Source organism: Antechinus flavipes, chromosome 4 (assembly GCF_016432865.1).
Source record: "Antechinus flavipes isolate AdamAnt ecotype Samford, QLD, Australia chromosome 4, AdamAnt_v2, whole genome shotgun sequence".
Classification (NCBI taxonomy): Eukaryota; Metazoa; Chordata; class Mammalia; order Dasyuromorphia; family Dasyuridae; genus Antechinus; species Antechinus flavipes.
This window is the reverse complement of record NC_067401.1, coordinates 183,620,509-183,764,687: the sequence shown is the minus strand read 5'-3', so window position 1 is coordinate 183,764,687 and position 144,179 is coordinate 183,620,509. Positions and strand designations below refer to the sequence as shown.

Below are 144,179 nucleotides of genomic sequence, written 5' to 3'. Positions count from 1 at the left end.
TCTTTTTTTCCTCCTCTTCCTTTTCTTATTCCTCCTCCTCCTTCTTCTACTTTTTCTTTTCTTTCTCCTGCTTCTTTTTTCCTTTTTCTCCTCCTTGTTCATTTCTTCCTTCTTCTCTTCTTTCTCCTTCTCCTTTCTCTTCCCCTCCCCATTATGCCAAAAAAAGAAAAAAAAAAGAAATGTGAGGTCCCCAAATACACAAAATTAAGAGCGAGAATTTAGAGAAGTTTTGAAGATGCTTTGATTACCTTATCTAATAAACAGAACAAAACCTTACATACAAGCACATTACTGTAGTCAGGGTTAGTTTAAAAAAAACAATGGAACTCTAAAAATCACCCTTTTTTCTTTTTCCAATTTTGTCTCCAGTCTCAGTCTGGAAAATTTTAGAGAAACTAAATTAGGAATAGAAGAGATATGTGCAAAAACTTTGTGAGAACATGGTCAGATTTCAAAAATAACCCCCTCCCTCCCACTTTTTTTGTTAGCAAATGAGTCAAGTCACAAATAATGCCAAGCCACTCCATGACAATAATTCATTCTTTAACAGAGTAACTGATGCTTGTTAGTAGTTATTATTGAAGGGAATATCTCACCAGACAACATAGCTAAAATCTGCCACAGACTTACATTTAACCTTGGACCTATAGTGTTTTTACACAATATACATCGAGCTCCTGAGTTATAATTGCTAAATGAGCACCATTATAATATACAGCTTCTAGGCTGCTCCCCTACTCCTTTAGGGATCTTGGAAATTCGCAGATGAGAGAGCCTAGTATTTTCTTCAGACAACTCAGAGTATGTTTACCATATACTTTCATGAATATCTGTATACATAATTTATATTATCTAGTAGATTGTCAGCTTCTGCAGGCCAAGGACCTTGTCTAACTTGTCTATGTATTTACCTCAGCCTCTAACAAGTGCACAATAAATATTTGATGAGTGAGTAAATAAAAGAGGATCTTAATTCAGAAGATCCTTCTCCTTAAAAAAGTCTAACAAAAATTGCTGGTGCTTTTTCTTATCCATTAAGGACTTTATCTGATTTAGACAGACTGATTTGGACATAAATGTTCAGGCCAGATTCAATTCTAGAACTAGAGGAAGAGTTAGCTTACCCTTTTTCCCATTCTTTGTTCCATACTATGGTGCCCTACAGACAATTGACTTAAAGCTGAGATTTTGGCTCAAGTTTAGGGCTCCCACCGAAAGGAGAAATAGAAAGGAATTTAATATACAATATGAATCATGTGTGGGACAAGTATTACTTACACACACAAAAGAAATGTTAAATACAGAATACTTACAAGCATATATTTGAAAGAATAGACAAACTGAAATAAATTCTGTTATAGTCTCACAGGCTATCACTTAGATATTGCATAGAACCAAGGCATTTTTTTAGGTCAGCTGAATAATCATTTTATATTTTACTGTAACCTTTACTGTCCCCCTCATGGTAGATGTCTTTTAGAAAGCTAGGCAGAGGCCTGGAATCATCTGGTGGTCAGCAGTGCTAGAATAGTTGCTAGGAACACATCTGCCAGTTCTGTTCAAAGGACCAAGAACATCTGGATCTCTCAAATTCATAGCTTGCTTCTAAACCATATCCATCTTGAGACTAATGTTTAGTTAACTATTTAAGAAAGGAAACAAAGTAGAAAAGTTATCTAGGAAAAGACTCAAGTTTGTATAATAGACAGGCCTGACTCAGTCTATTTGTCTATTGTTAATTTAGGCCTAGTGATAGAACAAAATGAGTGTTCAAACAACATTCAATAACTAATAAAAAGATTACTTAGTCATAACATAGAAAGAATAATCAATAAGGTTATTGAAGCATTTAGTTTGGGTTCAGGATGTCATTAGCCTTTTCCTGTATGGACACATGAGCTACATAGCCTTTGAACATCCTCCAAGTTTAAAGGATCCAGACTGTGAGAATGAGCCTTTTTGTGTCCTTATGCAGTAAGGAAATCTTGTCAAAACTATCAGAAAGATGCAACATGGGAAGTATAGCTTGAACCTGAGCTTTCCAAGCCAGTCAAGTCACAGAGACAATTGTGTTTCTTTGCTTGGGGAAAAAAAAAAGAAAACTAGTAACTAGTGATAGAGGAAGATAAACTCAAGTAGAAATTGATTCCATCATGTTATCCCTAGTTGGATCCCCTTCCTCTAGCTACCAGCTGGAAGCAGCTTTCTCATTTCCCTCATATATAGTAGTCCTTTAGCTACTTACATTGTTTATATAGGAGGTAACATACAGAGTGTAGTCCTCTTAGCACTGAATCATTCACATGGCCAGCTGGTATGAGAAAAAGCAACTATGTGAAAGGAAAAAAGGAGTTCTAATTTTCTTAAAAATTAAATTTTAAAAACTAAACATTTTATTGATGTCCTTTTTAAAAACATTTACCATCACTGCCTAATCACTTCTTCCCTACCATCTAGTCAAATAGAACTCCTTTTAACAACAAAATAAATCTACATAGTGATCTTACCTGAAAATCTCTGACTTATTCCACACCTATAGTCCACTACCTCTCAATAGAAAAATAGGTTATATTGTTTCAAAGGCTAAAAAATATTCATCAAGTGTGATGTTTTTCTTCTTTTTTATAATATAAGATCGTTCTCTGTGAGCAGGTTTCTTGGGGAGGTTTTCTGGTGGCAACCTTAGTTTCAGTTCAGAGTAATAATCACCTCAAATGCAGCCAGCTGATAAAATCCAAATGTTTATTTTCTCCTTCCAAGTCTTATCTCTTTCCTTGGGTCCAGTTAGCTTTCTTAGAGACCTATCTCTCTGCTTGGTTCCAAGAGCTCTTGCAGCTCTCTCTGAATCTCCAGTTCTCAGTCTAAATCTTGGTTCTGCTCTTCCGAATCCTTCGTTCTGCCTGATAGCAGTCTCTAGCTTGTCAATCTTCTGAACTGACTGACTTCACTAACTCAGCTCCTTTTTAATGCTTTTTCAGAGGTGTGAACTCAAAGGTTGACTCCTCCTCTGAGAGAGTGGGATTGTGGGTTTCTGACTTGTGAATCTCATACTGAATAGACTTGAGAATCTCCCAAAAGTGTGAACTTCATTCTGTACTTAAATACATTAGTGAGCTAGAGAATTTGCTAAGTACCATGCTAAATTAGGCAACCGACTTATCATTTTGTAAGGATTCTAACAATCAAGTCCCTGGGTTTGACAGTTTTAGAAGTGTTGGGTCTATAGAGAAGAAATGTGACTTATTCTTTGATTGGATTGTGATATAAAGTGATTGCTTTGCTAATATCACTGTAATATTCTTCGGTGATTTCTTAATACCCACAAAATAAAATATTAGCTTCTTAACTGGACATTCATAATTTGTTCCCAAACCATTTTTAGTATAGTGAGAAGATCAAGCGTCAGAGAACCTAGATTTGAAACTTAGATTTACTATTTCCTACCATTGTGATAGCTAGAGGGAGCTAGATGGCTCAAACGGTAGAGTGCTAGGTCTGGAGTCAAGAAGACTTCAGTTCAAATCTGGTCTCAGACTCTCACTCATTGTGTGACATTGAGTAAATTCTTTAAACCCTGTTTGTCCCTATCCATTGTAGAAGGAACCACTCCAGTATCTTTGCCAAGAAAACCCCACATGGGGTTATGAAGAGTCAGACATAACTGAATGATTGAACAACAACAACAACAACCAGTGTAACCCTGCAAATAAATGAAAAAAAAAATCATCATAATTTCAAAAATGTATTAGGCAACAGTTTGTTTGAAAAAAGATCTTGAAGTTTTATTGATTTGTAAATTCAATATAAATTGACATGTTGAAATAGCAACTCAAAAAGTTGGCTGTATTAACAGAAATAAGCTGTCTGGTACCATGTTTTCACAAGGACTTTAACAGCCTAGAGAGTGTCCAAAGTAAGTTGACCCATTTGTTAGGAGATTTGATATCCTATGTTACTATTAATTGAAAGAACTGGGGGAAAAAAGAAAAATTAAGGGTCTGTGATAACTGTATTCATGTATTTGAATAGCTATCAATGCAATTTATTCAATTTGGTCCCTAATGGAAGAATTTGTGCTAGTGGGTAGAGGTTGTAGAGAGGAAAACCAAGATTGTAAGTAAGTAAAACTTTTTAAAATTGGGGCTATACAAAAGTAGAAAAGTCTTCCTCAAAAGGTAATGAATTTCCCCTCAGTTAAGATCTTTAATACAAAACTATAAGGCGATTTGTTGGGTCTATTTGTAGAGGGCTTCTTGTATAGGTTGGACTAGATGGATATCCTTTTCAACTGATCCTATGATTCTATAAAGTTAGTTAATCTCCCTGGAACTAGGCTTCCTTGTTTGTGAAATGAGAGGGTTGAGATAGATAATTTCTCAAGTCTCTTCTAATTTCCAATACCAATCTTTAGAAAAACATTATGGTATAATAAAAAAAATTGCTGAATATGATATCTAGAGACCTTGGTTAGAATCTTTTTTCCATTACCTACTCACTCTGTGACTTTTGGTAAATCACTTTCCTCATCTGTAAAATAAGCATAATGAGATTGAGTTACCTACATCACAGAGTTGAAATAAAGCCCTTTGTAAACATTAAATGCTTGATAAATGATACAAATTGAATCATTATATAAAATTAGTTATGTTACTGTGTAAATAGCATGTAAATGAGTTATCATCTTGGAATACTTTCTATCCTTTTCTCTTATAATGTGTATATTCCTTATTTCTTACCAATACTTAAAAGATTCATGATTTTTTAGTATGAAGTTACCTTCATTGACATAGATTACAACTTCTTTATGACTTGCTCCCATAAGATTAAAACTAAAATGTATACATAATGGGGTGCCCAATGACAACTCTAATCATGGACTCAATTAAGTCCATATATTAAATAAATACAACTAAAAAAATAAGTGAAAGAAAGTAAATTGTGCTTTAAGGTATAAAAAATTAATAAAATAGTGTCAATATTAATATACATGCATTAGGCATATATATATATATATATACACACACATATTGCATTAAGTACTTAGAGGAAAAGTTCATTGAATTACAGGGAGAAATAGATAGCAAAACTGTAATAGCTGGGGACCTCAATGTACATGAACCTAACAAAACCATAAATAAGAAAGAAATTAAAGACCTAAATTTTAGAAAAATTAAATATGATAGCTATCTGATGATTATAGAATTACAATACAAAGGAATATACATATTTCTCAGCTATACATGACAATTTTACAAAAAAAAATTTATGCTTATATGCTGGGCATGAAAATTTTTTTTTTTTAACTTTTTATTGACAGAACCCATGCCAGGGTAATTTTTTTACATTATTCCTTGCACTCACTTTTGTTCCGATTTTTCCCCTCCCTTCCTCCACCCCCTCCCCCAGATGGCAAGCAGTCCTATACATGTTAAATAGGTATCCTAGATACAATATATGTATGCAGAACCGAACAGTTCTCTTGTTGCACAGGGAGAATTAGATTCAGAAGGTATAAATAACCCGGGGAGAAAAACAAAAATGCAAGCAGTTTACATTCATTTCCCAGTGTTCTTTCTTTGGGTGTGGCTGCTTCTGTCCATCCTTGATCAATTGAAACTGAGTTAGATCTCTTTGTCAAAGAAATCCACTTCCATCAGAATACATCCTCATACAGTATCGTTGTTGAAGTATATACATCAGCATCAGTTCATGTAAGTCTAGCCAATCCTCTCTGTATTCATCCTGCTGGTCATTTCTTACAGAACAATAATATTCCATAACGTTCATATACCACGATTTACTCAACCATTCTCCAATTGATGGGCATCCATTCATTTTCCAGCTTCTAGCCACTACAAACAGGGGTGCCACAAACATTTTGGCACATACAGGTCCCTTTCCCTTCTTTAGTATTTCTTTGGGGTGTAAACCCAATAGAAACACTTCTGGATCAAAGGGTATGCACAGTTTGATAACTTTTTGAGCATAGTTCCAAATTGGGCATGAAAACTTTATAACTAAAAGTAGAAGAGCAGAAATATTAAGCACATAGTCTACTTACCATCAAACAAAAATATTTATAACTAATAATAATAATTTAAATAAAGGATTCAAACTTAGCGAATTCTAAAAAATTGATTGTTTGAAGAACAAATAGAAAGAAAAGATAATTTCATCACAGAAAATGTCATCAATGAGAAATTCAGAAAAACTTGTGGGATACAATCAAAGTTTTAGGAGAACATTATCTATCACAAGTCAGGCACAAATAGAAACTTTTGAAGTAGAGATGTCTCTAAGTTTATGTATCTCACAAATCTTTTGTGTTAATGCAATTCTGCTTCACTCAGAGAGCACAGCACCTTCTTTGATACAGTTATTCTGGGTTGGATTGTCATGTAATGATGTCTCTTGTATCTCACAACTGATTCCAAAGTGGACTTGTATCATTTCTTCTGACCACTATGTGAGTACTTGTCCTGTGAAAGTTCTCTGTAAAGTAGTCTTTTAGGCAAATGTATATTTGACATTGAACTACTTGGCCAGCCCATCAGAGTTGAGTTCTGGGCAGTAGAGTTTGGCAGTTCAATTTGAAAAGGATCTCAGTATTTAGTATCTTATCCTGGCAGGCTCTTTTCGTGTTCCTTGTCAGGCCAAAATTATCACAAACAGCAGAAAGTCAATGGGTCCTCTATAGCTGCACTGCTTTAATTTTATCTTCAGTGGTGGTGAATTTATCTTTTTCATTTTTGATACTGGTGATTTGGTTTTCTTCTTTCTTTTTTATAATCAAATTAACCAAAGTTTTATCTATTTTTAATGATTTTTTCACAAAGCCAACTCTTAGCTTTATTTATTAATTCAATGGTTTGACTACTTTCAATTTTATTAATCTCTGCTTTGATTTTCAGGATTTCCAATTTGGTGTTTAGTTGGGAATTAAAATTTGTTCTTTTCTAGTTTTTTTTTTTTAATTGCACAGCCAATTCATTGATCTGCTTTCTCTATTTTATCTAGACACATAAAATTTCCCCATCGTACTGAATGGGCTACATCCCATAAATTTTGGGGTATTGTCTCATTATTATCATTTTCTTCGATAAAATAATAGGTTGTTTTTATGATTTGTTCTTTGACCCACTCATTCTTTAGGTTTAGAGTATTTAGTTTCCAATTAATTTTTGATATATCTTTCCACAGCCCTTTATTGACTATAACTTTTATTTCATCATGATCTGAAAAGAATGCATTTAATATTTCTGCCTTTTTGTATTTGATTGTGACATTTTTGTGCCCTGATACATAATCAATTTTTGTGTAGGTTCCATGTACCACTGAGAAAAAAAGGCTTATTCCTTATTATCTTTATTCAATTTCCTCCATATCTAACTTTCCTATCATATCTAACATTTCTAAAATTCTATGTACCTTCTTAACTTCTTTCTTGTTTATTTTGTGGTTAGATTTATGTAGTTTTAAGAGGGGAGAGTTGATGCTTTTCTACTAGTGTAGTTTCTTCTCTGTCACTCATTTAACTTCTCCTTTAGACATTCCAATTCTATGATTCTAATTTTTTTTCTCTTCCTTCTTCCTCTTTAAATAAATGAAAGACAATAATCATCTCTCTGTCTCTGTCTCTCTGTCTCTGTCTCTGTCTCTGTCATTCTCTGTCTCTGTCTCTGTCTGTCTGTCTGTCTGTCTCTGTCTCTCTGTCTCTCTCGCTCTGTCTCCCTCTCTCTCTCTCTCTCTCTTTCTCTCTCTCTCTCTCACACACACACACACACACACACACACACACACACACACACACACATACCTTCACTAGGCTAACCCCAGTTCCTTCAACTAGTCATCATGTTATGGCTTCTAGGCCTCTCCTCAGCTTGCCTCAAGATGAAAAAGAAAATATTTCAATTAATAATTATTGATCAAGAATTTAGAAGTTTTAAAAATTTGAATTAGGTATAAAAATATATAGTTGTTGTAATCTAAAAATTGTCCTGTATTTCTAATAAGGTCTAAGGAAATAAATAATGATGTTTGAATAAAAGGTATATGTGGGGGGAAAGAAAAGGAATTCTGATTCTATACCATTTAGTGCATATATATTTAATATTGATCTTACTTCATTATCTAAGTAACTTTGTCTCTTATTTTTGCTTTTGCTTTGTTTAAGATCAAGATGCCCATCCCTGCTTTATTTTGCTACATCTGAAGCATAATGGATTCTACTCCATCTTCTTACCTTTACTCTGTGGCTCTCTCTGCTTCACATATGTTTTCCATAAACAACATATTATAGGATTCTGGTTTTTAATCCACTTTGCCATCCACTTCCATTTTACAAGAGAGTTGATCCCATTCCCATTCACAGTTATAATTATTAACTGTGTATTTCCCTACATTCTATTTTTCCCATTTTATTTTTTTCCCTCTCTCTCCTTTCTGTCCCTCCTCATCAGTGTTTTGCTTCTAGCCATCTCCTTCCTCAATCTTCTCTCTTTTCTATTACCCCTTTCTTGTCACCCTCCTCCTATGACTAGATTGCAAAAGGCATTACTTAAAGCCACAGAAGAAAGGCAGGATTTAGCTGATTTGAAAATAGGAATGTATCCTGTGATTCAACAACTCTTCAGGTCAAGAAAGTAGAAGATACACTCCTTTTGATATAGAAATCCTCAAAGACCGAAAAAGACTTGCACTCTTTATGGGGCTACATCAGCTTATGTTAAGATGTTATTATAGAATTTGGCTTATGAAGTCTTAACCCCTAGAGACTGGAAATCTATAGCAAGGACATGCTTAGAACCTGGACAAAACTTGTTTTGGCTTTCTGAATATAATGAGCTCTGTAGGATACAAGCCCAACGAAATAGTCATAGTGGAGTTAATCCTCCAATCACCTATGACAAACTAACAGGTGTAGGTTCTTACGCAAACATTTCAGTACAGATTAATTACCCCATAGCAGCATATGAGCAAATTGCTGCTGCTGCTATCAAAGCATGGGCTTTTCTCCCCATTGAAAACGACAAGGGTGAGGCCTTCACAAAAATTGCACAAGGGCCAAATGAACCCTTTGCTGATTTTGTGAGACATTTGCAGACAGCTGTCATAAGAACTAATGGTGAAAATGCAGTAACAGACATTATAATAAGGCAACTTACTAAAGAAAATGCTAATGAGCTTTGTAGAAGAATTATACTAGGACTATGCAAGGATGCTTCTTTAGAGGAGATCATAAGACACTGTGCTACAGTGGGCACAAATACCTTTTATAGCCAGACTATGATGCAGACTTCCCAAAATCAGAACATGGGAAGACAGAGTCCCTTTTGACAAGGGACTTTCAGAGAGACTTGTCAATGCTTTCAACGTGTAAAGTAGGGCATCTGAAAGCTCAATGTTGGCATAGAGACAGAGGGAGAAAACAGGGTGGGAGAACAATACCCAATACTCCATGTCCAAAATGCAACAGAGGCTTCCGTTGGGCATCAGAATGTAGACTGATTCAGGGAAATGGGATGAGGGGCCCAGCCCCAGGGCCCTAGGCAAAAAACACTTGGGGCATGATGGCCGTTAATGCTACACCCAGAGAGTGCCTAGAAGTTCAGTACCCAGACATGACCAACCAGCCAGGAAGCAACCTGATGGGAGAAAGGGATCACAATTGGGAAGAATGGAGTTGTATGCATCTGGGACAACTGAGATATCCCCTAGAGAGGTGAAATGTGTTCCTCTCTGGCTTATGGATCCCTTACCTTTAGGCACAGTAGGCTTGACCATTTCACCTCCTGAGAGTACTTACAAAACCGTGTCTATCCATACACTGATGTGGGAAACTGGGGAATGTGTAGATAATATCCCAGTCACTAATACAGGTAGACAATGTGTGACTTATCAACCAGAAGAAGTAGTAGCATCAGGTTTACTGATACAGACTAGTGGTTTTTTTTTCTTGAATTAAAAAAAAAGTATTCTGTTAGGATCCCAAAAGGAGCTGCCTGAGCTAGTCCTTGTTGAAATGTACAAAAGCATCTGTGAGCTTGTCTGCTTGACTGAGACCCCATCAACCCACATGTTATTATGAAACAGTGCTATTGGCTCAGCGCTCACTGTTGCTCATTATAAGAACTGGGCATTTGAAAGAAGTGAAGGTATTTTAGGATGTCTCTCAGATAAATGAGTTAAGAATAATTTTGCAGAGGATAAGATTCATGTGATGCAAGTTGCCCAGAAATTCTTGAGAAATGATGAGCAATTACCTAAATTGCATATTTTTTTAAGGAGACTCTTTTATAAAAAATCTCATCACAACCCTGCTACATTTGTTTCTCCTCATTTAAGCACTTTAATTCAGCATTACATTGAGCATGGAGGTCTGGGCCCTAGTAAATTTCTTTCTAAGGCTAGACCATAGTCAGTATCTGCATGGGTCCTCTGTCAGACTTGAAATTCACTTTAATTTAATTACATTTAATTGGTATTTATTAAGTGCCTATTATGTTTAAAGCATTCCGTCAGGTACTGAGGATACAAAAAGGAAAAAATTGTCTTTCCTGAAGGAGCTTACAATCTATCTAGGATCACATCATGAATATAGGTAAATAAATACAAGATAATTAGAGAAAAGACAGAATACCAAGAATTTCTAATTCATCAGAATTCTGCAAAGACTTTCAAGGAAACAATGAGGAGTTTCTATTCTATATATTCTAGAGGTAATAAAGAGCTTGGGGAGATTTTTGAAAGCATTAGAGAATGATGTCTAAAATGGATAAATCTTTTTTATTTTGAGCATAGTTCCAAATTGGGCACTGACTCATTAGGAGTACCCTCTAGAAACTTGAAAGAGTGTAATTATGCTCTGACATGTTTATGAGGGGAAGTTGGGATAAGGATTTTCAGAGTTTATGGGAGTAACACAAATCTTTCCATTTCTTCCTTTTCTGATCTCTTCTCTTGCTCCTACTGATCAGGCATACGTCCCCTGTCAGATTATTGTATTGTATTATTGTCCCCTACCTTCTAATTGATCTCCCAGCCTCAACTCTCTCCCCAGCAGGTTCCTTCTCAGGAATTTAACTAGAAAGTCACATGGGCTATCACCTTTTAAGCGATGTTTTAAACTTGATTAATAACTTATAGATATTAACATGAGTTTCTTCAGCCTTTGTATAACATCATTCCAAGTCTTTTTTTTTTTTTTAGCATTTAGTATGAAGCCTGTGATGAAGACTGACCAATTGGTTGGATATCTTATAATTTGCTTTAAATAGTCGAGGCAGTTTATTTGAGTAAATCATCACTATTTATCAACTATTCACTGGGAGAAGGAATCCGTAATAATACAGAGGCGATGAACCTGGGAAACTAAAAAAAAATGGTGTTGCTTTCTATAGGAAAAGGGAAGTTTGGAGAAGGGATATTTAGGGAAGAGTTAAGATAATGAATTTAGTTTAAGACATGCTAAGTTTGAGATATCTTTGCATATGTAGTTTGAAATATCCTTTGAATGAATAATAAGACTTGGGGAAAGTCTAGGGCTGGATATATCATATAGATCCTCTGAAAGTAGATGATAATTAAATCTATAGGAGCTGATAAGGTCACTCTGAGAAAGAGCAAGAGAGAAAAAAAAGAAAGCCTGGGACAAAACTTAGGGAAACATTTATAGTTTTGAAAAACTAAGGAGTTTATATATGATCTTGAGTGAAATGGGAAACTGAGTACTTCTCAGAATAATAACTCAGTAGAGTCTGTTAGTCATTAAGGCTCTGGGAAGAAGAGCAAAGACCTGCTCTTCTAGCAGAAATACCTGAGATAACCTCCTTGATCTTTACTTAACTGCTAAGAGAAGAATCTGACTAATTATTTAATAGCTTGGAGATATTCTAGAAGTCTATAAACTGCCTAATCTCTATTTGTTGATTGAGAAAAGTTTGAGGTAAAACCAAGTCTCCTTAAACTATTTTAAGTGATTATTAACTTTAGAAGCAGAACAAACTCTTTCTTTCTTTTGGAACAAGTCTTTCATAGCCAAGACCTTAGTGTCACAAAAAGCCCACCTATATGCCAGAAACAAATAAAGGAATAAAAGTCGAGTTTGCCAATGATTTTAGGAGGATAAACAGAAGTGGGTGGGCGAATAGTTTCTGTAATGTTTTTTCTCTCACTGACCATTTAAATTGTCTCACAAATTTTGTGAGACTGACCTCCTCCCTCTAGGACTTCAGTGAGAAGACTGGTTCTCGCAAAATCCTAATAAAACTTCTATTCTTCACTTTGAGATAGCTCTGAGTATTTTTGAACCAGGGTTTTGCCATCCTATACAATCTGGGGGCTGTGACATGGTATTGATGAGAGTCAACAAGTCATGTTGAGGTACAGGTTCAAATCATTTCTAAGTCAAGGGACAAAGCTTTATTGTAATTTATTGTAAATTCCTTATGGACTTGGGGAATAGCAAGGAAATAGGTAGGACCTTTTATGGGAAAGGATCCTAAACAAGGTACATTAACTATGCTGCTTGTATGTCAATAAATCAACTGGAGGTCATTGCAGTTCTGTGTTTATATAAGATAACCTCAGGAGTTGACATCTATAGCTTAACTTCCAGATTGTATAAAGTAATTGTGGATGTTAGTACAGGACAGTTCTATTTGTACATTATAGCTCCACAAGGGATAGGGTAAAAGGAGAGAGAAAATAGAATACAGTTAGCAATACTAATTGTAAAAAGAATTTCGAAGCAACTTTCTCTGATAAGATTTCATTTCTCAAACATATAAGGAACTGAGTTAAATTTATATATATATGAGCCATGCCCCAATTGATAAATGATTAAAAAATATGAACTATATCCAAAGGGCTACAGAATCATGCATGTCCTTTGACCTAACAGTGCCACCGCTGGGCATGAATCCCAAAAGAGATTTAAAGGAAGGAAAGAATGTGCAAAAACATTTGTAGTAGCTCTCTTCTCAGGGCAAAAAATTGGAAACCGAGTTGATGCCCATCAATTTGGTAATGGTTGAATAAATTTTGGTATGTGATTGTGACAGAATATTATTGTTCTATGGGAAATGATAAGCAGGATGGTCTCAGAAAACCTTCATTAGAAGGCTTATCAGGATGTGCCTCCAGGTGATCCAGGCAATAAAGCAAACTACGTCCCACACCCCTTATGTACAGCTCAGCAAGAGAAGACAGGTGATGGGATTAAACAGATAGAACAAAAGATGGAGGAACTAGGCCTTCAAGCAGAATTAGGAGATAAAGCCAGGTTACAGCAATTTAGACCAGGAAATGCAACAGCTCAGGCAAAAAATTGATGCAGAAAACAGAGAAAGGAAGTTAGAACAGAGAGAAAAGCAAGAGCCCTGGGTACAGATTGAGCCAGAGAAGAGACAGGAGATTGCTTTGCAAAGACCAACTGTTTTTCCTACTAAGCACAGAAAAAACCATCCCCTTACAGCTTTGCAGGAAACTTTAATGGAGGCAGCTGCTGCTGATTGGGGCCTACAGGCTTATCCTATAGAGGGCAACGGGACAGGAGGTTAGACACATGTTCTGATCCCATTTAAAATGTTAAAAGAGATTAAACAAGTTTGTAAAAGCTATGGCCTGAACTTGCCCTATATTATGCAGATTTTACAAATGATATCAAGTGGATATGCTCTTACCCTAAATGACTGGAAATGTATGGCATCTGCTTGTTTTACTCCAGGTCAATCAGTAGTGTGGCTATCAGAATTTACTAAATCAGCTCGGAAATATGCTATAGCCAATGACCATCAGGACCCAGAAGAGTCTATGCTTATAATTACTGGCACAGTCTGCTATTCCACAACTCAGGTCCAGATATATATACGATGTGTGTTTATACCTATTTCACAGTATGCTATGCAGGCTTGGGAGAATAAATAAGGAGAGGCTGGTATAGCAACATCTTACTTCAATAAAACAGGGCCCCCTAGAATCTATTCAAGATTATGTGTTCCGATTAGAAACAGCAGTTGACAGAGTTATAGGGGAAAATGGTGCTTCTGACCTTCTTTTCAGGCAACTGTTAAAAGAGGGAATGAAGAAGGTGGACAGGAGTATAGTGGCTGGACTTTCTAAAGAAACTGCTATTGCTGAAATGATAGATAGATGTAATGAAGCAGATTATGAGGCTGTTATTACAGAGGCAATCGCCTCAGCTATAGTTCAGGGAATCACACAGAGAGAGGACAGGAAGATGGAAGGAAAGAAATACTATAACCATGGCAGAAAAGGACATTTCCAAGCCCAATGCCATAAGTGGCCAATAGGGGGCACAAAATTCTTTGACCCTGCTTGGGACAAGATGGCCACGTGGCAGAATTTTGTAGGAACAGAAAGAGAAATAATATTGAGGTTTAGGGAAACTCGCAAGGGGGTCCCTTGGGGACCCCAAATATATACTAGATAGATTAGGATCAGCCCTTGATGAGAAATATTTATAGTATTTGCTAAATGCAGTTGAGAGTTTTAATATTAACCCATGGACTACTGCATGTGTTGAGGTACAACCTAAGGCTGGAGATAGATTAGTAATGGGACTTTCAGACTATGCATTTGTGATTGTACATACTATGATATTAAAATATATAGTGTTGTGCCACACTTCCCTTTTGATGGCCTGACCTAGTTTCCCCATTGTCCTATTTAGTTCCTTTGCTTCAGGTTATAACTGGTTCTTAATGTTTGATGAGATAAAGGTCTACCTCAGTTGCTCTGTCCCCAAACGCCAGGCTATAATTATTCCCTCTTAAATGGTTGATGAGATAAAGGTTTTATATCTTTAGGTTATAGACATTCCTTCTTAATGTTTGACAAATTTATCAATTTTAGACATCATTAGAATATCAGTAACCTCTCCAGTACCTCCCTCCATTGTGTCATCCTAGGTGCCTCCCCCTATTAGGTTATCCCCATTCAGGTACCTCCCCCATTATGTCATTGTTCTTGTTATCCTATAAAAAAGCTTGCCCTCTGATACTTAGTGCTGGATTCTTTGATACGATTGTCTCTTCCAGCCCTGGGACTAAGATCCATTTGGTCCCAGTATATCTCTCCATTTAATAAACTATTAAATTGGTTTCTAACCTCTGTCTTGCTCAGTTTCTCCGTATTACAACGGAACCATTTAACTTAAAGGGAGATCATCCAATTGCTAAAGCACTCCCATTACATTCTTTTGGTGAGGTGAATTTTACTCAAGTGATTGGGCAAGAAAAAAACCCATGTGTACTATTTATATAGAAAACAGGCCATTCTTAGAAATGATTGATCCAGGAGCTGATATATCTGTTACAAAAATTGATTGGCTTCTTGAATGACCGATTCAAATTTAAGTAACAGTTAATGGAGTATGCTTTATGGCCTGAGCCAAGAAAGACTTGTGGCATCTTGAGGACAGTAATTGCTATAGTTTTCAGAAAAATTTTAAAAACACAGGTCAGTTAGTTTCTAAGCAGATATTGCAGTTAGAGAGAGTAGAGTTTTATACCTATAGAACTGCAAGGATAGTCTTTGAAGAGTTGGAACTCCCCTTTGCTTACCCTATGGATTTTTCATTTCCACAGGTTAGCTTGTTTGCCCAACCCCTTACGAGTATTTATAAAACTGTTTATTTATAGAATGATTTGGGAAACTGTCTTAATCACTAGTATAGATAGACAGTGTGTGATCTATGACCTGGGAGGAGAATTAACATCAGATCTATTGATTCACACTCCTGAAATACCATTTAGTATTAGTAATTCAAACTTTGACTTTAGGCAGAAGAATTTAAAGATATTATGGATCGAAGCTTTCATGGCCAAGTGTTCTTTGCTCATTATAGCTAAAATTACTGCTACCTTTTGGAAATGGAAATTTACATTTAAGATAGAAAAATTTATTTATTTTACAGTTGAAGGATCCCCCATTGATCAGTGGGGAAGAGACTTCTTAAAAAATGAAAAAATTCAAATTTCATTAGGCATAGGACAGAAAAAACTTAACCAAGGACATTTTAAGTCCTTGGAATCACCCTAAATTTTTTATAAAAGGAAATTTGAGGAATGGAGAATGTTTTTTGATCTGAGAAAAGTAAATGGACACATGGAGTAGAAGCTCTTCAGCTTGGGTTTCCATCTCAATTACTTGAGGAATGGTCTTTTAGGATTAAGAATTATATCTATCTAGATAAGGAGGATATGAAGGAATTTATCTTTTCAGTGCCCAGTATTTTTTTCCCTTTTTTTTTTTAATTTTTATTTAATAATTACTTTATATTGACAGAATCCATGCCAGGGTAATTTTTTTACAACATTATCCCTTGTACTCGTTTCTGTTCCAATTTTTCCCCTCCTCCCTCCACCCCCTCCCCTAGATGGCAAGCAGTCCTATATATATTAGATATGTTGCAGTATATCCTAGATACAATATATGTTTGCAGAACCGAACAGTTCTCTTATTGCACAGGGAAATTGGATTCAGAAGGTATAAATAACCCGGGAAGAAAAACAAAAATGCAGAAAGTTCACATTTGTTTCCCAGTGTTCTTTCTTTGGGTGTAGCTGCTTCTGTCCATCATTTATCAATTGAAACTCAGGTCTCTTTGTCAAAGAAATCCACTTCCATCAAAATATGTCCTCATACAATATCGTTGTCGAAGTGTATAATGATCTCCTGGTTCTGCTCATTTCACTTAGCATCAGTTCATGTAAGTCTCGCCAGTCCTCTCTGTATTCATCCTGCTGGTCATTTCTTACAGAACAATAATATTCCATAACATTTATATACCACAATTTACCCAGCCATTCTCCAATTGATGGGCATCCAGTTTCTAGCCACTACAAACAGGGCTGCTACAAACATTTTGGCACATACAGGTCCCTTTCCCTTCTTTAGTATCTCTTTGGGATATAAGCCCAATAGAAACTCAGTGCCCAGTATTAATTCAGCTGAGCCTTATAAAGGATTTGAATGGACAGCCTTGCCACATGGCATAAAGAACAGCTCTACTTTGAATCAAAGGCATGTGGCTACTGATCTTGCTCTTATGAGAAAAGTATCTCCAAGAGTTAAGGTAGTACTATCTTTAAGAGGAAATAGTGCTTTAGACTCACAAAACCAGTTTAAAAAAGAAGCTCTAAAGGCTCTAAAATATATTGAATTGGTTTTATCTAATATGGCTGAAAAAATAACCAAAAAAAAAGTATTGGAAATATCAGATTTTGTTACAAAATAGGCACCCATAGAAATCCTTTATCAAGAGACAGCATGAAGTGGGTGAACCTCCCAGCACAATCAGATAAAAAATTTAAATTTTACCCAGTGCTTGTGGTTAGAATTTCAATAAAAGCCATTGGGAAAGTAGTAAAATTATCTGGGACAAGACCTGGTGAATTATATATCTCTCATATCAATGCACAAATTGATGTGTATTGTGAAACCATCCCAGAGTATAAAAGTTTATTGGCTACAGCTCTAAGCCTTGCAAGTGGGTATATAAAAATAATTTTTGATTTGGCTTATTCAATAGAGGTGGTACAAAGAATTGCCACAACTCAAATAAAATCTGTAGTTTTTAAAATATATTATCAATTCTTTAAAGAACTTCGAGAGCGAGTGAGAAAGCACTCAGATAAACATTATATCCTACATATCCATTTTCAGAGTGGACTTTCAAATCATATCTTTTATAATCAGGCTGTCAGAGCCTTATATTTGCAAATTGTGATAACTAAAGGGGAAGCTAGGATAGCATAGCAAAAGGCAGTACAGCTTATCTTTTTTTTTTTTTTTTTTTTTAACTCTCTTGTACTCCCTATAGGACGAAACCCTTATGACTTGAAATTTAATGTGTTGAGACCAATGGACATAACTCATTTTAAAAGGTAGACCATCCATGTTACTGTGGATATACATTCTCAATTTTTTATGGCTTTACTCCAATCTGGAGAAGCAATCAGGCATGTGATCAGCCATCTTTCCATTATAGGAATTTCACATGCATTTAAGACAGGTTATGGATTGGCTTATAAATTTTCTGCCTTTAGGTCTTTTGAATTGAATTTGATTTTGCCCATTCCATTGGCATTTCTTATAATCCTACTAGCCAAGTTATTACTGGACAGACTATTTATGTGCCCAAAATGTTCCCTTTTAAACAAGAGAAGGGAATTTTGGGATATGTGCAGGATGTGGCAATACATACATGTGATTGCTTGCAATTTTTAAACTCTTTTGATTTTACATTTTTAAATTATTTTGATTTTACATTTCTAAGTTATGTTGATTTTATGTTTTTAAATTATTTTGATTTTACATTTTAAAATTATTTTGGTTTTATGTTCTTAAATTATTTTGATTTTACATTTTTAAATTCTTTGGATTTTACCTTAGCAATGCACTTCTGGTATACACAGAAAATGCAGCTAAGTGACAGATTGACTGACTTTTGTCTGACTTTTGTTTGTCTTTTTGACAAGAACTTTCTTCCCACAGTGTTGTGGAAAGGCCTGGATGGCATTTGGAAAAGCTCAAATTGGGTCAAGGTTTGGGGCCCCAGGTACATTCCTTTTATTCTAGATGCAGATCCAACAGCAGAGAAGTGGATCCCCACCAGAGACATTTGTGATCTGGGGATCCAAGAGAAGAACCAGACAACAGCCCAGAGGGACCAGCTAAATGTTAGCATCCCTCTAGACGTTGATGGCAGCAATGTCCCTCCTGACTGTGACTCCAGAGACAGCAGACACAGCTCCATTGTAACAGCTGAAATGGACTGTCTTGGGTAATATGCAATATAAAGACTGTAAATGGACAATGGGCCTGCTTGCTTCTCCCATCACTATTTGCCATATGGTGGCCTGGGGAGAGGCTTTGCCCTATGCTTTCTATTTAAGGACTATGCTTTTAAATTAGTAGGTGAAAAACCAACATGCCCATCTGCCAATGTTATTGAGACAATGTTACAGGACATGATTTTGCTCATATGTACCTTTATTTGTATTTTGCACCTTTATCTGTGATTTCTTTAAAAAGATGTATACAAGTGCAATAGAATTGTGACAAGTGTCCCATATGCAAGTGCATTAGAATTGTGATAAGCTAGAATTGAAATCTAGAATTGTGACAAGTGCAATAGAATTATGACAAGTGTCATGAATGTAAGTGCACTAGAATTATGATAAACTAGAATTGTGAACTAGTATTGTGGCAATTGTACTAAAATTGTGAGAATTTGGCAGAATTGTGACATCCCATCATGGTGACATCCTATCTCATTGACATCCTGATTCTTTGGTATTTTCTCTCCTTGGGCATGACTCTAGTGAGTGGGTTAATTGATCTGTTGCTTCCTGCCTCTTTGAACATGGTACTTGGTACTCTTGTTGATCTTGTTGATAGCAGATGCTAAGTAGCTTGATATGAGATGAGTAGTCCCTGCTTTGAAAGAAAGGGGATTTGTAAGGGTCCATTAGAAAGGCCAGGCATGTACAATTGAGATGGAAGTGGGCCAATGGTCTCAAGTTTCCCATGTGTGATTGGAGTTGAGTACTTAGGGACTTTCTTCATGGGTGGGACCTCCAATCCTAAAATCTTACTCTGAGATCTCATCAAGTTTGGGATGTAATCTTCATCATCGATTGGCTTGTGTCTGTGACCTCATAGACTCCTTATAATCTTGGAGGAGGAGGGACTCCACCCTTTTTCACTTTTTCCACCTGGAGCTTGGCTTGGGGAGAGGTACTAAGAGTGCAGGAGGTCATAGAGTGAGTGAATAAAGTCTAATCTTGTCTGCCAAAACTCTTGGGTGCTCTGTTGTGCTCAAACTGCATTCGTATGAGATAGCAGCCAGAGGACTTCTGAGGACCTCAAAACAGAGGTAAGATTGATATTATATTTACCAGAGATTCCTCTGATTAGGCCTAGGAACTAGGATCGATTAGCTTTAGTTGAGTGTGAGAATGGCCTCAACAATCCAGGAAATAAGTGGTGAACATTTTCAAATGTAGCAGAGAAATCAAGAAGGATAAGGACTAAGAAAAGACATTAAGTTTGGTAATTAAGAGATATTTGGTTACATTAGGGAGTGCAATGTCTGTCCAACTGAAGACATTTCTGAAGACAGAAAGTTAGAAAGAAGTAAATGAGAAAAGAGAAAATGAAGGAAGTTAAGTGTAGACAACTTTTTCAAGGAACATGAGAAGAAAGAAAGGAAAAAAGTAGAATATCTTGAATGTTTGGTCTGATCTAATGATAGTTTTTTTAAGGATGGGGAGACTTGGACATGTTTGAAAGCTTTCTTGTCAAATAAAACAATTTTTTTTTTAAAAAAGCATTCAAATTCTAATGAAACCCAAGTCCCTAAACTCACTAGTGTGGGACTCTCCTCACTGATAAAGATCAATGCCTTGTGCCTGCATGAGAAGCAGGGTTGAGTTGGTGAGTGCAAGAGCTCCACTTTCTTCAAATTTCTTTGAATTGCTTTGAATGTCCACTAGCTTTGTTCAGCCTCTTCAGGTTTTGTAGTCAACTTTGGGCACTTCCAGCTGAGAGAAATGATTATTAATAACCAATTAATCTGTTTCCTCATTTAAAGCCCAGTCTTTGTGAAGAATATTGGTAATAGACGAGATTGCCAGAATCCTCTGAATACATGCTTCTCACTCCATCTAATTGGAAGACTTTATAAAGAGAATCTAATCTAGGTGGAATTCTTAACCTATCACAATTTAAAGTTCATTCACTTCATGGACAACAGATCCTTTTGTGTAGATTGCCCAAAGTAGGAGTGGTCTGACTTGAGATTTGTGAATGCCCACTCAGCATTCACTACTGCCAGTGTCTCCTAATTTCCAGGCCCTCAGAGAAATCTCAGGTCACTGTCTTTTGCAGTGCTTAAACTAATTTTGCCAAGTTCACCTCTGTCTGAGGTCTTCAGAGACCTCTGGCCATCATTTCAGAACGATGGTTTAAATGTATGATAGAGCGTTCCATGTGCAAGCTCAAGATCTTTATTCACGTGTTACATCCTGCCCCTAGCTAACCTCCTGCTGACTCCTAGTGAACTTCTGAAGAATTCCTGGTCAAAGAGACCTATTTCCTCATCCCCATAGCTTAAATAGGGGCTATGAGGTCATATGCACAGCCAAAGCAGAAAAGAGAATTGTGATCTCAATGAGACCAGAGTTCCCTCCCACAAGGTCGTCCCTGTTTATTCACAGAAACCACATCTGGGAATCTCAGGCATCAATGCCTCTGTTTACTTCCTGTTTGCACAGTGCTTGACTCCTCTTCCAACACTTACAGAGATGAGTCTCTCTTTGTCCATGAGTGATAAGATCAGAGTCACATCCCCAGGCCCTCATTAGTACAGGCCTACCTCTTATTCATTTTCTTATTGTCATCAATCAGAGTTGATTTCCACCTGTCAGGATCATCCACTGTTCCAAGAGTATATAAGCACTGAGTGGCCTTATGTTTGGGTTTGAAGAGAAAACCAAATCAACATTTTATTGATAAAATGATTGCTAATTATGTAGAAATTATGTCTTCAACTTTTTATTCATTACACAGCTTCAAGAGAGAAAATGGAAGATAATTCAACTCCATTTAAAATAATTAAAATAACACCATGATGTCCCTATTTCCAATTTGCTACTTTAAAGACTTTAGAATACTTCCTTTTGGGTTAAATTTGAGATTCTTTCCTGATTGAGCAGATTTATTTTAATCCCAATGGGATAGCTCTTTCACTTTTTTTTTTTTAAATTTTTATTTAATAATTACTTTATATTGACAGAATCCATGCCAGGGTAATTTTTTTTTTTTTTTTTTACAACATTATCCCTTGCACTCGTTTCTGTTCCGATTTTTTCCCCCTTCCTCCCTCCACCCCCTCCCCTAGATGGCAAGCAGTCCTTTATATGTTGGATATGTTGCAGTATATCTTAGATACAATATATGTTTGCAGAACCGAACAGTTCTCCCGCTGCACAGGGAGAATTGGATTCAGAAGGTATAAATAACCTGGGAAGAAAAACAAAAATGCATATAGTTCACATTCATTTCCCAGTGTTCTTTCTTTGGGTGTAGCTGCTTTTTTCCGTCATTTATCAATTGAAACTCAGTTAGGTCTCTTTGTCAAAGAAATCCACTTCCATCAAAATATGCCCTCATACAATATCGTTGTCGCAGTGTATAATGATCTCCTGGTTCTGCTCATTTCACTTAGCATCAGTTCATGTAAGTCTCGCCAGTCCTCTCTGTATTCATCCTGCTGGTCATTTCTTACAGAACAATAATATTCCATAACATTCATATACCATAATTTACCCAGCCATTCTCCAATTGATGGGCATCCATTCATTTTCCAGTTTCTAGCCACTACAAACAGGGCTGCTACAAACATTTTGGCACATACAGGTCCCTTTCCCTTCTTTAGTATTTCTTTGGGATATAAGCCCAATAGAAACACTGCTGGATCAAAGGGTATGCACAATTTGATAATTTTTTGGGCATAATTCCAGATTGCTCTCCAGAATGGTTGGATTCGTTCACAACTCCACCAACAATGCAATAGTGTCCCAGTTTTCCCGCATCCCCTCCAACATTCATCATTATTTTTTCCTGTCATCTTAGCCAATCTGACAGGTGTGTAGTGGTATCTCAGAGTTGTCTTAATTTGCATTTCTCTGATCAATAATGATTTGGAACACTCTTTCATATGAGTGGTAATAGTTTCAATTTCATCCTCTGAAAATTATCTATTCATATCCTTTGACCATTTATCAATTGGAGAATGGCTTGATTTCTTATAAATTTGAGTCAGTTCTCTATATATTTTGGAAATGAGGCCTTTATCAGAACCTTTAACTGTGAAAATGTTTTCCCAGTTTGTTGCTTCCCTTCTAATCTTGTTTGCATTAGTTTTATTTGTACAAAGGCTTTTTAATTTGATGTAATCGAAATTTTCTATTTTGTGATCAGTAATGGTCTCTAGTTCATCTTTGGTCACAAATTTCTTTCTCCTCCACAAGTCTGAGAGATAAACTATTCTATGTTCCTCTAATTTATTTATAATCTCGTTCTTTATGCCTAGGTCATAGACCCATTTTGATCTTATCTTGGTATATGGTGTTAAGTGCGGGTCCATGCCTAATTTCTGCCATACTAATTTCCAATTATCCCAGCAGATTTTATCAAATAATGAATTCTTTTCCCAGAAGTTAGGGGCTTTGGGTTTGTCAAACACTAGATTGCTATAGTTGACTATTCTGTCTTGTGAACCTAACCTTTTCCACTGATCCACTAATCTATTTCTTAGCCAATACCAAATGGTTTTGGTGACTGCTGCTTTATAATATAATTTTAGATCAGGTACAGCTAGGCCACCTTCATTTGATTTTTTTTTCCCTTAATTCCCTTGAGATTCTCGACTTTTTATTGTTCCATATGAATTTTGTTGTTATTTTTTCTAGATCATTAAAATATTTTCTTGGAAGTCTGATTGGTATAGCGCTAAATAAATAGATTAGTTTAGGGAGTATTGTCATCTTTATTATGTTCGCTCGGCCGATCCAAGAGCACTTAATATTTTTCCAATTATTTAAGTCTGACTTTATTTGTGTGGAGACTTTTTATAATTTTGCTCATATAATTCCTGACTTTCCTTTGGTAGATAGATTCCCAAATATTTTATGGTATCAACAGTTATTCTGAATGGAATTTCTCTTTGTATCTCTTGCTGTTGGGTTTTGTTGGTGATGTATAAAAATGCTGAGGATTTATGGGGATTTATTTTGTAGCCAGCTACTTTGCTAAAATTATGAATTATTTCTAATAGCTTTTTAGTAGAATCTCTGGGGTTCTCTAGGTATACCATCATATCATCTGCAAAGAGTGATAGTTTGGTTTCTTCATTGCCTACTCTAATTCCTTTAATATCTTTCTCGACTCTTATTGCCGAGGCTAGTGTTTCTAATACGATATTAAATAATAATGGTGATAGTGGGCAACCCTGCTTCACTCCAGATCTTACTGGGAAAGGTTCCAGTTTTTCCCCATTGCATATGATGCTTACTGATAGTTTTAAATATATGCTTCCGACTATTTTAAGGAAAAGTCCATTTATTCCTATGCTCTCAAGTGTTTTTATTAGGAATGGATGTTGGATTTTATCAAATGCTTTTTCTTTTCTTTTCTTTTCTTTTTTTTTTTTTTTTTTTTTGCTGAGGCAATTGGGGTTAAGTGACTTGCCCAGGGTCACACAGCTAGACAGTGTCTGAGACCAGATTTGAACTTGGGTCCTCCTGACTTCAGGGCTGGTGCTCTATCCACTGCGCCACCTAGCTGCCCCTCAAATGCTTTTTCTGCATCTATTGAGATGATCATATGGTTTTTGTTTGTTTGGTTATTGATATAGTCAATTATGTTAATAGTTTTCCTAATATTGAACCAGCCCTGCATTCCTGGTATAAATCCCCCTTGGTCATAGTGTATTATCCTGGTGATGATTTTCTGTAATCTTTTGGCTAATATTTTATTTAAGGTTTTAGCATCAATATTCATTAGGGAGATTGGTCTATAATTTTCTTTCTCTGTTTTCAGCCTACCTGGTTTAGGTATCAGTACCATGTCTGTGTCATAAAAGGAGTTTGCTAGGACTCCTTCAATCCCTATTTTTTCAAATAGTTTATTTAGCATTGGAGTTCATTGTTCTTTAAATGTTTGGTAGAATTCACATGTAAATCCATCTGGTCCTGGGGATTTTTTCTTAGGGAGTTGATTGATAGTTTGTTCTATTTCTTTTTCTGAGATGGGACTGTTTAGGATATTTACTTCTTCCTCTGTTAGTTTGGGCAAGCTATATTTTTGGAGGTATTTTTCTATTTCATTTAAGTTGTCGAATTTGTTGGCATAAAGTTGGGCAAAGTAACTCCTAATTATTGCTCTAATTTCCTCTTCGTTAGTGGTGAGTTCTCCCTTTTCATTTTTAAGACTAACAATTTGATTTTCCTCTTTCCTTTTTTTAATCAGATTTACTAAGGGTTTGTCTATTTTGTTGGTTTTTTCATAGAATCAACTCTTAGTTTTATTAATTAACTCAATAGTTTTTTTACTTTCAATTTTATTGATCTCTCCTTTTATTTTTAGAATTTCAAGTTTAGTGTTTGACTGGGGGTTTTTAATTTGTTCCTTTTCTAGCATTTTTAGTTGCAAACCAAATTCATTGACCTTCTCTTTCTCTATTTTATACAAATAGGCCTCTAGAAATATGAAATTTCCCCTTATTACCGCTTTGGCTGCATCCCATACATTTTGCTATGATATCTCATTATTATCGTTTTCTTGTGTGAAGTTATTAATTATGCCTATGATTTGCTGTTTCACCCAATCATTCTTTAGTATGAGATTATTTAGTTTCCAATTATTTTTTGGTCTACTTCCCCCTGGTTTTTTGTTGAATGTAATTTTCATTGCATCGTGGTCTGAAAAGGATGCATTTACTATTTCTGCCTTACTGCATTTGAGTTTGAGGTTTTTATGTCCTAATATATGGTCAATTTTTGTATAGGTTCCATGAACTGCTGAAAAGAAAGTGTATACCTTTCTGTCTCCATTACATTTTCTCCAGAGATCTATCATATCTAACTTTTCTAGTATTCTATTTACCTCTTTGACTTCTTTCTTATTTATTTTGTGGTTTGATTTATCTAATTCTGAGAGTGCAAGGTTAAGATCTCCCACTATTATAGTTTTACTGTCTATTTCTTCTTGCAGCTCTCTTAATTTCTCTTTTAAGAATTTAGATGCTACACCACTTGGTGCATATATGTTTAATATAGATAGTGCTTCATTATCCATGCTATCCTTTAGCAAGATATAGTGCCCTTCCTTATCTCTTTTAATTAGATCAATTTTTGCTTTAGCTTGATCTGCGATCAGGATGGCTACCCCTGCTTTTTTGACTTCACCTGAAGCATAGTAGATTTTGCTCCAACCTTTTACCTTTAACCTGCATGTATCTCTCCGCTTCAGGTGTGTTTCCTGTAAACAACATATTGTAGGATTCTGGCTTTTAATCCATTCTGCTAACCGCTTCCTCTTTATGGGCGAGTTTACCCCGTTCACATTTATGGTTAGAATGACCAATTCTGTATTACTTGCCATCTTGTTAACCCCGGTTTATGCTTTTCTCCCTTCTTTCCCCTTTCCCCCCTTTCCAGTATTAAGCTTGTGAGCACCACTTGCTTCTCACAGCCTTCTCTTTTTAGTATCCCTCCCGCCTTAGAGTTCCTCCTCCTATCTTACCCCTTTCCCTCCCAGTTTCCGTATTCCCTTCCGCTTAGCTTATTCCTTCCCTTTTCACTTTTCCCTTCTCACTTTTCAATGAGGTGGGAGAAGTTTCACCATAGATTGAATATGTCTTAAGATTTTTCACTTAAAGCCAATTCTGAAGGCAGTAAGATACCCACTATATTCATCCCCCTCCATTCTTTCTCTCAGATATAATAGGTTTCCTATGCCTCTTCATGAGATGTACTACCCCCACTTTACCCTTTTTCTGGTACAATGTCCTTTCCACATCAATTTCTAGAACAAGGTAGACATGTATTCTTTATAGATCTATATAGTCAAAATATAGTTCCCAAGATTAATCTTTACCTTTTTAGATTTCTCTTGAGTTCTATATTTGTAGATCAAACTTTTTGTTAAGTTCTGGCTTTTTCATCAGAAATAGATGAAATTCGCTTACTTTGTTGAATGTCCATCTTCTTCCCTGGAAAAAGATGCTCATTCTCGCTGGGTAAGTTATTTTTGGTTGCATACCAAGTTCCTTAGCCTTTCGGAATATTATATTCCAGGCCCTTCAATCTTTTAATGTGGATGCTGCCAGATCCTGGGTGATCCTTATTGTGGCTCCTTGATACTTGAATTGGGTTTTTCTAGCCGCTTGCAATATTTTTTCCTTCGTCTGAGGGTTCTGGCATTTGGCCACTATATTCCTTGGTGTTTTGATTTTAGGATCCCTTTCAGTGGGTGATCGATGAATCCTTTCAATGTTCATTTTTTCCTCTGTTCCTATGACTTCTGGGCAGTTCTCTTTGATAATTTCCTGGAAAATAGTGTCCAGGCTCTTTTTTTCATCATGCTTTTCTGGGAGTCCGATGATTCTCAGATTGTCTCTCCTGGATCTGTTTTCCAGGTCTGTTGTCTTCCCCAGAAGGTATTTCACATTCTTTTCCATTGTTTGATTTTTTTGGATTTGCTTGACTGATTCTTCTTGTCTCCTCGAGTCATTCAATTCCAATTGTTCAATTCTGATTTTCAGTGAAGTATTTTCTTCACTCACTTTTTAAAAATCTTTTTCTAATTGTCCCATTGAGTTCTTTTGTTCTGTGGAATTTTTTTCCATTTCGCCAATTTTGTTTTCCAGTTCACCAATCCTATTTTTCAAGGATTTTACTTCTTTATCCACTCTCTCTTTAACTGACTTCTCCAGGCTCTTTTGCCAAGCCTCCCTCTCCTTTTCCCAAGCTTCCCTCTCCTTTTCCCAAGCTTCCCTCTCCTTTTGCCAAACCTCACTCTGCTTTTCCCATTTTTCTTCTAGCTCCCTTGTGAGAGCCTTTTTAATTGCTTCTGTGAGGTTCATCTGTGCTCAGGAACAGATGATCTTCTCCTTTGGGGATTCACCTGGGGACTGTTTGTGTTTAGTCTCCTCAGGGTTTAGAGTCTGCTCTCTATCTGTATAGAAGCTGTCAAGGGTTAAAGTCCTCTTCAGTTTCTTGCTCATTCTGTCTAATAATCAAAGACAAACTAGCAAAGAAAAACAGAAAAAACTGGAGTCTTTCTTTGGGGGAGGGGCTGGGTGGTGTTACCAAGCTTCCTCTACAGACTGCGGGGGTGGGGTGGGGGAGGGGCAGCAGTGAGGCACTAGCCCTACTGTGCTGCGGCTGCGCTCTGAGATCTCAGAGCGTGCTGAGTCACTGTGGGGGGGAAAGGAGAGGGGCAGCCAGGTCCCGAGAGATTCCAGCTGTTTGGGGTTGTATTCTTCACCCCCCGTGTTTTGAGCTTCTCTGCTGGGCTGCTGACTTGCTGCCGGAACAAAGTATCTAATCCTGTAGTGAAGCTCTCCCTGCAGAGACGGCTGCGATCAGTCCCCACCCCCTCTCCAGTCTGCTCCCGTGCTCTCACTGCTGCTGCCCGCCGCCTGCACCCGATCTAAAACCGTCCCAGCCCTCCAGTAAAGACAGACCTTTCTTGGCGAATCTCAAGGATGGCTTCTCTTGGTAACTATTTGTGGGTTTTTTTTCAGTCAAGCATTAATTCAGAGGCTTGTAATGAAATGGATAGTGAGAGAAAGCGTGGAGCTACACAGCTGTGTGCCTCCTCTCCACCATCTTAACCGGAAGTCATCGCTCTTTCACTTTCTATTGTCTGCTATAGTTTGTTTACTTTTTATGATATTGTATGTATCAAATTGGATAAATGAATTTTTTTTTTTGTATTTTGTGTATTCATTATAGAACTGATATATTTGGTGGAAAAGGAATCAAGCTTTGGATATAAAGCTTGGTGTCCTGCTTCTTCCTATACTGAGTGATAAGAAGTCACCTTAAAAATCACATCCCTTAGACTAAATATTTAAAGGAACAAGTAGATGTAATTTTAGCAGTTAGGTAGCACAGTTTATTGATAGTGCTGAGCCTGGAGTCAGGAAGACTAATTTTTCTGAATTAAAATTTAGTCTCAGACCCTTACTAATGGTATGATCCTAGAAAAATCACTCCATCCTATTTGCCTCAGTTTCTTCTTCAGTAAAATGAGCTGAAAAAAAAAAGGCAAATCACTCTAGTATATTTGTTGAGAAAGCCCCCAATAGGGTCACAAACAGGTCAGACATGACTGAAAAATGACTGAATAATAACAACAGTTTTCACTGTTTCTGAGGAGAGGAGAGTAGCCAAACATCTGACCCCCAACTTCCTATTTCCATTCCTGAGAAGAATTAAAGTCTTCCTTGGAGAAACAGGGAGGCAAAGAAAAAAGGTTAGAAATGTTTATTAAAAATCACACAACAATATTCCTAGACTATACATGGGAGATAGCTCTCATGACACTAATAATCAGAGAAATTCAAATTAAAAAGACTTTGAGACTTTACACCCACCAAATTAGGGGAAAGAAGTATAGTATGATACTTTAATGAATCTACATCAATGTACATATTACCTTTTGTGGTACAGATTATAGATTTTATGAATACCAGTGCAAAACAGAATATAGCTAAGAATAATAAAATTTAATTTTGCCACAGTTTTGGAAAAAATAGGCATTCTGGTAGAATTGTAAATTGGTTAAATTTTCTTGGAAAACAATATAGAATTATCCAAATAGTTCTCCATTCTGTTCATGCTCTTCAGTTGCATAGTCCTGGGTGTAGGTCATTGGATTAAATAAAGTAGTTATTGAAAAGAAAAACAAGACTTTTCTGGACAAAAATATTCCTACTTGCATATGAAAAGAATGCTCAATAATTAGTGAATAGCTAATGTCATTGTTACATACAAATGGTACAGTAATGAAAAATACTATACCAAAAATAGGAACAAATATAAAGGGTCTGTTGGCACATTTTTGCCAAATTCCTCATTAGGAATTTGCCCATTTAAAAAGCTCCTTCTTAGTGAACAATAAACTTCCCTTTCCTGCCATTCAGACTTTTTGGATTTGTGAATTCTTTCACATTGGACCTGCCTGCACTGACCAGAGAGGATTCCCCATTTCAATTTTCACACCATTAGCACCGCATCATTTTTGGTTCCCTGACCAGAAATCCCCGGGAATCTGGATGAGATAAAGCCTTTGCTTTTTGTTTTATTCTATAGCCAAAACAATCCAAATTCCCAGGAAAATTTGGATTGTTAGGGCTCCATGCCCAGCAGAATTCTTTCAGGGATGCATTAATGGGAATTCCTGCATTCTCTGACATAAGTCCCTTTATCAGGGAGCATTTTGTCATCTCTCAATCTCTAGAGATGTCCAGAGAAGGAAGAGGAGCTATAGAATTGGGGAAACTAAGGCTTGTGGCAAAATGGGACAAAACACCTCTGTTTCTAAGGATCCTTCCTTAGGAAGTCTCTTAACAGACAAATTCGGCTTGAAAGATCTTAAGACTAAAAAGCTTAAAACAGCATTGCAAGGATGCTGGTTAAATTTGCTAGAAGGAAATCAAACTCCCTCCTTCCTGCTCCTCTAGGACTTCTCTGCAGTCCTTATCAGCAGGCTTCTGAATCCCTTCTAGAAAGGACCTTATGTCCAACAATATCTCTTTAACTCTCTCTCTCACCTAAACTAAATATAAAGGGACCTGATCAGGCCAAGGCTTTTAAAACCCTGAAGGCCAAACTGTCCTCCACCCCTGTCCTGGCTCTACCCAACTTAGAATAGCCTTTCACTCTGTATGTGGATGAAAGGCAAGGTCAGGTTTTGGGGGTCTTTTTTTTTTTTTTAATTTTTTATTTAATAATTACATTATATTGACACTCGTTTCTGTTCCGATTTTTTTTCCCCCTCCCTCCCTCCACCCCCTCCCCTAGATGGCAAGCAGTCCTTTATATGTTGGATATGTTGCAGTATATCCTAGATACAATATATGTTTGCAGAACCGAACAGTTCTCTTGTTGCGTAGGGAGAATTGAATTCAGAAGGTTTAAATAATCCGGGAAGAAAAACAAAAATGCAGATAGTTTACATTCGTTTCCCAGTGTTCTTTCTTTGGGTGTAGCTGCTTTTGTCCGTCATTTATCAATTGAAACTCAGGTCTCTTTGTCAAAGAAATCCACTTCCATCAAAATATGTCCTCATACAATATCGTTGTCGCAGTGTATAATGATCTCCTGGTTCTGCTCATTTCACTTAGCATCAGTTCATGTAAGTCTCGCCAGTCCTCTCTGTATTCATCCTGCTGGTCATTTCTTACAGAACAATAATATTCCATAACATTCATATACCACAATTTACCCAGCCATTCTCCAATTGATGGGCATCCATTCATTTTCCAGTTTCTAGCCACTACAAACAGGGCTGCTACAAACATTTTGGCACATACAGGTCCCTTTCCCTTCTTTAGTATTTCTTTGGGATATAAGCCCAATAGAAACACTGCTGGATCAAGGGGTATGCACAATTTGATAATTTTTTGGGCATAATTCCAGATTGCTCTCCAGAATGGTTGGATTCGTTCACAACTCCACCAACAATGCATTAGTGTCCCAGTTTTCCCGCATCCCCTCCAACATTCATCATTATTTTTTCCTGTCATCTTAGCCAATCTGACAGGTGTGTAGTGGTATCTCAGAGTTGTCTTAATTTGCATTTCTCTGATCAATAATGATTTGGAACACTCTTTCATATGAGTGGTAATAGTTTCAATCTCATCCTCTGAAAATTGTCTGTTCATATCCTTTGACCATTTATCAATTGGAGAATGGCTTGATTTCTTATAAATTTGAGTCAGTTCTCTATATATTTTGGAAATGAGGCCTTTATCAGAACCTTTAACTGTGAAAATGTTTTCCCAGTTTGTTGCTTCCCTTCTAATCTTGTTTGCATTAGTTTTATTTGTACAAAAGCTTTTTAATTTGATGTAATCGAAATTTTCTATTCTGTGATCAGTAATGGTCTCTAGTTCATCTTTGGTCACAAATTTCTTTCTCCTCCACAAGTCTGAGAGATAAACTATTCTATGTTCCTCTAATTTATTTATAATCTCGTTCTTTATGCCTAGGTCATAGACCCATTTTGATCTTATCTTGGTATATGGTGTTAAGTGTGGGTCCATGCCTAATTTCTGCCATACTAATTTCCAATTATCCCAGCAGTTTTTATCAAATAATGAATTCTTTTCCCAGAAGTTAGGGGCTTTGGGTTTGTCAAACACTAGATTGCTATAATTGACTATTCTGTCTTGTGAGCCTAGCCTTTTCCACTGATTCACTAATCTATTCCTTAGCCAATACCAAATGGTTTTGGTGACTGCTGCTTTATAATATAATTTTAGATCAGGTACAGCTAGGCCACCTTCATTTGATTTTTTTTTCATTAATTCCCTTGAGATTCTTGACTTTTTATTGTTCCATATGAATTTTGTTGTTATTTTTTCTAGATCAATAAAATATTTTCTTGGAAGTCTGATTGGTATAGCACTAAATAAATAGATTAGTTTAGGGAGTATTGTCATCTTTATTATGTTCGCTCGGCCGATCCAAGAGCACTTAATATTTTTCCAATTATTTAAGTCTGACTTTATTTGTGTGGAGACTTTTTTATAATTTTGCTCATATAATTCCTGACTTTCCTTTGGTAGATAGATTCCCAAATATTTTATGGTATCAACAGTTATTCTGAATGGAATTTCTCTTTGTATCTCTTGCTGTTGGGTTTTGTTGGTGATGTATAAAAATGCTGAGGATTTATGATTTATGATTGGGTGAAACAGCAAATCATAGACATAATTAATAACTTCACCCAAGAAAATGATAATAATGAGACACCATACCAAAATGTATGGGATGCAGCCAAAGCAGTAATAAGGGGAAATTTCATATCTCTAGAGGCCTATTTGTATAAAATAGAGAAAGAGAAGGTCAATGAATTGGGTTTGCAATTAAAAATGCTAGAAAAGGAACAAATTAAAAACCCCCAGTCAAACACTAAACTTGAAATTCTAAAAGTTTTGGGGGTCTTAACTCAGACTCTGGGACCCAACCCCAGACCATTTGCTTACTTCTCAAAGAAACTGGACTCAGTCTCACTAGGATGCCTCTCCTGCCTTAGAACAGTGGCTGCCATGGCCCTTTTAATTAAAGAGGCCTCATAACTAACCTTGGGACAGCCATTAGAGGTTTTAACACCCCAAATTCGGAGTATTTTAGAAGCCAAAGGGCATCAGTGGCTTATGAGTTGGAGGCTTACTAGATATCAAGTGCTTCTGCTAGATACCCCTAACCTAACTCTCCTGGTGTGCCACACCTTTAACCCTGCTACCCTGCTCCCTGACTCCACCCAATTGGGAGAAATTATCCATAATTGTGAAGAAGCTCTAGATTCTGTCTATTCCAGAAGATCTGACTTAAGGGAAATTCCGCTTGAGAACTCATATGAGGAATGGTTAGCAGATGGGTCAAGCTTTCTTGAAAATGGGGGAAGAAATGCAAGTTATTTTGTGGTGACTCTCTCTCTCTCTTTTTACTCTGGACGGGTTTTTTTTTTTTTTAATATAGCTTTTTATTTACAAGATATATGCATAGGTAATTTTTCAGCATCGACAGTTGCAAATCCTTTTGTTCCAACTTTTTCCCTCTTCCCCCCACCTCTTCCCCCAGATGGCTGGTTGACCAATACATGTTAAATATGTTAAAGTATAAGTTTAATACAATATATACATATATATACATGTCCAAACAGTTAATTTGCTGTATAAAAAGAGTCTGATTTTGAAATAGTGTACTATTATCCTGTGAAGGAAATCAGAAATGCAGGTGGACAAAAATAGAGGGATTGGGAATCCTATATAGTGGTTCATAGTCATCTCTCAGAGTCCTTTCGCTGGGTGTAACTGGTTCAGTTCATTACTGCTCTATTGGAACTGATTTGGTTCATCTTCATTGTTGAACGGGGCCATGTCCATCAGAACTGATCATCATATAGTTCTGTTGTTGAAGTATATAATGATCTTCTGGTCCTGCTTATTTCACTCAGCATCAGTTCATGTAAGTCTCTCCAGGCCTTTCTGAAATCATCCTGCTGGTCATCTCTTACAGAATAATAATATTCCATAGCATTCATATACCACAATTTATTCAGCCATTCTCCAATTGATGGGCATCCACTCATTTTCCAGTTTCTGGCCACTATCTGTGGTGACTCTCAATGGCACTCTAGAAGCTAAGCCATTGCCTCCTGGGACCTCTGCCCAAAAGGCTGAATTCATTGCCCTAACAAGAGCTTTGGAATTAGGGAAGGGAATGAGAATAAACATCTATACTGACTCCAAATATGCTTTTCATATTTTACATGCTTTTGGGGATATGTGGAAGGAGAGGGGTCATTTGACAACAAAAAATTCTCCCATTAGACATGCAGGAGAAATCCTACAGTTGTTGTAAACTGTCCACAAACCCAGGGAGATTTCAGTCATGTTTTGTAAAGGACACCAGAAGGGAGATTCACTTCAGGCCAAGGGAAATAGGTTTGCAGATTCAGCTGCTAAAGCTGCTGCTCATTTACCCCTGACGATGGTACAGCTTCCTGATTCTTTTACCCCTTCCTATAGTTCATAGGAAAAAATCCTTGCAGAAGAAAGGGGGTACATCCTTTCTCCTTCTGGCTGGTTTCAAATGCCCTCAGACCAACTCTTGATCCCAGAGGCAAGACAGTGGAAACTGATCTTTAGCCTCCATCAGGCCACACACCTGGGGAGAAATGCTCTTCAGTCCCTTGTGAAACTCATTTTCATTGGCCCCAAACTGGGAGAAACAATCAGACAGATCCGTCAGGGCCTGCCCAATTTGTGCCCATGTGAATCCTGAGAGAATTGTTAAAATTCCTCCTCTCCTGAAGCCGATTCAGAGAAGGGGCACACACCCAGGGGAAGTCTGGCAAACAGACTCTACGCAAATGCCCCCTTGCAAGGGGTTTCAAACTGCTTTTGTTTTGTTAACACCTTTTGGGTAGAAGTTTTTCCCTGCAGGACTGAGAAGACTTTGAAGGCATCAAGGCACCTGCTAAGTCTGCCTGAGCTCCTTGCAGAGAAACAATTAGTCCAGCTTTTATTTCTCAGGTATTTCAGAGTACTCCTGTGAGCACTCCGGAGAAAGAAAGGTGAAATTATCTGAGTCCTTCTTTCTCTCACTCTCACTCTTCTACCTAATTTTTTCTCACTCCAAGGATGAGAACCTTTGCTCCTAGCATTTTTCTCTCCTACTTTTTTTTAATTGTCATTTTATGGCCTCTATCAACAGTTACCTTAGCATTCTATGCCCCCTGCCTTTCAGCTAGGGAGCTCTGTGGGCAATAGGGGTGTTCAGCATTGTTGGGCCAGCCATCAGTATCCTTAAGGCAGCCCACAGATGGGATCTGATGCATTTTTTGCAAAAGGCCCCATTCCCAAATGTCACCAACTCCACTGGATGACACCCCACTTTTTTTTTTTTAATTAATTAATTTATTTTTTAAATAACTTTGTCTTGACAGAATCCATGCCAGGATAATTTTTTTTACAACATTATCCCTTGCACTCGCTTATGTTTCGTTTTTTCCCCTCTCTCCCTCCACCCCCCCTCCCCCAAGATGGCAAGCAGTCCTATATATGTTAAATATGTTGCGGTATATCCTAGATACAATACATATTTGCAGAACCGAACAGTTCTCCCACTGCACAGGGAGAATTGGATTCAGAAGGTAAAAATAACTCGGGAAGAAAATCAAAAATGCAAATAGTTCACATTCATTTCCTAGTGTTCCTTCTTTGGGTGTAGCTGTTTCTGTTCATCATTTATCCATTGAAACTCAGTTAAGTCTCTTTGTCATAGAAATCCACTTCCATCAGAATACATCCTCATACAATATCGTTGTCGAAGTGTAAAGTGATCTCCTGGTTCTGCTCATTTCACTTAGCATCAGTTCATGTAAGTCTCGCCAGTCCTCTTTGTATTCATCCTGCTGGTCATTTCTTACAGAACAATAATATTCCATAGCATTCATATACCACAATTTACCCAGCCATTCTCCAATTGATGGGCATCCATTCATTTTCCAGTTTCTAGCCACTACAAACAGGGCTGCTACAAACATTTTGGCACATACAGGTCCCTTTCCCTTTTTTAGTATCTCTTTGGGGTATAAGCCCAATAGAAACACTGCTGGATCAAAGGGTATGCACAGTTTGATAATGTTTTGGGCATAATTCCAGATTGCTCTCCAGAATGGCTGGATTCGTTCACAACTCCACCAACAATGCATTAGTGTCCCAGTTTTCCCGCATCCCCTCCAACATTCATCATTATTCTTTCCTGTCATCTTAGCCAATCTGACAGGTGTGTAGTGATATCTCAGAGTTGTCTTAATTTGCATTTCTCTGATCAATAGTGATTTGGAACACTCTTTCATGTGAGTGGTAATAGTTTCAATTTCTTCATCTGAAAATTGTCTGTTCATATCCTTTGACCATTTATCAATTGGAGAATGGCTTGATTTTTTATAAATTTGAGTCAGTTCTCTATATATTTTGGAAATGAGGCCTTTATCAGAACCTTTAATTGTAAAGATGTTTTCCCAGTTTGTTGCTTCCCTACTAATCTTGTTTGCATTCGTTCTGTTTGTACAAAGGCTTTTTAATTTGATATAATCAAAACTTTCTATTTTGTGATCGGTAATGGTCTCTAGTTCATCTTTGGTCACAAATTTCTTTCTCCTCCACAAGTCTGAGAGATAAACTATCCTATGTTCCTCTAATTTATTTATAATCTCGTTCTTTATGCCTAGACACCCCACTTTTAATCTACTCCTGAGATCTGTTTTCTCTAGACTTCAAGCTACGAATTTTCAACTGCTCCTTCAACCTGGAGATCATGGGATGACTGATTGGGACACACAACACCATTTAGATGCCACTTCTGCTGTTTTCAGATTTCACACTTCCCCTTCTGGCTCGGACCCTCATTGAATTTAGGGACATCTCTATGATCCTTGTCAACTTGAAGCAGCTATGGAAGATGAGATTTTTGTCCCTTTTACTACAAATGAATTGGGGGGACTCTTGAGGGGAGAAATAATGGGGGTGAATCTTGAAACTGTGTCCCCTTTAATCTGTAAATGGAGATTCAGAGTCTTAGGCTTTCCCCTGGGAAAGCATATCTTCTCAGATTCAATTGGAGATCTTGGTCAAATCACTCTCCATTGATCTTTTGGGGATGGCTCCAATCTTTTTCAGGGGGTTCCCAGACTTTGGGAAAAGATTTCAATTCAATTGGAGATCTCTGTCTGATGGTCCTTTATTGATTAGTCCAGACAGCTCCCTGCCCCAGGCCAACATTTGCTCATATAACCAGGGGGCTGTTGGCATATTCCTCATTAGGGATTTGCCCAGTAAGAGAGCTGTTTCTGAGTATCACATTTGTGAAGGGGCTTTTGCATGTATGTTACTGTCTGTATTTTCCCCCAGTAAAACATTTTCAAGGATTCCTTCCTAGCAGCCATCAAAAAGGAATCTAAAACTATTGGTTTGAAGTCAATGACATTCTCAGAAAGAAAAAACATTAAACTGAAAATAGCAATCATATTTATCTACTATTCAAAGGTCAAAAGTAGAGAGGAGCAATTAAACAGTCAGTAATGACGACACAAAAACTCTGAAAAGTTCACAGGAAGGCTTCAGGTGACAAGCTCAGTAGTGTGAAGCTTCACTGCTCTGCTGAGTCCAAGCTCATAAATTATAATTCAAGTTCATATTTTGAAGTAAAAATTTACTCTTGTCATATTCTTTTAAATTAGTACTACTCTGTCCTTAAAGTATGTTTGAGATAGTTTTATGTAAAAATACTCAAACCTTTATTGTATGCTACAATAGGAGCATACAGGAAAGGAAGCTTTTTCTATGAACAAAATTAAATGAGATCACGTAAAAACAATGAGACATGTACATGTTAATATATTTTCTGCATATTTACAATAAATTCATTTGTTAATACTGTGACAGAAAAAGTAATAGATTGATCCACATTATATTATAGAAAACAGGTTTTAAAGATGACCACATCTTTCTAAATTAAAAATAATAATACAGGCTTTCTCTGGTTTCTAGAAGACTCTTATGTAATGACAAACTTCTGGGAAAACAAAACTGACAAAATCTTGCAGAATGGCAAAGCCCAGAATCAAGAGGCACTGCAAACAAGCAGCAAGCAGCGAATAGTTTTTCCAGTGCTACCTAATTAGAGTTGTTAACATTTGAGAGACAGTGTTCTTTTTTATTTGTTGGCTTAAGACAACATAAAGCACTCAATTTGAAAACTGCATTGATCTAAAGCAGTCACAAACAAAAAGCTACCAAACTTTCCTTTTCTGCCATTCAGACTTTCTGGGTTCCTGAATTCTTTCTCATTGGACTTGCCTGTGCTGACCAGAGGGGATTCCCCACCTCAATTCTCACATCTCTCCACTACCACTAGCATCATACCAACCTGATTCCTAGTCTAACTTTCAGAGATAAAAATTTGGCAGACATATGGAATGTTCATAAAATAAACAATTCCCCTTTCCTACCAGACCTGTTTTTTAAAAAAGGCATTTATTTTCTTTTTTTTATACTGTGCATAGCTTGGGTCCCTCCTGCTCAAAACAACTTTCCTTGAGCCACTGATAATTAAAAGAAAGCTGCAAGAGAGTTCCTTAGTCTTTATAAGCTTATTTATTCTAGAGCTATCTAACTTTTTGTTTAATAGATGAGGAAAACTAGTTTAGAAAAGAGAAATGATTTACCTCCTTACATGGCATTTTTAAGTCTCAAAGTCCTTAATGTGAGTGAAAATTCAGGAGGATAAGAGCATCTGGGATTTAAGAGGAGTCTTGAAAGGAGAAAGAAAAGTATATATAGAGAAAGTAGCTTTGTTGAATGATGGGAATTTCTGGACCAGCTTGTGGGCTGGACCAGTTTATTCTTAGGAATTGCTAAGATGTCCATCAGGGGAACTCAGTTATTCCCAGACAATCCTGTTTGTATGAAATGAGAGACTGAAACCGTAAAATTGATCCATTTGGTTTTCCATTGTCTAGAACTCCAACTTCTGGGACTGTCTAGTTATCACCTTTAAGGACCAGTCACAACAACCTTTGAGATCTTGATTGGCATATTGTCTAGGTCCTGGACATCCAGGTGGATCCCACCTGGTTCCTCCTTAATCCCCTTTTTATCTCCCCAAATTTCTCCTTGGTTCCTTCTAATCAATCAGAAAGCCAAGTTATGATGTCAATTCCTTGAGGTTATATTTTGTCTATAAAAGACTGCTCATATTGTAGGTGTTTGCTAACTTTTTTTAGAGCTGGCCCACCATGAGGTACTCCTACCTTATGGCATCTTCCCTTTAATGGCTTCTTCCTCCTAATTAATTGTGAGTTCCACTAGGGAACTTGTCTTTCCCCTTGTCATTCAGTATGATTGCCTTTTGTGTTATATTTGCTTAAGCTTGTGAAGCTATTTTCATGTAAATAAATAGCAAACCTTTGTAACCTGTGATGAATGTCTGACTTGGTTTCTTCAGGTCATTTGAACTATAACCGAGTCTCTATTATACTACTTTTATATATTCTCCTTTTATAATTATGCTCTCCCTATATATTTCCATTTATCACTTCTGGTACCTTTTTGACACTTCACTGAAGACATACTTTGCCTGCTTCAAAATTCCCTCATAGAATCAAAAAATTTGAAAGTTATAAAATATCTCCCAGGTCATCTGATAACTAGAGACCAGACAGAGACAAAGGATTTGAATGAGAAAAAAAAAAAAATTGAATTACAATTATGTGATTTGGGGGCAGTTTTCTCATTTAAAAAATGAAAAGATTAGATTATTGTTGTTTGGTCATGTTCACTTTTTCATAACCCCATTTGAGATTTTTTTGACAGATGCTGGAGCAGTTTACCATTTCTTCCTCTAATTCATTTTATAGAGGAAGAAATTGAGTCAAAGAGGATTAAATGACTTGCCCACAGTCATACAGCTCATGAATGTTTGAGGCCAGATTTAAACTCAGGAAGATGATCTTTCCGATTCTAGGCCTGGAACCCTATCCCCTGCCTAGGATTAGATTAAATGATTTCAGGATCATAGAATTTCTTATGATCTTGTAATTTCCCATAATTTTTTCCTCTGAGTGTTCCCATCTTCTACTTAGCTCCTAGGTTCTGCTGCTCTCCTCTAAGTAGCACCTGTTCCATCAAGTTAGCATGATTCAGCATCAGAAAATAGTAGGGGGAAAGCTCTTTACTGGGAACCAGAAGACTTGTGCTTCTTTCTAGTTTTGTTCTTTATTCATGACACTCCCTCTCTCATGTCCAAATCTTTATACTGCCTACCCCTCATGGTGGAGTGCTCTCCCTTTTGACCTCTTAGAATTACTAGTTTCCTTCAAGACTCAGCTCAAATGTGATCTCTACATGAAATCTCTTACCCCGGCAAACTATTTCTCATTTGCAGAATAAGAGGAATAGATTAAATGATCTCTAAAGTTTTCCACCCCCCTAGTTTTGTCATTTTGTGAGTTTTTTGACCATTACTAAGAATGAAACAGTATTTTGCTTTCCCCTCACCCACACAATATTCTCTTGAACACATGGCAACAGTATCCAAATATGCTATGAAAGGAAATTGGCAGCCATTGAAGTTCCCTATCCCTAAGGAGCTTGTACTGATATAGCCAGGCTGGAGACATAGCCACTGCTACCACAACAGACAAGATGGATGAGCTGTTATGTAATTGGGCACAAACATAGCATTCTGTCACTTGGTAAGACTTTTTCAAACAACACATGCATTTTTCTGTGGACACCCAATCCTCCAAATTCCTTTCTGAGGATTCTGCAATTTCAGCTTTAGGGAGTTAAAATCTTTTCAAAACGGGCTAGGAAAGAAAAAAACATTTCCTTAGGCCCAGCTAAATGCTGGGCAGCCATCTAAAAGGGTAAGAAGAAGAACAGAAGGGAATAAGCATTTTTAAAGCACTTACTAGTGTAGCATTGTGCTAACTTTTTTACAAATATTATTTTCTTTGATTTTAAGGATCAATAAGGAAATAATAATTGCCTGGGAAAATTGTCAGGCACTTTAGATTTTAATTAGATCACTTGACTTCATGTTGATGGTATACAGTCACATACACTCTTTGTGTTTTGGGTTAGATTGGTTTATTTGTTTGTTTTTGCAAAGATACTAGCCAGTTCCTTTTCCAGCTCATTTTATAGATTAGGAAACCCAGGCAAGTAGGGTTAAGTGATAGGGTCACACAGCTAGTGAGTTCCACAATCTCACCTGGCTGCTCCTGGACTTCACAGAAAAACCAACTAGGTTCTACAGGAGGCAGTTGTAAGGATAGTAGAAAGGGCCTTGAGTTTGGAAAGAGCACCAGATCTGAAGTCAGGCTTGCTTTTGCTGTTTGCTCACCAGCTATGTGCTCTTGGTTAAGGGATCTCAATTCTGTGCCTTAATTTGCTTTCATAGTAAAACAGAGCTTTCTTGGCATCGTGGTTCAGTGTGAAGAAAACACTTTTGACATAAGATGGCGCCATCTAAAGCTTAAGCAGTTAACACATGAGTTGCCTAGCAACTCGGTATCAATGACAGATTTTACTGCTGGGTTTTTTTTCCCAGCAATTCTGATTCTTTCTCTAGGCAGAAAGTGTCAGAGACAGCCCTATCTTTATTTTTTTTCTATCCCTTTACTTTACTTTCTCCATGAGTGCTGCCAAGAGTATTACAATTATCATATCTGAGCAATGATTAGTTGTGGTGTTTGCGTCTTTAATATAATGATTCTCTGGGAGCAGGTTTCTTGGGAAGGTTTTCTGGAGGCAGCCTTAGTTTCAGTTAAAAGTAATAATCACTCCAAATGCAGCCAGGTGTTAAAAGTTCAGATCTTTTATTGCTTCCTCCAAAATAGCCCGGTTAGTTTTCTTGGTGGCCTATTTCTCTGCTTGGTTCCAAGAGCTCCCTCCGAATGTCTCCAAATCCAGAGGTTTGTCCTTCAGCCTCCAGACAGCACAAAGGTGGAAGATGGAATGAATCTGTCTCTGCCTCCGAGTGTGGGCTTGTGGGCTTCCTCCCAGAGTGTTCCCCTCTCAATCTTTTCAACTGAACTAACTCCCCTGAACCTCTAAGAGCTTCTTTATATATGATCTCCCAAAGGTTAACTCCTCCTCTGAGGGAGGGATTAAGGGCGGTGTGAATTCACAAAGTTACAAAGTTAATTTTGTGACTCTCCCATACTTATGAACTCCAATGAGTACTTAAATACATTAGTGAGTTATAGAATTTGCTAAGTTCCATGCTAAATTAGATAATTATTGTCTCTATCAACTCTAATGAGTTAACACTGTAAGGATTCCAACAATTGGTGATCAGGTTTGTGTAGTTCACAGTCTATTAAGACATTACCTACAGTCCCAGCAAGCCTCAGTTTGCTGAGGTTTAAAATCTCATTAACCTGTGAAGTAATAGGGCTGATGGAGGAAAACCTGATAACAGAAAAAATCCCATATCTTGAGATAAATATATGTCAAGACACAAAATGTCCATGTTTATAAAGTTACAGCAATAACAAGACAAAGGTGTTGTCATTTTAATTTTGCCTTTCCCTTACTTCCACCTATATTCAATGTCATAGAATCATAGAATTTGAGTGTTAGAAGGCCTGTTAGTGGCTATTTAATTCAAATCATACATAAAAGGAATACTGATTATAAATATCTAAGGCATCCGGATGAAGAGCTTCAAAGAGGGCAGCTCTAGTTGTTAGATTTTTCCTAATATCAAATCTAAATTTGCCCCTTTGGAATTTCTGACATTGACCAAACTAAACAATAGCTAAATATAATAAGATAAAATTCAATAGGAATAAACCCAAAGTTTTGTATTTTGATAAAATGATCAATTTCACAAGTTTAAAATGGAAGAAATATTAGATAGCCATATTAAAACTGTGAATTAATGTTGTAATTCTTCTATATTGGTGTGGACCAGTCATAAACACTGAGTAAATTTTTTTTTTAATTTCTTTAAGGAATACTTAGAGGAATGCAGTAATTTGTAATTGAATCTATGTTTGTTATGCTTTAGTAGACTGATCCCAGGAATTTTATGTAGTTTTTTGGATCATAGTATAGTCTCTTGGATCTAGAAATTAATATATAGAAATATCTTTTTATTTGTCTGGTTTTATTATATGATCTATTTTATAATGTTGTTGTCTCAATTAGTAATATCATTGCTGATTTCCTATAATTTTTTTAAATACAGCATCATGTCACATAGGTTGTTTTTAATCTTTTTATCTCTTTTATGCTTTTAATTTTTTCTCTTGTCTTATTGCTATTGCTAGTATTTCTTGAACAATATCAAGAAATAATAGGTAGAGTGAGCCTCCTCAGTTTATTCCTATATTTATTGGGGAAAGTTCTAGTGTGTATCCATTACAAATGATACTTGTTTTTGCTGTAGTTACTTTTTATGATTGCAACCTGAGCTCCAAAGCCCACTGATATGGGATGTCTTCTCATTAGTGCCTCAGTGCTCCATGCCTGAGTGAGGGTTGGACTAGTGAGATTAAAGAGAAGACAGATAGATGGTCTCCACTCAATATTTTTGATCTCTGATTTCTTCAGTCTTTTGGAAGTTTTTGGCTTCCAATTTCAAGAAAGAAGATGGGCTATGGCAATAACCTCAAAGGAGAGACATTCTGGAAAGAAGCTGACATATAGAACTCTGATCATATTCTTATTTTCATGAGAAATTTCAAGAATTTTCCCTTTGGGTGAAAATTGGGATTCTCTTTTTTAGTGGAGTTGAGATATCTTGCTTCCCACTCGCTCTTATCTCATGGGTATATTTTCCCTGACTTCTATTTTGTTAAAAAAAAAAAAAAAGCTTCTACCCCAAAGAATAATGTTAAATGGCTCCCTGCCCAGAGAATTCAAAAAGGAATTTAAAAGTGAAATGAGAAACATTGAAGAAAAACTAAAAAAATAAAACCCATCCAAGAAATAGATTACAAAAAAAGTTAAATCAACTACTTGGAGATACAGAGTTTTAAAAAAGAAAATAATGCTTTGAAAATTAGAATTGGGCAAGGGGAAGCCAATGAAGCTATAAGAGACCACGAAATAACAAAACAAAAAATAGAGAATGAAAAAATAGAAGAAATTTGTGAAACATAAGAAAAATAATAGATCTAGAGAACAGCTTATAAGAATAATTGGACTATCTAAAAGTTGTGACCCAAAAAGGAACCTTGACACAATAATGCAAGAATCATCCAAGAAAATTATCCTGGACTAATAGAATATGAGGGCAAAATAGAAATAGAGAAAAAAAAAACTATCAATCACCACCTCAAAGATATCCTTTGTGGAAAACACAGGAATATCATTGCCAAATTTTGAAACCCCTCAAGATCAAAGAGAAAATTTTGCAAAAAACAAGGAAAAAAGGGGGACTTTCCGGCCAAGATGGCGGAGAGGAGGCACACAGCTGTGTAAACTCCGCGTTTCTCTCTCACTATCCATCTTATTATAGACCTCTGAATTAATGCTTGACTGAAAAAAACCTACAAATAGTTACCAAGAGCAGCCATCTTTGAGACTCGTCAGGAAAGGTCTGTTTTTGCATGAGGGCGGGGATGGTTGTTAGATCGGAAGCAGGCTGCGGGCAGACAGGCAGTGGCAGCGAGAACAGGGAAGGCGGCTCAGCGCCGAGCAGTGTGGAGAGGGGGTGGGGTGTGATCGCAGCAGTCTCTTCGAGGAGAGCTTTGCTACAAGATTGGATACTTTGCTCCGGCAGCAAGCCAGCAGCCCAGCAGAGAAGCTAAAAACACCGGGGGTGAAGAATACAACCCCAAACAGCTGAAGTCTCTCGGGACCTGGCCAACCCTCCCCCACAGTGTCTCAGCACGCTCTTGGATCTCAGAGCGCAGGCGCAGCACAGCCATCGCTGTCCTGTTAGGGCCTCACTGCTGCTCCTGAAGTCTGTAGAGGAAGCTCGATAACATCACTCAGCCCCTCCCCCCTCCCAAAGAAAGCAGCTTCCATTCAAGGGTTTTTTCTTTTGTTTCTTTGCTAGTTTGTCTTTGATTATTAGACAGAATGAGCAAGAAAGTGAAGAGGACTTTAACCCTTGACAGCTTCTATACAGATAGAGAGCAGACTCTAAATCCTGAGGAGACTAAAACCAGACAGTTTCCAGGTGAATCCCCAAAGGAGAAGATCATCTGTTCCTCAGCACAGATGAACCTCATAGAAGAAATTAAAAAGACTCTCATAAGGGAGCTAGAAGAAAAATGGGAAAAGAAGAGGGAGGCTTGGCAAAAGAGTCTGGAGAAGTCATCTCACTCATTTAAAGAGAGAGTGGATAAAGAAATCAAATCCTTGAAAAATAGGATTAGTGAACTGGAAACAGAAAATAGCTCTCTAAAAAACAAAATTGGCGAAATGGAAAAAAATTCCATAGAACAAAAGAACGCAATTGAACAATTAGAAAAAGATTTTTAAAAAGTGAGTGAAGAAAATACTTCACTGAAAATCAGGGTTGAATAAATGGAATTGAATGACTCGAGGAGACAAGAAGAATCAGTCAAGCGAATCCAAAAAAATCAAACAATGGAAAAGAATGTGAAATACCTTCTGGGGAAGACAACAGACCTGGAAAACAGGTCCAGGAGAGACAATCTGAGAATCATCGGACTCCCAGAAAAGCATGATGAAAAAAAGAGCCTGGACACTATTTTCCAGGAAATTATCAAAGAGAACTGCCCAGAAGTCATAGGAACAGAGGAAAAAATGAACATTGAAAGGATTCATCGATCACCCACTGAAAGGGATCCCAAAATCAAAACACCAAGAAATATAGTGGCCAAGTGCCAAAACCCTCAGACGAAGAAAAAAATATTGCAAGCGGCTAGAAAAAGCCAATTCAAGTATCGAGAGCCACAATAAGAATCACCCAGGATCTAACAGCATCCACATTAAAGGATCGAAGGGCCTGGAATATAATATTCTGAAAGGCTAAGGAACTTGGTATGCAACCAAAAATAACTTACCCAGCTAGAATGAGCATCTTTTTCCAGGGAAGAAGATGGACATTCAAATGTAAGCGAATTTCACCTATTTTTGATGAAAAAGCCAGAACTTAACAAAAAGTTTGATCTACAAATACAGAACTCAAGAGAAATCTAAAAAGGTAAAGATTAATCTTGGGAACTATATTTCAGCTATAAAGATATATAAAGAATACATGTTATACCTTGTTCTAGAAACTAGATTTCTAAACTACATTGTACCAGAAAAAGGGTAAAGTGGGGGTACTACGTCTCATGAAGAGGCAAAGGAAACCTATTATATCTGAGAGAAAGAATGGAGGGGATGAATATAGTGAGTATTTTACTGCTTTCAGAATTGGCTTTAAGAGAAAAATTTTAGACATATTCAATCTATGGTGAAACTTCTCCCACCTCATTGAAAAGTGAGAAGGGAAAAGTGATAAGAGAAGGAATAAGCTAAGTGGAAGGGAATACGGAAACTGGGAAGGAAAGGGGGAGGAACTCTAAAGTGGGGGGAGGGATACTAAAAAGGGAAGGCTGTGAGAAGCAAGTGGTGCTCACAAGCTTAATACTGGGAAGGGGGATAAAGGGGTAAGAAGGGAGAAAAGCATAAACCGGGGTTAATAAGATGGCAAGTAATACAGAATTGGTTATTTTAACCATAAATGTGAATGGGGTAAACTCCTCCATAAAGAGGAAGCGGTTAGCAGAATGGATTAAAAGCCAGAATCCTACAATATGTTGTTTACAGGAAACACACCTGAAGCGGGGAGATACATGCAGGTTAAAGGTAAAAGGCTGGAGCAAAATCTACTATGCTTCAGGTGAAGTCAAAAAAGCATTTAGCTAAAGCAAAAATTGATCTAATTAAAAGAGATAAGGAAGAGCACTATATCTTGCTAAAGGGTAGCATGGATAATGAAGCACTATCTATATTAAACATATGCACCAAGTGGTGTAGCATCTAAATTCTTAAAAGAGAAATTAAGAGAGCTGCAAGAAGAAATAGACAGTAAAACTATAATAGTGGGAGATCTCAACCTTGCACTCTCAGAATTAGATAAATCAAAACCACAAAATAAATAAGAAAGAAGTCAAAGAGATAAATAGAATACTAGAAAAATTAGATATGATAGATCTCTGGAGAAAATGTAATGGGGACAGAAAGGAGTACACCTTCTTTTCAGCAGTTCATGGAACTTATACAAAAATTGACCATATATTAGGACATAAAAACCTCAAACTCAAATGCAGTAAGGCAGAAATAGTAAATGCATCCTTTTCAGACCACGATGCAATGAAAATTACATTCAACAAAAAACCAGGGGAAAGTAGACCAAAAAAAAATTGGAAACTAAATAATCTCATACTAAAGAATGATTGGGTGAAACAGCAAATTATAGACATAATAAATAACTTCACCCAAGAAAACGATAATAATGAGACATCATACCAAAATGTATGGGATGCAGCCAAAGTGGTAATAAGGGGAAATTTCATATCTCTAGAGGCCTATTTGTATAAAATAGAGAAAGAGAAGGTCAATGAATTGGGCTTGCAACTAAAAATGCTAGAAAAGGAACAAATTAAAAACCCCCAGTCAAACACTAATTAATTAATAAAACTAAGAGTTGGTTCTATGAAAAAACCAACAAAATAGACAGACCCTTAGTAAATCTGATTAAAAAAAGGAAAGAGGAAAATCAAATTGTTAGTCTTAAAAATGAAAAGGGAGACCTCACACTAATGAAGAGCAAATTAGAGCAATAATTAGGAGTTACTTTGCCCAACTTTACACCAATAAATTCGACAACTTAAATGAAATAGAAGAATGCCTCCAAAAATATAGCTTGCCTAAACTAACAGAGGAAGAAGTAAATATCCTAAACAGTCCCATCTCAGAAAAAGAAATAGAACAAACTATCAATCAACTCCCTAAGAAAAAATCCCCAGGACCAGATGGATTTACATGTGAATTCTATCAAACATTTAAAGAACAATTAATTCCAATGCTAAATAAACTATTTGAAAAAATAGGGATTGAAGGAGTCCTAGCAAACTCCTTTTATGACATAGACATGGTACTGATACCTAAACCAGGTAGGCTGAAAACAGAGAAAGAAAATTATAGACCAATCTCCCTAATGAATATTGATGCTAAAATCTTAAATAAAAGATTACAGAAAATCATCCCCAGGATAATACACTATGACCAAGTAGGATTTATACCAGGAATGCAGGGCTGGTTCAATATTAGGAAAACTATTAGCATAATTGACTATATCAATAACCAAACAAACAAAAACCATATGATCATCTCAATAGATGTAGAAAAAGCATTTGATAAAATCCAACAGCCATTCCTAATAAAAACCCTTGAGAGCATAGGAATAAAAGGACTTTTCCTTAAAATAATCAGGAGCATATATTTAAAACCTTCAGTAAGCATCATACGCAATGGGGAAAAACTGGAACCTTTCCCAGTGAGATCTGGAGTGAAGCAAGGTTGCCCACTATCACCATTATTATTCAATATTGTATTAGAAACACTAGCCTCTGCAATAAGAGTCAAGAAAGAGATTAAAGGAATTAGAGTAGGCAATGAGGAAACCAAACTATCACTCTTTGCAAGATGATATGATGGTATATCTAGAGAACCCCAGAGATTCTACTAAAAAACTATTAGAAATAATTCATAATTTTAGCAAAGTAGCTGGCTACAAAATAAATCCCCATAAATCCTCAGCATTTTTATACACCACCAACAAAATCCAAGAGCAAGAGATACAAAGAGAAATTCCATTCAAAATAACTGTTGAATAGCATAAAATATTTGGGAATCTACCTACCAAAGGAAAGTCAGGAATTATATGAGCAAAATTACAAAAAAGTTTTCACACTAATAAAGTCAGACTTAAATAATTGGAAAAATATTAAGTGCTCTTGGATAGGCCAAGCGAATATAATAAAGATGACAATACTCCCTAAACTAATCTATTTATTTAGCGCTATACCAATCAGACTTCCAAGAAAATATTTTAATGATCTAGAAAAAATAACAAAATTCATATGGAACAATAAAAAGTCGAGAATCTCAAGGGAATTAATGAAAAAAAAATCAAATGAAGGTGGTCTAGCTGTACCTGATCTAAAATTATATTATAAAGCAGCAGTCACCAAAACCATTTGGTATTGGCTAAGAAATAGATTAGTGGATCAGTGGAAAAGGCTAGGTTCACAAGACAGAATAGTCAACTATAGCAATCTAGTGTTTGACAAACCCAAAGACCCTAACTTTTGGGATAAGAATTCATTATTTGATAAAAACTGCTGGGATAACTGGAAATTAGTATGGCAGAAATTAGGCAAGGACCCACACTTAACACCATATACTAAGATAATATCAAAATGGGTCCATGACCTAGGCATAAAGAACGAGATTATAAATAAATTAGAGGAACATAGGATAGTTTATCTCTCAGACTTGTGGAGGAGAAAGAAATTTGTGACCAAAGATGAACTAGAGACCATTACAGATCACAAAACAGAACATTTTGATTATATCAAATTAAAAAGCCTCTGTACAAACAGAACTAATGCAAACAAGATTAGAAGGGAAGCAACAAACTGGGAAAACATCTTTACAGTTAAAGGTTCTGATAAAGGCCTCATTTCCAAAATATATAGAGAACTGACTCAAATTTATAAGAAATCAAGCCATTCTCCAATTGATAAATGGTCAAAGGATATGAACAGACAATTTTCAGATGATGAAATTGAAACTATTACCACTCATATGAAAGAGTGTTCCAAATCACTATTGATCAGAGAAATGCAAATTAAGACAACTCTGAGATACCACTACACACCTGTCAGATTGGCTAAGATGACAGGAAAAAATAATGATGAATATTGGAAGGGATGCGGGAAAACTGGGACACTGATGCATTGTTGGTGGAGTTGTGAACGAATCCAACCATTCTGGAGAGCAATCTGGAATTATGCCCAAAAAGTTATCAAAATGTGCATACCCTTTGATCCAGCAGTGTTTCTATTGGGCTTATATCCCAAAGAGATACTAAAGAAGGGAAAGGGACTTGTATGTGCCAAAATGTTTGTGGCAACTATGTTTGTAGTGGCTAGAAACTGGAAAATGAATGGATGCCCATCAATTGGAGAATGGCTGGGTAAATTGTGGTATATAAATGTTATGGAATATTATTGTTCTCTAAGGAATGACCAGCAGCATGAATACAGAGAGGCTTGGAGAGACCTACATGAACTGATGCTAAGTGAAATGAGCAGAACCAGGAGATCATTATACACTTCGACAATGATATTGTATGACGATGTATTCTGATGGAAGTGGATTTCTTTGACAAAGAGACCTAACTGAGTTTCAATGGATAAATGATGGACAGAAACAGCTACACCCAAAGAAAGAACACTGGGAAACGAATATGAACTATTTGCATTTTTGATTTTCTTCCTGAGTTATTTTTACCTTCTGAATCCAATTCTCCCTATGCAACAAGAGAACAGTTCGGTTCTGCAAACATATATCGTATCTAGGATATACTGCAACATATCTAACATATATAGGACTGCTTGCCATCTAGGGGAGGGTGTGGAGGGAGGGAGGGGAAAAATCGGAACAGAAATGAGTGCAAGGGATAATATTGTAAAAAAAAAATTACCCTGGCATAGATTTTGTCAATATAAAATTATTATTAAATAAAATAAGATTAAAAAAAAAAACAAGGAAAAAAACTATTCAAATATGCTGGAGCTCAATTAGAATTGCACAGGACTTATCAGCAGTCACAATAAAAGATTGAGGGTCTTGGAAATCATATATATTGATGAATTAAATTAAAAATTTTTTTAAATTTAAGAATTAAAGCCTGTGGCCAAAAATATCACACTCAGCAAAATTATCCATAATATTGAATGAGAGAAAAAAATAGACATTGAACAAACTTACATATTTTCAGGACTATCTTTCAACAAAATCTGAACTTAATAGAAAATAGCACTTAAGAGCCAATATCAAAGATTAATTTCAAGGAACTTAACATGGACAACTTATGCTTTTTATACCATATATATATACCATATATGTTTAAGATTGAAATCAACTATTGCATAGCTCAAAAGAAAGACTGGGACAGAGTTAAGATATGATTCTGAAAAGCAAAACTGACTAGGAAAAGTTAAAATTGTAATTGTATTATACAAATAAGGCACAGAAGTATTAGTAGGGAGAGGATGGCTCTTAGTTCTGAAAACCTACTCACATTGGGATATATCATAAAAGGTATACTATCCTCCAAAATCTATAAATAAATAAGGGGGGAGGGATGGAGGACAGGGGGAAGCAAAGGATGGAGAAAAACACAAGGGAAGGATCCACAGGTGGAAGGAGGTCAAATAATAACAGCACCAGTTAAGGAGCAGAATTAAAATAGAAGCGCTATTAGGGACAGGAAAGAAGAGAGATACAGAAATATTACAACAAGGATTAGAAGTAGAATTTATTAGAATAAACAAGTAAAGCTAACAATCACTGATCTTAGACAAAATCAAACTTAAAGATTCAATTAAGAGAAAAACCTGTGTTATAGGATGGCCATGGTAATATTGTTTTAAATGAATGTTTATATGCATGTAGATCTGTGTATGTGTATATGTGTATAGGTAAGTGGTGGGTATGAATACGTGTGTGTGTGTGTGTGTGTGTGTGTGTATAATTTTTCCTATTATATATGCTTTCTTGAAATGGAAATTTATGGTTATGTTGAATCCTCTCTGATATTCTGTTGGCACATAACAATGTTTTGTTTTGTTTTATATTTTCCTTTTCTGTATTTATTTTTTCTATTGTTTTCTTATTTTACATTTATTCAATAAATACATTTTTAATAATATAAAATTTTTTTAAAAGATAAGTGAGTGTTGTACTTTGTCAAAGGCTTTTTTCCATAGCTATTGAGATAATTGAATGGTTTGGGATATGTTGTTTTTAATGTATTTATGTTTTCATCATAATGAATGCTGTTTTGGATGTATTTCCATAGTCTGTTTGATAGGATTTTATTTTAAAATTTTCATTCTATATTCATTAATGATACTAGCTGTCTGGGCATTATTGTTTCATGGTTTAACATTAGAATTGTTCCATAAAATTAATCTGGTAGAGCAATTTCTTTCAATTTTGAGAATAATTTCATATCAACATTATTTAAACATACTTTTAGTAAACTATTTATTATTATTACTTGTTCTTTAAAAGTTTGTTAGAATTCTCCTGTGAATCTTTCAGGACAGGAACTAAGGGTTTTTTTTTCCTCTTTAGTAATTCCTTTGTGCCTAATAATTCCTTTTTTCTGAGACTGCATTATTTTAGATTTCAAATTGGTCTTTTCTTTGGATATTTTATATTGAGAAATGTAACATTCTTTTTCTCTGGTATTTCCAATTTTGTTAGCATATTTTTTCTGGTTTTTTTTTTTTTTTGGTTGTTTTGTTTCATCTTATTCATTTGTTATTTTGTGGATTTGATTGTTACTTTCTTTTTAATCAAGTTAGCTAGAGTTTATCTATTTTCTATCTATCTGTTTTCAAAGAACCAGTTTTGTTTATCTTATCTATAATCTTTTTGGTTTCCAGCTTATTTCTCCTCCAGATTTTTTATATCTCCTCTTTCCCACTTATTTTAGGTTTGTTCATATGATAGTTTTCCAATTTTGAAAATACAATTTTTTCCTTTTCTGTTTTGTTAATGTATGCTTGTAGAACTGCTTTAGTTACATGCCAGAATTTTCTGGAATTATGTTATTTCCTCTTTGTCATTCTCTTTTGCATAAGTATTAATTGTTTCTAAGATTTGTTATTTGATCATTTGTTATTTAGGATTTCATTGTTAATAGCTTTTGCTACAGAAAAGATTTGGGTTTTTTTTAATGACACAGCAGTGTGATATGAGTACCCAACAGAGCAAAAGCCAACTTGGGCTATATTAAGAAGTTTATAACTTCCAGATTCAGCAAAGGAGGTAACAAACATTTATTAAATGCCCATTATATGCTAGGTCCTGTGCTAAGCACTTTTGACAAACATTTCATTTGATCCATATCACAATCCTATTATGTTCTGCCTGCACCATCTGGAACACTGTGTTCAGTTTTAGGCACCATGGTTTAAGAAGAACAGTGATACATTAGGGAATGTCCTGAGGAGGGCAAACAGAATGTTGAAAAGCTTTGAGTCCATAAGGCACCACTGCAGTGTTTTTCCTCTGCCACTTAGTTTTAGAGAGCTGCTCAAAAATAGAATTTTAGAATTGTGAACTTATTACTTTGAGATTTGAAGTACCTATCTGAACACTTGCATGGTACAGGTCTCTCAGGAAAGATGACTAAAAACTAAGATTCAGCCTTGGAAATCAAAATATATCCATCTAATTGAAATTTGTTAAGTTTTCTTTCCCTTGTTGAAAGACAGAGACCTCTAGAGCTTCTCCATTCTAGTAATCTAGGTAGGTTGAGTCCTCCTGCTCCTGATTGCTCCTCCTTTCAATTATGGGAGTAATCTTGTGAGTAATTATTCTCCTAACATTGCTCACAAATCCCTACCAGTGTGCTTACTCTTAACAATCATTCAGAATAATTCCAAAGGACTTAGGATGGAAAATGCCAATCACGCCCAGATAGAGAATTAAGGAGACTAAATGTGCATTGAAGTACAGTATTTTCACTTTTTGTTTGTTTGTTTTCTTTCTCATGTTTTTTCCCCCTTTTGGTCTGATTTTTCTTGTACAATATGATAAATACAGAAATGTTTAAAAGGATTGTACATATATAACTATATCAGGTTGCTTGCTTTTCCTGCGGTGGGGAGAGATAAGGAAGGAAGAAAAAGTTAGAACACAAAGTCTTACAAAAATGGATGTTGAAAATTATCTTTACATGTATTTTGAAAAATAAAATACTATTAGAAAAAAACCTAATCATCCATTAGAACCAATTTGCAAAGAGTGATAATTTGGTTTCCTCATTTCTACTCTTAATTCCTTTAATCTCTTTTTCTTCTCTTATTGCTAAAGCTAGCATTTCTAATACAATTTTGAATAGTAATGGTGATAGTAGGCAACTTTGTTTCACCCCTGATCTTACTGGAAATGGTTGCAGTTTATCCCCATTACATATGATGATTGTTGATGGTTTTAAATAGATACTACTGACTATTTTAAGGAAAAGTCCATTTATTCCTATACTCCCTAGTATTTTTAATAGAAATGGTATTGGATTTTTTCAAATGCTTTTTCAACATCTGTTGAGATAATTACATGGTTTTTGTTAATTTGGTTATTGATATAGTCAATTATGCTAATAGTTTTCCTAATATTGAAACAATTCTCCATACCTGGTATAAATCCTACTTGGTCATGATATATTATCCTGGGGATGATTTTCTGTAATCTCTTTGCTAGTATTGTATCTAAGATTTTTGCATCAATATTCATTAGGGAGCTTGGTCTATAATTTTATTTCTCTGTTTTCATTTTATCTGGTTTAGGTATCAATGCCATGTCTGTATCATAAAAGGAATTTGATAGTAGTCCTTCATTCCCTATTTTTTCAAATAGTTTATATAGTATTGGAATTAATTGTGTTTTAAACATTTGGTAGAATTCACATGTAAATCCATTTAGTCCTGGGGATTTTTCATAGGGAGTTGATTAATAGCTTGTTCTATTTTTTTTTTCTAAAATGGGACTATTTAAGCCATTTATTTCCTTTTCTGTTAATCTGGGCAATCTATATTTTTTTATTTCACTTAGGTTGTCAAATTTATTGGCATAAAGTTGGGCAAAGTAACTCTTAATTATGTTCTAATTTTCTCTTCATTGGTGGAAAGTTCTCCCTTTTCAGTTTTGAGACTAACAATTTGATTTTCCTCTTTCCTTTTTTTTAATCAAATTAACTAAAAGTTTATCTTAAAAAAACAACTCTTAGTTTTATTTATTAATTCAATTAATTTAATAATTCAATTTATTAATACTAATTCAATTAGTTTTTATTTTCAATTTTATTAATCTCTTTATTTTTAGAATTTCAAGTTTGGTATTTTTGATTGGGGGTTTTTAATTTGTTCTTTTTCTAGCTTTTTTAGTTGTAAGTCTAATTCATTGATCTTTTCTTTATTTTATGCAAGTAAGCATCTAGAGATATAAAATTTCCCCTTATTGCCACTTTGGCTACAAAGTGGTACAAATTTTGGTACATTGTCTCATTATTGTCATTCTCTTGGATGAAATTGATTGTGTCTATGATTTGCTGTTTCATCCATTCATTCTTTAGGATGAGATTATTTAGTTTTCAATTACTTTTTGGTCTATTTTCTCTTGGCCTTTTATTGAATGTAATTTTTATTGCATCATGATCTGAAAAAAATACTTTTTCTATCTCTGTCTTTCTGCATTTGATTTTGAAATCTTTATGTCCTAATATATGATCAATTTTTGTATAGGTTCCATAAACTGCTGAGAAGAAAGTGTACTCCTTTCTGTCTCCATTAAATTTTCTCCGAAGATCTATCATACCTAACTTTTCTAGTATTCTATTTACCTCTTCAACTTTTTTCTTATTTATTTTGTGGCTTGGTTTATCTAGTTCTAAGAGAGCAAGGTTGAGATCTCCCACTATTATAGTTTTGCTCTCTATTTTCTTCTTGCAGCTCTCAACTTCTCCTTTAGGAATTTCCATGCTATATCACTTGGTGCATATATATTTAATATTGATATTGCTTCATTATTTATGATACCCTTTATCAAGATATAGTTTCTTTCCTTATCTCTTTTAATTAGATCAGTTTTCACTTTTGTTTGATCTGAGATCAGGATGGCTACCCCTACTTTTTTTTTACTTTACCTGAAGCATAATAGATTCTGCTCCAGCTTTTTACCTTTATGTATCATTCTGCTTTAAATATGTTTTTTGTAAACAAGATATTGTAGGATTCTGGCTTTTAATCCAGGCTGCTAACCACTTACGCTTTATGGGGGAATTTACCCCATTCACATTTACAGTTAAAACTACTAATTCTGTATTTCCTGTTATCTTATTAACTCCAACTTACACTTTTATCTTTCCTTTTCCTCTTTCCCTCCTCCCCAGTATTTTACTTATGAGCACCACTTGCCTCAAGCAGCCTTCCCCTTTTAAAGTCCTTTCTTTTACCTTTCCCCTACTATTTCTGTTTTCCTTTCTATTTATCCTATCCCTTCCCTTTTTGCCTTTCCCCTCCCACTTTACTATAAGGTGAGAGAAATTTCTTGGTGAAACCAAAAATGTCTAATGTTTTCTTTTTGAGCCAAATCTGATGAGAGTAAGATGTACACAATGTTCATCCCCCTTCCTTCTTTCCTTGAATTAAAATAGGTTTTCTTTGCCTCTTCCTGAGATGTGATTTCCCTCATTTTACCTCCACTTGCCCCTTTTCCTAGTACATCCCCCTTCCACCTCTAGTTTCTTTTTTATAACAATAAAATCAAATTATACATGCACTCTCTATGTATACCCATAAGAGAAATATAATTCTCAAGAGTTTTTTCTTTTTACTGTTTTATTTTCCCTTGAGTTCTATATTTGGAGGTCAATTTTTTTTTTTTTTTTGTTTAGCTCTGGTCTTTTCATTAGAAATGAATGGAATTGGAGATAGCTAGGTGGCACAGTGGATAGAGCACCAGACCTAGTAATGTTCTGATTAGCTTTCTGAAGGTCTCTGGACCAGCCTTGGTCTCAGCAGAATAATAACCACAAGAATGGTCAGGAATAGAGTCCAAAGTCTTTATTGTCTCCTTCAATCTCCCAGTCTGAACCAGTATCTGCCAAAGTGCAGGAGGCAGGAGAGCCACCATGAAGCTGATTAAAGATGGAAACTCTGTGGCTGACTTTGACATCAGTTTAAATACCCTATTATAATTACATCAATTGTAGAACTATTACCTCACCATGTACTAAGTACTAAGTATATGTAAACTAGATAACCATTGTCTCATCAATTCCACTAAGTTAACACCTTGTTGTAGGATTAAATCAATCATACTGAGCCTTAAGTATATATCTCCAGAATTCCTGCCCTTTACAAGCCTTGAAGTGAGGAGGACCTGAGTTCAAATCTGGCCTCAAATACTTAACACTTTTTAGCTGTGTGACCCTGGGCAAGTCACTTAACCCCAATTGCCTCAGCAAAAAAAAGAAAGAAAGAAAGAAATGAATGGAATTCACCTGTTTCATTGAATGTCCATCTTCTTCCCTGAATGAAAATGCTCAGTTTAGCAGGCTAGTTTATTCTTGATGGCATTCCAAGTTCCTTTGCCTTTTAGAATATCAGAATCTTGACCCTTCAATCCTTTAAGGTGAAAGCTGCTAGTCCTGGGTAATCCTTATTGTGCTTTCTTGGTATTTATATATATATATATATATATATATTTCTGATTGCTTGTAATATTTTTTTTTTAGTTTGATAATTCTGAAATTTAGCCATGATATTACTTGGAGTTTTAATTTTGGGGTCTCTTTCAGTAGGTGTTTGGTGAATTTTTTCAATGGCTATTTTATTTTCTGATTCTATGACATTTGAGCAGTTCTCTTTGATTATTTCCTGGAAAATAGTTTCTAGGCTCTTTATTTCATCATGGTTTTCTAGAAGTCCTATAATCCTTAGATTGTCTCTCCTAGGTCTATTTTCCAGGTCAGTTGCTTTTCCAAGTAAGTATTTTACATTTTTTGGTTGTTTTTTTTGGTTTGTTTGTTTGTTTGTTTGTTTTGTTTTGTTTTGCTTGACTGATTCCTGATGTCCCATTGAGTCATTTATTTCCCTTTGTTCAGTTTTAATTTTTAGCGAATTATTTTCTTCATTTACTTTTTTAAACTTCTTTTTGTATTTGTCCAATTGAACTTTTAAATGAGTTGTTTTGTTCTATGGATTTTTTTTTCCATTTCACAAATTCTGTTTTTCAGGGAGTTGTTTAGACATTTTGTCAAATTTATCTTTTAATAAGTTATATGCTTTTTCCATTTCACTAAGTCCATTTTGTGTTGTCTTTTCCAAACCCTTTTGTGAAGTTCTTATTTCCTTTCCCCATTTTTCTTCCAGCTCTCTTTTAAGATCCTTTTAAATTTCTACTAGGAGAGCCTTATGTGATGGGGAACAATTTATATCATCCTTTGAGTCTTCATCTGGAGACGATCTGCTTTTAGACTCCTCAGGGTTTGAAATCTGTTCTCTTTCACCATAAAAACTATCTTTGTTCAGAGCTCTTTTTGTTTTTTGTTTTTTACTCTTTTTTTTTTTTAAGTTAAGGTCTGCTTTTAGGGCAGAGTAGGTTTTCCAAGCTTTCTCTACAAGCAGCAGCTTCCTCTAAAAGTGGCATCGGCTGCACCGAGTCCATGCTGATTCACCCCTGGTGCTGGCTGAAAGTAGCCAATTCTCTTGAGATTCTGGCATTTTGGGATTCACTATTTACCTTTTGTGCTTGTTTTGGATGTTTTATAACTTCTCTGCTGATTTACTGGCTTGCAACCAGGGCATAGTAGCCAACACTACTATAGATTCCTCCCTGTAGATTCATCACAGGGAGCTCCCACTGCTCAGGGTCTTTGCTGCCTGCACTGGTGTCTGTGCTTGACCCACCTCCCTCTGTGCCCATTTGAAACAGACCTTTTCTGGTGATCTTTGAAATTATGTTCTGTTGGTCATTTGTTGCATTCCCAATATTTGTGGATTCTGCCAGTTCAGAGCTCATTCAGAGGCTCGATTTGCTAATTAGTATAAAGATTATGGTAGAAGATCAAAAAGAAACATGTGTCCTCTCTGCCATCTTCTTCAGTCTTTTTTCTTTCCTTTCTTAAGATCAGAGAAAAATAATAAAACCATATCTAGTCTTTGTGTTTGTATATCTCCTAAATGTCCTTATAGACAGAGGGCTTCTGAAGGAACATTAACATCTTCTTCCCTTTTAAAATCATAAGTACTTCATCATGATTTAGTCCCTTATAGTTATTCAAATTTAATTGTCTTACTAGATTTTCCTTGATTGTTATGTTTTCATTTAAAAGTTTCTAAAAATCTTTGGTCCTTTCATCAGAATCCTTAAATTCTCTCTTTTACTTGGGGATTTTTTTTTTTTTTTACCCTTTCTATAGAATTATACTTTGTTTTTCAGTATGTTATTCTTAGTTATAAGTTTTTATCTTTTTGACATTTTGCCTAACAAGTTATTATCTTTAAGAGGAAGGAAATAAAAATCTTTTAGATCTGATAAAGCATCTCTGTCATCACTAGAATAACTGAGATCATGGTAATGAGCTCTGGGGATGGTATAAGGTCATCCAGCTAGTTGTAAAAGAGATTCAAGAGTCTGGTGTCAGGAAAGAGAGGATGATTTTAGCCTTCTTATCTTTCTATCAAGGTCCAAGATGGTATTACTAATGACAGTGTTTAAACTGGGAGTAGAGGACAGATAGAATTAAAATTAAAAGCTCTATAATATAATTTCTTGTAGAAAAGCTACAAAATAACTACGGGAAACAGCTTGAGAACTCTAACCAAAGTATTTTCAGGAATTATAAATTGCCACATGTCTACTATGAGTTTGAACCCATTTTCCCCAGGTCTTGGAATTGCACTCATGGGAGGATTTTGTTCCAACTGTTTTAACTATTCTATCCTTTCTAAAAGTTAATAAATATCTTGCTAACACATTTGTTGTTAATTAATCATCAGTGGCAAGAAGGACATTGGTAGTAGCTCATGAACTACATAATGTTAGATAAAACATCCCCATCCCCTCAGAAATACCCATAAAAACTAAAGGAGATATATAGTAGCTATACTTTGGGGACACAACTTTTCAAAACAAGTGGGAAGTCTATATGTATTACATTTCTTTTATAGTTATTGCTGTCTAGACCTGTGTGATCTTGACAGTGGTTCCTAGATATTTGAGCTCTTTCTTTATGATTGCTTGCAATATTTATTACTTGACCAAAAATTCTAGAATTTGACTATAACAGTTTCAATTTTGAGGTTAATTTTAGTAGTGATTTTCTTGGACTCTTTCTATTTTTACTGTGCTTTCTTATTTCAATACATCCAGAAGGTTATTAAAAAACCGATTTCTTGAAATGTGATATCAAAGTTTCTTATGTGGATGTGGTTTTTAGAGAGTCCAATGATTTTTAGATGATCTTTTAATCCATTTTGTAAGCCAAATTGTTTGATGGTAGATACCTTGTATTTTCTCCTATATTCTCAATCTTTTAACTTCTTTTAATGATTTCTTATTGTCTAGTGAAATCATTGAATTCTGATTGGCTCATTCTACTTTGGAATCCATTGTTTTGGAGAGGTTTTTCAACTGTAATTATTTTTTTTTAAATTTCTCTTTTCATTTCCCTCTCAATAATGTCATTTGTGAAGCTCTTATTTCCTTTCTTCCTGTCACTTTTGTTAGCTAAGTCACTATTTTCTTCTAGGATCTTTCTTGTACTTGTGTATATATCCTCATTATTTAAGTTGACCTTTTAGACTTCTTTAACCCATAGAATTACTTCTTTGTATTTGGTATTGAAATTGAGTGTAATTGAATTACAGCTCAATCATTCCCAAATTCATAATACTGATTTACTGATTCTAACTCTAAACAAGTTCATTTATCTTTCATTACTTCTCAGTTTCCTCAGCTCAAACATGAATAATATGGCTTATACTACCTATGCTGTTGTGTGTAAATCTTAAAGTGTTAAGTAAATACGTATTATTTTTAATAACAACACACTAAGTGAGTGTGATATAGTAGCTAAGATGCTGAACTTAGAGACAGGGAAACTTGGATTCAAATACTTCTCTTTATAATAATATGTTGTTTAAAATACTACAAAATATATAGTGACTCATTATATCTTCACAAAATTTTCATGTTACCATTCATCTTGGGCAAGTTATTTTGGTTCTTTGTTTCCTCATTTGTAATATGGGAATAATAATACCCATACTAACACCTTCATAGGGCTATGTTAGATCAAATGAAATATTATATGTGAAAATTCCTTTTAAGCAGTGCAGTGTTATATTATTGTCAATTTTTATCACAATGATTATATCAACTCCATGTCATAATTAGGCATACTCTATAGTTAGTAGGACTTTAATGAGAAACCAAGAATTTATCTTGCTTTTGTTGGGAGACCTAGACATAATGCAAAGTTCCCAGGGGAAACCCTTAATGGAAATAAAATATCCCAAATTCTGATATTCTCAGAGGAAATTGTGGAAGGGTGTGGAGTGTATTGGGGGCAGAGTGGGGAGTTAGAGAGGCAGGGAGGGGATTGGGTAGTGTAAGCCAAAAACAATTTTGAAAGAATGCCCCATGATTAAATCAAACCTGCAGGAGCTCATTGCAGAGCTGTAGTTCTCTGTCATGGGTTACAAATCAAATATAAACAAGTCATACACACAGCTTTTTGGTTATACACAGTTGTTGTTAGGGAAATGCCTCAGCCAAAGAACTAGTCTGTCTCCCATTCTGCATTCACTATCCAGCCAGCCAGCTGTTTGTAGTTATAGCCACCTGCAAGCTTGCAGTACAAGCTCACTCAGGAGGGGCTCTTCCCACAGGAAAGACAATATAAAGGCTCCTGAAACATAGCCAACAGACAATCTCATAATTGAGATTCTGTTAGATCTTAGTCCTTCCTTTGGATTTTTTGGTAACTAACTTTTTGCCTTGACTTGATATAATTCTTAATATTTAGCTGGCTTCTTGTTCATTAATGCCTAGGGCCCTGTATTCTATGTTCGTTCCATTTAATTGGTTTTATATTCTACTAGGTCCTTTTTACATGCTTCTCTCCAGTAAAAGGTGGGACTGAGAGGGACAAATTGTAGAAATTGCATGTCAAATTCTCATTGGATAGAGGGAGGTTTCAGCTATGGAAATAATTATATATTTGCATGCTAAAAATAAGAATAGAAGTCCAAAACTCCACTTATTCAGGAGAGCAGAGGACTGATGCCTGGTTAATAGGAGCTGTGTTGTCTTTAATTTTATATACCCACACTGGATCTTGCAGGAAGTTAGCACTTAAATACTTAACAAATTATTACAAATATAATGCTAAACAACTAATGTCATCTAAAAAGGTGTGGCTAATGTTTCATACAAAAGTAGAGACCCATTGTAGAAAATTAAAGTCTTTTTTCTTTTAAGTCAAGGGCTTAGATTTTTAAAAAAAATTATTTTTTCTCCCAATTACATCTTAAAACACTTTTAAAGCATTTTTTATTTTAATAGCTTTTTATTTTTTCCAAATACATGCGAAGATAACTTTTAATATTAACCTTTGCAAAACCTTATGTTCCAAATTTTTCTCCTTTCCCCTACCCTCTCCCACAGATAGCAAACAATCCAATACAGGCTAAACATGTACAATTCCTTTAAACATATTTCCATATTTGTCGGGCTACACAAGAAAAATCAGATAAAAAGATGAAAGAAAAGAAAATGAGAGAAAAAAAGCAAGCAAGCAAGCAAACAACAACAAAAAGTGAAAATGCTATGCTATACATTCAGTCTACAGTTTTCTCTCTGGTTTTCTCCATCACCAGTCTATTGGAATTGCCTTGAATCATCTCATTGTTGGAAAGAGCCAAGTCCATCAAGTTGATCATCATGTAATCTTGTTGTTCTATGTAAAATATTCTCTTGATTTTGCTTACTTCAATCAGCATCAGTTCATGGAAGTCTTTCCAAGCTTTTCTGAAATCAGCCTGCTCTTCATTTCTTGTAGAGCAATAGTATTCCATAACATTGACATATCATAATTCATTCAGTTCCTTGCCACTACAAAAAGGACTGCTACAAATATTTTTGTACATGTGGACCCTTCTCCCTTTGTCATGATCTTTTTAGAATACAGACCCAATAGAGACATTGCTGGATCAAAGGACAGTTTGATATTCCTTTGGACATAGTTCCAAATTGTTCTCCAGAATGCTTGGATCAGTACACAACTCCACCAACAATGCATTAGTGTTTCAGTTTTCCCAATTTTTTCCAACATTATTATTATCTTTTTCTTGTCATTTTAGCCAATCTGAGAGGTGTGAAGTAATATCTCAGAGTTGTTTTAATTTGTATTTCTCTTATTAATAGTGATTTAGAGCATTTTTTCATGTGACTAGAAATGACTTTAATTTTATTGGCTAAAAATTGTCTGTTCATATTCTTTGACAATTTATCAATTGGGAAATGGCTTGTATTCTTATAAATCTGAGTCAATTCTCTCTATATTTTAGAAATGAGAATGGATGTGTAAAATTCCCCCTCCCCAGCTTTCTACTTCTCCTCCAATTTTGGCTGCATTGGTTTTATTTGTAGAAAACCTTTTTGATTTAATATAAACAAAATTATCCACTTTGCATTTCATAATGTTCTCTAGTTCTTCATTGATTACAAGTGTCTTCCTTTCCCACAGATCTGAAAAGTAGATTATCCCCTTGTTCTCCTGTTAGATGATTTTAGGTATATGTGGCAAAAGAAGCTGTATGTACAGCAGGGAATAACCTGAGGAGGGGGACCAAGGTGTGCAGAGGAGGAAAACAGGAAGGCAGTAGTGAAAGATTGTTTACCCCAAGATTAATGATTTTGTTAATTGAGTAGCATGTACCGAGACGGGGTAAAGACAAAGAAAGTTGGGTATGAGATGATGTAATGAGATATGAAGGAATGTAACTGTGAGAAGCTATTAGAGAATATGTAAAGTGCTTAATAAACGCTTGAAGTAACTTAGTAACATCTGGTGTGTCGGGTGCTCTGTGGGGAAAGAGAGCAGCTGGAGAGAACTGCTTTGGAGATGTCCAAGTACCTGGAGGATGGTAAGGAACCCAGTTATAGTTTCCCTTGGTGAGTAGGAGAACTCAACAGTTGAGACCCTCTTGGTGAGTAGAGGGAACTCAACATACTCCTAATTTTTTTTTTTTAATATTATCACCCTTTATGGCTAAATCATGAACTCCTTTCAACTTTATTTTGGTATAGGGTGTTATTTATAGGGTGTTAAATGTTGGTCAGTGCTTAGTTTCTGCCATACTTTTCTGCCAAACATTTCCAGTTTTCTTAACAATTTTTGTAAAATAATGACAGAAGCTGGAGTCTTGAGGTTTATCAAATACTAGATTACAATGGTCATTGATTATTATGTCCTGTGAACCTAACCTATTTCGCTGATCCATGACTCTATTTTTTAACCAGTACCAAATGGCTTTGATGACTGCCACTTCATAATACAGTTTTAGGTGTAGTATAGCTTGGCTACCTTCCTTTGTAATTTTTCCCCATTAATTATCTTGAAATTCTTGAGCTTTTGTTCTTCCAGATGAATTTTGTTATTATATTTTTCAAGTTCTATAAAGTAATTTCTTGGGCAGTTTAATATGGCACCTAATGAATAGATTAATTTAGACAGAATTGTCATTTTTGTTATATTCACTTGGCCTACCCATCAGCACTTGATATTCTTCTAATTTTGTGTGAAAAGTGTTTTGTAATTATGTTCATATAATTCTGAATTTGTCTTGGTAGTTAGACTTCTAAATATTTCATTTTGCCTATAGTTACTTTAAATGGGGATTTCTCTTTCTATCTCTCAGTGCTAAACTTTATTGGTAACATATAGAAATACTGATGATTTATGTGGACTTACTTTATATTTTGCAACTTTACTAAAATTGTAATTTTTCATTGATTTTCTAAGATTCTCCAAGTATACCATCATATTATTCTCAAAGAATGGTAATTTATTTTCTTGTTACCTATTCCAATTCCTTTAATTCCTTTTTCTTTTCTTATTGCTTAAGCTAACACTTCTAATATAATATTGAATAACAGTGGTGATGATGGTCAACCTTTTTTCACCCCTGATCTTATTGGGAATGCTTTTAATTTATCCCTATAATATTTGCTGATGGTTTTAGATAAATGTTACTTAACATTTTAAGGAAAACTCCATTTTTTCCTATACTCGCTATTGTTTTTAATAGGAATGTATTTTGTCAGATGCTTTTTCTGTAGCAGTTGAGATAATCATATTATTTCTGTTAGTTTGGTTATTGATATGGTCAATTATGCTTATAATTTTCCTGATATTGAACTAGTTCTACATTCCTGGTATAAATCCTACTTGGTCATAGTGTATTATCTTGGAGATAAATAACTGTAATCTCTTTGCTGATATTCTATTTAAATTTTTTTGCATCAATATTCATTGAATACATTGGTCCATAATTTTCTTTCTCTGTTTTGGCCCTTTTTGGTTTAGGTATCAGCACCATATCTGTGGAATAAAAGGAATTTGGTAGAGCTCCTTCTTACCATATTTTTCTAAATAGTCTATATAATATTGGAATTAATTTTTTTTAATGTTTGGTAGAATTCACTTGTAAATCTATCTAGCCCTGGAGATTTTTTTGTTAGGAAGTTCATTGATGGCTTTTTCAATTTCTTTTTCTAAAGTGGAACTATTTAAATAATTTATTTATCCATCTGTCAATTTGGGCAATCTATATTTTTGTAAATATTCATCTACTTTACTTAAAGTATTAGATTTATTGGATACAATTGGGCAACATAGCTCTAATTATTTCTTTAATTTCCTCTTCATTGGTGGTAAGCTTATTCTTTTCAGTTTTGATATTTGTAATTTGGTTTTCTTCTTTCCTTTACTCCCAATCAAATTAACCAAAAGTTTTTTTTCATAAAGCCAACTCTTTGTTTTGTTTAATAATATTGAAAATAAGAATGATCTCTCCTTTGAATTTCATAATTTCTAATTTGGTATTTAAGTGGGGCTTTTTAATTTTTTTTTTCCTGGCTTTTTAAATTATATGACTAATTTTCTGATATTCTTTTTTCTATATTTTATTCATATAAGCATCTAGTTATAAAAAATTTCCCCTAAGAACCACCTTGGCTGCATCCCATAAGTTTTGGTATGTTGTCTCATTATTGTCATTTTCTTGAATGAAATTATCAATTGTTTGTATGATTTGTTGCTTGATTCACTCATTTTTTAGGATTAGATTATTTAGTTTCCCATTAATTTTTGGTTCTTTATTGCATGTAATTTTTATTGCATAATGATCTGAAAAGGCTATATTTACTATTTCTGCCTTTCTACATTTGTATGTACATTTTTATGCCTTAATATATGGTCAATTTGTGTGTAGATGCCATGTACCACTAAGAAAAAGGGATATTCCTTTCTATTCCCATTTGAGAAAAAGGTATATTCTTTTCTATTCCCATTACTTTTCTCCAAAAATCTATCATACCTAACTTTTCTAAAATTCTTTAAAACTCTCAACTTCTTTTTTTGTTTATTTTTTGGTTAGATTTATCTAATTCTTAAAGAGGGAGGTTGAGATCCCCTACTAGTATAGTTTTGCTGTCTTTTTTTCTTGCAACTCCCTTAACTAGGCTTCTAAGAATTTGGATGCTATGCCACTTGTTGCAAAAATGTTCAGTACTGATATTTCTTGATTACATATGGTACCTTTTAGCAAGATGTAGTTTCCTTCCTTATCTCTTTTAATTAGATCTACTTTTGATTTTACTTGGACTGAGATCAGTATTACTATTCCTGCTTTTTTTTTTTTTTTTTCATTTCAGCTGAAACATAATATATTCTGCTCCAGTCTTTTACATTTACTCTGCATCTCTCTGCTTCAAAAGTATTTCTTGTAAACAATATATTTTAGGTTTCTAGCTTTTAGTGCACTCTTCTATCTGCTTCCATTTTATGTATAATTCATCTCATTCACATTTACAGTTAAGATTATTAATTCTGTATTTCTCACCATCCTATTTTTCACAGATTATACCTTTCTTTCTCCTCTTATTTTGCTTCTGAACACCACTTTACTCAATCTTCCCTCCTTTTTTTCAGTTCCCCCTTTCCTATCCTTTTCCCTTCTAGTTCTGCTCTCCTTTCTATAGCCTCCCCCTTTCCTCTCTCCTATAAGATGAGACAAATTTTTATATCAAACTAAGTATGTATGATATTCCCTCTTTGAGCCAAATCTGAGGAGATTAAGGTTCACACTATGCTCATCTCCCTCCCTTCTTTTCTTCCACTTTTTTTACTTATTTTGCCAAATTTATTTTTTAAGAAGTTGTTTTCTTCAATTTCTGTCTTCTTTGCCAAATTTATTTTTTAAGAAGTTGTTTTCTTCAATTTCTGTCTTCTTTTTCCAAGCTGTTAACTTCTCCTCCCACCCAAACTTTCATAATTCTCCTGCATGGCTCTCATTCTTGCCCCCCACCCCCCACCCCCTTTTTTCCTATCTCTCTTTAAGATCTACTTTTGTGTTTCTTCATGTGATGTATTTTATCCCTTTTTGTAGAGGGCTGAAACTCTCAAGTCAATGCACTAGCTCAGGACAGCTGAGCTCTTGAGGCTAACTATCAATTGGACAATACTCTATGGGCATATGCTTAGAAAATGGCCCTTCCCACTATCCTGTGCTGACTCGGTGATTGGTGTATACAGAGGATTGTAGGACGGACTAGGAGGTGGAGTAAGACTAGCCAGAGTCACTTTGGTGGTAGACAAGGAAGAAGGAGGTCGCCGAGATTTTGCTTCCATTTAATTCAATCCTACCTCTAAAGACCAAGAATAAAGACTAAGGACTTTTGCTTATCCTGACTCCAGTTGATTCTAAGGTATCCAGGGTGCTAACGCGGTCATCACATTTGGCGCCCGAGTGTGGGGCCAAGGACCCTACTTTCACTGAAGAAGTCTTTGGTGACCAGGAAATTGGGTGAGTATTTTAATAGACAAACAGGTAACTTATTTTGTTAAGGGCTAAACTAGTAACCTTTTCTAGTTGCAGTGGGGCAGATATTGGGAAAAGATTCTCTCCCAACCCCAGCCCCACCCCCACCCCCAACCCACCCCAAAGGAGATCTACAGGAAGCATACTCAGACTGATAAAAAGACAGGGCTTATTTATGACTTGGGAGCAAATTGATGGATTCCTGGATACATTAGAACATTCTTAGAGGAAGAAGAGATAAGTCTAAATAATTGGAAACTTGTAGGAGATCAATTATGTGAATATTATAATGATAATGGTTCCAAGTCAATTTCCAAAGAAACACTATATATATGTATATGTATGTATGTATGTATGTATACACACACACACACACACACACACCATAATATAATTGGCCTTAAAAAATCTGCAAGTTATAGAAAAAAGAAGTTTTCAAAACAGCCAGATGGGGAAGGATGATGAAAATGAGGAGGACAAAGGAGGGATTAAGTATCTCCAGAGGGCATGGGGAATTAAGTGAGGATGAAAGACTTGGTGAAGGGTGTGGTGATTCTCACTCAGCAGCTTCAACCCCGCCTAAACTGGAACTGGTTCTTGACATGTCCCCATCAACTTCACCTTCTGGGATGGAGGGGGAAGGAGTATGTGGGAGGAGTAGTGGTGTCACTACTCTTCCCCCAGAAATCACTCCCTCTTATGACTAGATTGCAAAAGGCATTACTTAAAGCCACAGAAGAAGGGCAGAATTTAGGTGATTTGAAACTGGAAATATATCCTGTGATTCAACAGTTTAACTCTTCAGATCAAGAAAGTAGAAGATACACTCCTTTTGATATAGAAATCCTCAAAAACCTGAAAAAGGTTTGCATTCTTTATGGGGCTACATCAGCTTATGTTAAGATGTTATTACAGAATTTGGCTTATGAAGTCTTAACCCCTAGGAACTGGAAATCTATAGCAAGGACATGCTTAGAACTTAGACAAAACTTGTTGTGGCTTTCTGAATATAATGAGCTCTGTAGGATACAAGCCCAACGAAATAGTCATAGTGGAGTTAATCCTCCAATCACCTATGACAAACTAACAGGTGTAGGTTCTTACGCAAACATTTCAGTACAGATTAATTACCCCATAGCAGCATATGAGCAAATTGCTGCTGCTGCTATCAAAGCATGGGCTTTTCTCCCCATTGAAAACGACAAGGGTGAGGCCTTCACAAAAATTGCACAAGGGCCAAATGAATCCTTTGCTGATTTTGTGAGACATTTGCAGACTGCTGTCATAAGAACTAATGGTGAAAATGCAGTAACAGACATTATAATAAGGCAACTTACTAAAGAAAATGCTAATGAGCTTTGTAGAAGAATTATACTAGGACTATGCAAGGATGCTTCTTTAGAGGAGATCATAAGACACTGTGCTACAGTGGGCACAAATACCTTTTATAGCCAGACTATGATGCAGACTTCCCAAAATCAGAACATGGGAAGACAGAGTCCCTTTTGACAAGGGACTTTCAGAGAGACTTGTCAATGCTTTCAACGTGTAAAGTAGGGCATCTGAAAGCTCAGTGTTGGCATAGAGACAGAGTGAGAAAACAGGGTGGGAGAACAAGACCCAATACCCCATGTCCAAAATGCAACAGAGGCTTCCGTTGGGCATCAGAATGTAGACTGATTCAGGGAAATGGGATGAGGGGCCCAGCCCCAGGACCCCAGGCAAAAAACACTTGGGGCATGATGGCAATCAATGCTACACTCAGAGAGTGCCTAGAAGTTCAGTACCCAGACATGACCAACCAGCCAGGAAGCAACCTGATGGGAGAAAGGGATTACAATTGGGGAGAATACAGTTGTATGCAGCTGGGATAATTGAAATACCCCTTGGAGAGGTGAAATCTGTTCCTCTCTGGCCTATGGATCCTTTGCCTCCAAGCACAGTAGGCTTGACCATTTCAGTTCTTGAGAGCATTTACAAAACCGTGTCCATCCATACACTGATGTGGGAAACTGGGGAATGTGTAGCTAATATCCCAGTCACTAATACAGGTAGACAATGATTATATGGCATGGGAGAAACTGGCACAGGACTACCCAGCATGGCACACCCTCATCAGAAAAGGTGTTGTGCACCATGAGCAAAGCAGAATTGATTTAGTTCAGAAGAAATGGGAGATATGCAGTTAGAGAATCCATCCCAAATATTCATAGGACTATTTGTGTTGGACCTGTGGCAGAGCATTCTGAGCTCATACTAGTCTGTTCAACCATAGTTAGACACACTATAATTTGACTCTAACATGGCAATGTCATTTTGGCTCTCTTCAAGAATGAAGACAAATTGTCCATCAGGAGCTAGCTCTCTTTGAGGATGAATGCCTATTGATAGTCCAAGGTGATACAATAAGCATGTTCCTTTTCTTTGCCTCTTGACTTTTTACCTGACTTGTCTGAATCTTTCATTAAAATGGCCCATTAGAGTCAGAACCAGATATCCCTAAGTTTAGGATTTTTTTTTTTTTTTTTTTTTTTTTTTTTTTGATTAGCAGGCCAGAATTGCAGACTTCCAGAGTTCTCAAAGATGCCATAGTACAAATGGTACCTGAATGGGAATTCTTTTGGTACTCTTATTTTGTTTAAAGATATATCATGTTAATTTTAGTATTCAGTCTTTTCTTCTCCATAAAAAGAGGTGATATAAATTAGCATAAATCAGCATTTTTATGTCACATAAGAAAAGGAATTAGTTCTGTCTGCCTGTCAATCAAATTTCCTGAAATTATGGGGCATTGGTCAATCTATGAACACAGGGAACTTGTATGGGGGCCTGCCAACCCCCTGCCAGCCTTGGACATCGTACAGGGCATGGCTCAGGTAATCTGAGGGTAGCCTTGTAGGGGTGAATAAGATGGCGCTGGGGGGAAGAGCGTCCCACCCAAAGGAGCAATGTGGCAGTTCCCAGGAGAGGCGTGCTAGACCTTAGAGGGGAGTACCTTGAATATCCTTATTAGGAAAGGAATGCACACATCTTATCTATGTGTAGCTTCCTATAGAGAATCATATATCTACTATAGGCTAGAATGTGATTACGTATAAAGTAGTAACTAGAAACAAACACCAAGATGATAAAAGGACCTAAAGTCTTTGTAATAAATGGAGTCTCATATCACCCTGGCTCTTACCCCTCATAATTTACAGTTTTCACCATTCACAGGCAGTGCCAGTCACATAAGGCCTGTTCCACTCAGGAGTTGGGGCCGTGACCTCTAACAGGAACTTCTAGCTATTGCCTCTCTAAAAGACAAGCCATGTCCCTCATAAATTTAAAAATTGAAAGCCAATTACGAAGAGAATTAAAAGAAGAAAAACAGAAAGGAAGATTACACTTTTAAAGGACTTTTTTGTTCCTCTAAGAGAGTAAGAAAGAGGGAGGAGAGGATTAGTTTTCTTTTTTCACTCTCATCAATAGCATTTTATAGCAGAAGCACCTGACATATCTAGTGAAGATGAATCCAGCTGTGGTTATGGATAGAGAGTATTGGAATGACCGGCACCTTAAAATGAGATCTTGCTTGCATATGGCAGGCCTGAAAGTCAAGAATCCTTTTGAGCCTAAGATATGGGCTTTCTTTTTTTTTTTTTTTTCTTTTTTCTTTATTTATTTAAATAACTTTTTATTGATAGAACCCATGCCAAGGTAATTTTTTACAGCATTATTCCTTGCACTCACTTCTGTTCCGATTTTTCTCCTCCCTCCCTCCACCCCCTCCCCCAGATGGCAAGCAGTCCTTTACATATTGAATAGGTTACAGTACATCCTAGATACAATATATGTGTGTAGAACCGAACAGTTTTCTTGTTGCACAGGGAGAATTAGATTCAGAAGGTATAAATAACCCGGGAAGAAAAACAAAAATGCAAGCAGTTTATATTCATTTCCCAGTGTTCTTTCTTTGGGTGTAGCTGCTTCTGTCCATCCTTGATCAATTGAAACTGAATTAGCACTCTTTAACAAAGAGATCCACTTCCATCAGAATACATCCTCAAACAGTATTGTTGTCGAGGTATATAATGATCTCCTGGTTCTGCTCATTTCACTGTCTCGCCAGTCCTCTCTGTATTCATCCTGCTGGTCATTCCTTACAGAACAATAATATTCCATAACATTCATATACCACAATTTACTCAACCATTCTCCAATTGATGGGCATCCATTCATTTTCCAGCTTCTAGCCACTACAAACAGGGCTGCCACAAACATTTTGGCACATCCAGGTCCCTTTCCCTTCTTTAGTATCTCTTTGGGGTATAAGCCCAGTAGAAACATGGCTCAATGCTTTCTTAAAGATCATTCTAGGTTAGTATTTCAGCTGAGTCCAAAGCTGGAAATAGTTGATACCATGACTTTTTTGGTCCCCAAGCATTACATAAGAAATGGTAAACCTTAAGCATGAAAAGTTAGATGTGCTTTCATTCTCAATCAGCACACTACAGAGCTTGCTTTTTTTTTTTTACTTTTGTTTTACAGAAATGCTTTAGGGGAAGAGATTAGTTGGAAAGTGATTGTGTCAAAATAAAATGTATCAAATGAAAATAATTTTTAAAGTATTGCAAAAATTTCTCAAATGCAGTCTAACCAATCTCCTTTTCCTAATCAATTCTGAACTCATTGCATTGTCTGTCCAAGTTATATGTACTAATTGTCTAATTCTATGGGTGTTTCACCTAATTAGAGTAATCTAACCTAATAATAGTCTATACAACTGGCATTCTTTATCTACTTGGTTTTTCCTGTGCTATTAGTAGTACCAAGCTCCTTTGAATATTATTAACTTCATTTAGGAGGTTTTGCAATTGCTTGGGGGTTGCTTCAATCAGAAGAATGTGATTTGCTAATCTGGGAATGACTAGTTATTGATATAGGAGCCATTTTTGTTTTCTTTTTTATTATTATAAATTTAAATAATGAACAAATATTTCAAAATACAAAAAAGAAAAAGAAAGGATTGTGTATGAAATGGCAAATGTTTAATATGTATAAATTCTTTTTAAATATATATAAATTTTAATAAATATATTTGCAATTTAACTTGTTTATCTCAGTGGTAAACATTTACAAATCAGCTGTGTGCAACTATCCAATTTACTTAGTAAATTGTAATAGTAAGAAAAAAATAAAATTGAGACGATTATTTAGTATACAATTGAAATAGCTTCTATCTGATTTATCTAAATAAATTGTTGACTCTTTAAAAATAATAAGTTATTTAAGAACAAAGATTGGCATAAGGAAGTTTACCTTATGTATAATGAAGAAGCCAAAAGAGATCAGAATATAAACTAATCTTTAGTTATTTATTTTTCATGTGAATAAATTCTTTTTCCCCAATTGAGCATCTTGAAGGTAGGAACTATTCTCTCTTTCATATATGGTGACCCCACCCCCAGGACAATCATAAAAATACAAATCTGATTAAATATTCCATAGTCAATCTGGCAACTTAAATTATGAGCAAAAGGAGAAGAGTTTTGACCTCCCTGCCTCAAAGGGAATAAACTGCTAATCTCAAATTCTTTTAAAGAGCTTATCTCTCTGTTTGTCTCTTTGGAATAGGAATTTTCTTTTGACTTTCTTGCCTAACTGCAATTGAATAATTTGAATCTAGCTATTCATTTGTGTTCCAGTGTCCCCAAGAGAATAATGTAAGCCGCCATCAAGGAGAAAGTCAGAAAGGAAAGTAAGATCATTAGGGAAGATGATCAGAAGATGAGTTAGTAAGTAGGGAGATTTTAAAGAAGTAAAATAGATTTGGGACCAATGATGGTCAACATGAGAGAAAGATTATGGAAGAACATATAGAAAAAAGGATCAAATGAGAGAGAATTTAATGTGGCAGCTGGTGGTGGTGAAAAAGGAGCTTGGAAGGGAAAAAAAGATTAATAGAACTTCACTCATATATTCCTAAAATTTCTCAGTTCTCATTATTCAGAATATATATTCAGTAAAAGAACCAAAGATTAACTCAGCATTGTGTATTTTTTGGCTAACATGCATTATTTAAAGAATGTAACCAGAACTATAAATAACCCATTTGTCGGAATATCCTTCCATCTGGTGAGTGATGGTCTGTATGTCCTGAGGTGGTATGTAGCTGATCCCACACAGGAGGCCCACCATCTGTAGTGAGTATATCCTGGCCAGTAGCTCTAGTTCTGACTGGCCATATATGGTAATAATAATTATAGTTGACATGTATAGTCTTTAAGGTTTGCAAATAATTGTATATATATTGTCTTATTTGATCCTTACAACAGCCTTGTGAGGTAAATACTATAGATATTAATTCCATTTTTTCAGAGGAGGAAGAAATTAAAGACTCAAAAGAAATTAAATGATGTTCCTATGGTCAAGGAAATGCTAGTGTTTATTAGCTTACTACATTTGAATCCAGGTTCTTTTCATTTTGGATCCTATCTAAGGGCAAAACTTTCCTTGAATGCAAAATCTTGAAAGGCACTAAATATACACTAAATATACATATATAATATGCATCTAAAATCATAAGCACAGAGGTAACATGGCATAGAGAATAGAGAATTGGACTTAGATTCAGGAATCTTACCTTTTGTCATAAACTGGCTGGGACCTTTTAGGGCTCTGGGCTACTCTTTAAGACTTTTAAATTTCAGAGAACTTAAATCAGTAAAGGAAGTTTCCTCAATGGAGAGTTTTCTACAGCAAAAGAAATCCCAGGAACAGTCCCTACACCTATCCCAAGCACACACACCATTAGAATATATGGGGCACAATTTTATGTTCTTGTATCTGTACCAAATTGCTAGTTAAAGTTTTGTTTTGTATGCATGCTGAAGGAGTCAAATGCTTTGACTGTGTTAGCCAAGAGAGCCAGAAGCTTGTTCAGTTTGCTACTTTTAGTTTCTTGTAATTCACAGAGGAATTCTTATTCATGTTACCAACTAAAAACTCTGGATTGGTTATCTGCATTTGAAGAGCTGCTGAATAGCTTCCAGAAGGGGAAATGGAACTCTTCTTACATAGGTCTTTATGCTTCTCTTCTTTTTCCCTCTCTTCTTCCTTCCTGCTCTAAACTCAACCCTGCTTTACACTGCTCTGAAATGCCTGGTACATAATACACAAGAGATGGGTACATCTATACAGGTAAAATAAGATCTTATTAATAAAATGCTTTGCATAATGCCTGGCATATAGTAGGTGCTAAATAAATGATATCATCCCCATCATCATTATCATTATGACATTAAAATTTACAGAGGTTATATAACTCATATATAATATATATATATATATATATATATGTATATATATATATATGTATATATATATATATATATATATATATATATATATATATATATAACAGAATAGTTAATGGCATAACCAAGATTTAACTCTATCTCGTCTTCCAAATCAGTGCTTTTCCCACAATAACTAGTTCACTTCAATGAACATTTATTAAGTGTCTACTACATTCATTGCTGTGCTAGATGCTATGGATATAAAGAAAATAATGAAAAATTATGTTGTTTTTCCTAATGACCGATTTTGAGCAAGGGCTGGAATGCCCATAATTGAGGCTTGGAATTCAGAGGACAACTTGGTAAAAAATAACAGATCAGACTATTTGTATCATTAGATTCAGCTGGAAGGTAGGAAGGAGGTTGGAAGGAATGTAACTGAGGGGTCAGGAACTGAAAGGACAGATCCCAGATGACTAGTAGTTGGATACAGACAAGAAATTGACTACTACTACTTTTGGGGAGGGTGGATTTGGAAGAGATGAAAATGTGGAAGGGAGATCAGAGAGAATTTGAAATATGTACAACATAAAGAACTCCCTGAAAATGAAGAGGAAAGTTTTTATTTTTCATCAAAAATAGAACTGACAAGAGAAATGGTTGGAGGCAGGGTCCTGTCCCTTGCAGCTCATTGGGCACATTTATTGGCTGTGACAAGCCATTCCAGGCCCTGTTTCTAGGACAACTGAAAGAATTAAATAGTAACAATGATAATGGTAAGAAGGCAGCCCTGTGTACTGGCACAGAGCCAGAAACAAAGAGGTCTCCTAAATCAGAAGTTTTGAGGTCAGTTCTAAATTTAGAGTACAATTTAAAAAAATTCTCCTAGCATGAATGTATATTAGAAGAATGGGAAAGGTGAGAGAGAGAGAGAGAGAGAAAGAGAAAGAGAGAGAGAAAGAGAGAGAGAAAGAGAGAGAGAGAGAGAGAAAGAGAGAGGGATAAGAGTGACTAGAGAAGTTGCTTTTTAATTTTGAGATATAAATTAAACCAACCAGGGTGCTTTTTATACATAAAATATTTTGAAAAATAAAAAATCACAGGAGAAATTGGATGTCACAGTCTTTTTTTCCTCTCAACCTTATTTCTTCCATTGCTTGAAAACATTAACACCCATGGAAAGAGTGATGTTGCAATACAGGAACCACCTGTGAGTGGCTACTGGAGGTCTAGCTCAGACCTGTAGAATAGATCTCTTCATGTGAGAGGATGATGGTGATATAAGGAGACTGAATGGCAGTTGCATTCTTAACTTCTCTCCTCTTCCCTTCAATTTATTTCATTCCCAATCCACAAGGAACATCTGCATCAAAGGCTACTTTGCAACTCCTTCAAGTGTTATGATTCATAGCTCTGGAGGCTCTTGGAGAATTGATCTGCCCCTTCACTTAGGCATGGTCCTTTTCTCCTTTACTATAACATTTCTGGTCAGAGTGCACAATGCTCCCATTCTTTTTAAAAACAACTTTAAAAAAATTTTAGGTATACATATACACTCATTTTTTACATATTTCCACAGGAGTCAAATCAAAACAAAAGGAAAAAAAAAAAACCATGAGGAAAAAAAAATGAAGGAAAAAAAGGTGAATATAGTATGCTTCAATCTGCCTTTAGTCTCCATAGTTCCCTCTCTGGATGTGGATAGCATTTTCCATTCAAGAGTTTATTGGAATTGCCTTGGTCTCTGAATTGCTGAGAAGAGCCAAGTTTATCAGTTGATCATCACAATATTGCTGTTGCTGTATACAATGTTTTCCTGATTCTGCTTGCTTCATTCAACATCAGTTCATGCAAATCTTTCCAGGCTTTTCTACAATCAGCTATTCATCATTTCTTACAGAACAATAAAAATTCATTACTTTCTTATACCTTAATTTATTCAGCCATAGACATCCACTCATTTTCCAATTCTTTGCCATCACAAAAGAACAACTATAAACATTTTTGCACACATAGATCCTTTACCCTTTTTTATGATCTCTTTGGGATACAGACCCAATAGTGAGACTGCTGATCAAAGGGTTTTACAAAGGGGTTATAAAGTTTCCATTCTAAGGCTGACTTTACACCTCATGCTGACTTTACACCTGATCTCTTCAGTGTCCTATTCCTGCAACTTAACTTACAGAATGAACTAAAGGGACCCAAAACAGCTATAAAGGAATGTAAATAGCCTTTTCAATCCTATATAAGATGGAGGAAAGTGGAAGGATGAGTGTCGGAATCCTTACAAAGTGTTAAATTATTAGAGTTGATAGAGACAATAATAATCTAATTTAGCATGGTTCAGTATGATTGATCTGATATTACAAGGAGATTTTATGGGCCAGAAGAAACAAGGTACTAAGTAGAACTGATAAAAACAATGCTTGTGTTTATACCTTTACAGAGCTCATATAAGCAAGAAGCTCTTAGGGCCAGAAAGGCACTCTGGGAGGAAACCCACAATCCCACTCTCAGAGAAGGAGCATAAATAGAGCTTCAGTGAGCTAGTCAAGAGAGTTCAGCTGAAAAGATTGAGAGGGGAGACAGATTCATTCCAACTTCCACCTTGGTGCTAGATGGAGACATTTGGAGTTGAGCTAGAGGAGTCAGATTCATTCCATTTTCCACCTTTGTGCTGGTTGGAGGCTGACAGACAAACCTTTGGATTTGGAGATATTTGGAGGGAGCTCTTGGAACCAAGCAGAGAGATAGGCCACCAAGAAAACTAACCAGGCTATTTTGGGGGAAGTAATAAAAGATCTGAACTTTTATCACCTGGTTGTGTTTTGAGGTGATTATTACTTTTAACTGAAACTAAGGCTGTCTGCAGAAAACCTCCCCAAGAAACCTACTCCCAGAGAGAACCATTATATTTTAAAGAAGAACACCACATTTGGGCATTAGAAAAAGGAAGATAAAGCAATCATCAAAAGTGTGGATCTGTTTGTAGGGCGTAACCTTGCTGCCAGATGAATGCAGAGAAGTTCCAATAGTTCCAAGTCCATATTGAGAGAGAGGGAGTGTAGCATGAAAGAAGGTATGAAAGTAATAGCAGGCAGATAGATGCTTGATCAAGGAACTCAAAGATCTCCAGGAAGAGAAATAAAGTTGACAATGGATTGGCGTTGGAGCAATGCATATGACAGGGACTGTGAGCTTGAGAGAAACAAAACTGAATTCCCCTAGGCACAGAGAGGTGAAGTTAGGGGAATTATTTTCTTATCTGTTATCAAATAAATCTATTCTGTGGGTTCTGTAGCTAATGTTTTTGTTAGAAACAATGCTTACAGGCAATTTTAAGGATTTCTGGGAAACAAAGGGTAAAGATGAGCCGATGTATCACCAGGAGCAAAGCAGTATACAAGGATTGTATAATTACAGCAAAACCCAAGATTTAACCCAATCCATTAGAAGGATTCTATTTTACAGGAATAAGGGGGTCTACATTTAAGTTACATTAGTTGATATAAACTTGATAGTATGGAGGGCCCAAAAACGAATAATCTCATTTCTTCTCAGTTTTCTATGTTCAGTTTCTACCTAGAAACTTAGGAACATTTTTCCATTGGAATGTCAATAAACACTGATTATCATGGTTTGTAATTATGTTTTAGGTAGAATGATTCATGAGAAGAGAGGAGAGAGTAGAAAGAATGTTTCTAGGATCCTTGTTTTCAATCCATCTTGGCTTTCTTCACTGACAGCAATTGTTACCTCTTCATATCTTACAAGATGATCTTACTAAATGGTCCTGGTTAAAAAAAAAAATAAAACCTCACAACTTTCTAAGTGATGAGCTCCTCCATACCACACCTTACACACCAGATATTACTAAGCCTATAACTCAAAGCCTTTTCAAGCACTAAGAACTGGCAGGGCTTATGTTCTGCTGTTGTAATCTCCCAGAACATAGGGTCATTATGTTCTGATGAGGCAAGAGAGAAGGACTTTAGTGGAAGAAAAGAATGGTATTTTGTAAAAAAGATAAAAATCTTCCCCAAACTCTTACTCATTATGTAAATAAGCAAAAATACAGAAGTCCAAATTCCACAATATTTTGCAATGTCAATTTTTTTTTTTTAACTTAGAACTGTGATTCCATCAATATAGGGAAATCCCAATAATGAAATTCCTACCAATGCAAATTGTCACCTGTTCTTCAATTTACAAAGAGTTTCCTGGTACACTGAAGCAAGGTCATCAAAAGAGTATACTTTAGAACCAAGACTTAAATGGAATCCCCCCAGATACCAAGGCTTATTTACAGTTTCTAGTATAAAAGTTCAATTTGCCTGTCTTGTAGATCATGATAGTGTAATGTTTCAGATCTTGGTTTGGAAGAAAATGTGATGTGTAGGCCATTTAGCAATTAATAAAAGGAAGCTTACTTAATTAATTATATAATGGAAAGGATACTTAGCTAGGATATAGCACTGGTTCAGGTAGATGTGACCCACCTCATTTCCAACAAGAAACCGCTTTGCAGAGTAGGATACATGGTGATTCTCATGGCAATTTGCCACATGTTCTAAATTTGTGTTCACTAGTGGGAGATTGTCACATATTTTGTGGGGATGGAGGCAGAAAAGGGAGGAAAGGAGTTGTTAGTTTTTTTAACCCCCAAACCCCTATTTTATATATAAATTATATATATGATAGATATGTAAATATCTATCACATATAATATAACATACATATATATATTATATATTATTGTCCAATATTTCTTTCAAACAGCTCATTGAATCTAGATGACTAATTTATAACAACTGACAATCATGGTGGAAAGCACACTGATGGGGGTTTATGAACTATAATACCTCTAAGACCCTAAAAGAAATTTACTAGCATCCATTGAACAGCTGACCTATCAGTGCAATAGAGGTTGTGAGAGTTAAGTTCAGAGAGTTTGCTACATCATTGTTGCCAATTTGATGGATATGAGTAAAACCATGACACTGGCTTAATTTGCATTTCCCTTACTGATGATTTAAAGCAATCTTTCAATTGGCTAAAAGTAATTTGTATTTCTTCTGAGTGCTATTTATTCTTTGATTGCTTTTCTACTGGGGAATGGACACTTGGTCTTAATATATTTGTGTTAATTCCCTTTATTTTGGATATCAGATTTTACTAGAGACATTTAATGTAGAGATTATTTTCCTAAGTGATAGTTTCTCTTTTTACTTTTTCTTATGTAATGCCAGAGAAACTGAGGCAGGAGAGAGATTAGAGAATTTTTAATATTTTATTAATGGGAGAGTAAGATTGACTGGACAGGACTCTCGTCTCAAATTATCCAGTCAGACAGAGATAAAGATATACTGGGACCAAGGAATTCATGTTGGTCCCAGGTCTGGAGGAGACTATCATCTCAAAGAATCCAGCGTCCAGCATCCACCGCCAGCCGCCATTCTCCAGCAAATGAATGGAGAATCTCTAACCTTTATATACCTTTTGGGACAAAGAAGAGGGAAAGCCCAGCTGGAAAAGGCTATGAATCAAAAAGGAACCCAGAGACAGGATGTCTGAATACCCAGAGATAAAGATGTTAGTGAACTATCTTGGAATATTTTAGAGGGATGTTGTAACTTTTCAAGGACAGAAGATAATCAGGAAGTCTACTCTCTTGTTTATCTTGCTTGGGCTAACAATTTATAACCTTAGACTAATTGGTCCTCAGCCTTCATGGACCAGAGGGAGATTTACAGCTTAGGGGAGTAATTAGGAAGACTGAGACAAGGGAAACTTGTACAAGGAAACTGAGTCAGGACAGTTAAAGAGAACTGTGGCATAACAGTTTCCCTGTATAGTTTTAATTTTGTTCTTTTACATGAATTATGTTATATTTTGTTTCGTTCCATCAGTATGTGATTGGTATTTTGATATAAGTCATTGAATTTCTAGGGCTTTCCTGGAGAGGACAGAGTTCAGCAATCTAGCTGAAAGAATGTTGATTAAATCAGAGAACTGGGTTCTAGTTACTGATCTGACACTAACTTTGGGTCTCTATCTCCTGCTTTGTAAAATAAGGAGGTTTAATAACAGAGTGTCTTTCAGCTCTAACAGTCTGTCCAACTATTGGATTTGTCTCTGAGGCCTCAGTTTGATTTCTAAGGGCATTTATAGCTAGGTTTCTTTCATCTCTTTTCTCAAAAAGAGTACTGAGTTATTTGTCTCTTTATATCCTTGCTCAAGCTTCTTGGATGCCAATTATAAACAACTTCTTCTTATTTAGTACATAGGCAAAGATAATTTACAAAGCTACAAGATGTTTCCTCAGAATGTGGGTGAGTATATAATCAGCGCTTCACCAAGAGCATCTTAAGTGTCCCTGTATAAGTTTGGTATCTGTGTCCCTTTCTCCCTTTCTTTTCCTTAAAAGGCTGCTTTGCAGACTAGCCCTAAGAATAGTTTATGGTGCTTGTCCCAGATGCAAAAATTCCTGGTTTTGACTCTAAATTAGAGTTTAAGATTTCTGGGGCAAGGATTCTATCTTATTGAAATTTGTTACTTCTCCCAATGTCTAGCAAGCTGCCACCACTATTCCCACCCAACTTCTTCTGTTTAAGTTATTGTTGTTTGTCCTTCATTTTAAAAGAGAGCCATGACATCAGGGAGAGAATGCCATGACATGTACCCGAATTGGATTTAATGAAGGAGGGCTGTGCAAGGTCACCTGCCTCACTTTCCCCTCCAGAGCCATCTGGGTCCAATGGCCAGATATGGATCAGGACAACTGGAGATGGCCCTGGATGCACTGGGGGACCTTAGTCTTATAAGCTAAAGTTTTCAACAAGTCTGTTTGTTTGACTAAAGCCACAGCCATCCAATGATTAAGACTGGGTAGCAGTTGAGACAAAGACTGATCTCTCTTTAAGTCCCACACGTTGCCCTGCTCCCCTCTAGACCAGAGCAGTTTTTATATTTCATAAAGGAACTGTATTCTGTGACTGTATTAATTGAGCTGGGTAGGGGGAAAGGAAATAACACACTCTCCACACCTCCTTTCATGCAAACAATAGACATATTCCATTTTTTTTTTTTTGCCTTGAAAAGGAAAAAAACAAAACAGCCCATTTTGTTATTCTTAATATTTTTCAGAGTCCTCTGCTGATTCTGACAGGGTTTTTCTTATCTACTTTATTTATTCTAGGCTATTTGCTCTTGTCTTCTATATTTTATCCAGATCCTTTTGAGTTTGAAGTTAAAGTAGCTACTCCTTGTACAGATACATTGGTTTCCTTTGATTCCTCCACTTTTTTCTCCCCACAGAAATCATATGTGATTGTAGTCTAAGTATTTCATGTTGGGAAGTTTCCCAGTTATCTTGAGCCATTTCTCCCTTTTAGTACCTCAGATCATGGGGCCTTATCTATATTGCTTTTGATCTTTTTGAAATCTTTCCCCCACTAAAATCTAAATCCAACCTTCCCATCTTGGATGCTATCTTCTCATTCCCTCCCACCCACCTTCCTATAATGAAGAAACTACAAACAAAAAACTAGAAATTGTGTCTTTTTAGAATTTAATGTCTCTTGGAATCACATTTAGTGGAGTCTGAGGGAGGGATGGTTATTATTCAGTAAAACCGTGGGGGATGAGTGACCATTGAAATGCTGAAAGCACTTTAGTGTACTGACCCTGAACAGCTGGGAACTGTTGCTTCCTTTTCTATTACTTATATGGGAAGGTTGTTTGGGTTAGTGTTGGGTCCTTCTTCTTAACTTCTGCCCAGATATCTGATAGGTCTTGGATGAACTCCTGGATCTGAGGAAACAAGGGAAGAAAGAGTAAGTTTTTTTGGCCTGTGGCAGGTTTCTCTGTTGTAAAACACCTACCAATACAAAGCTGCCCCAATTCCATATGGATCACCTTTCCATAGTTTAGAATAAATCAAATTTCTTTAGCTTCTAATCAATAAGTTAGTCAAGTTGTCTGGTTCTAACTAATTAATGTCAGGTTCTCAGATTCTAATTAATGCCATGTATGAGAGGAGAGATGTAGGTTCCACTGCTTCAAAACATCCTAACTCTTCTTTAGTTGAATGAGCAGCTTGGAAAAGATTAATAAAAGGATGAAATTAAAATGAATTACAATAATTGTTACTTAACTGGTTACAATTATTAGAGCCAGTTATTCAGAACACAGCTAATTACATATAGAAAGATGATTTTTTTTTTCTTTAAGATGATGTTTTTTAAAAAGTCTCTGAGCAGCTATAATGGTTGTCACAAAGCAAATGCACAAAAATCCTATTTTATTTATTAGAATAGAATAGTTATCGATCAATGTGACTGAAACTTTGAGATACTGAGGCAGTACTTTTTAAGGATTAACTTTCTATCTTAAAGGGGTTTAAGTCTCTCTTGATTTCTTGCATTTACTTACACTTTTGATCAAGGTCAAAGATCTATACTAAAAACAAAACATTGTGTCTCTACCAGCTCTAATTTTGGGATTATGATTTTATGAGAATAATTAGTCTTAATTTTAAAAGTATAACCAAGTCTGACACCATATAAGCAATGTTCCATACCTGTCATCCCCAACCCAGCAAAGAAGGGAGGCAGGCATCAGCTTTTCTCTGGATCAGATCATAAATAAATAAATATGTATTTAGCTCTGATGGGTGCAACAGAGATTGTTTCTAGAAACATGTGACCAGAAATCTCAGGCTGTGGAGGCTCTGTGAGTTGGGCTTATGGATTTCTAGACACAATCAACATCATCCTGAGCTTAGGGTGTTAAGAAGGTAGGAAATAATAAAAAGTGTGTTTATCATGATGCTGCAAATACTCACCCTTTCCTTATCTCTTCTGGGACTACTAAATTAGGAACTCTGAATTATCCCAAATGTTCATGATGAGCCATTTTTTGTTGCTTAAGGAAGTCCCATGACCCTATCATCAGAAACCCTTTGATAACCTGTAAAGGACTGTCCTTCTCTTCCTACCATGTCTAGTTGTTTGTGGGTATCATCCACAGGCACTTCTGTGGTAGTCTCCTTTAGCTGCTTGCTCACAATTTGGAAGAGGTTCAAGGTTGCCATTTTGATGGTGCCCAAAAGGAGAGTTTTCTGGGCAGCTGTGTTCTGGATATGGGCCCATCGAGATTCCTGGAAATAGAGAGGAGGAGGGATAATGAGGAAGGTGATCAACGAATGCTGACAACCTATGAAGTAGCAAGACTTGTCTAATCCTCAGATAATTCCCTGCTACCACCAGGCAGGACTCAGTAAATCTCCTCTTTGGGCTCCTTTATGTTCCTTGGGAAAGGAAAGACCTCATTCTGTCTGGGATATCCGAGCTTAAAGCAAGATGAATGACTTCATCTCCCTCATTCACTCCCTTGGCACAGAACAGGGTGCAGATCAAGGCCAGGAGGTGGCCAACAACTGCCACCATTACCTGATTTTACTGGGAGTAGAATGAGATCTGTATCTTCCTTCTCCTTGGAAGTTGGAATGATTTTGTTCCAATCAGGGTAGGCCAAATTCAAGAATATAAGGAGTGGGAAACACCCTCAGTAGTATGGCATAATGGAAAGAGCAGTGGGTTTAGAACTAGAAGCCCTGGGTTCAAATTCTAGCACTTCTACTTATTAACTATGTGATATTGGGTATCATTTCTCTCCTATGGACCTCTGTTTCCTCTTTTATAAAATGAGATAAAATGAACTCTCTTCTAACTCTGAAAATCTTGAATAATTATGGATTTCTTACCCAAATAATGACATCGCTACGGGCACGGTCATAGCGCATCTGCAACCTGGCGAGCTCATTGTTGTGCTGTAGAACCTCATCATCCTTTTCTTCCACATAGCGGGTAAGCCGGGCTTTGGCTTTGTCAATTTTCTCCTGCCCCTCTTGGGCTGACTGCATCAGGTCATGGTGCATGCTCACCAATGTCTTGTAACGTCCAATAACCTCATGGATCTCCTCAAACTATATCAGGTTGGAAGGAAACAGACCCATCTATTGGTCTTGTTTGAGAATAAATAACAACATACTTCTCCAAAGTCGGCAGATCCATTAAGAACCACAGTGAATACCATCTCACCTTGAAAAGATGGGGAATGAAAAGGGGATTCTAGTTTATCTTTAATCATTATATCTAGTCCCATATTTGGGTCACTGAGGGTACCTGGCCTACAGCCTTTAAGCTGAGAAGACTGAGAATTTTTTTTACCATCAGGTTAATCATATCTCTGCCTAGGTGGTGAGCTGGACCCTTTCTGGAGGCTCTAAGTTGATAGACTGATGTTCTCCATTTTTTTCTCTTGAGTAAATCATGGCCCTGCCTAGGGAGTAGATTGGACTCACTGTTAGAGGGCTCTGACCAATACAGAAGGGCTACAGATCAGGTTATCATATACTTTAAGTGTATATACAAGTCCAGATTCTCCTACCTCACTTTCCCACTTTCCCACTAATTTTGGAATATGGAAATGACTTTGGATGAAGCTGTTAACAATACTGTTATCAGCTGTTAACATTATGAAAGTGAGGAAAACACAGTCAGAAAACCCAAATTTGGCACTGATGACTACTAGCTCTATAATCTTGCAGTCATTTCACTCTCAGTTTCAAGTTTCTCACTTTCTAATATGAAGATAATAAAAATACTGTTAAATTAGCAGGAGATAATGTGAATGAGGTAGAGGAGAGAGGAGAATAAGAGGAAGAATCTGAACTTGTACATACACTAAAAGTATATGATAACCTAACCTGTGTTCTTTTGTGTTGATTGGAGCCTTCTGTGATAGGTCCAACTCACTACCCAGGCAAGGGGCATGATTAGTTTGAGGGGGAAAAAAGGAGAATCCTCAGTCCTTTCAGCGGAGAGGCTCCAGGTGGGGTACTGTCAATGCACAAGAGTATAACAACTTAGACTCTGGCCATCATCTTCATTTCTTCTCCACTCCCACTCTCATCTTTGAGTGGAACCAATCTGAGGGATTACTAATCCCAAATCCATTTCTCATTTTATCTTGCCAAGAACCAAATCCCAAAATTATTTCTGAGTCACCTAATCCAAACCATGCCTCTACAAGAGTAAGCTTCCCTGGTTTTCCCTCCAGTCCAGCTTCCCTTTTTATAGTATAATCTCTTTCTCCTATTAAAATGTAAGCTTTTTGAGATAAACCTGTATTTGTACCCCTAATTCTTAGCATGGGGCTTGGCATATAATAAATACTTAGGAAATATTTTTGCTTTGTCTCTGTCACAGGATTTTAGAAATAGAGTGAAAGTCTATATTCTTTCCTCTTCCCAATGATCTTATAAATAATATAAGGTGCTTATAGGTGCTAAAATCAAGAGACTGAATGCTTAGCTTTAGCTCTGTCATTTGTTAGCTTTATTACTTTGGACAAGTCCACAACACAGTCTGGACATCTGATTGAAACAGATAGACTTTAAGGACTTATTCAGAATGAACATTCTTTGAATATAATGCTTATGTTAGAATTTTGGGCATTAGGAAGAAATTTTAGAAGAGAAACTACTTTAGTATTCTCTAGTATTCAGTGTCATATTGATCTGAGTATAAATAGTTATTTTCCTCAAAAACTAATTTTTATAAAGTGGATTATAATTTTTAAAAAACCTTAGATTTTTTTTTTTTTGCAAGAGAAGGAATGCTTATATTATAATTCAGTCTCTGGTGTGAGAATTCCAGTTTCTTATGCATTATTTTAAAAATTTATATTTTAAAATATGTTCTATAATGTAATTAATATATTAGAACAATGATAAATGTTTATATATTTAAATAAATATGCATATATTGGGAATGTATGTTCCTGTCAAATGCTGCCTTCATCTCCATTTGTGGCCTAAGTTTCCCTTGCTTCTCAAAGTCCCATTTAAGGTCTTAAGGAGTAACTTAAGTTACAGAATAAAGATGGGGAGAGAGAGCCAAAATTTTTTACCTGAGATAGTAAGAAGCCAAAGGTACTTATAATCTTGGGGACATCTGACCTCAGGATTGGAGCCTATTCCTAGTGTGAGAGGCTGATCAGATGGAAGGAAGATCAGCTACAACTTGCTATTCATTTTCTCCCTCTGCCCCTTCTCCCCTTCAACCTGAGGAACACCTAAATTAGCTCACTTACCTCCGAGTTCTCTACCACTTTCTCCAAGTATTTTTGGAATATAGAGTAATCCTGCAATTTGGCATTGACTCTCTGATGTTCCTGTCTCAGGGCAGCCATCTCATGCTTAGCCCTCGCCAGTTCTTTCACCCTCATTCTCTTCAATTCTCTCTCTTTGCTGGCTTTCTTCAGAGCTCGAATTCTTTTCTGGTCATTTTCCTAGAGGAAGGCCCCAGAAGGACATGTGGGGAGCAGAGAGGGCATCAGTCAAGCAGCCTTGTCTTGCTCCTGTGGCTGGCCTAGCAAGGGGCACAGTGTGGGAGTTATTAGAATATTAGAACTAGAAGACACTCCCTTTGGGTTAGCTAGTCCAATTTTCTGCTTGATATAAGGGTCTTCCCCTTGTTTTCTATAGCTTACTCCTGATAGGTAGCACTCCAGCCTTTCCTTGAATATGTTCAGAGATGAAGAATCCTTGACATTGAACCTGATTTCTATGATCTCCATTATATGGAGTGGATCCCTGATACTAAAATTCCTCCCTGAGACCTTGTTTGCCTAGCCAGGACTGGAGGGGGACTACTTCTCTATAGAAGAGTGCTCTCTGAAGACAGATAATACAATACTGCTATCCATCATTTGGGTTTTACAGAACACCTTTAAAGGGAATTTGAGGCACAACAAGTTTGAGAAGTTCTATCAACTTTCTTAGAACTTAGAATTTTAGAGCTGGGAAGGAAGTTTAGAGCTATTTAGAGACCATTTAATCCAAACCCTTCCTTTCACAAAAGAGAGGTGCAAAGAAGGGCAAGGTACCCTAAGATCATCTTGCTCCAAATCATTATGGAATGAGGGACCTCAGACTGGTTCGTTAGATGTTATCATGGAAAATGTGTGTTTGTGAGTTAATTATGTTAAAAAGTAGTTTGGGAAATTTCTGTGGGTAGAGCACCCTTCTCATTGGGGATAGGCTAGGTAGACAAGATCATGGAAAAAGTACAGGTAATACTTGACAGACTTGAATCTTAAGTACTGTGTTTGCTATTCTTGTTGCTATTTACTGACTATGTGACCTCAGGCTAGTAACTTTCTATCTCTTGACCTTCATTTCCTTTTCTGTCAAGTAAGACGATGTTATGGGCCAGAACTTTGTACTTGAAATTTGTTTCAAGAATCCTTGGATTCTTACAAGGTGCTATCTTAGTGGAATTGATAAATATAATAGTTATCTAGTTTAGCATGGTGATTAATAGTTCTCTAGTTCAGTATATATACTTAGTACTTAATATAGTTCTACAAGATTGATACCTACAAGATTCACACCTATGATAATGTAATTATAATAGAGTATATAAGCTGAGGCAAACTCAGCCAGATTCATTCATTCCACGTCAAACTCCTATTATCTCTTTTGTTTTCATTTATAGAAATGTTTTATGAAAGATTGTTATGATTAACTTCCTCTCAATAAGGTCATCATTGGTTACTAGATAAAAATCTCAAATTTAGAGTATTAATTTAGAGTCAATCTGTTGGAATCCTAGTGTTAACTCATCTTGAAACAAGATACTAAGTAGAACTAATTGATACAATGCTTGTGTTCACACCTTTACTCATTGGAGTTCACACATTTGGGAGATTTCAGGGTTTAGTATGAAATATCTGAATTCACACCTCCCTTGGAGCTCTTAGGGCCAGAGAGCACTCTGGGAAGAAACCCATAATCCCTCTCTCTGGTATCCCATAATTCCTCTCTATCATATATAAGAAACAGATAGAAGCTCTCAGACAGATTTCAGCTGAATTACACGGGGAGTGGAGCTGAAGAAAGCAGAGGCAGACAAAGCTGCAAGAGCTCTTAGAACCAAGGAGAGAGAAAGGCCTCTAGGAAAAGCTATTGAGGCTATATTGGAGATTGAGAGGCAGAAGCCCTCTCTCCGAGGCAAGAAAGTTCTATTCCATTTTCCACTTGGTTGGCTGGAGGACTGAAGGACAAACCTTTGGATTTGAAGACATTCGGAGGGAGCTCTTGGAACCAAGCAGAGAGATAGGCCTCTAAGCTAACCGGGCTATATTGGAGGATATAAAAGATCTGAACTTTTATCACCTGGCTGCTTTTTGAAGTGATTATTACTTTCAACTGCAACTAAGGCTGCCTCCAGAAAACCTCCTCGAGAAACCTGCTTTTTCCCAGAGAGAACTATCTATATATTATATTTAAAAGAAGAAAATCCCCACATAAATCAACGTTTCTAAATGGTCTAAAAACTGTAATTGTTAATATCCTCTTCTATTATTCAACAACAATTTATTAGCTGCCTAGTATGTGCCATTCACTGTTAGGTACAAAGATAAAACAAATGAACTATCCATGAGCACAAAGATGCACCAGAGTCTAGATCACCCTATACCACCTTGGCCAATAATGGGAAATGATTACATTACTCTAAGAGAAACACATGAACACAGGTCATAGTCAGGCCATAAAGTGGCATTAATGAACTAGGTAGGCCAAACTCTTCAAGAATTCTGAGCTTAGAACTTTACCTGCACAAGTTTGAGGAACTCATTCCCACCTTTGTGGGGGGGAGGGGGAAGTTTCCCTAGCAACTTACTCTCCTAGGATGTGGCTTTCCTTTTAGACACAGTATATACTCAATTCCAGAGAAGCATATTAAAACAGAACTAAAAAACAAAAAACAAAAAAAACCCAGCTACTCACTTCAAGTTTTTCACTTACTTTCTGTACCAATACTGCCTTGTATTTACTTGGAGTATTTTTCCAGGGATTATTTTATCTTCCCCCTATTTCAAATAAATCTTCATTTCTATTAATTGTGTGGCTCTAAAACTCCAGCTAATTTACATTTATAAAATGTACATCTGTACAAATTTACATCTGCAAATTGAGTTTACATAACTGGATCTCCTTCTTTTCTGGATTTGCTCCCTCTCATTTCCAATGTATACATTCAAATATATCTGACACAAATTCAATAGCTATTTGGTCTCAATATAGTTTCAAGCATATCAAAATGAAAAACCAAAAGTCCTGCTTCAAGAGCTATCAGTTCTAAATGTTTGCCACTTAAACTGCAGCTAGAAAGGGCTTCCCTTTTCCCTCCTTACCCTGTATTTTGCTAGGATAAGGAATAACAAGGAATACAGGGAAGCATATAGGAAGAAATAGATCTCTGGTCCAGGAATCACACTACTAGAATTCCAAAGGAATCTCAGTAAGCAGCAATAGTAATTACTCTCTGATAGTACCAAGAACCATCTTTATTTGTTGTCCCCTTTTAATGCCTCTGGCCCTCTGACTTTCTTTAGATCTGGCCAGAGGACTCACTTGGTCTGTGGCTTGATCATGCATCAAAAAAGTCTTGGCTCTCAACGAATTTTCTACCCACTGCAAATATCTATTTTCAAAGTCAAAATCTCTGTCTCCCCTAACTGGAGAAAATTCTATCAACTCTCCTGGAACCAGAAGAAAGCAGATGAAGGATCTGTCCTCCAATGCTGCCAAAGGCAGACCTCCAATCTTCATTGATTTTAAAGGAGGATTACATTCATATCAAAGACTTAGAGCTGAAAGGGATGTTAGAAGCCATCTAGTCCAGCCTCCTCATTTTAAAGATGAGAAACCGAATCCTTCAAATGGGCTAGGAATCTCTCCTATGGTCTTACAAGGAATAAGCAACAGGATTGGGACAAAGGCCTTCTGATTCCTCCTACTTCATATCTCCCTCTTTCCAACATACCATATTGTTTTCTAGTTTGTCAGCATCACTTTAGATCCTAATTCCTTTATTTGTCATCTGGTGTATTTTTGCCTCCTCTGCAGACTTGATAAGCATACCATCTAGTCCAAACCTCTAATTTAAGAGGAGAAAGAGATTTGAAATAATTTGTTCTTAAGTCAGTGTTTTTCAAATTCAGTTTTCTCCTCCGCATTAGGGATAATAATGTGAACATAGCAAAGGCCAAATATCCACATCCTTCCTACCAGATCAGCAGAAGAAATGGGGCAAGGGAAGCTTTGGAATGATGTCAGAAGTTCATAACAATATGTTTGGAACAGAACTTATTTAAGGACTGTATTGTGAAATAAACTTAGAAAAGTAAGCTGCAGTCAGGTGGTATATAGCTTTGAATGCCAGTGTCAGGTAGCATATGTTTTATTCTAGAGGCACAAGATAGTAGCCATGCTGGGTTTTTGGGCAGAGGGTCGAGGTAATGACTGATTGTATATGGAGTAGGGGGGTTTGTAGCTATTCGGATTCTTTTCCATACCTGTATAAATTGTTCAAACTTCTTTATATGAGCCTTTAGTTGTGCCTCCTTGACTCCAAGTTCTTCCCAGCGTAGATTCAGGGCCTCCATTCTCCTTTTAAATGTCTACAGGACCATATGAAAAAAGTCAGCAGAACTTACTGCTTAGGACTTATGGCTGTGTGCTCTCTAAGGGTTCAATGTCCCACACAATTCTTGCAGACTCAGTAGTTGTCTCCTTGTATAGTCTTAAACTATCAATTCCCACCATTGAGCATTAACCTTCTAAATCAGGATCAATATAAAGCTATGAGGATTTGTCAGTATTCTGGATGAGGGGCAGGGGAAGAGCAGAGGCAAAAAGCTCCCTTCTTTTCTTTCATGGAGTGAATAGATGAAGACTCCCATAGTTGAGGGCTTCTGTCTCCCACCCCAGTGGAATCTGGGCCCATTTCAAAAATGTTTCCTCTTTTCTTTTCTATATCTAGTCTACCCTCCCCTCACAAAGTTAGATTGTAGAACTGTACTCTTCCCTAGGCATTGCCCTTTTGCCTCCTCAGTCAGAGGCACTCTCTTTGTTTCCTTCTCCTGAGTCCTCACTGTTCCCTCTCTCAGCATCCTTTTACCTCCTTTTTTTCCTCCATGGCTTGATGCATCACTTTTGCCTCCTTTTTTTTCTCTAGGAGCCTGATGGATGGAGATGGTGACTGCTCCTCTGTTGATGGGAACTTCCTGTGGCAAAGGTACCAGAAGTAAAGTATGACTGCAACTGATGAGCCTGATGGCCACTAAGTGACACACATTGTAGGAAAGGTGAAAAATCCTGATGGGATAATAATTCTGAAAGTCAGCTACCCTCACTCTTATGGGAAGGGGCAGTCATCCTTATCCTTCCCACCAGATCAGCCCAAGAAATAGAGCAGGGGATGCTCTCAGAATGATGTCTGAAGTTCATGAAGAAAGAGCAAAAAGTGATGTGTGTGTGTGTGTGTTTTAGATAGAGACAGACAGACAGAAAGACAGACAGGCAGACAACAATAGAGAGAGAAAAAGAGACAAAGACAAAAAGACAAAGATGGAAAGAAGAGATTAGTATGTGGGGAGAGGGTAGGGAATTATAATAACATTTATATTTCTGTAAGGAGTTTTGATTTTTTTTTTTTTTTTTTTACCATCACAAAATGCTTTCTACCCATCAGGAAAGACTTGTATGAATGCACGATGAACAGAACCAGGAGAATCATTCACATTCTGACTATAATGATGTAAAGAAAAACAACCTTGAAAGACTTCATAACACTAATCAATCCAGTAATTAGTCTCATGATTTCAGAAATCTGATGATGAGACTTCCCTCCTTGGCAAAGAAAGGAAGGAAGGTTAAGACACATAATTTCAGACATGGACCATATGTTTATTCCTCTTTCTGTACTACATGCTTATCATGAGAGGGTTTTTATTTGGAAAGGAAGGGGTTAGTACATAGTAAGAGTGATAGAAAACTAAAAAGAAAGAAAAAATAACATTAATAAAACATTTAAAATACACAAAAGAAAATAAGATATTCACAAAGGAACACAAACAGAACAATTTCATTACTACCTAGTTAAATGTAAGAGATACTTTTGAAAAACAAAATGTATATAATAGAAGTTCATAACTTCACAATCTTATTTGCATATAAAATATGTTTTATCAATAACTGTTTAACATAAAAATATAATTTTTTAAAAAAGAGAAATGCGAAAGGGAAGAAAAAGTGCCAACATGGGCAGATTTTATTTTTATTTTACAAATGAGAAATCTGATATCCAAGAAATTTCTATATAGATAATAATCAATGGAGTCATGACTAGAATTTCTCCTGACTTGTACTTTCAAGTTCATTCTACTAACACAGATCATCTGCTGGGGATGCCTGGGACACCATCTTCTTGGAGGTGATGAGGTATATCAAGAACCAGGGATACTAAGTTTGGGACAGTTGTCTGTGACTTACATTAGTAATTCCAGCAGCCGTTCCCCATACTGCAAGCGGAAGTACTCTGCCAGGTCTTCCTCTTCCATGATTCCCAGACTCATGATTGCTTCTGCTCGGGGTCTAGAACAATCCTCAGTTATAATCTATGGGATAAATCCAAAAGCAGAAAAATGAAAATTTTCTGCTTAGCTACGGGACTTTTGTTTCTAAACCTTCCCAATTCAGTTTATAAAAGTGTGCAATAAGTGATTTTTTTTTAGAAAATCAGTTAAAGGAGCCCCAAAACAGTTGACAGCCTACTCTGGTAGGCTCTAGATCCTTGATCCTCAGTCAGAAGATACTGGGGATGGGGAGGTGGCTCAGGAAGGAAGAGGTTGCTTAGTAACAACCAACAGCCATGGTTCTGTGTGGTGGTAGATGGAATCTGTCTCCCTTATTCTTTGACCCTTTACTCCTGCCCTTAGCCAATTCAGATTCTACCTTCTCTCTTTAAGTTATTTCTGTCCTGCTTTGGCCCCCCCTTTCCTCTCCTGATCCTTCTTTGAACTGTTGGGAAGTTGGAATGATAATAACCAAGGTTGTGTAAAAAGGCAATGAGAGAATGCTCTCTTATCCTTGGTAACTGGTTTTAGCCCTATATTCCCACAAGCAAGCCTGAATAATCATCAAGTGACTTGAGATCTAGAAATGCTTGCTGCTGGGAAAGGGGAATAGAGTGGTCCCTGTATAATCTCTTTTCTAGAGTGGAGCAGTTCTTAATCCTTGTCTTCACCCTCTTAGAATCGCTACTTTCCTTCAAAATTCAGCTTCCTCCTATATAAAACATTTCTTGATTTCCACCACTCCCTCTCTCCCCTCCCCCCCCACCCTAGCTACTAGTCTCTCTTCTACCAAAATTACCATGTAAATATCTACTTTATATACATTGTGAATATATTTATAAATGCATAGGAGGAAAGAAGGTTTTTCTGGCCAAAATACAGGCACAAATTCAGGCTTTGCTCTTGGCAGTTATGAATAATAAAAGCAACAATTTGTGTTAAGTGGGTAGAGAACACTGTTTCCTTCTGTTCTGACTCATTTTTTTTTTGTAGCTAGGCCAGAGAGGACTTGAGAATGTATGGTTATTGGGATCCTAAGTTAAATAGTTAACTAATTAAATAGTTATCTCTAAAAGATCTTTAAGTAAAATTTAACATTATCAGGCTTTTTTCTCTCTCCCATTTTCTATGTCTCAGGGGAAAAAAAAGAAGAAAAAGAAAACGTTGTAACAAAAAAGCTTAGTCAAGGGGGAAAAAAATCCTGTTTTTCTGCATATTAGTCCATCAACTCTCTATCAGAAGGTGGGGTAGCATTCCATTATGATTGATGTTCTGAAATCATAGTTGATCAGAATTCTGAAGTCTTTCAAAATAGTTTATTTTTATAATTTTGATGTTTTAGTGTAAATTATTTTTATGGTTCTGTTCACTTCAATCTGTATCAGTTCATAGAAGTCTTCCCAAGGTTTTCCAAAAGCACAATTTCTTAATTTCTTACTGCATATTACTGGAATACAATAGTATTCCATTACAATTATATACCATAATTTGTTCAGCCACTCTCCAATTAATGGTCACATCTTTAGTTTACAGTTCTTTACCATTACAAACAGAATCGCTATAAATATTTTTGCACATATAAATTCTTTTCCTTTTCCTTTGATGTCTTTGGAGCATAGACCCATACCAGTATCTCTAAGTTAAAGAGCATACTGTTTCTAGGTCTATGCCCCAAGAGTAATTTTGGGGGAATAGTTCCAAAATACTTTCCAACATGGTTGTACCAATCCACAACTCCAACAGCAGTAATCATTTCTTATGGCACATTACTATTATATTACATTCAAATGCCATAATTGCTTTAGCTTTCCCCACTGGGTTGACATTCTTAGTTTCCAATTTTTGGTTCCCATTAAAAGGTTATTATAAATGTTTGCTCAAGTGAGTTTTTTTCTTCTTTTTCTGATCTCTTTGAGGTATAGCCTATCAATGGCATTGTTGGGCCAAAGTATATAGACAATTGGATAATTTTCTGAGCATCATTTCAAATTGTATTGTAGTTCCATCAATAGTGCACTACACTACCTATTTTCCTATAGCTCCTCCAATATTTGTCATTTTCCTCTTTTGTCATCTTTTCCAGTCTGATAAATATGAGGCAGAAACTCAGTTGCCTTAATTTGCAATTCTTTAATTTAGTGTTTTAGAACACTTTAAAATATTTTTGTTGATAGCTTAGATTTTTTTTCTGTTAGAAACTTTTTTCATATTCTATGACCATTTATTTTGGAGGAATGGTTCATAGTCTTATAAATTTGAATCATTCCTTATATATTTTGGAAATGACCTTTATCTGACAATGTTGGAAAGATTTCTCTCCCAGTCACCTGTTTCTTTTCTAATTTTTACTACATTAAAATTATTTGTACAAAATCTTTAATTTTATATAATAATAAATTCCCACTTTATTTTGTGTTACCTTCCCTATCACTTTTTTTCCTTCTGTATTACTTATGAGGAGTCTATGATCCTGTTCTTCCAACCCTGGTTCCTGTTACATGATACTGATATTCTTAAAGCTTAGCTGTTCCTAGTTAAAACCAGCTGCTGAAATTCTCAATTCTTAGCGTATAGCTGATTGCTCCTTTCTCATCCTGAGTTAATCATGGTTAATCTTTAGAGATACTCCTTTTGCTACTAGTCCATGTTCCCAGACCCCATCACCCCATCAAAGTTGTGACAATTGTCATGACACACACTGTGTCCAAAAATCTTACATCACCTGGGCTCCTAATATCTTGAAGGCTTTGACCAGAAGGCCTATCTAGTAGTGACTAGCTTCTTAGCATGCTGCCCCATGGAACTTGGTGGGTAAGAGAAATGGAATGTAATTCAATCCCCAATTGAATTCACCTATCAATACTTAGCTATGATGCACTTGGCTATGAGTACAAATAAATTATCTTGACCTATTTCATGTTGCTGTGTGCTACTCACTGGAATTATACTCTAAATTTGCATGATATACTTGTTAGTCATGAAATCTCCTATACCCATAGATCTGAAAGGTAAGTTGTTTATGATGATGTTTTATATCTAAATTTTATATTTATTTGGAGCGTAAATCTGTCAGACTGTTATCTTGTTTTCTCACAGTCCATTCTAATTTTTGGTTCAAATTATAATTTGAATCAAGTTGTTTATTTCTTTTGTTAAGCTGTTAACGTTTTGAATTTTCCCTCTATAGTTCTCATTCCCTCCTCTCCCCCCACCCCCAATCTTTCCTTTAGCACTTTCATTTCACTTATATTATCATTTTAACCTTTTTTCTTTGACTCTTATTTCATTTATTACAGGAATCCTAACTGATCTTGTGATTAATTTTTTTAAAGGCTTTGATTATATATGTGCTAGAGTTGTTCCCTTTTCAGTTTATGTCTTAATCATCCCTGAAATTATAATAGTTGTTTGTTTCTGTTTTCTAGTCTTCTAGTCTTATTTCTCAAATTGGGACTTTGTATTAGGTCTAGGGGTTGTGCACATCTGGCAGAACTGCTGTGGAGTTGCATATCCTCACCTCACTTTAGCTGATGTCCTGATTTAAGTCAGAGTAGCTGCATTGCAGCTCTGCTTCTGGAATCTTGTTCTAAGATCCCTTCTTATAGACTGGAGTGATAATGCTGGATCCCATGCTGCTAGAGGCTGAGTTCAAGGTTGCATTACCTTTTCTGGGTTAGAGTGGCAATGCTAAGGTCCTATTCTGATTTAGGTGTTTGATTACATAATCCTGGCTGTGCCTCAGTTCCTTGCCCTGGTCATTTGCTCATGGATCAAATGTGTAATCTTGAGTTGGAAACATGACTTATTGTAGTTTCTCCTTAGATCACTTCTTGATCACTTCTGATATAGGGTACCTCTGTAATATTCAGTTATCTGTACTGCTTCTTCCTAATCACCATCTAGGCTGGTCATCTAACAAAAGGTTTTAATCTCTCTACTCAGAAACACTGCCTGGATTTTTGTTAATTGGATATGGTGCCCCCTGTCTCAGGAATAGACTGTAGCCATTAGACTATAAGAAACTGAAGCTAGTCTGGCTCTGAAGAGACAATCTCAAAATAGTAAGAGGAAGCAAATTCCGGCAGAGAAACCCTGAAACCTGCAGAGCAACAGAAATTATGCAAGAAGACTAGCAAGACCTCTGGAGAACTCTACCATTAGAGATGTTATGCTCAGAAGGGAGCAAGCCCAGTGAGAATAATTTGACAATATCAACAAGGGCATCAAAGTATTATAACATTAGAAGTAGGATTTATCCTTTTGGATGTATCCCCTAGAAGGGACCAGTTATGTATGATCCACATGCATGCTCATTTTCCCAATTAATGACATGTATATCTTAATAGATAACACCTATAGGGACAATGTCACATTGCAAATCTTTTAAGTATGATATCTTATTAAATGTCTTCCTTTTGAACTAAATAAAAGTAAATATATTGGTGGTGATGAGTGTTATTTTGAGAGAAGACTATCATGAATGTGGAATACTGCGAACCCAACATGTCAGTCAGTTAACAATATTTATTAAGCACTTACTTTGTGTCAGCCAGTATGTCAAGTTCTGGGAATACAAGGGAAAGCAAAATTTAGTGCATGATTTCAAGAGGCTTAAATAATGGAGGATACAACATATAAACAATTCTCTCTTTTTCTCTCCTTCCCCCTTCTTTCTTTCTCTCTCTCTTTCTCTGTCTCTCTGTCTGTCTGTCTCTCTCTCTCTCTCTCTCTCTCTCTCTCTCTCTGTGTGTGTGTGTGTGTGTGTGTGTGTGTGTATACACATATATATGTCAGACTGTTAAAACCGAGTACAGCCCTAACTGTGGCTTCGAGGAGGAGAGAAGGCCCTGAGGTTAAACTTCCAGACTGAGTGCAGAAAATAATTGTAAGAAGGATCTAAGGCTTATTGAATTTTATAAAGGCTGGTTTTTATCAATTGATTTAAGAACAATGTGACTTGTTACTACCTATGAGGCAATGTGGAGATCTAGAAATATGTGACTTTATAGGACCATCTGGGCTAATGAATCTATCTCAATTTGAAAGGAATTGGTAAACTCATTTTTAGTCTAAGCCAACCTTTCAATCTCCAGACATTTCTTGTCTGTTCTAATCCCTAAATATAGAATAGGGGAACAAAGGAATTTGATTCCATTCCCATGTTGTTTTATAGGGTTCCAGATAATACATTCCCAATGGAAAAGATCTTTCCTCTTTTTTTGACATTCATGCCAGTAGGCTCTCAAGTTTCTAGTGAACTTTCTCCCTATGAATCCTATGGTATGATTGAACTCTCTGTGGTATGTATGGACACTCATACAAGTGAGTTAAATAAGCAATTCCAAAGACATCATACAAGCTGAAGGATAATGAGGAATATACCTTATTGCCACCCACAAAACTGCCCAAGGGTTACCAATTCTAGGGGATCTTCAGTCAGGGAGGACTCTCTTTTTGCAGCAAGTTTGAGAGGGCCTGGAGTACTTGCTGGGTGGTAGCCATCACCGCAAAGGCTCCCATTAAAAACGTCAACTGTTGTGCCATTTCTATCAAGAAAAACACAATTTGGAATAGTCTGATTGTAAGAAGTAGTACTATATACAAGTACAATGGCACAAATAAAAAAGTTTCCTTTAGAAATATTTGGGAATGAGGTAGCCTTAATTCAATTCAAAATAGTACCCAAATTTAGAGCAGTATAAGCTCCCTCTCCTCTTAAAACATAATGGGAAGGTGGATTTGTATTGGTAATGCAATATTCCTAAATTTTGTGGGCAATGGGAAAGCCATTAAGAATCATAAGTTTGGGACTTCCGGCCAAGATGGCAGAGAGGAGGCACACAATTGTGTAACCTCCGTGTTTTTGTCTCACTATCCATTTCATTTCATGCCTCTGAATTAATGCTCGACTGAAAAAAAAACATACAATTAGTTACCAAGAGAAACCATCCTTGAGACTCGTCAAGAAAGGTCTGTTTTTGTGCGAGGGCGGGGATGGTTATTAGATCGGAAGCAGGCTGTGGGCAGCAGCTGCAGCGAGAGCACTGAAGGCGGCTCAGAGCCGAGCAGAGCGGAGAGGGGGTGGGGCGTGATCGCAGCAGTCTCTGCAGGGAGAGCTTTGCTACAGGATTAGATACTTTGCTCTGGCAACAAGTCAGCAGCCCAGCAGAGAAGCTAAAAACACCGAGGGTGAAGAATACAACCCCAAACAGCTGGAGTCTCTCGGGACCTGGCTACCCCTCCCCCACAGTATCTCAGCACGCTCTCGGATCTCAGAGCGCAGGCGCAGCACAGTAGGGCCAGTGCCTCACGGCTATCCTGCTCCTCCCCCAAAGAAAGCAGCCTCCATTCAAGGGTTTTTTTCTTCTGTTTCTTTGATAGTTTGTCTTTGATTATTAGACAGAATGAGCAAGAAACTGAAAAAGACTTTAACCCTTGACAGCTTCTATACAGATAAAGAGCAGACTCCAAATCCTGAGGAGACTAAAAACAAACAGTCCCCAGCTGAATCCCCAAAGGAGGAGATCATATGTTCCTCAGCACAGAGGAATCTCATGGAGGAAATTAAAAAGGCTCTCACAAGGGAGCTAGAAGAAAAATAGGAAAAGGAGAGGGAGGCTCTGCAAAAGGAGAGGGAGGCTTGGCAAAGGGAGAGGGAGACTTGGCAAAGGGAGAGGGAGGCTTGGCAAAAGAGTCTGGAGAAGTCATCCCACTCAGTTAAAGAGAGAGTGGATAAAGAAATCAAATCCTTGAAAAATAGGATTGGTGAACTGGAAAACAAAATTGGTGAAATGGAAAAAAATTCCACAGAACAAAAGAACTCAATTGGACAATTAGAAAAAGATCTTAAAAAAGTGAGTGAAGAAAATACTTCACTGAAAATCAGGGTTGAACAAATGGAATTGAATGACTCGAGGAGACAAGAAGAATCAGTCAAGCAAATCCAAAAAAATCAAACAATGGAAAAGAATGTGAAATACCTTCTGGGGAAGACAACAGACCTGGAAAACAGATCCAGGAGAGACAACCTGAGAATCATCGGACTCCCAGAAAAGTATGATGAAAAAAAGAGCCTAGAACACTATTTTCCAGGAAATTATCAAAGAGAACTGCCCAGAAGTCATAGAAACAGAGGGTAAAATAGACATTGAAACAATTCATCGATCCCCTACTGAAAGGGATCCTAAAATCAAAACACCAAGAAATATAGTGGCCAAATGCCAGAACCCTCAGACGAAGGAAAAAATACTTCAAGCAGCTAGAAAAACCCAATTCAAGTATCGAAGAGCCACAATAAGGATCACCCAGGATCTGGCAGTATCCACATTAAAGGATCGAAGGGCCTGGAATATGATATTCCGAAAGGCTAAGGAACTTGGTATGCAACCAAAAATAACTTACCCAGTGAGAATGAGCATCTTTTTCCAGGGAAGAAGATGGACATTCAACGAAGTAAGCAAATTTCACCTATTTTTGATGAAAAAGCCAGAACTTAACAAAAAGTTTGATCTACAAGTACAGAACTCAAGAGAAATCTAAAAAGGTAAAGATTAATCTTGAGAACTATATTTTGGCTATAAAGATGTATAACGAATACAGATATACCTTGTTCTAGAAACTAGATGTGGAAAGGACATTGTACCAGAAAAAGGGTAAAGTGGGGGTACTACATCTCATGAAGAGGCAAAGGAAACCTATTATATCTGAGAGAAAGAATGGAGGGGGATGAATATAGTGGGTATCTTACTGCCTTCAGAATTGCCTTTAAGAGAAAAATTTTAGACATATTCAATCTATGGTGAAACTTCTCCCACCTCATTGAAAAGTGAGAAGGGAAAAGTGAAAAGGGAAGGAATAAGCTAAGAGGAAGGGAATACAGAAACTGGGAGGGAAAAGGGTAAGATAGGAGGAGGAACTCTAAGGGGGGGGGAGGGATACTAAAAAAGGGAGGGCTGTGAGAAGCAAGTGGTGCTCACAAGCTTAATACTGGGAAGGGGGACAAGGGGGTAAGAAGGGAGAAAAGCATAAACCGGGGTTAACAAGATGGCAAGTAATACAGAATTGGTCATTTTAACCATAAATGTGAACGGGGTAAACTCCTCCATAAAAAGGAAGCAGTTAGCAGAATGGATTAAAAACCAGAATCCTACAATATGTTGTTTACAGGAAACACACCTGAAGCAGGGAGATACATGCAGGTTAAAGGTAAAAGATTGGAGCAAAATCTCCTATGCTTCAGCTGAAGTCAAAAAAGCGGGGGTAGCCATCCTGATCTCAGATCAAGCTAAAGCAAAAATTGATCTAATCAAAAGAGATAAGGAAGGGCACTATATCTTGCTAAAGGGTAGAATGAATAATGAAGCAGTATCTATATTAAACATATATGCACCAAGTGGTGTAGCATCTAAATTCTTAAAAGAGAAATTAAGAGAGCTGCAAGAAGAAATAGACAGTAAAACTATAATAGTGGGAGATCTCAACCTTGCACTCTCAGAATTAGATAAATCAAACCACAAAATAAATAAGAAAGAAGTCAAAGAGATAAATAGAATACTAGAAAAATTAGATATGATAGATCTCTGGAGAAAATGTAATGGGGACAGAAAGGAGTACACCTTCTTTTCAGCAGTTCATGGAATTTATACAAAAATTGACCATATATTAGGACATAAAAACCTCAAACTCAAATGCAGTAAGGCAGAAATAGTAAATGCATCCTTTTCAGACCACGATGCATTGAAAATTACATTCAATAAAAAGCCACGGGAAAGTAGACCAAAAAATAATTGGAAACTAAATAATCTCATACTAAAGAATGATTGGGTGAAACAGCAAATTATAGACATAATTAATAACTTCATCCAAGAAAACGATAATAATGAGACATCATACCAAAATGTATGGGATGCAGCCAAAGCGGTACAAGGGGAAATCTCATATCTCTAGAGGCCTATTTGTATAAAATAGAGAAAGAGAAGGTCAATGAATTGGCCTTGCAACTAAAAATGCTAGAAAAGGAACAAATTAAAACCCCCCAGTCAAACACTAAACTTGAAATTCTAAAAATAAAAGGAGAGATCAATAAAATTGAAAGTAAAAAAAACTATTGAATTAATTAATAAAACTAAGAGTTGGTTCTATGAAAAAACCAACAAAATAGACAAACCCTTAGTAAATCTGATTAAAAAAAGGAAAGAGGAAAATCAAATTGTTAGTCTTAAAAATGAAAAGGGAGAACTCGCCACTAACGAAGAGGAAATTAGAGCAATAATTAGGAGTTACTTTGCCCAACTTTACGCCAATAAATTCAACAACTTAAATGAAATAGAAGAATACCTCCAAAAATATAGCTTGCCCAAACTAACAGAGGAAGAAGTAAATATCCTAAACAGTCCCATCTCAGAAAAAGAAATAGAACAAACTATCAATCAACTCCCTAAGAAAAAATCCCCAGGACCAGATGGATTTACATGTGAATTCTACCAAACATTTAAAGAACAATTAACTCCAATGCTAAATAAACTATTTGAAAAAGTAGGGATTGAAGGAGTCCTAGCAAACTCCTTTTATGATACAGACATGGTACTGATACCTAAACCAGGTAGGCTGAAAACAGAGAAAGAAAATTATAGACCAATCTCCCTAATGAATATTGATGCTAAAATCTTAAATAAAATATTAGCAAAAAGACTACAGAAAATCATCCCCAGGATAATACACTATGACCAAGTAGGATTTATACCAGGAATGCAGGGCTGGTTCAATATTAGGAAAACTATTAACATAATTGACTATATCAATAACCAAACAAACAAAAACCATATGATCATCTCAATAGATGTAGAAAAAGCATTTGATAAAATCCAACAGCCATTCCTAATAAAAACCCTTGAGAGCATAGGAATAAAAGGACTTTTCTTTAAAATAGTCAGGAGCATATATTTAAAACCTTCAGTAAGCATCATATGCAATGGGGAAAAACTGGAACCTTTCCCAGTAAGATCTGGAGTGAAGCAAGGTTGCCCACTATCACCATTATTATTCAATATTGTATTAGAAACACTAGCCTCTGCAATAAGAGTCGAGAAAGAGATTAAAGGAATTAGAGTAGGCAATGAGGAAACCAAACTATCACTCTTTGCAAATGATATGATGGTATACCTAGAGAACCCCAGAGATTCTACCAAAAAGCTATTTATTTATTTTTAATAATTTTTTATTGATAGAACGCATGCCAGGGTAATTTTTACAGCATTATACCTTGCATTCATTTCTGTTCCGATTTTACCCCTCCCTCCCTCCACCCCTTCCCCAAGATGGCAAGAGTCCTTTACATGTTGAATGGGTTGCAGTATATCCTAGATACAATATATGTGTGCAGAACCAAACAGTTTTCTTGTTGCACAGGGAGAATTGGATTCAGAAGGTATAAACAACCCGGGAGGAAAAACATAAATGCAAGCAGTTTATATTCATTTCCAGTGTTCTTTCTCTGGGTGTAGCTGCTTCTGTCCATCTTTGATCAATTAAGGCTGTCTTTATCGAAGAGGTCCACTTCCATTAGAATACATCCTCAAACAGTATCATTGTTGAGGTATATAATGATCTCCTGGTTCTGCTCATTTCACTCAGCATCAGTTCATGTAAGTCTCGCCAGTCCTGTCTGTATTCATCCTGCTGGTCGTTCCTTACAGAACAATAATATTCCATAACGTTCATATACCACAATTTACTCAACCATTCTCCAATTGATGGGCATCCTTTCATTTTCCAGCTTCTAGCCACTACAAACAGGGCTGCCACAAACATTTTGGCATATACAGGTCCCTTTCCTTTCTTTAGTATCTCTTTGGGGTATAAGCCCAGTAGAAACACTGCTGGATCAAAGGGTATGCACAGCTTGATAACTTTTTGAGCATAGTTCCAAATTGCTCTCCAGAATGGCTGGATGTGTTCACAATTCCACCAACAATGTATCAGTGTCCCTGTTTTCCCACATCCCCTCCAACATTCCCCATTATCTTTCCCTGTCATTCTAGCCAATCTGACAGGTGTGTAGTGGTATCTCAGAGTTGTCTTAATTTGCATTTCTCTGATTAATAATGATTTGGAGCATATTTTCATATGTCTATAAATAGTTTCAATTTCTTCATCTGAGAATTGTCTGTTCATATCCTTTGACCATTTATCAATTGGAGAATGGTTTGATTTCTTATAGATTAGGGTCAATTCTCTATATATTTTGGAAATGAGGCCTTTATCAGAACCTTTGATTGTAAAAATGTTTTCCCAGTTTATTTTTTCCCTTCTAATCTTGTTTGCATTTGTTTTGTTTGTACAAAAACTTTTCAGTTTGATATAATCAAAATTTTCTATGTTGTGGTCAATAGTGATCTCTAGTTCTTCTTTGGTCATAAATTCCTCCCTCTTCCACAGGTCTGACAGGTAAACTATCCTATGCTCTTCCAATTTATTTATCATCTCATTCTTTATGCCTAGATCATGAACCCATTTTGACCTTATCTTGGTGTACGGTGTTAAGTGTGGGTCAATGCCTAGTTTCTGCCATACTGATTTCCAATTTTCCCAGCAATTTTTGTCAAATAATGCATTCTTATCCCAGAAACTGGTGTCTTTGGGTTTGTCAACCACTATATTAATAATTCATAATTTTAGCAAAGTAGCAGGATACAAAATAAATCCCCATAAATCCTCAACATTTTTATACACCACCAACAAAATCCAAGAGCAAGAGATACAAAGAGAAATTCCATTCAAAATAACTGTTGATAGCATAAAATATTTGGGAATCTACTTACCAAAGGAAAGTCAGGAATTATTTGAGCAAAATTACAAAAAAGTTTCCACACAAATAAAGTCAGACTTAAATAATTGGAAAAATATTAAGTGCTCTTCGATAGACCAAGCGAATATAATAAAGATGACAATACTCCCTAAACTAATCTATTTATTTAGTGCTATACCAATCAGACTTCCAAGAAAATATTTTTATGATTTAGAAAAAATAACAACAAAATTCACATGGAACAATAAAAAGTCGAGAATCTCAAGGGAATTAATGAAAAAAAAATCAAATGAAGGTGGTATAGCTGTACCTGATCTAAAATTATATTATAAAGCAGCAGTCACCAAAACCATTTGGTATTGGCTAAGAAATAGATTAGTTGATCAGTGGAAAAGGCTAGGTTCACAAGACAGAATAGTCAACTATAGTAATCTAGTGTTTGACAAACCCAAAAATTCTAACTTTTGGGATAAGATTTCATTATTTGATAAAAACTGCTAGGATAACTGGAAATTAGTATGGCAGAAATTAGGCAAGGACCCACACTTAACACCATATACCAAGACAAGATCAAAATGGGTCCATGACCTAGGCATAAAGAACGAGATTATAATTAAATTAGAAGAACATAGGATAGTTTATCTCTCAGACTTGTGGAGGAGAAAGAAATTTGTGACCAAAGATGAACTAGAGACCATTACTGATCACAAAATAGAAAATTTTGATTATATCAAATTAAAAAGCCTTTGTACAAACAGAACTAATGCAAACAAGATTAGTAGGGAAGCAACAAACTGGGAAAACATCTTTACAATTAAAGGTTCTGATAAAGGCCTCATTTCCAAAATATATAGAGAACTGACTCAAATTTATAAAAAATCAAGCCATTCTCCAATTGATAAATGATCAAAGGACATGAACAGACAATTTTCAGATGATGAAACTGAAACCATTATTTCTACCCATATGAAAAGGTGTTCCAAATCATTATTGATCAGAGAAATGCAAATTAAGACAACTCTGAGATATCACTACACACCTGTCAGATTGGCTAAGATGACAGGAAAAAATAATGATGAATGTTGGAAGGGATGCGGGAAAACTGGGACACTGATGCATTGTTGGTGGAGTTGTGAACGAATCCAACCATTCTGGAGAGCAATCTGGAATTATGCCCAAAAAGTTATCAAAATGTGCATACCCTTTGATCCAGCAATGTTTCTATTGGGCTTATACCCCAAAGAGATACTAAAAAAGGGAAAGGGACCTGTATGTGCCAAAATGTTTGTAACAGCCCTGTTTGTAGTGGCTAGAAACTGGAAAATGAATGGATGCCCATCAATTGGAGAATGGCTGGGTAAATTGTGGTATATGAATGTTATGGAATGTTATTGCTCTGTAAGGAATGACCAGCAGGATGAATACAGAGAGGCTTGGAGAGACCTACATGGACTGATGCTAAGTGAGATGAGCAGAACCAGGAGATCATTATACACTTCGACAACAATATTGTATGAGGATATATTCTGATGGAAGTGGATTTCTATGACAAAGAGACCTAACTGAGTTTCAATGGATAAATGATGGACAGAAACAGCTACACCCAAAGAAGGAACACTGGGAAACGAATGTGAACTATTTGCATTTTTGATTTTCTTCCCGAGTTATTTTTACCTTCTGAATCCAATTCTCCCTGTGCAACAGGAGAACTGTTCGGTTCTGCAAATATGTATTGTATCTAGGATATACTGCAACATATTTAACATATATAGGACTGCTTGCCATCTAGGGGAGGGGGTGGAGGGAGGGAGGGGAAAAAAACGAAACATAAGCGAGTGCAAGGGATAATGTTGTAAAAAATTACCCTGGCATGGATTCTGTCAATACAAAGTTATTATTAAATAAAATAAAATTAAAATAAAAAAAAAGAATCATAAGTTTGTAACTATTTCCCAAATAAGCAAAGACTGTGGGACTATTGAGCAGATAAAGAGGGAAAAGATCTCCAAGTTCCTTCAATTTGTAGTTTCTCCACCCCATCCACACTTTTTATCTGATTGGGTGGAGGATGATTTCATTCTTATTATTGTGGAGGACAGTCCATGAATCTGGGTTTCCCTGATGCACTTGATAAAACACTCTTGTACCCATGAAGCCCAATAGTTTTAAGATAATACAGAGCATGTACCACTCTTCTGTGGATATTGCTAATGGTGTTAAGTATTTGCCAATCTTCTTGTGAAGAGTGGAAAGGAGAAGCCTGTCTTAGGATAGAATATATAAAGCAGTAATGAGTAGTGCAGTTAGGAGAAGGCCCTTGGTCTGCTGTACATATAAAGCTAGAAGATAAGCATCAGATCACTTTAGATGTGTTTCATTACACAACTTGACAACCATAGTTTTAAGCTCCTTGTTCTTATGCTCAACCTGATCCATGTTTGTGTGAAATTTTGGGGCTACCCTTTTATTGTTGTGTCTTACTTTTTGTAATCCCCTTTGGGATTTTCTTGGCAGAGTTACTAGAGTGGTTTGCCATTTTCTTCTCTAGTTCATTTTATAGGTGAGGAAATGAGGCAGACAGCTGAAACCTGGGGCAAACCCTCCTAACAAAAATCACAATTCTTTATGCACTAAAATGATCCTTTTTATTAACATAACATGATACAAATTCTGGGGAAGAAATGATTTAACTTCCACAGTTACCCAGACTTCAGCAATTTGTTTAGCCTGAAAATAAAATATTTCCATATTTGAGGTTTCAGAGTCATTATAGAGAAAGAGAGAGATATAGAAGGGGAGAGAGGAAAAACACAGGTCCCTCTGGGGCAGCAAGTTTGGGGACACATTAGCTACTGTCTCCTCATGGAACAGGATAGATCCTATTAATGTGGGTAGGACAATGTTACTAGGGCAATAAAAAGCCTCAATGCAGGTGAGGGAACTATAATGAATTTTGTAATCACAATGACCTTACCAGCAGAGTTAAGAAAAAAAAAAAGCAAAAAAACCAAGCATCTCCTTTGCAGCTAAAGTATTCCAACCACACAACTGTTTACCACATGTTGTAGATTATTGCTTTTTCACTGACAAGATGACATGTCTTAGTAAAGGACCATAAGTTCAGTAGCTTGGTCATTGGCTTAAAGGGCAAAAAAGTCACCCAATAATCATGATCAAAGATCACAGCAGTGCCAGTGTAAGGGGGTCCATCTCTCATAAAAGAAGATCTGTTGGAATACAAAACATAATCAGGATTTTGTAAGAGGCTGTCAAAGAGGTGATTGTGGAGTTTCTCAACTATGTCTGCTATAGAGATGTAGTGGTTCTCCTGAGACTGGCAAAGCAGGGAGTATGTTCAGGATTAAGGATGGCACAGTACTTGAGAGTGATATTCTCTTTACACCCAGTAAGATCATTTCATATTTAGCAAGTATCTGGTCAGAAAAAGACTGAGTTCAGTGACAAAGTAAAAGGGCCTCAACCTTGTAGGGTTACTTCACTGTCAAAGGAGCACCCAGAATTGGAATATGATCCTTATCTACCAACAGTGGCAAAAACAGGATGCAGTGCCAGCAGCCACATCAGGCTGGGTATAGTAATACCCCGCTGGATGTGAAGAGAGCCCAAATGTTTAGCTTAAGACACTGGAAGTCACCCCTCTTCATGCATATACAAAGAGGCTTATTGTAATCTGGAAGTTCCAATGCAGGGCCCCAAACCAAGGCCTTTTTGAGGTCTGCAAGAGTAGAGAGGTGTTGCTGGTCAGGCTGCAAAGGTTATGGAACGGTCTTTAAAGAATTGAGGGATTTTGTGATCTCACCAGGAGGTTTCATAATCTTACTGTTGTTGACAATAACTGACTGCTCCAAAGATGGTGTGCAGTTGCTGTTTATTTGTGGGGACAGCTTCTGGAAGGCCTCAGAATGTATATAAAATGAAACCAAGATACTTTCCCTATGGAAGGCATCAGGGAACTTCTAATTTAGAAGATCTCTTTGATGGAGCTGACAAAGTTGAAGACTGTTGTTTTGACAAACTGCAACACTGGCTGCTACCAATTTGAGGTAATCAATATGTTAGATTAAAGATGAGACCTTGAAAATAATGGGAGCTAAGTCTAGATATAGGATATAAGTAAACAAAGTAGGGCTTTCTATATACCCTTAAGGTAAACAAGTCCATGTGTTCTTGTAGGTACTGTGATTCTGAGTAAATAAGAATGATTAAAAAACAAAAAGCTGAGCCAAGATCTATCACTGTAAAAAGAGATAGCCTCACATGGAAATGATGGAAGCAGGGCTTGGGTATCACTTGGGTATTTGAGTATAAAAAGAAGCAGTAAGAGTACGCAAATTTTGTACAAAGCAATAAACAGAGCTGTCTAAACCTGGTTTAGGCTTCTTAACATTGAGGTTAGACATTTATTGAAAGGTGGTATGCAAAGCACTTGGTCTCTTAAAGAATCAACAATAGGTGAAACACCTTCACTGGGCTCTCTGGGTAAGAGGTACTGGGAAATAGACAGAGGACCTCCCTAATTTTGATGCTAAAAAGGATGATGGAATTTAAGAGTTCCATGTCTAAAGAAGAAGAGGCCAACAGAAAGTGGAGGATGTCAGATGGGATGCTATGAACATCTCCACCTGTCTCCTGGGGATTCTGAATCAGGACAGTAAAAAAGAAAGGGAATCCTTGGATACTTGAAAGAACAGAGTACTACTGAGAGAACAGGAAATGGTAATCCTAAATTTACAGAAGAGATCTTGCTCCAATTGATTTATAGGAAATCTGGACATGAAGAGGAAGAAGTGTTTAACAGAAAGGGACCCAATAAATACCATGTGATGAGGCAATTTTGAAATACTCTGAGGTTTTATTTTTTGAGACCTCTACAACCTAGAGGTATAGTTAGAATATAGTTTACTCATTAAAACCAGATCAGAAGCTTTGGTATCTAGTAAGCAATTGTAAACTATAGAGGCAAATGTAAACTAGGCTAGCTGGGACAAGGACTTCAAGATCAGGGAAAAAAAAGTCCTCTCCAAAATATACAATCCCCTACCTTGTATTTTGATGCAGCACCATTTCCTTGAATATTTCTAGGCCCACTATTGTTTTTACTCCCCAAGTCTCATTTTTAAAAATTTATTTCTACATTCTTTGGCCATATGGCTCTTTTTGTGTCAGTAAAAATATTCATGTAACTCACAAGTCTTGTTATAACCAGGACAGAGTAGGGATGACAATTTGGATCTTTTACTTAAATTTATCTTTCTCATCTTTTTCTTCATGAATGTATTAGACAATGCTCCTAATTTTGCCTACAGCCTTTCAGATCACCAAAGATAATTCTTTTTTTTTTCTTATTTCCTTATTTTTTAATGTTATTTTATTTTTCTAAATATATGCAATGATAATTTTCAACATTCACCTATTATATCTTATATTCCAAAATTTTCTCCTTCCTTACTCCTCTTCCCTAGAACAACCAGCAATCTTATATAAACATGTGCAATTTTTCTATTCCCATATATGTCATATTACACAAGAAAAATCAGATCAAAAGGGAAAATATCACAAGAAAAAAACATAAGCAAAGGGAAACAAAATGCTTTAATCTACAATTAGTCTCTATATTTTTCTCTCTAGATGCATCATTTAGTACTTTCTATCCCAAGTCTATTGGAATTGTCTTGAATCACCTCATTATTGAAAAAAAGCCACTCCATCACAGTTGATCATCATATAATCTTGTTGTTACTATGTACAATATTTTCTTGGTTCTGCTAATTTCACTCAGCATCAGTTCATGGAAGTTTTTCTAGGCTTTTCCAAAACCAGCCTGCTCATCATTTCTTATAGAACAAAATTATTCAATTACATTCATAATTGTTAAGGGACAGGTCAATTCTCCAAGAGCCTTCACAGCTATGAATCATAACATCTGAAGGAGTTGCAAGGCAGTCTTTGCTGACACAAGTGTTGCAGACTGGGAATGCAATAAATTGGAAACAGAGGGAAGGGGAGAGAGGTCAGGCAATGCAATGGCCTCTCAGTCAGAGAGGTCAGAGAACAGCAACTGCCTCTCAGTCTTTTTGTATCTCACAAGAGGAGATCCATTCTGCAGGTCTGGGTTGGATCTCCAGCAGCCACTGTCAGGTGGCTTCCATGTATTCCAACAGCTCCCAATAGTACAACACATAATCAATAAACTTATTCAGCCATTCCATTGATGTACATCCACTTAATTTCCAGTTCCTTGCTACTATAAAAAGAGATACAACAAACATTTCTGCATATGTAGGCCCTTCCCCCTCTTGTATCTCTTTGGGATATAGATCTTTTAGACACACTGCTGGATCAAGGGTATGCACAGTTTGATAACCCTTCGGACATGGTTCCAAATTGCTCTCCAGAATGGTTGGATCATTTTACAATTGTACCAATAATGTATTAGTGTCTCAGTTTCCCTACATCCTGTCCAACATTTATCATTATTTTTTTCCTGTCATTTTAGCCAACCTAATATGAGGAGGTGCCTTGGAGTTACCTTAATTTGCATTTCTCTAATCAATAGTGATTCAGAGCATTTTCTCATATGACTAGAAATGGCTTTAATTTCCTCATCTGAAAATTGTCCATTCATATTCTTTGATTATTTATCAATTGGGGTATAGTTTGTATTCTTATAAATTTGAGTCAATTTTCTCTTTATTTGTATTAGAAATGAAGTCTTTATCAGAAACACTGATTGTAAAAAAATTTTCCCCAGGTTACTGCTTGCCTTGTAAACTTCTAAACCAATTATCAATTGGAATATGGCTTGTATTCTTATAAATTTGAATCAATGCTTTCTCTCTCTCTCTCTCTCTCTCTCTCTCTATATATATATATATATATATATATATATATATATATAAAATTATATATATAAAACATATTTTATATATATATATATACATATAGATTATATAGATTAGAAATGAAGTCTTTATCAGAAATGCTAGCTGTAAAAAAATTTTCCCCAGGTTACTGATTCCCTTCTAAACTTGGCTGCATTAGTTTTGTTTGTGCAAACAACTTTTAATTTAATGCAATCAAAATTATCCATTTTGCACTTCATAATGCTCTCTGATTCTTCCTTGACCACAGATGCCTTCTCCACAGATATGAAAGGGAGACTATTCCTTGTTCTAATCTGCTTATAGTACCACCCTTTATGTCTACATCATAAACCCATTTCAACCTTGTTTTGGTATGGGGTGTTAGAGATTGGTCAGTGCCTAGTTTCTGCCATATAATTTTCCAATTTTTCCAGAACATTTTGTCAAACTGACAGAAGCTGGGGTTTTTGGTTTATCAAGCCCTAGGCTACTATTGTGTCTTATGAACCTGATCTATTTTATTAATCCACTACTCTATTCCTTAGCCAGTACCAAAGATTTTAATGACCACCACTTCATAATATAGTTTTAAGTCTGAAACAGCTAGGCCATCATCCTTGACAATTTTTTTTTTCATTAATTCCCCTGAAATTCTTGATCTTTTTTTCTTCCAGATGAGTTTGTTATTATTTCTTCATCTTCATAAAGTAATTTCTAGCAGTTTGATTGGTATGTCATTGAATACATAGATTAATTTAGATAGAATTGTCATTTTCATTATATTAGTTTGGACTACCCATGAGCAGTTGATATTCTTGCAATTATTTAGATCTAACTTTATTTGTAATTTGTAATTGTAATGCAATCCAAACATTTTATATTTTTTACAATTATTTTAATCAAGATTTTTAAAAAATTTATTTCTTGCTACTGGTCTTCATTGGTAACATAAAGAAATATTGATAATTTATATGGGTTTATTTTATACCTACAACTTTGCTAAAGCTGTTAATTATTTCTAATAGTTTTTTTCCCCCAAATATACCATTATGTCATCTGCAAAGAATGATAGTTTTGTTTGCTCATTACCTACTCCAATCGCTTCAATTTCTTTTTATTCTCTTGTTGCTAAAGCTAACATTTGTAGTACAACATTGAATAATAGTGTTAATAATGAGTTCAGGTTATCCGCATTATTTCTATTTGTTGATGGCTTTAGATGCTACTTATTATTTTAAGGAAAACCCCACTTATTCTTATGCTCTCTAGTTTTTTAATTAGCATTTTATTTTGTCAAATGCTTTTTCTCCATCTATTGAGATAATCATATGATTTCTGTTAGTTTGATTACTGATATGGTCAATTATGCCAATAGTTTTCCTAGTATCAGTTTTACTTGGTCATAATATATTATCCTGGTGATAAGTTGTTGCAATTTCTTTTCTTAATATATTATTTAAGATTTTTGCATCAATATTCATTAAGTAAGTTGTTCTATAATTTTTTCTCTGCATTGGCCCTTCCTAATTTTAGGTACCAGCACTAAATCTATGTCATAAAAGGAATGTGATAGGACTCCTTTTCCTATTTCTCCAAATAGTTTATATAGTATTGGAATCAATTGTTCTTTAGGTGTTTGGTAGAATTCACTTGTAAATCCATCTGGCCTTGGAGATTCTTTTCTTAGGGAATTCATTAATGGCTTATTCAATTTCTTTTTGTAAAATGAGACTATTTAAATATTTTATTTCCTCCTTTGTAAATCTGGATAATTTATATTTTATAAATATTCATCCATTTCACTTAGATTATCAGATTTATTGGCATACAATTGAGTAAAATAGCTCCTAATTATTGTAATTCCTCTTCATTGGTGATAAATTTTATTTATTTAATAATTTTCTTACTTCCAATTATATTAATTTGTCCTTTGATTTTCAGAATTTCTAATTTGGTACTTAATTGGGGTTTTTAAATTTGTTTTTCTTCCAGTTTTTTTTAATTGCATGCCCAATTCATTGATCTCTTTTCCTATTTTATTCATGTATACAGAATTTCTCCCAAGAATTGCTTTGACTGCATCTCATAAGTTTTGATATGTTGTTTTATTATTGTCATTCTCTTGAATAAAATCACTAATTGTTTCTATGATTTGTTGTTTTACCCACTCATTCTTTAGGATTAGATTATTTACTTACTAATTAATTTTTGTCTGTTTTTTCATTGTCCTTTGTTACATGTAATTTTTATTTTATGAGGATGTGAAAAGGATGCATTTACTATTACTGCCTCTCTGCATTTGATTGTGAAGTTTTTAATGTTCTAAAACAGGATCAGGTTTTATGTAGGTGCCACCTACTGCCAAAAAAGGTATATTCCTTTTTATCTCCATTCAATTTTCTCCAAAGGTCTATCATACCAAACTTTTTTTTAATTAAAGTTTTTTATTTGCAAAACATATGCATGGGTAATTTTTCAACACTGACCCTTGCAAAACTTTCTGTTTCAAATGTTTCCCTCTTTCCCCTCACCTACTCCCCTAGGTGGCAGGTAGTCCAAAAATGTTAAATATGTTACAATATATGTTAAATCAAAAAAAAATATTAAATCCAATATATGTATACATATTTATACAATTATCTTGCTGCACAAGAAAAATATGATCTAGAAAAAGAAAAAAACCTGAGAAAGAAAATAAAATGCAAGCAAACATCAATAGAAAGCATGAAAATGCTATGTTGTGATATAACATTAGTTCACACAGACCTCTTTCTGAGTGTATATGGCTTTCTTCATCACTGAAAAATTGGTACTGGTTTGAATCATCTCATTGTTGAAGAAAATCACATCCATCAGAATTAATCATTGTATAGTCTTGTTGTTGCCATGTATAATGATCTCCTGGTTCTGCTCATTTCACTTAACATCAGTTCATGTTCATATGGGTTCAGATCTCTGAAATCATCCTGCAGGTCATTTCTTACAGGACAAGAATATTCCATAACATTCATATGCCATAATTTACTCAACCATTCTCAAATTAATGGGCATCCATTCAGTTTCCAGTTTCTAGCCACTACAAAAAGGGCTGCCACAAACATTTTTGCACATGTGAGTCCTTTTCCCTCCTTTAAGATCTCTTTGGGATATAATCCCAGTAGAAACACTCCTGGATCAAAGGGTATGTACAGTTTGATAATTTTTTTGAGTACAGTTCCAAATTGCTCTCCAGAATGGTTGGATCCATTCATAGTTCCCACCAACAATGTATTAGTGTCTCAGTTTTCCCACATCCCCTCCAACATTTGTCATTATCTTTTCCTGTCATCTTAGTCAATCTGACAGATATGTAGTGGTATCTCAAAGTTGTCTTAATTTGCATTTCTCTGATGAATAGTGATTTGGGTCATCTTTTCATATGACTAGAAATAGTTCCAATTTCTTCATCTGAAAATTTTCTGTTCATATCCTTTGACCATTTATCAATTGGAGAATGATTCGAATTCTTATAAATTTGAGTTAATTCTTTATATATTTTAGAAATGAGACCTTCATCAGAACCTTTGAATGTAAAAATGTTTTCCCAATTTATTGCTTCCATTCTAATCTTGTCTGCATTAGTTTTGTTTGTACAAAAACTTTTTAACTTAATATATTAAAAATTATCTATTTTGGATAGACCTATATGGACTGATGCTAAGTGAGATGAGCAGAACCAGGAGATCATCATACACTTCGACAACGATATTGTATGAGGATGTATTCTGATGGAAGTGGATTTCTATGACAAAGAGACCTAACTGAGTTTCAATGGATAAATGATGGACAGAAACAGCTACACCCAAAGAAAGAACACTGGGAAATGAATGTGAACTATTTGCATTTTTGATTTTCTTCCCGAGTTATTTTTACCTTCTGAATCCAATTCTCCCTGTGCAACAGGAGAACTGTTCAGTTCTGCAAATATGTATTATATCTAGGATATACTGCAACATATTTAACATATATAGGACTGCTTGCCATCTTGGGGGCGGGGGTGGAGGGAGGGAGGGGAAAAAACGAAACATAAGCGAGTGCAAGGGATAATGTTGTAAAAAATTACCCTGGCATGGATTCTGTCAATACAAAGTTATTATTAAATAAAATAAAATTTAAATTAAAAAAAATTATCTATTTTGTGATCAATAATGATCTCTAGTTTTTTGTTTGTCACAAATTCCTTCCTCTTCCACAGATCTGAGAGCTAAACTATCCTATGTTCTAATTTGTTTATAATATCATTCTTTACGTCTAGATCATGAACCCATTTCGACCTTATCTTGGCATATGATACTAGGTGTGGGTCAATGCCTAGTTTCTGCCTTACTAGTTTCCAATTTTCCCAGCAGTTTTTGTCAAATAGTGAATTCATATCCCAAAAGCTGGGGTCTTTAGGTTTGTCAAACACTAAATTACTATAGTCATTGACTATTTTGTCCTGTAAGCCTAACCTATTCCACTGATCAATTACTTTGTTTCTTAGCCATTATGAAATGGTTTTTATGATTGCTGCTTTATGATACAGTTTTATATCAGGTACAGCTAGACCACCTTCATTTGATTTTTTAAAATATTAATTCCCTTGAAATTCTTGACCTTTTTTCTTCCAGATGAGTTTTGTGGTTATTTTTTCTAGGTCAGCAAAATAGTTTCTTGGGAGTTTGATTGGTATAGCATTATATAAATAGATTAGTTTAGGTAGTATTGTCATCTTTATTATATTCGCTTGACCCATCCAAGAGCACTTTGCTCATATCATTCCTGAATTTACCTTGGCAGATAGATTCCCAAATATTTTATACTATCGACAGTTATTTTAAGTGGAATTTATCTTTGTTTCTCTTGCTGTTGGATTTTATTAGTGATGTATAAAAACTCTGATGATTTATGTGGATTTATTTTGTATCCTGCAACTTTGCTAAAGTTGTGGATTATTTCTAATAGTTTTTTAGTTGATTCTCTAGGGTTCTCTAAGTATACCATCATATCATCTGTAAAGAGTGATAATTTAGTTTCCTCATTACCTATTCTAATTCCTTTAATCTCTTTTTCTTCTCTTATTGCCAAAGCTAGCATTTCTAATACAATATTGAATAGTAATGGTGATAGTGGGCAACCTTGTTTCAACCCTGATCTTATTGGGAATAGTTCCAGTTTATCACCATTACATATGATGCTTGCTGATGCATACCTAACTTTTCTAAAATTCTATTCACTTCCTTAACTTCTTTTTTATTTTGTTGTTAGATTTATCTAGTTTTGATAAAGGGAGTTTGAGATCCCCCACTATTTCTTCTTGCACCTCACTTAATTTCTCTAGGAATCTGAATGCTGTACTATTTGGTGCTTATATTTTTAGTATTGCCATTACTTGATTATCTATAGCATTCTTTAGCAAGATGTAGTTTTCTTCCTTATCTCTTTTAATTAGATTAATTTGTGCTTTTTCTTGGTCTGAAATAAGAATTTCTATCCCTGTTGTTTTTTTGTTTTGTTTTGTTTTGTTTCATTTTGTTTTACTTCAGATGAAGCATAATGTATTCTGTTCCAGCCTTTTTACCTTTTCTTTGTATTTGTATTTCCTCTGCTTCAAAAGTGTTTCTTGTAAACATTATATTGTAGGATTCTAGCTTTTAATGTACTCTGCTATCTGTTTCCATTTCATAGGACAATTCATCCCATTCACATTTACAGCTACAGATTACTGTATTACCCACCATCCTTTTTCCTCAGGTTATACTTTTTCTCTCTCCTTTTACTTTTTCCCTCTCCACCAGTGTTTTGCTTCTGATTACCACCTTCCTCAATATGTCCTGTTTTCATTCCCCACCTCCTCTTTTAGTTCTTTCTCCTTTTATTTCTGTCCTCCCTTCTATTAGCCTTCCCCTTTCCTTCCTTCTTTCTTATAGGATGAAACAAATTTTTATACCAAACTAAGTATGTATCATATTCCCTCTTTGAGTCAAATTCAAGGAGATTAAGGTTCAAACTGCTCAAATCCCTCTTTTCTTTTCTTCTATTGCATTTTTTCCATTTCACCAAATTTATTTGTTAAGTTATTTTCTTCAGCTTCTGTGCTTCCTTTCCCAAACTGTTGGCTTCCCTCCTTAACCTTTCAGAATTTCCCTGCATAGCTCTCATTTTCACCCCATTTTTCTTCTCTTTTTTAAGATCTATTTTTGTGCCTCTTCATGTGATGTAATTTACCCCCTTCAAACACCCTTTTCTCTTCTTCCAGTACAATCCCTTTTCCATCCCGAATTTCTTTTTTATATCATCACATTACAGTTAAATTAAACCTACAGTACACCTTTGTCTCAGTATATCCCTTCTAACTGTCCTGAAAAAGATACATTTCTCAAGAGTTAAAAGTGTCAGATTCCTAGGTAGGGATGTAAACATTTTAATCTTTAAAAACATAATATTTTTTTCTTTCTTGTTTGCCTTTTGATGAGTCTAGTATTTGAAGATCAAATTTTCTGTTCAGCTCTGGACTTTTCAACAGAAATGATTGAAAATTCCCTATTTCACAGAATGTCTATCTTTTCCCCTGAAAGATAATGCTTAATTTTGCTGAGTAGTTGATTCTTGGTTGTAGTCCAAGCTCCTTTGCCTTATGGAATATCACATTCCAGGCCCTCCTTTTCGTTTTTGTAGAAGGTGCTAGGTGCTAGGCAATCCTAATTTTGCATTCTCAATATTTCAGTTGTTTCTTTCTGGCTGCTTACAATATTTTCTCCTTGATCTATAATTCTGAGATTTAGCTAAAGTATTTCTTGGAGTTTTCATTTTGGGGTCTCTTTCAGGAGATGATCTGTGAAGTCTTTCAATGACTATTTTACCTTCTAGTTCTAGGATATAAGAGAAGTTTTCCATGATGATTTTTTGCTCTTTATTCATCATGGCTTTCAGGTAGCCTAGTATTTCTTAGATTGTCTCTCCTGGATCTATTTTCCAGATCAGTTGTTTTTCCAATGAGGTATTTTACATTTTATTCTATTTTTTTTTTCATTTTCAAAATTTTTGTTTGACTGATTCTTGATGTCTCATTGAAGTCATTCACTTCCATTTCCCTAATTTTTGTTGGATTATTTTCTTCAATTAGCTTTTTTTAACCTCCTTTTGCATTTGACCAATTGTACTTTTAAAGGAATTATTTTATTCAGTGGATTTTTTTTTCTTCCATTTTGCCAATTCTATTTTTTAAAGAGTTGTTTTCTTTTTCCATTTCACCAGATTTAAGGAGTTGTTTTCAATTTCTGTGCTTCTTTTTCCAAGTTGTTGACTTGCCCCCCTAAACTTTCATAATTCTCCTGCATTCCTTCCCCCCATTTTTCTTCTATCTCTTTTTTGAGGTCTTCCAAGAAAGCCTTTTGAGCTTGAGATCAGTTCATATCTCCCTTTGAGGTTTCATTTATATGTATTTTGCCATTGTTGTCCTTTTCTGGATTTGTGTTCTGATCTTCCCTGTCTCCACAAAGCTCTCTGTAAAAAGAACTCTTTTTGTCTTTTTGCTAATTTTTAAAAGTTGAGTTCTGCTCTCCTGCACTGGACATGGAGATTGTCCCAAGCTTCTTGTTATAGAAGTATAAGGGCCTCGCCCTGATTGCACTGGGGCTGGTGGTGCTGTAGGCTTTCCTACTGTGCTGGAGTGGGCTAGTCAAATCCTGCCTTTTATGCTGGGATCCAGAGGCTCAAAATTTGTCTTCTTTATTTGTTTTAAGGTTGTCACAAGTGGTCTACTGATTCACTGGCCTTCTGTTTGCTGTACTTTGGCTAAGAGCCTCTTGCTAGATTCCCCATGTTAGACTTTCCTCACTGGGCCTCTCTGCTCAGCACCTGCACTAGGCCATGTTCCTTCCAGCCCAATTGAGACAGACTTTTCCTGAAGTCCTTCCAAGATATGTGAAGCTGGAAAATTATTACATTCTGAATGTTTGTGGGTTCTGTCACTCCAAAATCTATTTAGAGGCTTTACTTGGCATTAATTCTGAGGGAATCTGGAGAGAGCTCAGGCAATGTCCTGTCTGCTCTCCACTATCTTGGTTTCATCCTCCCAGGGTAATTCTTAGGAAAGTACTTTTGAATTTCTGACTGGAATTGAATGAGAAAAGTTGAGTTTATTACTCTTGAATCTCTTGTCCACACACCATTTAGTGCTTTTATATAATCTGTCATTAAAATGGTTAGGGATTCTATTTTCTTCTTTAATTGTCTCTTAAGATTTACTTGTTTTCAGTGTGGACAACACAAGCTTCTACGACACCAATGAATGACTCTCTAGTCTTAAGTAACCTGATGTAATCAGCAGGATTGTTGGAGTTTCATTGAAGGGCTTAATGGATAATTTGGGACACCTGTGGGGTCAGGGCTCACATGCCAGAGCTTGCCTATCAGCAGCTTCAATAATTATTATTATAATCCCTAAAGATGGCCTGAAATTGGGTTATAACCACTCATGGATCTTTGTCAAATTTGGAAGTTTCTCTTTTCCAGATAGAAAAATCAGAGAGTTTGGAAGGCTAATGTTTCTTAATTGTGACTATCTGACCAGGCTGTGCTGGTTTAGGTACAAGTCTTTCTTGAAGAGGGAAAATACCAGCTTTGGCTTATCTCACTTAAAAGAAATTAATTTCCAGTTAATTTGGGAGGAGGTTAAGATGGGGGTCCAGAGGGCAGAAGAGAAAGTGATGATAACAGAAGGAGTAGCTGAAAGGGATTGTGGAATAGGGAGCAGGCAAGACAGGACCTAGATACCCTAGGTATGTCAGACATACGCTGGCAGAAAGAACAGCTCAACATAACCAGTGTTCCATCTGGCTTGGATTTTTGTCTCCTATGGCTTAGAGCAGTGGTTCTCAAACTTTTGTTTTCAGTATCTTTATCTTATTAAAAATAATTGAAGATTTCTCCAAAGAATTTTTGTTTATCTGGATTATATTTATAGACATTTACCATATTGGAAATAAAAACTATATTTGAATTTGTAGACCTTCTAAAAGGGTTTCAGAGATCCCCAGAATTCTCTCGACAATACTTTGAGAACCACTGGCTTAGAGCTTTTCATTTATAATACTCAAAGATGCTGAATTGAGGCCAAAATAAATTATCAGCTGAATTATTGTAATTTTAAACTAAATTTGACATATCCTATTTATTCCTGGTTCACCTGGAAGCATCCTCTATTTTTTAAGTAAAAAAAATTTCCAGGGAAGTTTCCTTTGGTTTACTATTATTGGATCATATTATTCCCTTAAAGAGACTTCTCTTACAGTGTAGAGACTTACCTTAGGTCGGGAATTGAGATAGAGGGAAAGTAGCTTTCTGTAGAATAATCCTTCTGTGAGAAAATCAACTCGAGCATTCTAAGGTACTGCTTGGGGAGGCCATTCCCTGAATCAGGGTGTGCTCTTGATTTCTTGGCTGGATCATCAACTGTCACAAGTAGTTTTGTAATTGAAGAAACAAAGTTCAAACTATGTGATTTGTTAGCAAAAAATGCAATTGCAGAAAAAACTGCTCCTCTTCAATAATTACAAGGATTCAGAAGGTAAATTTACAAGAGGTTTTATAATAAAGTACAATACATATGTGCGTACACACACACACACACACACACACACACACAAATGCATAATAAAGTTACTGTCTTAAGACTTAGAGACTTTTCAGAGTTCAGGGATTCTGACTGGTAGCATACACCTGCAGTCTGCAAAACAGTTAGTACTATAACAATAAATTGTTTTCTCTAAATCAGATGACTTATAAAAAAATTAAATTTCACTCAGGAAAACAAAACTTAGCTCTAGCAACTGCACAAAATCACTGATAGCAGTATTATAAACTGGAATCAATGTCATTCTTTCAAGGACCTTCTTTTATTGACAGTCTAGTTTAAATTAGCTAGAATTAGTTTATAGTGGAGTCAGTCACCAAAGTCAACATGATTTCCTCTAGTTCTCTTGTGCAGCACTAGTGTAGGGAGAAAATATGCAGTATGATCTAAGGTTAGGATTTAGCAAGCCATTATGCTTATAGGACAAAGGATTAAAGGATTCAAGAGTAGAGGATAGTGTCAGGTTGAACTTGTTTAACAAGAGATCAATGTTGGGAAAAATGGATAGTATGGCCAGAGTATGGGTGATAGCCTGGATATTGCTGAGAGACAGAGAGATTTAAAGTCTTTTGTGATGGAGAGCAGGTTTAAAAGGCAAAAAGTTAAAAAATTAAAAGGTCATAAAGCTAAAAAAATTCCGAGTTTTTGAACTTGGAAATGAAACACTTGTGGGTGATAGTTCAGAGCAAGGCTAACTCTGTATGTGGCAAAAGTGGAATGAAGGTGCGGTGCAAGTTATGGCATTTGAATAGATTGAGAAGCCAACAAGCTAAGGGATTTGAGGCAACATCAACTTGTATACTGTAGTCCCTTAGAATAAATGTTAAAGTAGAAAGGAAGACTGAGCTAGGGAGTAAGCCCAATGATTTAAAAAATAGGGATAAAGTCTTGGATTTTAATAGATTCAATCTGTGATAAATTTAGATGGAATGAATCCCAAAGAAGAAGAGATGCTCAAAGATGGTGATGAAAGGAATATTTGCTGGGAAGTGGCAATGGAAAGCAATGAATATTCTAATTCTACTGCATGATCAGTGGATATGTGTTGGCCAGGGTAGGGCGGGGGAGTGAGTTATGAGTAAAAATAAAATCAGTACTAGAAACAGTAGCAAGGGATGTAGTATTATCATGAAGGAGCCAGGATTCAGTGACAAAAGATAATAAGAAAAGAAGTTATGATGAAAGCAAGCTATAGAGCCAGCATTTCAGAGGGCACAATGGAAGAAGTGGTCAAATCTGCAGTGAGACTGCAGGAAGCTGAGTTGATGGATAAGAATGAGACAGTGGACAGCTAAGGCTGGAAAGAAGGGTGATACTGAAGAAGAAACTTCAGAAACCGCAAAGGAGGGGATTAGTGTATGCAAATCATTAGGGAATCAATCCTTAGCAGAATAAGGGTGAGATCCACTGATGAAGTCAAGTAATTGGGAAGTTCGAGGTCAATTATTTTTTCCACAATCTTCAACTGCCCAATCAGCAATATTGCTATGAATTAGGGCAATCCTGGAAATTCTGTGACCCTAGTTTAATTGTTCTAGCAGCTAAATGACACTATATGTCAGGCTTGAAAATTTATCTTGCTGAGTCCAAATCTGGCTTTAGACACTCACTATGTGTGTAACCCTGGCCAAGTCACTTAACCCTGTTTGCCTCAGTTTCCTCATTTGTAAAATGAACTGGAAAAAGTAATGGCAAATCACTTCAGCAGTATCTTTGCCAAGAAAATCCCCCAAAGCGTCAAGAAGTTGGACACAACTGAAATGACTAAATAATAACAAAATCTCATTGTTCATTATTCTTTGAGAAGGCTAATGAAAGGAAGAAACAGGAAGTGCAGTCTGGAGATTGCAGATTTGGTTGTATTGTGTTCTTGGGTCCATATGGAACCCTATCAGGAAGGCAGAAAACAATTTTTCCTTTTCATTAACCCCAAGCAGGCCCTGGCTGCATAGTGCCAGACATTTATAAGGTGTCATTGCTAAGCAATGGGATACAAATATAAATTAATCCCTGCCTTCAAGAAGCTTATCTTCTTATTAGAAAGTAAAGAGAAATGTTTATAGGATTGGTGGATGGAGTCATAGGGGAGTAGAGGGACATAGTATTTCCAGGAACAATGACAAAAGTTGATTTGATAATGATTCCAAAATTGGCAAGTGGGGGGATAATAGAAGAAATAGGAAGTACAAAGTGGTACTGAGGCTGGTAAGATGTCTGGGGGATAAAAAGAAGGGTGACTGGAGCTGGTTTCTAGTCAGCTAAAGAACTTGGGTTACTGAGGCAACAACCAATTAGCTATCATTCACAAGGGTGGAATTTTCAGGCATAAAATAGTTAAGTCCTCCAGATTTTGATATGAAGGCATGATATAAGCCTTTAAACTAGAATGCTGGTAAGGAGACCTTGAAGTTCCAAGTTTGTCAATTTACTATGGAACTTTATCTTCATAAAATCACATTATCAGAGCCAGAAAGGGAACTCAGACATGATAATATGATTTAGAGCTAGAACGGACATTAGAAACCATTTATGTCATAGGTAAGTAGACTGGAAAGGACATCAGAAGCCATCTAATGCAACCTTTTAATTTTATGAAAGAGGAAATTGAGGAACAATGAAATGACATGACTTTCCCAAAGTCATAAAGTAGCCAAATAGTAGAACATGGATTGGAAACAGTTCCTTGGACTTCAAATGCAGTTGTTTTTCCCTACTCTACTATATAATGGTCCCTTTTGGCCTAGCTAGGTGAGTTTAACACTTCAGCAGTAACTACATAATAATAATAGAAACAGTTGAAGTCTGAGGACTTAGATTCTTAGTCCTGTTTTGCAACTGGATGAATTTAGGCAATTAATTAATCTCACTGGATTTCAGTTTTCTTATTTATATTTAGAGATTTTTTTTTCCTCCTTTGGCTCTCTAGAACAGTATCAAAGAAAAAAGATTTTAAACTAGTTGGGTGGAGAACTCTTAGATTACTATTTTATTCTGACATAAATTTCTTTGTAGATAAACCAGAGATCTTGGGGGCATGTTTAAGGCTTTAATCTCTAGTATAGACATAGGGGTCAAAAAAGACATTTCCAAATTCAAGGTAGGGGAGCTATGCAAGATGGTGGCCAGTGAATTGTCAGTCATCTCTTATTTGGTCAGGCTTGAACCACCATACTAAAGATCCAGCAAGGCAGAAATCTTTTACTCAGCAAGAAGCAAACCTAGCAGAGAAACCTCCATAAGCAGCAATGAGCAGGTACAATAGAAATACCACTGTACCTGGCAAGCACCTGGCAAAAGAGAACAAAGTGCTCAGACCCAGAGAAGCTACCTCCGCAAAGAATAGGCTTACTTTGAGAGCAATGCAAAGACTTCCTCCTGTGGTATCAGAGATGAGTTTCTTTTTGACATATTACCTACGTGTGACTCCTAGGTACACTTGCTCTCCCTAGCGATTCCAAGGATGTTTGTCGGAGAGTGTTCATAGAGGAATGTTTAGGTGAAAATCTAATTAGGCTACTTCATTAAATTCCTTTGCCTTGGGTTGATTGTATTCTTTGGCTGACTAGAGCCAGGAAAACAATAAAGAATCGTGAGAGTTGGTAAGCTATCATTTTAAGTGAATGTGTATCCAAAAACCACCTTGAACCTAAGGTAACTATTCTGGAAACCTCATGTATAAGAGAAGTATACCACAAGCTCTAATTCATATAAAACCCATACATCTATGGCTTCATTTAAACTGTAATGCCGGAGAAACTGAGACAGGAGAGAGATTAGAGAGTTTTTAATATTTTATTAATGGGAGAGTATAATTGATTGGACAGGACTCTAGTCTTAAATTATCCAGTAAGACAGAGATAAGTATACTGGGACCAAGGGATCCATGTTGGTCCCAGAGCTGGAGGAGATTGTCATCTCAAAGAATCCAGTGTCCAGCCTCCAGCCTCCAGCTGTGAATGGGAGAACCCCAACTTCTTAAATACCTTTTCTCTAAATAAAGAAAGGGCTAAGAAGCACAGGAAAACTTCTGTCAGGATAGGGGAGGCCATAAATCCTAAAAACCCAGAGACAGGATGTTTGAATACACAGAAATAAAGATATCAGTGAGGTATCTTGGAATATTTTAGAGGGATATTGTAAATTCTTGAGGACAGAAAAGAATCAAGAGGTCTACTCTCTTGTTTATCTAGTTAACATTTTATAACCTTAGAGCAAGTAGTCCTCAGTCTTAATGGCCCAGAGCGGAAGTTTTACAGCTTAGGGGATTGAGACAGAACAGTTAAAGAAACTGAGATAAGGGAAACTAGTGCAGGGAAACTGAGTCAGGATAGTTAAAGAGAACTGTGGCATAACAAAACATTCAAGGGGCCAGAAAATACCACTTTTAGAATGGGGATCTATAAGAAAGAACAGGAATAGAGTTAGAGAATAGGTCAGAGAAACACCCAGTTTCCCATCTAAACCCAAATGAGGACATTTAGCCCCATGGAATCATTCAAGTATAGAGTATTGAGAAAGAGACTTTATCCTGATGGTATTTCTTCCTGATGGTTAGATATGCCTTCAGAACTATTTTCATAATATTAGGATATTGCTTTTGGCAGGAAAAATTGAAAATCCTTTCCATCAATAATGTTTGCTTTTGGGGCAGCTAGGTAGTGCAGTGTATAGAGCACCAGCCCTGAAGTCAGGAGGACCTGAGTTCAAATCTGGTCTCAGACACTTATAACTTCCTAGCTGTGTGGCCCTGGGCAGGTCACTTAACCCCAACTGCCTCAGCAAAAAGAAAAGAAAAAAAAAATGTTTGCTTTTCCCAAAAGAAATGTTTGTCCTTTATTCCTTTCAAATAATTCTTCCTTTAACAAATCTTGCATCTTTAAAATGTAGATAAGGCTCACCACCAAAAGCACTGACACATCATATTTATTGTTCTTGGTTTTATTGTTGATTAGCATAGGGAAAATGTCTGAGTAACTGGAAGAACAGAGAAAAAAGTGCCCTTAAATCATTGCTTTTTTTGAAGGGGATAGAGAATCCTCTATTCTTTTCAATTCTCCATTGAAGAAGTTGCTAAAGGTCTGCCAAGAATTAGCTTCTCACATGATGTAAAAGCTATTTTTCATTCTCCTTCCAAAATACTTGAGGACTCTCTTCAATTTGGTTAAATCAAGTCCTTAAGACATATTTTGATGGAAGTGGATTTCTTTGACAAAGAGACCTGAGTTTCAATTGATAAATGACGGACAGAAGCAGCTACACCCAAAGAAAGAACACTGGGAAACGAATGTGAACTATCTGCATTTTTGTTTTTCTTCCCAGGTTATTTATACCTTCTGAATCCAATTCTCCCTGTGCAACAAGAGAACTGTTCGGTTCTGCAAACATATATTGTATCTAGGATATACTGCAACATATCCAACATATAAAGGACTGCTTGCCATCTAGGGGAGGGGGTGGAGGGAGGGAGGGGAAAAATCGGAACAGAAATGAGTGCAAGGGATAATGTTGTAAAAAAATTACCCTGGCATGGATTCTGTCAATATAAAGTAATTATTAAATAAAAATAAAAAAAAAATCAAGTCCTTAACTTGGCATTTCTGAACTTTGTTGCTATTTTAAATTGATAACCATTTTAATATTACTGAGCTAACCACATAAAACAATATGAATAGAGTTCTATTCATATTGTTTTATGCATGTAAAACTATCATTCCAAGAATAGGTCTATGGGCTTCATTGCACTGCCAAAAGGATCAATGGAACAAAACAAGAACCTCAGGGTTAGAAAAGACTTCTGATCTGAATTGAGGAAGTAGAAGCAGATCTCTCAGGAGGAACCATGATAGGAATATTCTTTGTTCATCCAATATTAGATTTTGGAAATCGAGTTATAACTGGGTTTCAAAAACATGTTATACTGCTCACCTATATTTTTAAAAATGCACTTTGCTGAAGAACTGAAGATAAGGTACTTTGAAGAATAAGCTTGACATTCCCAAAGGTTAGTGAAGGGGACAATTTTATATAAATATCTGATGGGAGGGAGAAGACCTTATCTAAGAGTGGAAAATGACTTTCTTAGATTTAGGATAGGTTCAGTGGGGCAGAAAAAAGAAAAAAAAACATTTTTTTTTCAGTATTGTCCATCATTTACAAAGCACTTTATAAATATTATCTCATTTGATCTTCTCAACCCTGTGAGATAGATGCTGTTATTATCCCCATTTTACAGTTACAGAAACTGAAGCAGAGTTTATGACTTGCCCAGAGTCACAATTCTAGTAAGTGTCTGAAGATGGATTTGAACTCAGGTCTTCCTGACTTGACTCAGTGCTCTATCCTTTGCATCACTTAGTTGTCTTAGTATTCAGATTTATGCATACCGGCAGTGATTAGAATCTCTTTTTAGCTTTTAGTAAGACAAGTCCTCTTGCAAAGAGATTGAGAAAGACTGCCTCATTAAACATCAATGAACAGTGCTTCTTGAAAGTATTAATGAACCCTCTAGGAATATAATTCACACAACAAGTACCCCAACAAGGCTACTCAAGGTTTGAGATATTCAGTGAGCCTGCCTCCATTCAAAAGAACAGTTTACAAGTTCTCACCAGTCACCTAGAGGCACAACATTTTGGAAAAACAGAAACAGTTAATGAGATACCATAGTTAGAAAAGTGTTATAAAGTATTTCCTCCAATGAATCTGGAACAGAAAAATACTCTCCTACAAATGCACACATCTTCATTTAAAGAAAAAGTAGGATGCACAAGTGGCCTGAGAAACTAATGTAAAGGACCAGTTCATACCTCTGAGACTGCAGTACTACCAATATCTTCTGATGATGACATTGCACCATAAGACTTCCTCTTTGAGTCCAGCAAGGCTCCTAGTCCTAATGTCCATGTTGGTCCCAGCTCCTCAATTTACCTTTATATTTCTTCTCCTAATTTCAGTCAAACTACTATAAAAAAGTAGGAGTATGGCCCACAAAACTTTAACCTCTGCAATAATTTCAGCAGTTTCTGGTTTTGGAAGTTTGATAAATTTTCTTATTTTGTGTATAAAGTTATGCGTTTTAGGGTCTTAGCATTTTGTAACTTCAAGTGTTCTCTGTAATGGGCTGAGGCTTGAGTTGATGCACTGAGGTCCCAAGCACATGAAGCTAAATAGTAATTGGATCATACTCTATTAATATATAAGCTTGGAGAAAGAATGGCCCCACCCAATCTTTGTGCAAGTCCTGATGTGTTGTATAGGAAATGACGATTCTGGTGGGTGGAGGCAGGGGAGTGAAAAAGGAAGGGGAGGAGAGCTCAGCTCGCTCGCGCTCTCTCTCTGCTAGCTGGCTTCCTGTTGCAGCTGCCCATATTGCTATCGCAATCTTTTTTCACCTCTTCACTTCAATAAAGACTGAACATTTTCCCCTTAACCTGAGTTCCTGACTCCAGCTGATTTTAAATATGCGGTCATTACAATTCTCCTTCCTCACACATGCTTACATTTATACCTCATTATATTAAGTAAGGACTTAACAGGATCTTAGTATATCCCTTTCACTTATGCTATGAATTTATCATTGTATTTGTAGAATCCCAAGGTGGGAAATGAACAGAAAATGAACAATTCTAAAAAGCTCTTAATCGTTTACTTGAAAAAATAATCTAAGGTCATTTTCCCAACACTGGCCAATATTTGGTATGCGTCCTATAAATGTGAATTGTCCATTGTTTTTTTCCTTTTACCTCTGAAAACAGTTGAAGTCTCTCCCTCTTTTTCCCCCTTCCTTTAAAAAAATGCTCAACATCAATTAAAATGAGCATTTCCATATAAAAGACAGAACAGAAAGAAAATTGTGCATAATCTCTATTGTTGGAGTTCAAAGAAATGTGGTGAGTTAAAATGTTGGAGTTCTTGTTCTTCTCAAAACATAGCCGGTTTAGCTTAGAGCCCTCCGAATATCTCCAAATCCAAAGGTTCTGTCCTTTAGCCTCTGCCTCTGCTTTCTTCAGCCTCCAACCAGCACAGAGATGGAATGAATCTCTTATCTCCTTCACTTGGGGCTCGGCTAGCTTTCTGGTGAGTCTTTCAGACCAGCTTGATCTCAGTGGGGGAAGTGCAGGAGCCCAGCCACCAACTCCTCTCCAATGCAGCTGAACTTTCTTCTGCGACCAGCCAGCCAAGTGGAATATATTCTGCCTTGCCTCGGAGAGAGGGCTTCTGGCGTAATTCTGCTGAAATCTCGACTTGTAGCTTCTTCACTCTGAAAAACTTCTTTGACTGGCCCATTGAAGCTCTATTTATGCTCCTTCAAGAGAGGGATTGTGGGTTTTCTCCCATAGTGCTCTCTGGCCCAAAGAGCTTCAAGGGAGGTGTGAACTCATAAAGTTACAAAGTTTACTTTGTGAAACTCCCATACTTGTGAACTCCAGTGAGTAAAGGTGTGAACACAAGCCTTGTATTAATTAGTTCTACTTAGTACCTTGTTTCAGGTTCTGCCCAAAACATCTTCTTGTAAGATTAGATCAACTCTAATTAGTTAGCAGTTTGTAAAGATTCCAACACTCTATTATGTGCAGCTTGCATTTTCTTTTTAAGTATATAATAAATTCAACTATGTGTTCAAAACTATCCCGTTTATTATTTCTTCTGGACTTCTGTTCTCTTCAGTGTATTTCAAAAATGTGTTTCAATGGCCCTTCCTACCTTCCTTCCTTTCCTCCTTCCTTTCCTTCCAAGCAGCCAGGTGGCACAGTAGGTAAACACTGGGCTGAGTCAGGAAGTCATGAGTTTAAATATATTTTCAGATATTTACTGAAATTTATGTGACTCTGCTCAAGTCATCTGTAAAGAGAGAATAATAATAGCATCTACCTCCCAGGATTGTTGTTAAGATCAAATGAGAGCATTATAAAATGCTTTAGCACAATACCTAGAGCATAGTAAATGTTATGCAAAAGTTTATTATTTCTAGCTTCCTTTACCCACTCCATCCCACCTTCAAATAGAGAGAGGAAAAACGTAATGTTGTAATATTCTAATTTTGTAAGTTGTGAAATGTAAAATATTGTAATAAATACTCATGGTATCCTGATAAAAACAAATCCTTATGGTGGCTCTGTCTAAAAATGTGTTTCATTCTACAATTTGAATCCATTCTCTCTCTGTCAGGAAGTGGGTAATATGCTTCATTTGTCCTTGGGATCACAGCTGGTCATTACCATTGATCAGAATCCTCAAGTCTTTCAAAATTGTTTCTTTTTACATTGTTGTTACTGTACAAATTGTGAGGCTTACTTCACTTTGTATCAGTTCACACAAACCTTCCTAGGTTGCCAGGAAATCATCCTTTTCATCATTTCTTACAATACAATACTACTTCATTACAGACGATTTGTTTATCCATTCCCATGATAGACTCTCCTTTAGCTTCCACTTCTTTGACATCACAGAAAAAATTGCTATGAATGTATTACTACAGTCATATTATCTGGCACACATTTACGCCTCCTGAGATGGCATTTCATCACGCAAAGGGAGGTGCTTCTGGAAGAAGCATGAAGTGTAAGTGAAATGTCCTGAAGAGAATACAACACGTGAAGACATTTAGTGATTGGCTATAGTACACTAACCATATGGTAAAGATGGTGTTCTTTGATTACCTCTCCAATTTTTCCCAAAAAGTCTATCAGCCTCTGCCTTTTTGTTCCCCCATGTTCTTGGGGAAGCATATTGAGTGGAGAAGGGGGTATAGTACAACTTTGTGAGTTCAAAAGGGCCAGAAGGATTCTTTAAATGCCATCCTCCAGGTCTCACAGTTAATGTAGTAATATTTACTAACTGAAGAGCAAGAAGTAACTTTTAGGAGTTTTCTTAAGAACTCTAGCTTAGCATTTGCTGAAATACAAGTTCATCAGGAAATCATGAGATATCCAGAAATGAACTTGTTAAAGCTAAATTTTGAGTTTATTTCCTCAGAAATTTTTTGGTAGTATACAGGAGAGTATGTTCCAATAGTTGGGCTAGGGGAAGGGATACAGTTGTATATTTGTTTTGCATATATCATTGAAGAAAATAGCTTTTTGCAAAGAATAATCAGTATTAAGTGATTAGATGGAATTTTTGTGATAGTTGTACCAAACAGTGGTAAAACACAAACAGTTGGGGTTTAAGCCAATACTAGAGAAAAAACATATTGTCAAAACACTCAGAACTTGAGAATATTGAGGGGGTGATGTAGAGAGTGACTCTGAGCTGGGTTAGCGCATACATGCTATAAATAATGTTGTACTCTTACTTTGATCTCTTTGGTATATAAGCCTAGTGGTGCTATATAGCTTGGCATATACATACTTAAATGACATTTTGGGCATAGGTCTAAATTGCTTTCCAGAATGATAGAACTAGTTCTACCAACAGTGTTTTAATGTGCTATATCCTGCCTCCATCCCCAGATCTTTCTAACAACTGTCATTTTCTTTTATCACCTTTGGCAATATAACATATATGAGGCAGAATCTGAGTTGCTTTAATTTGCATTTCTCTAATTATTAGTAATTCAAAACTTTATATTTTATGTAATATATTTGCATATATTACATAATATATTTATAAATATATATGTTATATCTTTATATAACATCACATGTTGTATTCTCTTCAGGACATTTCACTTACACTTCATGCTTCTTCCAGAAGCACCTCCCTTTGCATGATGAAAAGCCATCTCAAGAGGCGTAAATGTGTGCCAGATAATATGTGTGTAGTTATACATTCATAGCAACTTTTTCTGTGATGTCAAAGAAGTGGAAGCTAAAGGAAAGTCTATCATGGGAATAGATAAACCTAAATATATTTTGTGTATAGATATGTGTGTGTGTGTGTGTGTGTGTGTGTGTGTGTGTGTGTGTGTGTGTATATATATATATCATAGCTTGGATTTTCTCATATTTTACCATTTAATTGAGGAATGACTCTTGTTCTCATAAATTTGAATCAGTTCCTTAAATCTTGGATATGAGACTTTTATCAGGAAAAGTTGATGCAAAGATATTTTCCCAGGTACCTTTTTCCCTTCTAATTTTAACTGCATTGGTTTATTTGTGCCAAACCTTTAAATTTTATATAATTGGAATGTTCATTTAGCTCGTGTTATCCTATCACTCTTTTAGTAAAATGAAGTCTCTCCCCATTCATAAGTCAAAAAGGTATTTTCTTCCTTGTTCCTCTTATTGCTTTTTAATGCTACCTTTTATATCTAAATCATATATGTATTTGGAGTTTATCTTGATATACAATGTGAGGTGTTGACCTATACTTTACTTCTGCCAATTGTTTTCCAATTTGTCCAACAGTTTTTGTTGAATGGTAAGTCCTTACCTCAAAAGGTGGGTCTACAGTTTCATGAAACATACGTCTATATATTGTATGCCTAATCTGTTGTATTGATTTTACAATGCACAAAGTTTTGATGATTACTACTTTGTGGCATTGTAGTTTCCCACCCAGAAACTACTATTACCAGTCACACCTAATTCCCAGGCCCTTAGAAGACTCTCTGGCCACTGTCTCGCACAGTGCTTCTTTAATAATCATACCTCAGTCAGAGGTCTTCAGAGACATTTGGCCACTGCCTCTCCGAGCATTGGTTCTATGTTTAACAGAGCACCCAAGGACATTGGCATGCGAGCTCAAGACTTTTTCCACGTGTTTACATCCTGCCCTCACTGACCTCCTGCTCACTCCTGGTGAACTCCTGACGAACTCCTAGTAAACTCCTAATAAAACTCCACCCATTTCCTGGTCCCCACACCTTATATAGGATCTATGAGGTCACACGGACAGCCAATTAGAGAAGGAGACTCCTCCCGTTGATGACACAGATCTCAATGCAATCAGAGATTCTGCTCACGAGGCTGTCCATACTGTCATAGAAAACCACATCCGGGATCTCAGGCTTCAAGGCCTTTGTACTTCCTGATTGCACTGTCCATGCTTCCTCTTTGGACTCTTACATGGCATAATTTGAGATTTGGAACTGTTTGGCCTCCATCCTTCACTTTTTCATTCTTTCTCTTGGGATTCTTGCCCTTTTAATTTTCCAGATGAAATGATGAATTTTATTATTTTTTTCCTACTTCTGAAATCTTTTAGTAGCTTGACTGGTATGCCACTGAATAGGTAAAGTAATTTAGGTACAATTATTATGACAATAAAATATCAGTATGGCCTAACCATATTCATTTCATAGTTTTCCAAATATTTGGTTTTGTTTTTTATTTCTGTCAATAGTGTTTTATAGTGGAATTCATGGAATCTACAAATTCCCAGATATTTTATTCATCCTGTAAGTTAATGGATAGAGTGTTGGATGTGAAGTAGGAAGATTCATATTCTCTGAGTTCAAATTCAGCCTCAGACACTAGCTGTGTGAGCCTGGGAAAGTCATTCTAGCCTTTATTTATAAAATGAGCAGGAGAAGGAAATGTCAAACTGTTATGGGCCAGAACTCTGTACTTGAAACAAGGATTCTTACAAGATACTAACTCAGTGGAATTGATAAGACAGTGGTTATCCAGTTTAGCATGGTGGTTAATGGTTCTCTAGTTCAGTATGATTTATTTAATCTCACAACAAATAATAGTATCCCTAGTGATATAATAATAGGTTTATACTTAGTATACTGTAAATGATCTAATTATAATAGAGCATGTAAACTGGGACAAACTCAGCCAGATTCAGACTCAGAGACACATTCATTCTATCCCCCACCTTTGTGGTGGTTGGAGGTTGGAGCACAAGTCCTCACTGTGTGTGGCTGGCCTGCCACATTTCTCCACTGAGACCAAGTTAGCCCAGGCCCCAGGCAAAGAGACAATAAAGAATTTGGACTTTAACACCTGGCTATTCTTGTGGTGATTACTAAGCTGAAATGAAGGCTGGTCCAGAGACTTCCAGAAAACCAACCACTAAATCAAACCACTCCAGTATCTATGCCAAGAAAACTCCAAATGGAGTCACAAAGAGTTAGACATGACTGAAAAATGACTGAACAATTTAAAAAAATTATTTTAAATAGAATTCCTCTAGCTTTTTCTGTCAGATATTGTTGATAATATTTTAAAATGCTGATTACTTGTATGGACATATTTTAAATCTTGCAACCTTACTGAAATTATTCCCATTATGGGAATTTAGGTGGCACAGTGGATAGTGACAATTCTGAAATCAGAAAGACTCATCTCCCTGAGTTTAAATCTGGCCTCAGATACTTATTAGGTGTGTAACACTGGGCAAATCACTTAACCCTGTTAGCCTCAGTTCCTCATCTAGAGAAAGAAATGACAAACAACTTTTGTATTTCTGCCAAGAAAATCCCAGATGAGATCACGAAGAGTCAATTGAAAAATGATTAAACTGGACACAGACATCATCTACTATGCTCATTTTCTTGACTTCCTTGTCATCATGTAATAGTGAACATTTTCAGAGCTTCAGAGTTTCAGAAACCCTTTCTTTTTTCCCTGATCTTATTAGAAAAGCCTCTGTTCTTTTTCTATTACATATAATATTGTCCCTTGGTTTCAAATAGATATTACTTTCCCTCTTAAATGAAAGTCTATTTATTCTTATAATTTCTAATTTTTGTAAGAGAAACAAGTGTTGGATTATTTTCAATAGTTTTTTCAGCACTTCTTGAGATAATAACATGATTCTTTTTATTATAGTCTATTATACTTATAATTTTTCTTACAGAGAAGTAAGTGAGGAAGTCTATGTGCACAGAGCAACTAACAACTTGCAATGATAGTTCTTGGTGGCTTTGATACTTCCAGAAACAATATATAGCACAAAAAACTACTTTTCTGTCAGCTTCTCCCTTTTTGGTTCTCATTGCTCTCCTGCTGAGCAAAACCACTTCTGTTCTCAAGTAGAAGCAGTGACAAGCCTAGCTAGATATACTAAACAGAGTACTGATAAAGTGTTATACTTTTTAACAACAACAAAAATCAACATTATATTTGTTCAAGTACATTGGCAGATCAATTAAGGAAGAGAACTGAAAAATTCAGATTAATTCTCTGGGCAATGCAGACAAGCCTAGCCATTTCTTCATACAACAGGATTTGCTTTTTCCAATCAGCTTCTAGCAAAATAGAGTTTCTTCTCCAGTAAGAATTTCTCATTGGAAAAATACTTGCAAAGTCAAACTTTGTCTTTTTGTTTCTTACTCTCAAACTGCAGGAGGAAAGAGAAGGCAGTTTACTCCCTATCTATTCATACCTATACAATCTCAGGCTGTAGATGGCACTAGAGAGCAGTAAATAAGTTCAGTGAGCTTCAGCAGTGAGCTTCATCTCTTATGATCATCACAGCATCTCTCTCAGCTAGCGCAGACTTAGTCTAGCCAGTCTCTCTTCCAGTTATCATGGCTCCCCCCAAAATCTGCAAAGCCTTTCTGTTCAGCTCAGATCAGTGCCTGTATTTTAATTTCCTTTTCTTGTAAATCTACTGGGCTTTATGCCCTCATTGACTTCTGTGCTTCTGCTCTCTTGTCTTTTTCTCTTTTTCTAGAGTTGTTCTCTGCCTTCTATCTTCTCTCTGGCTTACTTTATTATCCAGTGCCTCAAATCAGAGCTACTTCAGGATTAGTGACTTACTTTCTAAGGGATGTATCCTTTGACAGGCAGGAGTCCAACAATTCTCACATAATCTTTCCACTCATCCCCAAAACAGTTATTCGATTTGTTATTGTTAAAAAGAATAACACTTTATCAGTACCTTGTTTAACATATGTAGCTAGACTTGATTTTAATTCATTGGTTTATAGTATTAGGAAAAGACAGGAAATGTAGTTTTATTTTGGGAAGTGATTAAAGCAATCCTGTGTTAATTGGTCACTGGAAAAGGAAAGGAAGTTAGGTGAGTGTTTAGTAACTTTAGTCACCAAAGTAACTTTTCTGATGTGGTTTAGGAATTGGGAGATGGGAAGGGAATTCTCACAGCCTTGCTGTAAATCCATAAAAATACTCAGTTGGCTGGTTCTTTTTTTCTTTTCTTCCTTGTAGTTCAAGTGCAGAAGCAAGGATAAAAGACAAAGAAGTTATTTCAAACAGGCTTCAAGGAGCAGAGAAAGTTCATGTAGAACAAACATAGTGGGGAATTCTGGTTGAAAATAGTTTCATGAAGAATCACAGTTTTCCCAGAAAAACTTCAACAAATAGCCGAAAATAAATTACCCAAAGACCAATGACAAATAAATGTGAAAAGCTTAAAAAGTAAGCTCCTTCATTCAATCCAAAACTGTACAAACAAGTAGCCAGAAGATGGTAGATGTAGGAGTTTGGACCTGGCACTTCATGTTCATGATTGGAATGAAATGAGACATTCCTAGTTCATCTAACAGTTAATGAAAGGAAATTTACTTATCTCTTTCAGGAAAAAAATGTTCAAGTGGAGAACGGATATTCGTTGGGGTTATAGACATGATTGAGCAAAGCACAGCATTACGCATTACCCATGTCCTGGTAATGAAGAAGGAAACTACATAAATGACCTAAGCATTAGTGCCCTGAACCAATTAAATCTGTAGAACAGTTTCATTATATTTTAAAGAAAAACTAGCCTAACCTACATGATGTGAAACTTTTGGGTATTACTCTCAAAACTGGTAGAATCTGGTAAATGGTCAAATCAGGGAAATCAGCAATAGCTCAGGAAAATGTAGAAGAGGTCAGAGGTCAGAAAAAGAGTCATGCTAGGAAAACTGTTATGTGTCTTCGACATATATATATATATATATATATATATATATATATATATACACACACACACACATACATATATACATACACATATCTGTATAAACACACATGCATATATGCGCACACACATTCATTATGTAGAGAATTCATTATGCTTTAGATGATGATACTCAGTTGGCTGGTTCTTTTGCTTTTTTTTTGTTTCTTACTCTCAAACTGCAGGAGGAAAGAGAAGGCAGTTTACTCCCTACCTATTCATACCTACACATTCTCAGGCTGTAGATGGCACTAGAGAGTTTTTTGAGAGATCAAAAGAAAAACTGTGAGCATAATGATATTAGATAAGGTAACAGTAAAAATAGAAATGGTTTTTAAAAAGATAAGCAGAGAAACTAGGCATCATAGATAATAAAATAATATCAATACTCAATATTACATGTGTATAAATAACATAATATCCAAGTTGAAAAATCAACCAAACTGCAAGAAGAAATAAAGATTTAGATATAGACAAGTCTAATAAAAAAAATAAATAGGAAAGAAGCTAAGAGCTTGAATAGAATTTTATAAAAGTTAGATAATAGACCCCAGCTAAATTTTTATCAGAAATACAGAGAGATGGAACATCATGTGTATGGAATAGCAAGTAAGCCATCAGAAACAAGAGGGAGGGTAGGAATAAAGCATGATAAGACTAGGAAGATGGGAAAAGACTGGATTGTGAAGAATCTTAAATAGCAAACAAAGGACTTTATGACTGATCCTAGAGATAAGAGGAAGTGCGTGGAACATAGAACTATGCTTTGAGAAAATTCATTTGGATGGGAATGAGAAGATACCAGTCAGGAAAGCTAATTGGAAGGATACTGCAATAGACCAGCTGAGAGAAAGAGAGGCACTGTGGTGATTAAAATTATCTCACCTATATTAAAAGAGACCAAGGCAGAATTCTGATCCAAGAGAACTTTATAAAAGGGTCCATGATGTCCTCTAATGAAGTAGACCTCAGATAGTTCACACAATCCAAGATATCTCCTCCTTCCAGGACCCTATTTTTATAGGACTATATGTCCAATCATTCTGGAATACCTATACCAAAGACAGAATAATTCCACTGATTGACATATGATACATAAGCTAAAATAAGCAATATGTCACCAGGGTTACAAGTTGGAGATGAACAGGTTTCTCCTTAGGTTAGGCATGAAGAAATGGTACAGCTATCACAGTGAGTGACCTAAGTGGTCATAAAATGATCCTGCCTCCAATAGAATGTCAGCTCTTTGAGACAGGAGACTTTCTTTTAAATTTTCATTCCCAGGTCGTAACAGAATGGCTGGCACATAGTATTGCTTTAATAAATGCTTTTTTGAATGAATTCTGAATTTTTAAATGAAGCTGAGAAAATCAATGGTCAAATATTTGGTAAACAAAAAGAATTTATCTTCTCCTTTAATCACCTTTTCTCAATTTTTCTTCTTCTCTCCTTTTCCTAATTTCTATTCAGCTACACTTCTATTAATAGAACTCTCTTTAACAACTTCTGGGTAACAAACTTACTCCAATGACATTTAAGCTACTGGATGTAAAAGCTGAAAGGCCCTAGTTCAAACTATCACTACTATCACTTTTGACCACCATCTCCCCACCATGATGTAGACAGACCAAGACCTTGTACCCAAGAGTCATGAAAATAACTTCTTTCAGCCAAGTGTCCATAGCCATCATACGGGGAAGCAATTCATATAGAGATACAGCCTGGCTATTCTTCCTGCTGATGTTACATCAGATCTTTTGAAGATTTAAAATACAAAGTTTTTGTCACCAAAGTCCTTGTCATTTTCAAATGGTTTAACATCAGTAATTAATATATAATTTTATCGGTGGAAATTGCATTAAAGAAGAGTTATTAACCATCTGTTTTGCTATGGCATCTTAAGGACCATGGGTCTTTCCATCTGACTTGTAGCTAGAAATGCTTAACATGGCTATCAGGTATCCATGGTCTCTGGTCCTTTTTTACTCTATTCTCTCATTGCTAGTATTTATTCTTTTTCATGTAAAGAAAACCTAATGTAATGGCTGCTCATCCTAACTGTGAGATTAATACAGGTATGAGTAGAAGTTTGGCTTACAACTAATTGGTTTAAGATTGGACAAGGAGTTTCATAAAGTTAGATATTGTTACCTTGTTTATTTATTTAACATATATGTGCAGAGTACAATATACAAAATTCTGTGTTGGATGAATCAAAACCCAAAATTCAGGTTGTTAGGAAATATCAACAATCTCAAATATGCCTATGATATCACTCTGATTGTCAAAAAGTGGAGGACTAAGAAGCCTCCTGAAGTGAAAGAGAAGAGTTTAAAAGCTGGCTTGAAGCTTAACATTAAAAAACCTCAAACTATTTCTCAAAATGAGAAGTAGGACAGATTGGAAAAGACCCTGATGTTGAGAGAAAAAGAAGGGGGAAGCATAATGTCCCGGATACAATGAACATGAATTTGGACAGACTTTGAGAGAGAGTGGAAAACAGCAGGACCTGATGTACCATATTATCTGTGGGGTCATGAAGAGTCAACTGAACAACAACAAAAGAAGTCTGGGGAAGGGAATGTGAATCTTGGTAAAAAGTAAAAAAAAAAAAAATTGAGACATATCTCACTTTAGTGTGGGGCACAGAAAGATGAGGAAGGTAGTAAATTCCTAGGGGAAACCACAAATACTTCGGAGGCAATCCATAATGGTCCTCAATAGTCAATTCAAGTTGATAAATAGGATTTTAGAGGAAGCTAGATGGCACAATGGATAGAGCACCAGCCCTGAAATCAGCAGGACCTGAGTTCAATTCTGGTCTCAGACACTTAATACTGGCTGTGTGACCCTGGGCAAGTCACTTAACCCCAAATGCCTCAGCAAAAAGCAAAAAACAAAACAACAACAACAACAAAAAATCCAGGATTTTAAGTGTAGGGAAATTAATAATATAAAATGAATAAAAATCTCATAAACATGAAAAATAATGCCCTTAATGCAAAAGTGAACTAAAGATCCTTAAAAAGGAGGAAAGGTTCATTATCATGTAAACCACACAGGCTTCTTTTCTAGGCCTTTACACTAGTACACATTATTAACTATACTAATACACATAGCATTATGTGTACACATAATGTCTTCCATTTATGATTTCCTAACATTATTATCTATAATGTCCCCAAATGTGGGAACAACTATAGTTACCTCAGCTTATATGTAGTTAAGGATTTATATGAGAGAAACTTCCCTATCCCAAATATAAATTAGCACCGTAATAACAGCAAATCTTCTACTTCCAATATAGAAAAAAAATATGGTTCCTTTCTTCCTTTGCTCTCCACTTAAAACATCCAAGTTAGCTACATATTCGATACCTCCAACCCATAAATTGAAATATACAATAGCAAAACTTATTTTATAGTATAATGCAGATACTTACCTTTGTCTGAATTAACTGATGGCCACTTGGTAGGCTATAGGGCCATATATTGAGCCAGTATTCTGTCTTTCTGCATCATACCATCTCCTCCATGATAGCATTCTCGTAACTTCTGGGTATTTCTTGAATTGAATTACCCCTGAGTTAAGATAGACAAGAAAAGGTAATGGTCCCTGTGCTCTGTGGGAATGGAAAAGCCCCTGTTCATATTTTCAGGTGCAATTCCAATGACTTTTTAAATAAATAGGTATAAGGAATATATGATCTTCTGACTGGAGTTACTGTCTCCTTGGTAAGTTCAAATGAAGATGATGCTTTCCAAAGCTGCACTTTGATCAGCATGAAGCGTTGATGGTCAGATTTCCAATGACTTTGGTGCCCTCTGCTGGAAGTAGTAAGATTATGCCATCACTGTCCCTCAATCTTTTATAGTTTCAGCTCCTGCCTTTTTCCAAGTGAGGGAGTAGCAGTCGATTTCCTGATTTTAATGTTGAAAGGTTGCAGATGTTTTTGTTAGTCCTGAGAAGAACAACTCCTAATCACAAAGAAAAGTAGGACTGATTCCCAACACTTTTTTGTGATGCATAAAAAGATTATCAATGTCCACAGTATACTAGGAATGACTGAAGGAAGCAAGAATTTTAGACACTGATAATGGTGCTTTCGCTCAAATCTCTTAGACCTATATTTCTCTTCCTATCCATGCTAAGATATATCTTCAATACAAGGTCCATAGCCCTTGGCCTCTGCTCTGAGCTCCCACAGACAGCTTCATGGCACAGGAGGATCTAGAAATGAAAGAAAACTTAAAAGATTGTTTAATTCAATATATTTTACCAGTGAAGCTAGAGCTGAGAGGCCCAGTGATGGGAATTGATTTGTCAGAGATCACCTGAACAAAGTAGCCAAAAAATTCATATCTGATCTCTCCTTTGCTTAATTCAATGGTCTTTTCTCAGCCCTTGTTCTTTTGGACCTCTCTGCAGCATGTGATCAGGTTAACCACTCTCCTTCCTGGATACCTTCTCTTCTCTGGTGTTTTCCAAATGCAGTTCTCTCTTGGTTCTCTCACCTGTATTACTGTATTACTTGTATAACATCCAGTCCCCTTTGCTGAACCTTCCAAATTGTGGATGGAACCAAAATCCCTGTCCTAGAAACCCTTCTTTTTTCTCACTACACTCTTTTCCTTGTTGAATGCATCAGGCCCTATGGATTTAAATATTATCTCCAAGCAGATGATTCCAAAATCTATATGTCCAGTCCTAAGCTTCTTGCCTAAAGTTCCAGTTCTTTGTCACTAACTGCCTATTGAATATTTTGAACTGGATGTTCCACAGATATCTCAAATCAATATATCTAAAATCAAAAATACTTCCTCTAGGAAAAAAACCTATCCCTCTTTTGTTTCTCTTCAGGGCTCTGCTGCCATACTTCTGCTCATCTAGATTCCCAAACTTCAGATCACTCTTCTTCATTTCATTAAGCCAAACACTTCGGTAAGTCTTTTCAATTTTACCCCAACAATATCTTTTGGATTTTTAGCCACTCTATTTGTACTGCAAACATCTATTCTATGCCTATTTTATTTTAATAGTTTCCTAATTAGCATCCCTACCTACCACCTTTCCCTTCTCCAATCCATCCTACACAGAGCTGCCAAAAGGTAAGATATCTTAAATGTATGTACATATCTGACCATATCATCATTCTGATCAATATCATTACAAATATTTCTGTTTGACATTGAAAATTCTTCATAACAGGCTCTCTTCAACAATGAGATGATTCAAACCAGTTCCAATTGTCCAATAATGAAGAGACTCAGTTACATCCAGAGAGAGAACTATGGGAAATGATTATGGACCACAACATAGCATTTCCATTCTTTCTGTTATTGTTAGCATTTTTGTTTCCCTTCTCAGGTTTTTTTACTTTCTTTCTAGATCCGATTTTTCTTGTGCAGCAAGATAACTGTATAAACATGTATACCTATATTGTATTTGACATATACTTTAAAATATTTAACATGTATTGGACTAGCTGCCATCTAGGGGAGGAAGTGGGGGGAAGGAGGAGAAAACTTGGAATAGAAGGTTTTGCAAGGGTCAGTGTTGAAAAATTACTCATGCATATGTTTTATAAATAAAGTTATTTTAAAAAAGAAAATCCTTTATAAACTGGTTCCATTTTAACATTACAGGATTTCTATACTATGGTCCAGTCAAATTGGCCTTTTTGCTGATTTTCACATGACACTCCTTTTCCTTTGAAATGGTCTGATTGATTGGGTCTTTTTAAGTTGATTCTATTTATAGTTAATTGATTTTGTTCTGTAACTACCTAATTCATGATTCTTCAACTCAAAACTTGTGTCAGAAATTCAACTGGACTTTAATGAGTTAAGTTTAGAAATCCACTTCTTTTAATCACTGTTCTATTCTTACTTCAAGGAAATGTTATCTTTGTGAGTGGACACCAGGTAGTTTGTCTAGTATCTTTATACCACCAAGCTATCCTTCAAGGATGTATGATTTGTTATCCAAAAAAATCTGGTCTACTATCTCTTATCCTTTCAGGTGGACTCAAAAAACAAATATTTATTAGTCATGGGAGGGAAAGAGGAAGTTGTTGCTAGCTTCTCATTTCCAATTTCCAACCAATAATATTGTTCCCTATGATTCCACTCTGTAACAAACCATATTTAGAACATCCAGCATTTTAAACTAATCATAACCTGTTACTTGCCTACAAAGTCCTGTCCTTTGATGGTACTCTCCAAAACTATAAATGAGAATTGTTAGCCTCATTCAGGGTCTTAACTCAGCTGAGGAAAGTGAAATTTTATTTACTGATAAATTTATACTTTACTAATAAATTAATCATGCTTGGAACTTTTTTTATAAAGCTTTTTTTTCCCCAAAACATATGCACAGATAATTTGACAACATTTTCTCCTCCTTCCACCCACACCCTCCCCTAGATGTTAAAATATATGTTAAATCCAATATGTATAAACATATTT

General features: G+C 36.0%; 1 protein-coding gene across 3 annotated transcripts; it reads right to left on the bottom strand.

The window, feature by feature from the left end:
• Window positions 1–82,630: 82,630 nt before the first annotated feature.
• On the bottom strand, window positions 82,631–141,428 carry CCDC42 (coiled-coil domain containing 42). Of its 3 annotated transcripts, none has more exons than XM_051995715.1 (8): window positions 141,155–141,428; window positions 93,487–93,611; window positions 92,114–92,219; window positions 91,509–91,613; window positions 87,237–87,434; window positions 84,844–85,065; window positions 84,076–84,237; window positions 82,631–82,889 (listed from the first exon to the last, which is right to left on the bottom strand). In XM_051995715.1, exons 2-8 carry the CDS (start codon window positions 93,567–93,569, stop codon window positions 82,797–82,799), a joined length of 969 nt encoding a protein of 322 aa, XP_051851675.1. In that variant the 5' UTR covers window positions 93,570–93,611; window positions 141,155–141,428; the 3' UTR covers window positions 82,631–82,796. The 3 variants fall into 3 exon arrangements, with proteins under 3 accessions (XP_051851675.1, XP_051851676.1, XP_051851677.1); XM_051995716.1 differs by lacking the exon at window positions 141,155–141,428 and adding an exon at window positions 98,952–99,105; XM_051995717.1 differs by lacking the exons at window positions 87,237–87,434; window positions 141,155–141,428 and having other exon boundaries at window positions 93,487–93,816.
• Window positions 141,429–144,179: the final 2,751 nt, after the last annotated feature.

Excerpts from the sequence above, each read along its gene's own strand:
- CCDC42 (XM_051995715.1), bottom strand. The coding sequence starts at position 93,569 with ATGAGTCTGGGAATCATGGAAGAGGAAGACCTGGCAGAGTACTTCCGC. Across the intron at positions 91,614-92,113 it reads CCATGGAGGAAAAAAAGGAG|ACATTTAAAAGGAGAATGGA; the intron begins GTAAAAGGATGC and ends ATGGTCCTGTAG. Across the intron at positions 85,066-87,236 it reads AAGTGGTAGAGAACTCGGAG|TTTGAGGAGATCCATGAGGT; the intron begins GTAAGTGAGCTA and ends AACCTGATATAG.